Here is a 120,395-nt window from a genome sequence, read left to right as displayed (position 1 = left end):
CTGTGCATGCCAGAAAACTTCTGCATTTAGTGTCTGACACTTCAGGAAGCACTTATTCTTTAGGCAAGTTTCAAGTTTTTAGGCAAATGTACAACACATGAGCTAAGGCAGGGGATGCATAGAATACAATTAAGGAAGTCCCTTCTTTCCCTGTTATGGGTAGAGCTATGGGGAAAATGGGTTCCCCATTTCATGAAAAAATTTGAGATTTCAAAAGTGTTTCCTGTTCCACACTGGGACAAAACCAAAATCTTTCCAAATCTGGTGCAAAAAACCCCCAAAAAACAAAACACCCAAACAAACAAAAAAAAAAGGGTATGAGAATCAACCCTCTTGCCCCCTTGCCAATACCTAATAGTTAGGGTACTAACCCAGGTCTCCCACACAGGGCCGGCTCAAGTGTTTTTGCCGCCCCAAGCAGCACGCCGAATTGCCGCCGCGGATGGTGGGGGCAGTCCATGTGCCATTAGGGCAGCACGCCTGTTTCCGCGGCAACAGCAATTCAGCGTGCTGCTTGGAGTGGCAAAAACACATAGACTGCTGCCCCTTGCAGATTGCCGCCCCAAGCACCTGCTTGGAATGCTGGTGCCTGGAGCCAGCCCTGCTCACACAACCTAGTTCTGAATCAGGGGGTACATCCAGACTACCCGCTGTATCGGCGGGTAGAGATCGATTTATCGGGGATCGCTATATCGCGTCTCATTAAGACGCGGTATATTGATCCCCGCACACGCTCCCCGTCGACTCCGGAACTCCACCGGAGCGAGTGGCGGTAGCGGAGTCGATGGGGGAGTCGCGGCTGTCGATCCCGCGCCATGTGGACCCAAGGTAAATCGATCTAAGCTACTTCGACTTCAGCTACGTTATTCACGTAGCTGAAGTTGCGTATCTTAGATCGGATCCCCCCCAGTGTAGACCAGCCCAGGCAGAGCAAGGATTTGAACTTGGGTGTCTACCACATTCCAAGTGTCCTAATCACTGAGCTAGTGTGGGGTGGGTCTCTGGAAAAAAAGTTTAATTGAAACTGATACATTGGTCAAAACCAAAGCCTTTTAGTATAATCAGCATTTTCCTATAAAAGAAGTTGAAAAATTCCCCAACCAGCTCCAATTGTGAGTACTTTTTTAACTGATGTAGGATAAGCAAAACCAACATTCATGTGCTAGTAGGATACAGAATAGAATTTGGAATTATATACCTAGTGCCTTCCATAATCCAGGTATCCCTAAGTACTTTGAAGTAGTCAGACGGGGCAGCGGAAGCAAATGTTTGGCAACCATTGTGAGTTAGATTCCAAAGATGTGGCCAGTTTGCCCAACTGTGGTGTGTTGCAGAAACACAAACTTCCTATAACTGAAGAATCTGCTATATTGCAGAAAGGAGAGTCGGATTCCTGGGGGCACAAAGGGGACATTAGCTGACCTAATGCCCCCTCCTGCACAAGGGGTCACCCAGGGTGATACAGAGTCAGCTCCACACCTTCAGGCTGTGGAGATAAAAGGTCTGGCTGTTAGACCACCTCTCTGCAGCGGTTGCTGGAGTTGTCCCTGGGGGCTATGGAAGCAAAGCACCTCCTCTCTGCATGCTGGTCCTACAAACCCTAAAACGCAGAAGCAAGGTGCATCGCTTTGAAGACCTAATGGGTGGTTCTGGGGTTCTGCCAGTTGGGGTGGAGCTGTAATTACCACCACGATTGCATAGCAACTGCACTTCTAGGAACAGCGCTCTGATGAGAGCTGTTTTATCAACACATTCTCTGGCTGCCCTGGCAACATCCCTTTCCCCACCCACTTTCTGACCCCTTCCTCCACCACCACTATAAGCAGAAACTTGGCTGCTTTGTGCTGCCACAGTCTAGCATCAATCCTTCCAATGGGGGTCAGGAATTGAACCCAGGTGTCATGTATGTCCCTGCAAATTAGAGTGTTAAAGAGACAAGTCCCACTAGGCCTGTTGCAACCATGCCTGATTTTCTTCAATAGAAAAAGGAAGCAGCATGTACCTCCCATATCGAAACACGCACTGTAATAAGAGACTCTACAGAAACCCAGTACTTTGCAACTGTCCAGATTTGCCTTGTTGGCAACTGTGACCAGGCAGCTAGCAGAAACATTACGTCCTACTTGCCTCTCTGAGACAGCAAAGAAATACGGGGCTAGGACTTGCTGTAGCTGTCTGACACATACAGGAGAAAACAGACTCCCTGGTTGCACCATTCCTAGCGCCTCAGGCTTTTTGGTCTGTCAGCATTTGTCTGTTCTCTCTGAATCTAATTTGCTTTCTAAGGGACAGCATGTTGAGTAAGTATTTCTGGCATGCAATCCTAACCGGCAGTGTGCATTGCAGCATTTCATTACCTTACAGGTTCACAGCACATAGGAGTCGCGCTTTTTACTTTCAGCTTTAGGTAGCTCAGACTCTTCTTCCAACTGGATAACCAGCTCTCCCTGGATAAACCAAACAAACATGGCAACATACTACTTGCCCACGACAAAGAACCGCTTTATACCAGCTGCTTGGCACTAGGAACAAAGTTATATGCATCTCAGGTAAAGGGGCACTATACTTAAAACTTCCCCCTAGGATAACTCCTCCCTTAGTTACCTTCCCAAAGTTCAAGCAAGGATGTGTGTGTTTGGTAATACCTTGGAGCACACTTTCTTTTGGGGACACACTGGGTGAAGGAGCTCTTCTAAGAGGCCCAGTCAGGCAGCACAGAGAGATTTTCTCTCAATGCTGGTCATGAAATTACATGAGACGAGCTTTAACTTGAATATACCACAAACTAGAGAATAAACAAGCATTACTTAACCTACTGCAAAGCCAGCCCCCATCTAACCTGTCACGGAGTTCCTGTGGCTGCTTCCTATCTCCCTTTCTCCTAGTCAATAAGCCCTGTTCACCATCAGCTTTCCCCTGCCTCAGAAGCTCTCTCATTACCCCACAATCTATTCCACCTGCATGACACTTGAGCAAGGAGTTAACTCCCTGACTGCTGGATTCTGGAGGGGACTGTACACAGGTGGCTCCAGTCACCAGCTGGGGATAGATAGTGGGCCGCACCCAGGGTAGGTTTCTGTCCCTTTCTTCAGGGCTCTGTTTATTGTCTTCACAAAGAAAGAAAAGTGCACAACAAGAAACACAAACAATGTCACTAGGGGTTTGCACTTGGTAGGGACCTTTCTGAAACCAGGGGCTTCACAGGAAGGGGGTGGGCAGGCGGCTGGCAGACTCCTGCTCTGGTTACCAGAGAGTACCCTCTCTCGTCTCTTCTGGTTTTCCCCTCCCTTCAGGGAGCTGAGTTCACCTTTCTGATGTCCAGGTGAGAGTGTGGGCCAATCATGAGGTGCTGATCATCTATGTCAGCTGATTCCCAGCACCTATCTGCTGGGCTGCTCCCTGTCTCCCCTCCTTCCCCCAGATATCAAAGGGGCAGATTGCCCTGTCATAGGGACCGGCTTGCATGTTATTTCTTTGTGGACAACTTAATTCACCCCTCCCAGTACAAAGCTCGAGCGAACAGCTTAGGGTGAAGGTTAAGAGTCAGGGTATGTCTACACTTAAAATGCTACAGCACAAGCTGCAGCTGTGCTGCTGTAGCGCTTCAGTGTAGACACACACTACCGCAATGGGAGGGGTTCTCCTGTCACTGTAGGTGATCCACCTCCCTGAGGCCATGTCTACATGAGTGAGCTTACGGTGACACAGCTGTACTGATACAGTTGCGCCACTGTAAGATCGCTCGTGTAGCCGCTCTATGCTGAAGGGAGAGAGCTCTCCCGTTGACATAATAAAACCATCTCCACGAATGGCGGTAGCTCTGTCGGCAGGAGAGGCTCTCCCTCCGACATAAGGCTCTGCACGCTACCGCTTGTGCCAGTGAAACTTACAGTAGAACCTCAAAGATACGAACACCAGAATTACAGTCTCACCGGTCAACCGGACACCATGTGAAACAAAGTAACCAATCAGGCAGCAGCAAAAAACAAATATTGTATTGTGCCTCTATTGCATCTTAAAGGTAGGCACATCTGGGTTGCTTGTCCCCACCCTTTTCCTTACCCTCACCCCCATGCGCGGGGCACCCACTTCCAGTAGGAGTTGAAGATGCTGAGATTCGCAGGCAAAGCTGTGAGCCCCCACTGCCAGCCCGAGGCAGCCAGAGCTGGAGCGGCACTGGGGTCTGCACTACTTTCCTGTAAGCCGTGGGTGCTGTATGCACCCACCCTCCCCTAGCCAGGAGTGGGGAGCCCTGTTTTCACAGACATCCCCCTGCTGTGAGGGGGATGTGCTGTTTTCATCACCACCACCCTGGTTGGGATGGGGACAAGCTTAGAAGCTGCCTGCAAGGAAACTGCCTAGGTGCCTCTGGAACCTGGCCTGGAGTGTGAACTGCTGGAGCCGGAGCTGTGTTCAGAGTTACGGACAACCTCCATTCCCGAAGTATCCGTAACTCTGAAGTTCTACTGTATGTCGCTCAGAGGCGTTTTTTTTCACACCCCCGAGTGACATAACTTTTGCTGACATAAGTGGTAGTGTAGACATGGCCTCAGAGGCAGTGGCTAAATCGACAGAAGACTTCTTCCATTAACCCAGCACTGTCTACACCAGGGGGTAGGTTGGCATAGCTACGTCCCTCAGGGTGTAGATTTATCACACCCCTGAGCGGTGTAGCTAGGTTGATGTAAATTCCCAGTGTCGACCAGTCCTCAGTGATCCACCTGCAACAACTCCTGGACAGGCCACTGGGCTCTATTGCAGTTTAGCTACGGCATTTATTCTAGCATGTGTGCAAAGTCTATAGCCAAACAATACCAAAACTAATGAAATCCAAACAATTTCTTCATGCTGATTTTTTACATTTTATTTGAAAGCAGCACACACTCTCAGACAAAATGCATCTAACAGTACTTAGTGGCAGAGGAAAGACAGTCCATTAAATAGGTGAGGGGAAAAGTTGTATATAAAACTACAAAATATCTATGTGCTGGGGTAGTTTTCCAGCACTTAACCCCAGTGCACAATGAATGAGCATGTAGGGCAGGAATCCCTCACAGAGACATCATTAAGCTCATATACAATATATACAGTAAGGGCGATAGCCGAGATTATACTAGAGGGTGCTTGGGCCTACACAGGAATCTGTTGCTTGTTGAATATAATTTCATACCTGTTCTGCACAGATACAGAAGTCCCGAACCAGCAATAATGAGCTGTATCTCCGCCCCACAGTAGCAACTGAGTTGTGGAATTTGTGAACTAGCTTATTCTAGAATGAGAGTTTTGTTGAGTGCTTTCTGCTTCATTTTCTCCATGTGTCCTTGCAGTCTCTCTCTGAGTTTGCTATTCTGGGATTGTAAATACCAATCCAGCTGGTCTCTTGGGTCTCTGCAGGAGATGGTGAAAGTAATTTATATTTATAACAACAAGGTAAACTATTATATAAAGGTGATAAAACCAAAGAGAGCCATTCATGGCAATGTGTCATATTCACTCTTTTTTTAAGGGCAGGAGATAACTTTAGTAAGGTCTATATAAATGCTGTTCTACGGGAGTATATGCAGTATTGAAAAGTGTAACAAGAACTGCAAACGTGGCATTCCATCTGAGCTCAGCTAACTGCTGACTGGGGAGATAACTACTTACCTTACAGTAAGAATGTACTAGGAGCAATTTCAAGAGTATTTAGAAAAATGTAAATGGTATAATCCAGTAAAACACACACACATACGATAATGCTAATAACGAGCCTTCCATTGAGAATGTCAGGGACTTCCACTGGCATTGAAAGACACTGAATTGGGCCTTAACTGTTTGTTAATACAATCTTGTATTCCCCATTATAGAGCCCAAGCAAATAGGGAACTTTTCCCCAAATCTGTCATGCAGGAAATGCTAAACCAGGTTATGGCTGTATTACTGCCTACTGCTTGTAGCAGCAGCCACTGTCTTCTGTGTCCTCTTCCTTCAACATGGGGATTGTGACCTGTGGATTGGCCAGGCTCTACCATTTCCCAGGCCTGTCCTCAGTCCTCTGTGTAGCCATGTGGAGAAAGCAACTGTGGGCAACTCAGCAGTGGGATGAGAATCACAATTTTTCATATTTATTCCGGTTGTTTTGGCCATCAAACCACAAGCTTCTCTGTAGCCAAGTCACAGAGCCTGTAGCATTGCACAATAAAGTGTCCTGAGAATAAATTCAAACTCCACGTCTTATCAGCTCCATGGAGAAGCAGTTTCATAGAGTTTAAAGTCAGAAGGGGCCATTAGATCATCTAGTCTGACCTCCTTTATATTGCAAGCCATTAAATTTCACCTAGATACCCCTATGTTGAGCCCTGTGACTTTAGGGAGACCAAAGCATTTCAGTCCTCATAAGACTAAGTGATTGTGTGTCCCAGCAGAGAACAGGAGAGACCAAGGTGCCAGTAATGCCAGAGGCTCCTGCAATGGCAGGGAATTGATTAGCTGAGATATGCCCCAACGATCCTAGCAGGCGATCCATAGCCCAGGCTGCAGAGAATGGTCAAATCCCCCAAGGTCCCTGCTGATCTGACCTGGGGGAAAATTGCTTCCCAACCCCCAACCAGGGATCAGTTTGACCTTGCACATGTGAGCAAGACACAGCAGCCAGGCATCTGAGAGAGGATTCCCTGCTCTGGTCTATCCCATCCAGTATCCCACCTCCTGCTGTGGCCCATCTCTGATGCTTTAGAGGAAAGTGAAAACCAAACCAAACCAAAAAACCCACAGCCATGTTGGCAAAGAGATACACTATATTCTCTAGTAGACGTAATCACTGCTCTACAACTAATGCAAATTGGAGTTTTGTGATGACCTGCAAAGTAATCTAAATAACACAGCCTCCTCTGGCTAGTGCAGAAGTACCCAAAGCTCAATGAACAGAACATTTCTAATGCAATATTCTACTCTGTTCAATAGAGGTTTTTATGCTGTGTTCATTACTATAATATGTAAGTGCCTTCCAATCCGGGGTAGCTCTATGTATTTTGCCGCCCCAAGCATGGCAGTGAGGCAGCTTTCGGCGGCATGCCTGCGGGAGGTCCGCTGGTAACGCGGATTTGGCGGCGCTCCTGCGGGAGGTCCGCCGGTCCCGCGCCTTCGGCGTACCCGCCGCCGAATTGCCGCCGAAACCACGGGACCGGCGGACCTCCCGCAGGCACACTGCCGAAGGCAGCCTGACTGCCGCCCTCACAGGGACCGGCATGCCGCCCCCCGCTGCACTTGGAGCCGCCCCTGCTTCCAATCATGCACTAAAGTATGTGACTAATACCTGTCACATGTCTATTCTTTCATTTGCTCCCCCCGGGGGGGGGGAGGGAGAAGTGTGAGTAGGGAGTGTTTTGTTTTGATTTTTTATAACACACACACATGCGCACACAAACCTGTTTGTTAGAGAAAGCCAGGTCAAAGAAATGTGCCTTGCACTTAGAGTGAAAGGTGGTGAGGTTTGTGATGGTCTTTGGTTCCTATGAGAGTTCATTCCAAAGCTGTGGGCCAGTCTGTCTCCTGATCGAAGACGTGTTTAAAGTAGGGTGGGTTTTTTTAGCTTTGTAGAAAACAACAGAATTTTAGAAGATTGAATCTTACAGTCACACATCTTCTTACCCAGAAAGAGGAGCTGAGGTATCCACTAAGTTGCTGGAAGCAAGTTTAACATCCAGGGGTGTATCGCTAGGAGAAAAAGGCCATTCTTTATTAACACAAACTATTCCAGATCCTCATGTTCTAAACAACACAGTGAGAGGAAATAGAGAAAGCAGTAATGAGACACATAAGTAAACCCAGGTGCTTATGTACTACAAATTACTGTCAATTGACACTGCAGAGATGACAGTAATTACAATTGCCATAATGCTTGGCATTTATATAATGCTTTATGGATGATATGCTGCCTACGGGGTTTGGAAACTCGATTCCTTTTCAAATTCATGGGAATTAGGTGATTTGAAAATCACAGCCTGCAAATTCAAAGCTCTGGATTAGTTGATTTCTCAACAGCTTTGTGAGGGAGGCAGGTAAGTATTATTACCCCCATTTTACAGATGGCAAAACTGAAGCATGGAGAGGTGAAGCAATTGGCCCAAAGCCACAGTGAGTCAGTGACAGAGCCAGGGTTAGAACACAGGACCGCCTCATGCCATTTTGCCAGACCACATTGCCTCTGGCTTAAGACCCCTACCTCCAGAATACCATGCTCACCATCATATTTTACCACCTTAGCCCTGTTCACCTTCCCTGCCCTCGTCAGCCCCCCTCACATCCTTCTACAGCTCCCCATAGGTGTGCTTGCCCTCACATATCTCCCCACAGAGTTGCTATCTAATACATCTTGAAGCCAGGACAACAGAATTAGCCGTACTTTTCCCTCATCACCTAACCCACAAAACTCCTGTCCATTCCCCAGAGCACTCCCCAGCTGACCAGCCTGGCTCCCCCGAATCTCTGTGCTGAGCTGTGGATGCAATGCAGTCTAGTGGTGATGCAATGTCAGTCTAGCAGTATTGGAGAATGGAAGTCACCAGCAGAACTTGATTGGTCCCTTTGCTTTTCCTTGCAGAGATCAGGTTATACCAAAAAAGGGGAATAGCTCTTTGTGTTTATAAATGTGACATTTGAAAAGTAGCTTGTGTGTGAGACGCCATGGGAATGACTATGTGTAGGAAGCTGTGACTCTTTCGCTGGGGAAGTCTAAAACAAACATCACCATCCCAAGGGAAATTTCAAAGGACTCATTTCCTCTGCCAATGTCAGTAAATATCTGACCAAAAAAACCATTATAGAAAATTCACCTGGCCCAAGAAGAGCGAGTGTGTTTTATTTTGGAGACTAAATTCAGATCTTCAAGCATGAAACAAAGGGATTCAGTTCCACTCCAAGTGCACGATCTGAGCGTCATCTTAAGGATGGCACTGCTAGGAGACCTCAGAAATGAGCTTGTACATAAACCGAAACAAGAGACATGCCCTCAACTTCCCTGCCAAGCGTCTTCCCTATATTTAAATAAATAGACATTTACCTTCCAACTTTCAGTGGTTTGCTTTTGACTTCTTCCCCTGATTCAATCTGCGGAAATTCGGCTTTCAGCATATCCGGGGTAAGAACCACTTTTAACTCAGCTTCAGTCTCACTGAAAATGAATATGTTGAAAAACACTTAGTTTTCACCTATTATTATTTTTTACCTGTCCTATATTTTTTAGCCTGGGAAAACAAAAGGATGTGTTATGCAAGAAGAACCATCTGTACTTTTTTGTTGCTCGGTGAGTGTTTTTATACACATGCTATATGTACACCCACATACACACACGGGTGCTTAAAATCTCACTGCAAATTATATTAAATAAATAATAGTGAGGAAACTTACTAGCCAGTTATATTTTCCTTGTCTCTCTCGGGTAAGTCATCCAGCATTGGTGGTACATCTATTGGGAGCATATCTAAATTGTAGGGATCACTACTGTGGAAATGACATAATCATATGTTTGAGATGAGAAAGGTAGGGTAATGGCACATGATAAATATGTTCTGGGGATCTTCACATTATAAATATTCACCCCCAGGGGTGGGACAGATAGGAGGTGGGGGCTGGGCCACGACCCGCTCCCCTAACTGGCCCGCCATACAATTTACGAAACCCGATGCGGTCCTCAGGCCAAAAAGTTTGCCCACCCCTGCTATAGACACATGAGTCAACAAAGCACAGTTTTGTTTTTTAAAGGTTAGATCCAAAATTGTTAAAGTTAGGCACCTGTGTATATACGTAGGCACCTAAATAAGTACACCTCTTCCCCGCTATAACGCGACCCGCTATAACACAAATTCGGATATAACGCGGTAAAGCAGCGCTCCGGGGGGGGCGGGGGGAGGATACCTAACATTAGGTACCCAGGTTTTGAAATGGTCATAGTTAGGTTTTCACTCAGCTGTGAGTGTGTTACACTGCTAATGCAGATAGCTGTAGTAGGTACTAAGACCTCAATTCAGCAAAGCACTGAAGCATGTGCTTATTTTAAGCACGTACTTACATTTCATTGGCTTCAAGGGGACTTAAGTACCTGCTTATAGTTAAGCACAAGACTGAAAGACTCCCATTGACTTCAGTGGGTTTTTGGTCCATGCCGTGCTGAACAGGGATGCATTTAAGTATGTTCTGAATTGGGGCCTAAGTGCTATGCTCCAAGTGAATTAGTGTCACCCTCTTCCCCGCTGCAGAGCTAGAACTATGGGAGCAGGGTGAGTAAAGAAGCAAAGCTGCTGTGACCCACAGTGGCAGTGGGGAGGGAGGGAAAGAGATGTTGCAATCAGATGCGTGTGTCTTAGATGTCACGTGTCCCGCTCACACCCTCACACATGCAGGGTATGCAGAGCTGAGTTGCTAGTATCTTCCCCCGGTGCCTGGGGCTGAAGTGGAGTAGTCTTAGTCCATAAGGTCGGCTCTTATTAGACTGAAATGTCACTTACAAGGCTAGGTTCTGCCCCCCACCCTTACTCACACTGAGCCTGACCCACTGCCCACTGAAGTCAATGCGAGTCTTTCCACTGGCTTCAATGGATTGGGCCCAGTGAGTAGTAATTTACTCTGCACATAGTTCTCTTTGTTTCGATGGGACAATGTGTGACGTTATGAGTAAGGGTGGCAGAATCTGGCCCGGAGTGAAGGTGTTTGATGTTCAAACTCTTTCTTACCAATGATGCATCACTGTGCTTGCCAGAGTGGGAGCATTAGACAAGGCTGAATAAACCACTGACGGGAATCTTCTCCAGTACGTTACTCCTCGAATGACTTCCTGAAACGACAACAGACCCAGTGACCATGCGGGTAAAATGCAATCAGTAAAGAAAGGAAGGGTGGGAGAAATGTGTGCAGGAGGGAATGCCTTGCTTTGCTTGGTTAAAGCCTGTGTGTGCTGAGCTTCAGTTCTCTTCATCTGAAAAGTTACAGGCTCCAGTGCAGGGCCCTGGAGATGCAGTGGGGGGTTAAAAGAGGGAAATCATGAGGAGATCCTCAGGGCTGCTGCAGAAAGGACATGGAGAAGCTCTAGGGAGGAACAAGCTTCCACCAATGAACAATCACATTTACCCATAAATGCTAATAATCAACTGCGTATGCCATTAGTAGCATAACACATCTTCCATCTGGGATAACTGTTTAGGTTCTATTTGAGTCTACAAGGCAAATTCTCTGCTGACTTACACCCTTTGCAACTAATATTTCACTGAAACCAAAAGCTGGACCTTGTGATGCAGAAATTTCTTTTGTGTAATTGGAATGCTGGATCCTGTGGGATATTCTTTGGTGAACCTATATTTTGGATGAGGACAAAGATGATACTCAATGTTTGTTTCTGAATAGTCCAAAGGCTGCATACAGACATACAATCCTGGAGTAGGATTCTGAAAACAAACACAAAGAAGAGATTTTAAAAAAATAATTCTGTGCCCTTTGAGCAAATCTGTCACTGAAAAATTCAGTTCTTGTCATTAATCAGAAAGGGATTCTCAGCTCAAACTCCACCACCTAGATCCCACTTTGCCTCTTTAGTTCAACTCAACACCTGATCTCTCCTTCCTCCCCTCTACCCCAAGTCTGTCCTATGATCCCCTATGGAACACGGCTAGCAACAGACACTACCTGGGATCACTCCTGGCTCATTGATTTCAATGGGAGTTAGGCACTTTTAAATATCCCACTAGGCATCTAGCAGTGTCTTTAGGCACCTAAATACCTTTGAAAACCCACCTATGATCATGGGCACTAAGATGGATAAACAGAACCCAAGGAGCAATCCTCCTCCCCAACCCTTTCTCATTCTGCTTAAAGACCAGGCAGAACTGCAGACCCTGAGTGCAAGAGAACTGTGCCAACCCTATCCCACGTAAGGAGGTGCACAATGCCACACAGGGGTTGGAGAGGAGGCAAGGCTATGGCCCTCCTCTGTGCTGACCTGCAGATGAGCGGGGGACAGGCTGCAGCCCACATAGAATGTGGTAGTGGGTTTGCTGGGTAGCTCTGGATGTCATTCAACACTTACCTATTGCTCCCCCTGGGGGTGGGGAAGTGTGGCTGTGGCACCTCCATAGCAGGGCTGTGCCCTACAGCACCATCTAGCCCTGTGGCACACAGTTTTTATATATAAACCTAAGAAAGGTAATTGTCTTCCAATTCCTTACCAACCCTGTAATGGAGCAAACATACATTTCCCTCCGGTCCTTGGAGGCTTTACTAGAGCCGAGTTTTACTTACAAATATGCGAAGTGAGTGACTGTCTGGAGCTTGGAGTAACGCTTTGGGAGCTGCCAGGTTTAAAAGGCTCGCGGCCCTTTCCAAGGATTTCTCTCCTGGGTGTTCGTGTAGATCCTCCTGTGGTGAGGGAGGACTGAGCTGTGGCTTTGGAGAAGTTACTATTGAGATCAGCTCATCCTGGAACAATTCAGAAGACAAATGTTTGCAGAGGGAGTTTTGGTGTAAAATATTGTGGCAAAATGCTATGCAGTGAAACCAAATAATGGATTTTGGTTGACTTGTTACCTTGGCTCCCTGCTTTAATGGTCGGGAAAGATTTTGAGGTTTATAACTTGTTGATGCATAGTGTGTACAAAATGGCTGGTACCCCATAATGCTGAAGTGCTGAGGAACCTAGGTACAAATGAAGATGATTTATTGTAACACATGCATATGGAGGTCAGTGTGTTCTAACTTTCCAGCTCTAACATGGAGACTTCACATGGTTTCTTGCTGTAACAAATGCTTGGACCATCATTTGGGGACAGTGACATATGACGAAAACTTTGAGCAGGAATACTTAAGCCCTGTACAGTCAAATGAATTTGTGAAGGAATGTTTTCACTCTAGATGTTTTCTACAAAGAATCATGTGTGAAGTAATAATTTCTTGCACAAACAAGATTGATGGGCTGGAGGAAAGCAGTGTTTGCGTAATACACCTACCACTGGTATGTGAAAATAAAATGGGACAGCAGCAAAAGTACAAACAGGAAAAAAAAATTAAGAGCTCCTTTAAGCAGTGTTGTTTCTATGCTTGCTGCAATCAGCAAAACAAAGACTAGGCCAAATTCAGCACTGATTTAAGCCCAGTGGAATCTCCTGACAGAATTCGGCCTTTTTCATTTTCTAAATGTTGAGGGAAGAGGGTTTAGAGGTAAGAAGGTAAAAAGTAGGTTCTGGATTCACAAAGCTTGAGAACTATTAAAATATAGCTGAAGATTGAGAAACAAGTCTGTATTTACTATCCACAATAGTGGAATACATAGGTATTTAACAGCACCTTGGAAAAAATCATGTCTTCCCTTTTTTGTAACTTTTATCAGGGGAATCTGGTATTTGCTTTGGGGCCAGATCCTGCACTCCTTGCATGCTCAATTCTTGAATTCAATGAGAAATGTGAGATCAGGCCCCTTGAATCAAAAGACTAGTAAGCCCAAGTCATATAGTTTCTCGAAGGCTGTCTTCAGTCTTACGATTCAGGAAGCTGAGAGAGCAGAAGAGCAGAGCACTGGAGACACCATCCACTGGGGACACAGAACCTCATGCTTATGATGTGGTCTTCATCAGCTTGGTGAGCACATGGACTGACACTCAATGTGGAGAGTCTGACCCTGCAGACCCTTACTATGTCACTAGCCCTTTCCCATGCAAGAATCCTAGTTAAGAAGTCATAGCAGTTGTATTAGTAGAAACTCTGTCTGAGGTGCAATGGCTCGAAGAGGTCACACAATTGGGGTGGTGCACCTCTGTACTGCCCCCTATTGCTGACTCTCCATGAATACCGCAAATGAGTCCACGCATTTAGGGAGCTAACAAAAGATAAATCCCACAGTCCTCACACAGTCAAAACTCCCATTGACCTGAATGACAGGCACTACTGGTTCATACACAAAATGCGGCACTGTATTTTTTATGTCACACTGACTCTAATGAAAGAAAGCAATATGATACAGGTGAGTGACTAAGCTGTACTGTCTCACCTTTAAGTCGTAGAACGGGTGAATGTGCTTGACTTTCATGTCTAAAGACTTAACAGGAACTGGACCAAGACCATCGGGAGCCTGAAACAATACAGTATTTTAAGACAACGATATACTGGGCATTTTCTTTTTCAGCTGAAATAAGTCATCAATACAGCCAGTTGGAAAAATGGGGAAAGAAGTTTGGAAACATTTTACCAGCATTTTCTTCCTGTCTTTTTGGGTTCTTGAAATTTCAGTGAATTTTTTTCTTCCCGAAAAAGTCAAATTTCAGAAAATTTCAATCTGCTCCAGCCATCGCTGCATTATTATGAACTTGAGGACAGTAAAAGGCAGTTAATAAAATGTAACACTTCATTTTTTTCACTATTTTGCCAGTACTTTTAATAAACCTATTGTCTGAATTAACAGTATTTGGTGTTTTGTTTTTCTCAGATAGCCACTATGGTACCTAAGGAATTTCACAGATGAATTCTCTGAGTTGGTATCTGCATTGATGTTGGAGTCCTCATGGATTACGGTTTGTTGGCATTTCAATGTGCAATGGTCCTCAGCTCAGATGGGTGCTTAGATGTTCTCCTGGAAGTTAAAGCCCCTTTGGGCTTTAACCCAGAAGCCTAGGGAAAGCTGTAACAAGTCTAGCCATAAGCATGGTTGTCTTTGTTTGTTGTCCGAATACATCATGCATAAGGCTACGTTTATGTCATGGAGGTCATGGAAGACATGGAATCTGTGACTTCCAGAGACCTCCGAGACATTCTCTGCTTCAGCCCAAGGAGCTGTGGGACTCTGGAGCTGGCAGCCAGCGGGGCCCTGGCAGGGTTCCAGCGACAGGTGACAGCAGTGACAGGGGGCCCCCGGCAAAGTTCCAGCATCAGGTGACAGACTTCTGAGGGGGCCCTCCTCAGGGTTCCAGCAACGGGAGAGAGCCTTGCACGGGGAGAGGGCGCCTCAGGCGAGTGGCTGGAGGCGTCCCATTTTCTCTTTGGGAAATATGGTCACCCTACAGCTCCCAGCCACCACTGTGGTGGGGGAAACCATGGAGCCGCAGCAGCAAAAGTCACAGACAGGTCACAGCTTCCGTGAATTTTTGTTTATTGCCTGTGACATGTCCGTGACTTTTACTAAAAATAACCATGACAAAATCTTAGCCTTAATCATGCGTTTAGCTCTTTAGCACAGACATTTGTAAGACAACTACCACTGTAGCATCTAAATAAGGGGAGAGGGTGTTTCCAAATGGATAGAGCACTGGACACGGGCTAAGGAGATGTGGGTTCTATTCCTGGCTCTACCACTGGCCTGTTGGATGACTTTGGGCAAGTCACTTAGTCCCTCAGTTTCCCCATCTGTAAAATTGGGATAAATATACTAACCTCCTTTGTTAAGCGCTTTGAGATCTATTGATGAAGAGGGCTATATAAGAGCTGGGTATTGTCATTAATAAGTATCCTGTTAGATGGTCTCACCACCTCTTTGACTCTTTGTAGATGGGGGTTAACCTATATCAATGTCAGAGCTAGTCTGTTTCTTCATGTGATATTGTTGTGTATCTCTTATCCCATGCACCCTGTAAGATCAGTCTCTCCCCTGGAGGAATCCTGCCAGTTATGTGCAAGAGGACTCCATTTGTGTGATTTTTCATCTGCATCTGTGTCTCTACAGCAATTCAAAATAAAGGGCACATCTTCAATTACTCTTGAAATGAAAAAAAGGTTCCAAGCCCAACTCTGCCCCTACTTATAAAGTTGCAACTCCCAGTGAGGTCAATGGGATCTTTACTGTAATCTTTAAAGAATCTTACACAGTGAAACCTGTCTTAAGAGACCCCGCAAGTGATGAACAAAACCAGGTGATTAAAAGAAGTTGCAGATGATCTAAAACCTCTGATTCATATACAAACAGTGTGTAAATCCATACAAAGAACAGGAGTATTTGTGGCACCTTAGAGACTAACAAATTTATTTCAGCATAAACTTTCATGGGCTACAGAACCACTTCTTCAGATGCATAGAGTGAAACACACAGACAGAAGATATTTATACATACAGAGAACATGAAAAGGTGGAGGTACGCATACCAATTGTAAGAGGCCAGTCAATTGAGATGAGCTATCAGTAGCCGCAGAAGAAAAAACTTTGAAGTGATAATCGAGATGACCCATAGAAGGTGTGAGGAGAACTTAACATGGGGGAAAAAAAAATTCAATTAGTGTAATGACCCAACCATTCCCAGTCTCTGTTTAGACCTAAGTTAATTGTGTCTAATTTGCATATTAATTCAAGTTCAGCAGTCTCTCTTTGGAGTCTGTTTTTGAAGTTTTTTTGTTGCAAAACTGACACCTTCAAGTCTGTCACTGAGTGATTAGAGAGGTTGAAGTGTTCTCCCACTGATTTTTGAATGTTATGATTCCTGATGTCAGATTTGTGTCCATTTATTCTTTTGCATAGAGACTGTCCAGTTTGGCCAATGTACATGGCAGAGGGGCATTGCTGGCACATGATGGCATATATCACATTGGTAGATGTGCAGGTGAACGAGCCCCTGATGGTATGGCTGATGTGGTTAGGTCCTATGATGGTGTCACTTGAATAGATATGTGGACAGAGCTGGCATCGGGCTTTGTTGCAAGGATAGGTTCCTGGGTTAGTGTTTTTGTTGTATGGTGTGCGGTTGCTGGTGAGTATTTGCTTAAGTATTTGCTGAACTCGAATTAATATGCAAATTAGACACAATTAACTTAGGTCTAAACAGAGACTGGGAATGGTTGGGTCATTACACTAATTGAATTTTTTCCCCCCCATGTTAAGTTCTCCTCACACCTTCTATGGGTCATCTCGATTATCACTTCCAAGTTTTTTCTTCTGCTGCTACTGATAGCTCATCTCAATTGATTGACCTCTTACAATTGGTATGCGTACTTCCACCTTTTCATGTTCTCGGTATGTATAAATATCTTCTGTCTGTGTGTTTCACTCTACGCATCTGAAGAAGTGGGCTGTAGCCCACGAAAGCTTATGCTGAAATAAATTTGTTAGTTTCTAAGGTGCCACAAGTACTCCTGTTCTTTTTGCGGATACAGACTAACACGGCTGCTACTTTTAAATCCATACAATGATTCTTATTGCAAGGAGCTCCAGACCCATTGAACCATACAGTCAGTTTTCAGATACAAACACATGATCTTAGAACAGAGATCTCTAAAGAGTATTGGCCTTTAGAGATCTCTTCGTATTTGAGGACAAAAATTAATATGAGAAAGGGAAATGACCTTTTTGTTGGTCAGAATGGTTAATGCACTGACCCTCTTCTATAATGTGCAGTGTGGGAATTCATTCTTTATAGGAAACAAGAGTAGAAGGTGTGTTACTAAGTGATACCAACATTTGGGGATATTTTTAGTAGCCTTACAGCCACTTATCTCATTCTGACTCTGCACTGTACTGTGCTGGGCATTGCTCAGTTAGGAGATTGTACAGAGTGCATATTTTAATGTCAACTTCAAAAACATTGAGGAAAATTATTGGGCAATAATAGCCTTTAACCAGCTGACTAGGGCAGGGACCTTGTCTTCATATGTATGTAAAGTCCTGTGCACATCTATGGTATTATAGAAAGAGCCTGGTATTTGGTATAACAGAACTAATACAATGGTGTTTATACTTCCAAGGCCAGGTCCTCAACTGATGTACATTGTCATAGTTTCATCAGCATCAATGGAGCTTCAACTATAGCAGCTGAAAATCTGGATCCAAGCTTTCAGGCTAAGTTCTCATTCATACTACCTTACTCTGGGTATTATATTTATACCCACTTTAAGGCCCCTTTACACATCCAGAGTGCGGTAAAGTGGCCTGAGCGTAAATGAGAATCAGACCCTTCATTTCTAGTAACTGATTTGTTGCCACTATAATCAAAGGACCTACCAGTTCATCAGACCACTGAGGTGGATGGTAGGTTGGGAATTTGAAAGGTAATATGCGATCTACAGACAAGTTGAAAGCAATGCTCTTATGCTCTTCACCCATAGCTGTTGAGCTGATGATTTTCAAACTGCTGTTTTCTGCCATGTGGAGAGAAAGAATCAAGATCTTGTAATAAATGTGAAGATATTCTCTCAAAAATAAAACCCAACCACAACACAGACTTTTAATTCCTTCCTGAGTCAGGATTTGCCCAGCCATTTTGATATAAATCGTAAGGTATTATTTCACAGGGCAGGGCTCTAGATGCCACATTTAAGAGTAGACTTGGAAGCATTTGATTTTTATTGGTAAATGTTGGTAAACATCAATTTCACTGGACAAACACAATCTGAAAAAAAATATTTCCATCAATAATATTCTAAAATGTACAGATAGGAGGAAGAAAAATGCTGCTTGAGAATATATTAGTTTGATTTAAGGATATTAACTTTGTATATTTTGACCTGTGATGTTGACAATTTGTATTTTAACATTTATAAAACTTTAACTTTCAAATCTGTGCCTACTGTCATTAAATAGTTAATATCTGTCTCTCCCTATTGTCTGACTCACCCCCATTATTTCCCACAACTGTGAACATTAAAATTGATAAAACTAAAAAAAGTAATAATAAACATTGACATTATCCATCAAAATGAGAAAATAACAAAAATCTAACTCTGCCAAGCCCATTTAAGAGGAGGCAGGCACAGTCCTGGGATTGCTGGGTCAATTCAACGGCAAGACATTCCCAACCGCTCTTCTCTAGCAGTAGTATTTTTGCCCACTTGTTTCCCTTCTCTGCAAAGGTTGTCTTGTCTGTTTGTTTCTGCTCATGCTGGAGGGCATATATTTAAGTGCTCAGATGCACCTAAAAATCCTTTGCACTGTCTGCCATAGCATCTGAGCTTTAAGACGCCAATGGAGTTACTGTGATGGGTTTTGAGGAACTGGAATTGCCCACTGCAGAAAAAAAGAACTTTCTTTGGGAAAGGAAATGACATGGACAATAGACAAGGTGGGTTGCCAAACAGGGTGGGTAAGCAAGAAGGAGAGAGCGGTGAAGGAAGAGACTAAAATTCCATCATCACTTAGGACAACAATGCACCCCAGGGCTGGCCTTGTCTTGGATAGCTCAATGGTTTCTCAAAGGCTTATTCATTACAAAATGAGTAGCGTTTCTGTACTACTGCTTCTATTTCACTATGAGGAAATGATCCACTGCTGTTCTCTGCTTATCAAGAGCCAAGACCGATGTCACGTAATTACTGGCAAGCATCTGTTCGGAAACAGTGACAGGAGACAAAAGGAGCAGCACTGGATGGATGGCGTTGTATTTTCTGGTTCCCCCTGTTTTACTGCACCAAGTTCAAGCATCCTGTCCTCATCACCTTCAAGATCCTTTCTCAACTCTGTCCCTCCCTTTTTATCCTCACTCACCTCTTATCATGTTGCCTCTTGGCTCTTCTGCTCCACCAATGATACCAGCCTTGTCCACCTGTTTGCCTGCTTCTCAGGCAAACATCTCCACACCTAGCACCCTACCCCTTATGAATGGAACACCTTCACTGAGATGATCCCTACAGTTAATGCCGTCTCCCCGTTCAAGTCCCTCTTCAAGACCCACTCCTTACTTGATGCCTAAAATAATAGATGACCAGCTAATAATAGAGACTCTCAAGGATTGTTAAGGTTTTTTTTAATGCCTGTAAATAACGTGTATCAAAATCATACATATTTCGACTATACCCATTTCCAATTCCCATCACAAAATTGCAAGCTCTTGGGAAGGATTGTTTAGTATGTGTGTGTGCGTGAGCTATACCTAACACAGTGGGTGCTATTGGAATAACCGCAATAAATTGAGATGAGCTAAAATGCAAATCTCTTGTCCTACACTTTACCTGATACAGAGCTTTCTTCATCACTATGCTCTTCGATGTCTCTCTCTAGTCCACGGAACAAAAGTAATACGCGATTTAGCCGCCACTGAATCAGGACCTAGGATAATTATTTAAAGTTTTCAAGTTAATATTCAGTTGAATGCTCTACAATTTAAATTTATACTGACATCCAGTACTGACAGCTTTAGTTATTCCTCGCAGGTCACTTGGACTTCAGTTAAAAGGAGTTTTTTGATGTATTGCATCATTTTTGTCCCAGGATATTTCTGTGTGTTTGTTTTTTTGGACGTGTGGCAGGATGCATGTACTTGCTGCATAGAGTTTGACTAAAGACCAGCTAACTGTGACATTACATATAGAAAATAGAAGACTGAGCAGGTGGCTGTACTGTCAATTTAAATAGAGATTGTAAATATAAGCCTTCATCCTGTAACAGGATCCACGTGAAGGCAAAGATCTGCCCATGAGGATCCTGTTGCAGGACAGGACCATGGATGTGTTATTGCCCCTGTAGAGCAATGAAGTCTTAACATGCACTTGGGGGCACTTTACACCACATGATGAAGTAGCAGCACAGAGTCATAGATATTAGCGACAGAAGAGTCTATTTGAGCTCCTGTATAACACACACCATAGAATTTCACCCAGTTACCCATGCACTGAGCCTAATAACTCGTGTTTCACTAAAGCATATATTCCAGCAAGGTATCCAATCTTGAGCAGAAGACATCAAGAGATGGAGAACCTACACTGGCCATTGCATTTGGATTGATGGGAAATGAATGGTAGAACTGCAGGGTAATATTTAAATCCAAACAGATAACTTTTCATTTATTTGATTTTTAGTTTCACAAAAACATTTTTCTTCGAATTTGGTTTCGCAAAAGTTATCGGTTTGTTTGTTTACAAATTCTAAATTTGGAGCCTTTAGCATTTTATCTCTGTTTAACATTGATTTATTCTAATAGTGGCGTATGGATTTTTTATTAAACCCTTTGTTTTCTGGAAAGGCTGTGGCACATTTATGACAAACAATGAAACCAATGGGCTAGCTGTGTAGGTTCCTTGAAGATGGCAAACTAAATCGGTGTGGTTTTTTGTGTGTTTCCCAAGACATGTTGCTATTACACTGCATTTTGGTTGTTCACGTTACCCGGCGAGCTGCTTGTTGAAACCGTCTTAGAATCCTGTGTCTGTTGGCCCAAGGGTCGTTAAGGAGGAGGTCAAACTTGGGCTGGACACTTGGACACTGCACAGCACACAGAAAGTGAAAATGTAGGTTATAATTGTTTTAATTAGATAGTGGAGGAATATCTAGCAGTCATTCCATGGACTGAACCCATACAATATTTTCTAGCATTGAGGTTATACCATGTAAAAATGTCCAGCCAAATAATAAACTAATTCTGCTCCTAGGCCATATCACACCCACAGTTTTTAAACTGAAATTCTCATTAATGGGTTCTTTGGGAAGCCATTGTTAAATATTCAGAGACACAATATGCTCTCCTGTTGTGCTAGTGTAAACCTGGAGTAACTCCACTGAAGTAAGGCAGGAACACTACATAAATGTAACCAATTAGTGGTAGAATAGGGGTGAAAATGACGGGCCAGATCCTGATCTCCTTGATACCTGTGTAAATCTAAACTAACATCATTTATCTTATGGATGTTAGGGCCAAAACCTGGTCTCATTGAAATCAATGACAAAACTCCTTTTCAGTTCAGTGCAAGCTGGTTTGGCCCTTACTCCAGATATAAACTGGTGGAACTGAGATCAGAATTTGGCCTGATATCCTATTGTAGATCCTACAAGAGTACAGATACAGATACCCAAGGGTAATGACATTGGCAGAGTAAGTTCACCGTAGGGCGAAACATTTAAAGAAAAGGGTGTGATCAACCAGAAATCCTATAGGTCCAATGGTAGTGAGCAAATTGCTCCTAGGAGAACCTTCATAAACAAGCAACCTGCACCTCAGGTGGGGATGACATGTCATCCTTTATAGCAACAGCAGTATATAAATTACAGCAGCTGCCTTGGCCTGCATATTGTGCATGCAGTGTTTCCCACACTGTGCTGACCTATGTATACAGTGAGCAGCTGGTCCTAACATTCTAAAAGTAGCACTGAAAAATTAGAGCTCTCAAATTAATAGGAAAAACAAATGATGCAGAACAGCTAGGTATGCGGTATTAGCATAATAGCCCATGTGGACGTACCTGTTCGACAGACCGGATAAAACGTCTGAAAGAAACTTCCACTTTATCCCTTTGAAACTCTCTCTCCACAAAGGGATCTCCCCTTTTGATCTGGTTTGCCATCAGTAAGAAGGTCCATATTAGTGCAAAATATTCAATATGCTCTTTCGTCACTTATAGTTAATTACAACTGTAAAATTCCACAACTAAACTGGTAGACAAATGCAGACTTGATACATTTCAGGGAGATGATCGCTGCACTTTAGAAAGTCAAACTAAGTAATGTGCTGACTCTTCTGCAGCTACTATTTACTGGAACATCCACTGAATTCAATGAATGTAAGGGCCTGGGAGGACAGGTTTGGGGGCGAAGGACCTGTCTGGTTTTAAGATTAAGCTAGATAAGTTTATGGAGGGAATGGTTTAATGGGATAACATGATTTTAGTCAAATGAACAGCGTGCCATCGCTGGTAAATAGTATCAATGGCCAATGAGGGTCTGGCTGGAGAGTCTTGCCTACATGCTATGGGTTCTACTGATCGCCATATTTGGGGTTGGGAAGGAATTTTCCTCCAGGGTAGATTGGCAGAGGCCCTGGAGGTTTTTCGCCTTCCTCCGCAGCATGGGGCAGGGGTCGCTAGCTGGAGGATTCTCTGCTACTTGAAGTCTCTAAACCACAGGATTTGGGGACTTCAACAGCAGAGTCAAGGGAAAGAATTGGGATGGCTTTGTGGCCTGCATCATGCGGGAGGTCAGACTAGATGATCATAATGGTCCCTTCTGACCTTAAAGTCTATGAGTCTATGAGTCTAGGTCCCATTTCAGGATTAGGGTTGGGGTCTCCAGACCCCCAGCATGGTCAGGTATCAAGGAAGTGAGTTGGGCCCACTGCCTTCTCCCATGGCCCAGTAAGAACAAAGGACCCACTTTTCTGTGCAGCAGAGACCAGCCTCTAGATGGGCTACTAAACCAACACAGCGACAACTTCCAACCCTAAGCAGCACTGGACCGGGGAGCTCCTTCATTGTCCTTCTGCATATTGGCTGCAGTTTTCCACCCTTCTGTAACCTCCCACTCTGCATTTCATCTGCCACTGCTTTTAACAGTACTCTTCCTATAGAAATCTTTCACATCTCTGTTCAATTAGTAGTTTGTGCTGACATCACTTAACTTCACCATGCTGTAAAAGCCATTCATGCTATTGTACTGAATGTTGATTCGTGCCTTTTAATTAACGGTGCCCCTTTTCGCCAGGTTACTGATGTTTGACTTTTCCATTGCTGCCATTTGGTTACCTTGTCCTGTCTTAAATTCCTCATTGTCGTATGAGTAACTTCCTTTGCCATTTGATTTAATGGTGCCTTTTGAGTTTCTCCTCGCTGCCAACTGATGTGACTCTCCCTACCTTGTTTCATTATGCCACCTGGGTTTGTCTTCCAGATCCTCATTTCTGACCTCCCCCTCTCTCTCCTGTCCTCTTCCCCCATCCCAATGCCTCTTCCCTACTGTCCCATCTCCTGCCCACAGCTAAATCCTTTATTCCCCTCCATTCCAGGGCCATCTTCTCCTAATCTCATGCTCAACTATGTTTCCCTAAATCAGCTTAAATAAAACTTTTGAATGTATTAAACATTAAACAAATACATATAAAAGAAGAGTGAAATCCAAAAGATGAACACGCAGCTAACGAAGCATCATTATTTTATATTACTGTATGCCTCATTTTACTTCCTGTTCCTCCTTTGTTTTCATTCACATAGTTGTGTCTGATGTGAGGGCATGAGCCTGCAAACACATATGTGAATAATGAGGAGTCCCATTGACAGCCATGTGAATAACGTTATTCTCATCTGAGAGTGTTTACAGGGGTGGGCTGAGGGCTCAGAGGCTGTAAGGCCAAGTCTTTCATATGTTCTGTGCAGAGCCATGCACATACAAGGCATTATATAAATAGTAATAACAATAATAAGGGTTGGGAATAATATGTGAGGGAATTAGCATCACGAACACTGGTATGTATCAACCTGTTTAATAAAGCCAGCAGCCATCACAAACAGGGTATTAGTTCATTAGTCAGTTTTATTTAGTCCAAAATTATAAATCTGATTGAAAACAAGTAGAACAAACAGTGAAGGCTAACCTTGTATTGCTCTTCTTCCTGCCGTCGTTCTTCGATAATCTCTCTCTTAAATTTCATAGAAATTGGATCTTTACCTGTATGAACTTGCCTGGATTTACAGTAGAGATGAGAAAAATCCTTCATGCAACATGCTGTTTGCTTTATTTAAAAGATAATGGACCTAATAGTCCTATTTCTAAGGCTTCTATCCAACTAATCCTTTAATTTAAATGGGACTACTCATGTGTTTAAAGTTAAGCATGTGTTTAAATGCTTTGCTGGACTGGGGCCTTACACTCTTTTTTAAACACAGGTGTAACTCCACGGACTTGATTCTATACTCAGTGAAGTTAATAGCAAAGCTCCCATTGACTTTATTGGTGCAGGATGACGGCAAATGAGAGTGGAATCTGGATGTGTTCAGCAGCTTTCTTTCTGAATGGCAGTCAAAATAAAATCCTTGTGCTTATTGCCTACTACTACTAACTACTTATCAGATTCCGCTCAGGAAAAAGAATGTGAATAGAATAAAAGCAATTTATTTGTTAAATTAATTTACCATGATCGGAAATAATGGTTTTAAGCATGAATAAACTTTTCTTGCTTCATTCAGAGAAATCATATTTAAACGAATCTTACTGCTGTCTGTTATAAAAATGAATAATTAACACTCACCACTTAAGTTGATTAGCTTCTTCTTCCTGAATATCTTGTTTGACTTTTAGTTCAAATACAGCTTCCTTCATCTGTCTTGTTTTTGCACCTTCATTACCTTGGTACAGGACTGTGGACAAGAGCAGATAATTATTCTACCACTCTCAAACCAGAATTCTGTGTAAAATGAAAATACATTTTTGATGGGAAAACCTGACCGTTGCAATAATTGAGCTTATTAATCAAAAGTAAGGTTAAGGTGACACTTTCTTCAGAAACTAGGGTCATATTATGCCATCCGTTTTGAAGCCAAGCTCTCCACCTGAAATCATCATGGAGTTCGGTTAAAAATTAAAAAGCAAGATAAGGCCCCTCAAATTTTATTTTATTCTGGATTGTTTCATTACGTTACCTTCTTTCAAGTGTTTAATCTTTAATTTGCCAGGCTCTTGAATCAAAACCGTTGCCACAGCATAGGGATTTGACAAATCTGCTGGGAATCGCAGGTTTTGGTATTCAATCTCCTGTGGGATAAAAATTAATAGGAAGAAATAAATTGTGTGTGTGATGTTTAGGTATAAGGAATAGTATCAGTCCCTGGAGGTACTTTTGGTAGTAGTTCTCTGTACCTTTACTTTCTGAATTTGGCTGGATTGTGGATGCTTTAAATGGTCTTTTCTACGGATCACTTGCTTTCCTACTGACACTGTTTTCTTCTCTGAGAGAGTTTTATGTGTTTTAAATTCTTCCTTTCTAGATTTCAGAAGAAAAGACACAACTTTAATCAGTATTCTGAGAGTTGCGTAGGAGCCCACCACATGCCTGTCTGTGCCTTCTAGATATACAAGAAGATTGTGATGGTGTCTCTCAAATTACAATGATGGGCACATAACTTCCTAATCCTGCTATGTCACAATTCCCAGGAAGGATGAGAGATGTTCCAAAATATCTTATTGCCCCCTTGCTTCTGAAGGCCTTGGTGATTAGAGTGCTGATTGCATCTCAATCGGTGGAACAATATGCGGTGGAATGCTGTTCATTAAAGTTTCACTTAATGCAGTCTAATTGCACTTTAAGCAGAATGGTGTGTAATCAAGATATTTGGCGTATTTGAATAACACAATCTAACTGACATGGCAAAATAGCATGAAATCTTGTTTCATTAAGGTATTTTTAAAACAGAAATGAGCAAAAATATTCAAAGATAAATCAATCACACATACATGAAACCCCCATGGGGCATTGATGTTCCTGTGAATACACATACATAGGGTTTAGAGTTAAACTGTGCAATCCACAATTGCATTTTCATCTGTGCTGTTCCATATTCAAATGGTGCATATTTAACAACCACATCCACTTTCCCACTGGCTGGAATTATTCCTGTACATGGGAACAAAATACATTCCATTTACACTGAAATCATGGGAGCACTCTACTTCTGAGTAAGCCCAATAAAATGTGCTGAAATGGATCATGGTCTACATTTTTAAGAGTGACCAGGGTTTCTGGGTTTCCCAATTTAATCCACACATGTGCTAGAATCCTAGTATTAGTTTCATCTGAAGGTAAGAATGAAAATCCATCTAAATCAAGTAAATTTTAAAACTGTTTCACAGTTAATATCATGTCAGAAATAAAGATCAGATTATATTACCCTTAGGGCTGCTCTTCACTGGGAAATTAGGTCATGTTAGAACATGACCTTGGGGAGCCATGTTAATTAAAATGTTAAACATGATTTACCAGTTAGTGTATACAGAGACCTTCATACTTAAAATGCTCATGGGTAAGCCCTATTGGGAATAGAGAGTTAAGCATGTCCATCTGACACCATGTTTAAACAGGGTAGTCCCATTTATACCATGCTTAACATCATGTTAACTAACATGACTCCACAAGGAGTGTTCTAACATGACCTAATTTTGTGGTGGAATGAAGCTTTATGTTGAAGAGTAATTAGGTAATTTAAGCCCTGGTCTACACTGGCGGGTGGGGGTGGGTGTTGATCTAAGTTATGCAACTTCAGCTACGTGAATAACGTAGCTGAAGTCGACGTACTTAGATCGACTTACCATGGTGTCTTCACTACAGTGAGTCGACTGCTGCCGTTCCCCCATCGACTCTGCCTGCGCCTCTCGCAGCGCTGGAATACAGGAGTCGACGGGAGAGCGCTCGGGGGTCGATTTAGCATGTCTAGACTAGATGTGATAAATTGATCCCCACTGGATCGATTGCTGTCTGACGATCCGGCGGGTAGTGTAGACATACCCTAAGAGGAGTAAGGTGCCACTCAATATGAGCAAGGATATCAAAGTCTGTCCCTAAATTTGCAAGATGTTTCCCTTTATTGTTCTATGAGAGCTAATGTTATTACAAGAAGATGAAAATTGCCTAATTGAAAGAGTGTGCAGAAAGTAGCTGTGACACTACACTGTGATTCAGATGATCTAACTTGAAGGAGTTAAGTAGTATCTCCTTCCTATTGTTTCCATTGATGAGTTTTATTAAATTGAATATTTAACAAGCTATAGGATGTCATTCATATCACAGTATAACGGGAGATGGGTATATTTTTCAAAAGTACCTAAGTGACTTAGGAATCTAAGTCCCATTTTCAGAACAACTTAGGCACTGAGGGCCAGATTTACGAAGATCTTTAGCTACCTAAAGATGCACATGGATGTCCAGTGGGATTTACAAAGGCACCTACGTGAGTTAGGCACCTAAGTCCCATTGATTTTCAATGGGAGTTGGGCACCTAACCTGTGTACATGCTTTTGGAAATCCCAATAGGTGCCTATCTGCATCTTTAGGCACCGCTGTATATGTAACTTCACACTACAGAAAAAAAAGCAGTTGAGTGTATGGTATCTATGTCCGACTCAGAATGGTCCGCCTCTTCTGCATATGCAGATACATGAAAATGTGTGACTAAATGACATCCAAATGCTGTGTGCTCAGCACCTGTCTCCTGTAAAACCCATAGTGCCTGATTCTCAGTTATGGTAGGCCCCTTTTATACGGCTGTAGAAGTACAAAGGGGAGCTGAAGTGGCTCTAAATTACACTGCCATGATGCAGCTGTATATCATATACAGATTACATGATGCAGTCATATATCATAAGCAGATCACTAGATTTGTTACTGACCCTGGAATATTAATAATCTTATTAGGTTTTTCTGATATTTTTAATGAAGCAAAGACCAGCATGGCTGCCTTTTTGTTAGTTTCTCTCTCTTTCTCTGCATCATCAATAATATCAAACGCCATGTGCAGAGTTGCGCCCCTGGTCTTCATTAGTGGCTAGATTTCTTGAGCAGGATGAGCTAATTATCTGTTGGAATTAGCTGTGTTACACCAAAATAGGGCTATTAACTCCTCCGAAAACTTGCTTTAGACAAACCTTCCAGATCCCATCCATGTCTACATCACCCAAAGAGACTTGGATCTACATCACCAAAGAGGACTTACGCTACAAAGGAAAGATATATACTAGCTGCATAACAGTTTGACCTTCCAGCGAAGTTGCTTGATTGTTTTTCTATATGCATGTGTGGGACTATGTTTCAAATGCACAGTTTAACTGCAAACTTTTGGGGGCAGGGACTGTATCTTCTAATGTGCATTTCTGAACAGCACTGAGCACACAGTCATAAATAATAGGACTCAGCAAACAATTATTTGGCTCTTTAGAGCTTTAAACAGATGTGGTCTACCTGAGATTGGCTGAATGGCAAAGGCTTTGTGAGGCTGAATGTAATCGATATGGAACTCAAACTCTATTGGACAGCTGCACTGCAAAGGGATAACATACTCCTTGCTGCAAAAGAAGAAAGGAAGACTTGTGAAAGAAAAATTAGTAATAATTATAATCAGTGACTACAGGCTCACATTTGGAAAATGACTTTTTCTCCATCTAGAGCATGCATTGCAAGATATAGGAGTCATGGAGATGGACTACCTAATTTTAAAAACATAGTCATTTTCCATAGTTATGTCGTTTTAGAACACCTTCAGATTAGAAAATGAGAGTAAAATAATTGTCTTAATTGCTGTGTTGCTCTCTATCTCCTATACTTAGTTTCTCCTATGCATACATTTAAATTTATCTAATTTAATTTTTAAGAGATTAATTATTCCTGTGTGCTATGACCTGTATGTTTTACAAACTGTACCATTTAGTAAAGACTAACATTCAAATTTAGACCCACACTGGCTATACAAACAGAAATCAGCCCAAGGCTGCAGCCATCATGGGAACAGAACAAACCACACATGACATATGTTAGGCATGTTGCACAATGGTCTATTGGAAAGCACTCAGATACTGTGGGGATGAGTGTGGTGTAAAAATCTACATAGGACAGAGTCAGTGAATGCTATTCTCCTACCTACTCTTGCCTCTGAGCTGGAATCGCAGCTGGAATCAGTAACAAGAACCAGGTAGTGTTGTTACATATTTTGCACTGCTGGAAATATGACCTGTCTCTAACTAAAGACCTGCTGGAAATGAATTACTGGGAACAAACTCAGAACTGCCACAACACCTTGGCTGCAGTTCACTACAACAGAACAGGTCACCTGTTAAAGTACCGGCTGAAAAAGGAAAATCATGTTAGAGAGTCCACAGTCATGTCAGACAAGAGGCCTCGTTTCAATCTGTGGAAAAAACATGGTTTAGTTCAGAACTAAACAATGCTTTTTCTCTTGTATCAATTGGAGAACAGGAATTGCTGTTGGCAAGTAGCCCCGCCTATCCCCAATCCCATTGTTTTGGACAATTGTTAACCCGGGGATAGCTCTAGGACACTTAGGGCTGGTTCAGCTTTTTATTCATTTGGTTTTTTAAAAGGACACTGTCAGGTTAAAAATCAGAGATGAACAAACATTCTTTTCCTCTATAAATAATACCTTGAAGCTGAAATATTTTCAATATTTATTGCTTTTCAATATTTATTCTACTTCCCTCAGCTTGGACACTGAACATAGATGCAACAATTGATCTCTAGTTTCACATTTGCTTCTCACGTCTTATGCACCAGCACAATGATGCAAAGCTGAAGTTGAAAATACTGAGGGAAGTGTTCACTTTTAAAAAGGCCATTTCCATTGGAATTTTAAAAAAATGAATACAAACATTTCTATTAGTCTTTGGTTTTGTTAAAGCTTACTTTTTACCCAATCTAAATTTTGGGGCAAATTTTGTTTATCTGTGTTTCTTTAAAATCCCTAACAATTGAAAATAACTAATGTGAATTTGTTGCCCAGTTCTCATTCACATAAATCAACAATGGAATCATTTAAGATCTAATTCTGCACCCACTGCAGTCACTGGGAGTTCTGCCACTGACTTAAAGGGTTGCAAGATTATGTCCTTGAAGACCAAGCGTGCAAAGTGGTGAGCACCTAAACATAACACAGGACTGGGCCTTGGAGCAATAATAAGTACTGTGCAAGGGCCTGATTCTCATTCCCACGTTGGCAGTGTAAAGAGGGTTTCATACAAATGAGAAATAAGCCCTCACACTTTCCAAAGTTGTGTCTTTTTTTGTGTGCATCTATTTTCATGTCCCTAACTTGGGACAACGATTTGGTGAAACCCTGGATATCATCCTGCAAATCTAGAAACTTATTTGACACAAGATTACTCCTGCTTTTAATAACTATTTGGCTGATATTATGTCCTGCTGATTAGCAAGGAATGCATTTTATACACAGCGCTTCTTTGGAAAGCATACTTTTAAAAGGTTAGGGAAATAAAGAATAACAGTGAGTGCCTTTATTTTGCGATTTTCAGTTATAGCCTGTGTCATAACTGTAACCTGCTCTGAGAGTTAAAAGAGAGGGGAGAACTTTACCTTAAACATCTGATCATTATATTATATTGTTGTAACCAAGGTAATTACATAGTCATGGAGCTCTAGAGACAACACAGCCTAAGACATAACCAGAGTACTGAGCTGGAAATAACTCCACATAGCTCACTGCAGCCCAAATGGCCTCTTTGGTCCCCCACCATCAAAGGTCTGCTGCCTTTTGGGCTCTATGGCCCAGATCCTCAAAGGTATTTAGGTGCCTAACAGTCACTGAAATCAATCAGAGCTAGGTGCCTTTGAGGATCTGTGCCTACATGCCAATGCAGAATGGTGGGTGACAGGATCACTGACTTTGAAGGGCTTTGAATCAGGCCTGTGGTCCTTAAGTCTGTCTCCGAATCTTGTATATTATTTGGGATCTCAAATAGCTTTCACCTTTAAAATAAAGACTACACATTGTATATTTTCTGCTCTACCTGCTCCATTCTTCTGCACAGGTAGGATAACAACCTATTAAAGAATGCTGTTCACTGAGGTTTTCTGAAAGCATCAGGATTCTTGTGTATTTCAGCACTGTGTTTGCTTATAAGAATGGAGCAAATAAGCAAAGCTGAGTCACATCATGACATGCATGTGTAGGTGACCTGAGATCAGAGAGAGATTCAGGGTTCGTGGTGAGCATGTCGCCCAGTTGGGGAGCTGGAATTTCATATATGTGGGGGTTTGATTGTTTGGAGGGGGAGTTGATAGAATCAGAAGGATAAGTGAATAAAAAGAGCTCTGAGGCTGAGTTTAGCCATTTGCTACCACCACTGTGCATCTGTCATTACGTGAACTCTAACAGTTTCACGCCTTCACTTCTAGAACCTTTATATCGAAAATGATGCTCTACTCACTTAGGCCTCATGTACACTAGAAAGTTGTACCCTTTTAACTAGCGCAGCTATCCTGGTATAAAAGTGCTTATACTGGTATAGCGTATTCCTGTATGAGAAGTGGAATAAGATATTCTGGTCTATGCCACTTTTATATTGGTATAATTAGGTGCTGTACGGGTGTAACTATTTTAGTAAAAAAAAATCACACCCATAACCAAAATAGTTCTACTGATACAAAAACAGTATGCAGACCAGACCTTACGGTGAATTTCTAGATCCTCGAAATACATCTTAAGTGGACCATAGACCTATGCTGGCTCCCTGCATAGGGGGAATTTCACTCTTAAAGATAAATCAAAGCTAGATCAAAAGTGAATCAATGTCAACTGATAGTAGCTGAGGTTCTGGCCTTATGTCTCTATAGATGTTTAGTTTATGCAGAGTTCAGTCTTCTATGAACATACTTTTGAAAAGAAGTCCCGTGTAGTGGTTTTGCAATCTGTATGGTAGGTGACTTAATTAAAACTTCTAAGGTCTTATGTTTAGACAGTAGATTAAAAACAAAAAAATAGATATTTTAATTTTTGCAAGCCTTAAAAAAAACCTGACTGTCACCTTTACTCACCTCTGTCCAAGTGAAACATCTGATAAGCTTATAAATGATGGAAATTCTACAACATTCACAGCAGGGTAGCCATGGATAGGAACAAGCAAAGTATCATCTCCCTGGAAGAAATGGGGGAAAGTACTGATTTAACAGAATTCATTAATGTTATGTATAGAAAGAGAGGCTAATTTAGAATCATACTTCAGGAATCAGGTGCCTATCCAGTGTCCCCAGAACCTTTCTGAGCAGTAGTTAGCAGTTAGGAGGCATGTGAAACTCCTCCTCCAGCATTTCATAGACTGAGACTGTAGAAACCTTGCTCCTTTCTAAGTACCCCTCAGCTTCTCTCTGCCTCTAGAAGCTATGTTTGGAGCTCCCCCATGTCTGCTCAGCTAACACATTACCACAATACCATCTGTGAAAGCTGCATCGAATACAGTCTGACTTGTGGAAGAAAGGATTATTGAACCAGGCTGAGGGCCCACAACTCTAGTACATTTTTCTGAGGTTTTCAGAATCAATGAATAATCTAGGGTCAAAAATGTTGGGTGCCTTAATATGGGCACCTGTACCCATCTATCATTTAGCCATCTATATCAAAGTGTCCCAATAGTCAATGTTATTTTGTGGATTTGTGCCAGGCTCTGGATAATAATGTAATTTTGCTATGAATATTATTTTGATTGACTGCAGGCCAAAAAGTAAGGTGGTCTACATTGGGCATAATGAAAGAGAGATCAATGATGCACTAAAGAGCACTGTGGAGTAATATGAATGTTTGTTACAAATGTCTATGCTTTATTATCATGCCCTGTAAAATATTTTTATTACATTACAGCCAAAACGAGACACTTTTATTGAGATACTTCTTACCTGACAGTGAATTCGGATACAGTCATAGTAATATCGCCACTCATCAGGACAAAAATCAACTGTAACTGCAAATGACAAGCCGGGGACAAGCCGATGCTATAAAATGACACAGAATATAAACTAGGATGCCCTGTAGTTCTGTTTGTGTGCAATGTTATCAAGTGCAAAATCAAATATGAACAAACTGATGGTTATTTTTGACACTCACTGTTTTGTTGTATTTGATCTGAAAGTATTTTGTTTGGGGTGGTATAATGTGAAGATTTATGACATCGCCAGAAATATTTACCAGATTCTGTAGAAGAAAAAAAAAGTTATTTTTATGAGAACATTTGGGAATATTGTAAAGCTGCATTTTTGTGAGACCGTACTTAACAAAGGAAGTCTGTTAAACAATGAAATAATAGATTGAATGTTGACAGAAAAAATGTTGAATGTTATTAATTATCACTTGAATTAGCACAGTGACTCAGCACTTTAGATATGGACCAGGAGCCCAATGTGCTAGGTGCTGTACAAACACAGAACAAAAAGGTGGTCCTGCTCCAGAGAGCTTATAGTCTTGTTCAGAATTTCAAAATACAACACAACCAGTAGCTGATTTAAAAAAGAAAATTGTTTAAGTCTTGAATGCAGAATCTCCCAATCATAAAGGACCAAATCCTATTACCTTCAGCATGATGAGTTGTACCTTATTCCACAAGTAATCTCATTGGAATTAGTGGGACTACTTGCAAAGTAAGATGCTATCTGTCAAATTTGGCAGCCAGAGTGATATTTACTTATTAGGACCCAACTGAGATTGTGCTGCACACTTAACAAACACATAATCTGAGACAGTCTCTGCCCCCAAAGAACTTACAGCCTAAATAGACAAAACAGACAAAGGGTGGGAGCAGAAACAGACATGACTTGCCCAAGGTGACTCAAAAGGCAAGGGATAGAAAGCAGCTGTTGAACCCAGGTGTCCTGACTCTCAGCCCAGCTCCCCATTCACCAGATCAAACTGCCTCTAGAAGAGGACTGAGGGCATTTTCAAAGTTTCCTTTGATTAATGAGCACATATGCAGCCAAATGCAATCACAGTGACCCAGGAAAGTTTTGGGGTGGATCTACCATTAGCTTTATGGCAAAGTATCCTGTTCGAGGACTCCAAAGGGCAGGAGGGCATATTGGCCAGGAAGACAGAAGATTGTTGAGCAGTATGCACAGTGTACATGGATTATCCCTTTACAATGTATTAGCTAGTCCCAGCTTCAAGACTTACCAGGATCTGCTGGTGATGTTTTTCGATTTCATAACCTCCATAATGCAGTACGGCAGGCTTAGCCTGTATGACCTTGTTTCTCAGAAGTTTTGCATAAATCTCTGCAATGAAAGATAAGCAAACATGAGAGAAGGAGACTGGGCTGCCTAAATGCCATTATTGTTAATTATGCTTATTTAATATTTGTGTGTAGCACCATAACCATGCACGAGAGAGAGAACAAAGATACGGGGCTGGATCCTCTTATCTGGCTGAGCTGTGCTTGACGCAGAACGAGGGAGGAGAGTTAAAGTATCTTTATGCCACCTCTACAGAGCCATGATTCAGAGGCCAGCCTCACCCCTGGGACAATATTAAATTGCATCTGGCTGCCTATGGCTCCAAAGGTCATTCCAAAAGCTCGGGATCAGCCAAGCACAGTGGTATTACAGGCACGCCCCCTTTTCCCTGGCCATACCCTCTACATCCCGGCCGGGAGGGAGGCAGAGCTGCTATGCCACAGAATGGGACTTCAAAAAGAGCAGGACTGGGTCTCTGAAAAGTAACAATGTTCTTGACCCTTTGTCCCAATGTTCCGGCCTGGAGGATGGTCAGACAGCAGACTACTTACTCGACTCCAGCAAGTGATTGGGGACACCATTTCCCTTTTGAGGCTCCTCCACAAGGCTGTCCAAAAGGATGGTGGGTACTTTCTTAAACGATTTTTCTGCATGACTGAATTCTAAAGGGGCTGACTGAACCACCTCCATGTTGGCATGGAAATGTAGGCCCACGAGTACCAAGATATGTCATTACCTGTGATCAAGCACAAAAGTTTAATCTTAACACAAAATATCATGCTGACTGGTGCAGTCTCATTCTCTCCTTGTACTCCTTGTATCCAGCAGGAACTTCTCCAAATTAGTTCTCAGAGCAAATCTTTAGACAAACATCCAATCTTGATTTTAAAATTGTCAAGAGATGTAGAATCCACCACAACCCTTGGTAAGTTGTTCCAATGGTCAATTACTTTCACTGTTAAAAATTTACACCTTTATTTCCAGTCTGAATTTGTCTAGCTTTGACTTCCAGCCACTGAATGATGTTAGCCCGAGATAAGATGGACCAGCCTTCCTGCCTCCCCTGGACAGGCATTACCTGCACACTCTACTATCTCCTAATGGAGATATTCTAGTATCTCCCAGTGGAGCCTGTATGGTTGTTTGTTCCCCTCAGTGTCCTCCAACACAACCAAGGGCAGAAAAGGTTCTTTTGATAAATTCATTGCCCAGGCTGGTTCTTCTAGTATCTCATAAGTATTTGGGTGTGGGGTGTTAACTTGCAGGTTCCGCTTTAATTGTTAAATGCTAATATGTCAGATTATAGAAAGGGTATTTAAATCTTTTGTTTAAATAGTGTTTGGATGGGTTATTTATTTAACCAAGATAAATGTATAATTCAGCAAGCCAAGGGGATTATGGATCCTGTTTAAGTAAGCACAGTTATCAAAACAGAAACTTATCTAGAGAAATGCCCAAAACATTGTGCAATAAGGAAACCAGACATAATCCATATGGAAGTTTGCTCACAAATATAACAGGCCCTTTTCCTCCCCCATCTCCCACACCTGCTGCATGGAGGAGAGGGGAACAATGCTATGGCACAAGCACGGAGGGGAAAAGCCGCTATGCCAGATGCTTCCCTCCCTCAAGTAGCACCCCGTTTTCCCTTCTCCACAAATGTTCTTCCGACCAAGGAGAATGGGTGTGGCCAGGGAAACTTGGTGGGGCCACATTAAGTAGCATGCACAAGACCCCGGGTTAAAAACAATCACATGCTTGATGCAACATTCATTCCTGCAAGTGAAACCAACCCCTACTCAATGTGTGGCTCTGTTCCCCTCTAGTGATAGCTGGGCCACATACGGTGGTTGATGAGCCTGGTACAGACTTAGCTAACAGAGTTGGGTCTTTTAACTCAGATAGTAGATGCTCAGGCTTTAAGATCCAGAGGTCCCACATCAATTCCCACTGCAGACAACCCATCCAGGAGTACAGCATTACACATGCTTTACAATTCTTATTGTCTTATAGAGCCCACTGGCCTATAGCTACTGGCTGCCACTACAGTGGTTGGGGAAGAGCTCCAGAGAGGAGCATTATAGAAAGACACTCCACACAAGTTCCTTGGATCTGTTGATCTGAGGAACAGAGACTCACAGATCCCTGGTTCTTTGTTTAATGGTCCTTTGTCCTGCTGTCTGTTTGTCTAGCCTCCTTTAGGCTATAAGCTCTTTGGGGCAGGGTCTGTGCTTTTCTCCTAAGCACGTAAAATGCCATGTTGATTTCTGGCCCTGCATAATGTTTATTAGTAAATGAGCATGTTTTGGCTTTACAGGTTAGCTTTTCTGGATTCAATACTTTACACAAATCAGGGTGAGAAAACATCAGTATTACCAGAGCAAAGGTAATTTTATACTGGTCCCAAAAAAATGTACAAAACAACATGCTAAAACAATTATAAATAGCAGGCCACTTTCTCTCCATTTGCGTTACTTAAATTTATGCTTTAAATTTTAACTATAAAATCACCATCATCATCCTCTTTGCTATTGTCCCGCATTAGGTGTAAAAGGTGTGAAAAGCAGGTGATGGCATGACATTAGGAAAGTATTCTTTCATACAGGTTCATATCGGTAACTGACAATAGCAAACCTTATCACCCATCTACATTACAAACTCTCCATATTATTCCCTCCCACAACACCTGTGTCTGCCTTTAAGACCCTGATCCTACAACTACGGGGCAGGACTGTCAATCGGACTACTCTGTGTAATAAACATTATGGGTGAAATCCTTGCCCCATTGAAGTCAATGGCAAAACTCACATTGACTTAAATAAGGCTAGGATTTCACTGTACATCTATTAATACTTGAGCCATTAGATCTTTTTGTGTCTTGTAGAGCACCGAGCACACTTAACAAGTAATAAATTAAATACATAAGAATACAATTAAATGCAGTTGCAAATAGCATGGGATTTTCAAAAGCACCTAAGTGAGTTAGGAGCAATGGGACGTATGCTCCAAAGTCAATGAAGCACTTTTGAAAATTCCACTCATATTGGTAAAGAGGCTGGTGCTGATTTAACTCCCAGGTTTCTTGATGCCTTAGTGTCACAGGCTTCCTATTATAACAAGAGTGTTTTGCATATTTTTTCAATTACTTTAAATAAATCTTCATGTTTTATGTTATGAAGCTAAAAGCTTCATTATTTTATACACTATCATAAAAAAGTTAGAGCACACTGTCTTGAGACTGACTGCTTTTATTATGAGCACTGGGCTGTGTCTCACACCAGGTGAGAATCTGAATGGAGGAGATTTAAAATAATTCAGCGTTGGATTATAAGAGCCAAAGTTTCAATATAATTGTGCCCAGGAGGACACATATCCTTGGCATGCACAAAACCCACACAATTGCATTTGGAAATCATAGCCCTGATCCTGCATGAGCTCTGTGCAGGCAGAGACTTCCTGTGTAGAGCTGTTTGCAGGCTCAGGACCACAGTAACTAAGATTAAAATCAGTGGGAATTAGGCACCTAAATACCTTTGAGGATCTAGGCCTGAGGTGCTTAGTTACCTGACTGGCACGCATACACTAAGGTTTTTGCACGTAAATTGGGTTAGGGTGCATTCAGATGGACTCCAGATACACAATCACCTGACTGGTACCTGCAAATAGACACGCTTGCAAATTCTCCATTGTTAAAACAGTGCCCCTAAACGTCTCACTGAAACACATGCACATGGCAAAAGTCCCTGCTTCCCCCAGAGAGAGAGACTCCCTTAAAGCAAGTCCCCAGGCTCAGAGAAGGGCAGGAGATGTAGGGCAGCGGGTCTGTTTGCACTGAGGTGCTGTGGGGGGCTGGTATGCTGCTGCACCAGAGTCCTGGACACCCACAACAGGGCAGGCTGCCAGCCACTCACCTGCACTCAGCCTGCAGCCAACTTCTGCACCTACCTCGCATGCAGGCCACATCCAAGAGCCTTGACCACAGCCATGAGTGAGAGGGGGTGGTGGGCTGGGAGGGGGAGCAGGGCAGCCCAGCCTAGCAACCTGCCTGCCCTGTGCACAGCAGGGCCAGCAGCATCTCCCCAGCCCAGCTCCTCTCCCCTGGTTGCTAGGCTAACATCAACTCAGTTCCAAGACAAAGCCTGCAGCGGGCTGTACCACGTTCAGCTCTGGCACAGGGGGAGAAGTGGCAAAGTTTTGGGGGAAGAAATTAAAGAAAAACACCTGGATTTTTTTCCCACCCCTTCTAAGGATTTTTTCCTAATGTTTACATTTTTAGCCTCCAAATCTCATGTCAGTGGTTTGTGAAAGGGTTTGAGGGGAGTGAGCTTAGCCTTAGGCAGTACCACCACTTAGTTAGAAAGGGGTAGGCTGGCACTATGTAGAGCAGAGAAGCTCGGTCCTATATGTCAGGTCCTGGTTTTCAACTTTTTTTCATTTGCAGACACCCCTAAACACTTTTGAATGGAGGTGCGGCCGCCTTTGGAAATCTTAGACGTAGTCTGCGGACTCGAGGTTGAAAACCATTCTTCTATGGCAGTGACTCGCAACTTTTCCAGACTACTGTACCCCTTTCAGGAGTCTGATTTGTCTTGCATACCCCCAAGTTGCACCTCACCTAAAAACTATTTGCTTACAAAATCAGACATAAAAATACAAAGTATCACAGCACACTATTACTAAGAAACTGCTGACTTTCTCATTTTTGCCATATCAGTATAAAATAAATCAATTGGAATATATTGTACTTACATTTCAGTGTATAGTACATAGAGCAGTATAAACAAGTCATTGTCTGTATGAAATTTTAGTTTGTACTGACTTTCCTAGTGCTTTTTATGTAGCCTGTTGTAAAACTAGGCAAATTTCTAGATGAGTTGATGTGCTCCCTGGAAGACTTCTGCGTACCCCCAGGGGTCCGCGTACCCCTGGTTGAGAACCGCTGTTCTACAGTAACGACACCTTTTGCGGACCCCTTAGACATAGTCTGCGGACTCTCAGGGAGCTGCGGACCACAGATTGAAAACCACTGGTCTAGAGGATGAAGTCTCAGTGGCTGCATCTTGGTGAGTGTGGGGAATACTTGTACTTCTCTCAGGCGTCACTGGAACAACAGCAAAGCAATGTATTTATTCATCCCTGTCACTTTGAACTTGTCAGTGCCCCGTGAGGCATTTGAAATGAAATCCTTAAAGACAGTTTGCAAATGTCTTTATCTTTTTGGATTGCAAAAGGGTTTTAATTATGGGCTTGACCCTTCAGCTTTTACTCCCGTGAGTAATCCTTACTCCTCACTTATGCAAAAATCACTCAAGTGCACAGGGATTGCAAGACAGGGCTCTGTGTTTTTATTGTATTATAACGTACATTCTTTGGAAAAGGGATCTTCATAATTACAATTGTTAATTATTATTATTCCATCTAATTGCTCACACTTTTAATAACATGACACGTAAAGGACAACCAAACAGCTACGAACTGAATACATACAAAGATTATACCCTTTCCAATTAAATCCTTTTAGTCCACTCTGAGTACTTGCACGTGGTTCGCTGCTATAAAAGGTCACCTGACGGTTCCTGCAGTTTGTCATAAAAGCAAAATACTTTAGTTGCAGCCATGAATGCTTACGTTTAGGGGATGGAATGATCTTTCAAAAATTCCTATAAAGAAAACCAAATAGTGCTACCGATATTAATTTGGTAAGGGTTATAATATTAATGAAATCCAGTTTGGAGACACTTGATCCTTGCAGATATAATTTCGTTACATGAAAGTTTATTCTCTAACGGTAATCACTTCAGATAACAAAATCAATGAATACTGTCAATTTTTTATGTTAACAACTAAAGAAAATTCTAGGTGAAACCTTTTGGAACTCTATTGCTTGACAAATTACATGTGTGGTTTTGTGCTGCCTATTTATCTCCTTCTAGACACAAAGAAAGGGCCTCATCCTGCAAGCCCTTCCTGAGGTTAGTAATGTCGTTGATTTTAATTAGGCTGTTTTCAATGGGAGAAATTGTTCTCTCTGCAGAGGTCAGCTCAGCTCATCCATACTACTTATGTGCCACCTACACTCTCTTTTGAGGGCTTAGGTAGTGCATGAACAGGGATCGGTTTGACTCAGTGGAATGTCTTGTGCTCGTAAGAGTTTCCAGGATCGGGCCCAAATGTTTTTCATTGTTTATATTATTTGACTATTTATTATTTGGGTAACAGAAGGATCCAAAGGACTCATCCAGGATCAGGGCCCCATTTTGCTAGATGCTGTATAGCAGTTGCTGTCTACCCCTATTTGAACGTCAATCATCTCAGATAAAGGAAATTTCACTTTTGTTGCTAGTTAGTTTCCAATCAATACCAATATCAGATTCTCCTACATTAGTAGGGTGCTGCAATATTTGGGTTCCAAATGCTACAGGGGATTTTTTTTAAACAGTTTTTATTGAAAGCATAAATAAATAAATATTTTCCTTGATAAAACCTAGGAAAGGGCTTTTTTGTTTTTTGGTACATAACCTACATTTTGGGACTTCATGGTCTTAGAATATCCCTATAAACCAGCGTTTCTCAACCGTGGCCCCTGGAGGAGGGGGGACTGTGATGCACTCAAAATTTGATTACAATGGAAAGCAAAGAAAATCTCTCTCCCCTATTCCTAGCTCACCCTTACTCTTCAAGGTCAAGTATTTTCTGTCAACCTCTCAAAACACAAACACAAATGATCTAGGCTTATCATTGTTATCATTGATACATTTTTTACTTCTGCTTTTATAAAAAACGGGATTGCAATTTTTTTTTACCACAAATAAGGGGTTGCCAACCTGAAAAGTTGAGAAACATGGCTTTAAACTTCTAAGTGACCTATCTCTCCTGATAACCTACTCCTATGTTGCTGAAGATACTATTGTAGCTTTAAAAGGTACAGTTAGTAGGGGGGCTTCAAACCTGGCACTTGCTTTGAAGTCAGTGGAAGTTCCATGCACGAGGGATTTGCAGGTTGAACACCAGACTATATTAGTTTACTTGCTCCATTTTTGTGATCTCTAAAACATCATTGTTAAAATAAAGCATTTTGTGGCAGTTCCACTTGTTTCTCATTTGGTATATATTTTTCCTGGCAGTGAGCACACATCTGGAACAAATCATATTACTGTCCGTGCCATTGTTTGCACAATGTCTTGTAGACACCTTATTTGGAGGAAATGATTGCTTCTAACCCCCTTTTTAAATTTCTTTATACTCCAGCAATACAGTAATTCTGTTCTATTAAATGTAATGCAACCATAGAAATGGAAGATAGGAGTGTAACCCTCAACTCAAAACACATGTGATCAAGAGGCATGAAACCATTTTTAAAAATTAGCTCATAAAATTCAGCTCTCAATATCTTCATTCCTACTGTTTAATAAAATATAATTGCAAGTAATTAAAAATGGAGTACACCCATATGCCTTACATTTACATAGAAGCACTTTCTGCAGCATGTTAGTGGGAAAATTCTGCATGACATTTATCCTTCTTACTTTTATCTTGTCCCTACTGGGACTGTAACAAATGCATGGTTCCTAGGACTTCATGGTTGTCACCATACTCATGTAAACTGAAGAGAATCTCCATTAGCTGTTTTTTGTATATGGCCTATGAGACATAACTGAGAAGTTCTAATTCTATCCAGTGGAGGGATACACATACATACTGTACTAACCAGCACATTACATTGTTCTGCGTGAAACAGAAAAGAATACATTGATAACAATTAGTTTAAAACTTTGCCCAAGAAGTTTTTCTCTGAAAATATTTTTGTGATTGAAATGCATGGGCACAATTGTACAGGTAACAGCTGTACACACAATAATACAGTTATTTTTCTAAAGCTCACAGAAACATTTAGATTGATTGATTTTTAATAAACAGATCAATTTGAAGCAGCATACTATTGGTAGAAGAAAAGCGTGTGGGTTTGGGAGCTCTTCTGATTGAAGGATCTGTCATAAATTGATATTACATGATAGTCAGGAGAGGCAATCAAACCACTGTAATTAGTGTAGGTGACTTTCCTTTTTTGGTTAGAAGGCTATGAGGAAGAGAAAGGATGGTCTAACTGGGGTAGGGTCTAAGCAGGGTCTAAGTAGGGTCTAGGGCACTATCCTAGGACTGTTCTACTTCCTGTGTGACCTTGGGCAAGTCACTTAGTCTCCCTGTGTCTTAGTTTCCTATATGCAAGGGGATAATAGCACTTCCTTACCTCCCAGGGAAAGACTGTAAGGTGCTCAGATATAACATTAAAGGGGCCCATATAAGCACCTAAGACAGCCAGAATTTCTTCCAAACTTCAATTTTTAGACTTTATCCAATAGCAAAGTTTCCTCTCTCAGATGTCAATGACTTTGTCTCTGGTCTAGGCACAGAATCATCTGACTTTAGCAGATAGTTGATCACTTCAAATATCAGGGCAGTATAGTATAGAGTTGGTGCCTGCTGCTTTTCCAGATTCCCCACTCGCATTCATCATATACACAGCCTTTCAAACAGAGAGGGTGTTCTGTTCATTCTCTCTGGGGCACCTGGCATTGGCCACTATCGGAAGACAGGATACTGGGCTGGATGGACCTTTGGTCTGACCCAGTGTGGCCATTCTTATGTACAGTGCTGTCTTCATTTACCTGGGAAAAACACTTCAGGACATTTTTAGAAGAAGGTTAGGAAAAGAGAACACATCATAGCAAATAGGGTATTATAATGGTTTAGTCCCATGCTCCCTCTCAAAGACGTCATGCATATATAGCTCTATCTATTTATTGATCTATCTATCTGCAAAGTCATCTTGGGGTATGTCTACACTGCAATGAAAGACCAGCGGCTGACCTGGGTCAGCTGACTCAGGCTTGCAGGCCTCAGGCTACAGGGCTATAAAATTGCAAAATAGACATTTAGGTTCAGGATGGAGCCTGGGCTCCGAGACCCCACAAGGTGAGAGGGTCTCAGACCCCAGGCTTCAGGCCAAGCTCAAACATCTACACTGCAATGTTATAGCCCTACAGCCCAAACCCCATGAGTCTGACTCAGCTGACCCACGGCTGTACTGCAGGTCTTTTACTGCAGTGTAGATGTACCTTTGGGTTCAAACCATAACCAGGTTCCATCTGCATCTCCCTCCCTATCTCTACAAGAACCCTGGATCTGAACTAAATGTGCCTTTGGAAAAGTGCTGGGTAAGTTATTCTGGGGATGATGACACTCAATGAAAAAGTTAGGCTGAATGAGAGGATCAACAACCAGAATGATGAAATTTGCTGACAGGGCCAAGTTAAAGAAACTCCTAATGGGATTAAAACAAAAAAGTCCATTTAAAAATTGAAAGTAAAACTATCTATGGAGGTATTTATGCTGTGTGCATCACTCTAGTACAGGGGTAGGCAACCTATGGCACGCGTGCCAAAGGTGGCACGCAAGCTGATTTTCAGTGGCACTCACACTGCCCGGGTTCTGGCCACCGGTCCGGGGAGCTCTGCATTTTAATTTAATTTTAAACGAAGCTTCTTAAACATTTTAAAAACCTTGTTTACTTTACATACAACAATAGTTTAGTTATATATTATAGACTTATAGAAAGAGACCTTCTAAAAACATTAAAATGTATGACTGGCACGCGAAACCTGAAATTAGAGTGAATAAATGAAGACTCGGCACACCACTTCTGAAAGGTTGCCGACCCCTGCTCTAGTATCTGATCACCTTACACAAACTATTGGCTTGAGTCTACAGACCCTTTCACCATGTAAGCAACCACACAGACGTCAGTGGTATTGTAAGTATAAGTAAGCGTTTGACGGATCAAGGTTTATATTAGTGACTCTAGCCTGTGATTCTTTAAATCGATATTCCAAACATCAGGTTAAAAAGATGTATTGCATGAGTGTCAAATCATAATGGAGGCAAATTAATCCAGGATTTAAATCTGATGAGGATTACAAATCACTGGAAGGAGGAGAATCAGAGAAATTTTAACAGAAATATTGAAAAAACTGGAAGGTGTTATTAGCAAGCACTTACAATTGAAGTTAGTTGGAACTTGATGTGTAAAGAGTCTAAAAATCTGACTAATACAGTTCAAAGTGAGTACTCTGTTTAGTTTGCTCATAGAGCCATAATGCAAAGTTCATGTAACACTGTACTATATCTGGAGCATCACAGATTGAAACTAATGCGGCTTTTTAATTTCACGGACTACACTAGTAATGGGCCACATTCTCAGCTCCTATGTTGATCTGGATCTTTGCTGTGGCTTATTTGACTGTTCAGTCCTATATGGCCCTCTCTTTTAAATGTTTCTGGGGGCCCTGCTGCCATGGGAAAGGGTGGGTTGGGCAGAGTGCTTCCAGATACTTCTTGCCACAGCTGGGGATCCTGTGTTTCATTGCACTGACAGATTTCTGCTTTTCTTTGAGGCTGCCATTAGTGTTTGCACACGTGTGGTTTGTTGGATGTGTGATTGCTCGATTGAATTTACTCACAACTTCGAATAAACTCGGCAGCTGGAGATTTCTGAGCACTTGGGTTTGGCAATCCTGGACTTGTAGCCCACAACCCATGTAAGAGGTTGTCCCCTTTAAAATGGTTGACTTTGGCAGCAGTCCCCACTAAAATGAAAAGTGTTCTGCTGCCAGTGAACAGGATGCTGCGAACACTGGATCACTGCAAGGAGCACGAGAAGGGTGGACAAACCTACATTTCACCAAGAGGTACAGCAGTTGTATGAAAGTGATGGCGACCTGAAATCTGTAGTGCAGTAAAAAAAATAGAACTGTTCTCTTGGAGGTTTTATGAGCGCCAGTGGCTGAGGGTGGAGTCCAGAGAATATTTAGATTCCTTCCCTTAGGGGGTGTGAATAGCAGATCATATTCCACTCTCACCCCTGAAGCTTGCCCCTGCCTTAGATCTCCTTTAATGTGCATTGCTGCCTTCAGCCCCACCTGCTTGGTAAGTAACAGTTCCTCTATAGAAACTCTTTCACTCTACTGATTTATCCTTGCACTTGTCCCATCTGCACGCTCTCTGGAAATGCATGTTCACAGCGGAGAAGGCTCACGCAGCCTGAATCACATTCTGCTAGCCCAGTTTCCCAGCAGGGCACTTATTCCTGGGCTGTGTGCATCTCCGAGCCCATGGTAATTACTATTTCCCCTTTACAGATTAGCTCTGCCATTGTGAAACTTGCATCTCACACAGGAGCCCTGATTGTTCCCTTATCAATTTGAACATGAGGAATGATCATTCCTCCCCGACATGCAGCGATAACAGTGAATAATAGCACAGAGGGGAAGAGGACGGTATTAGGAACATGCTCAACGGAGGTGCTTGTTATTCTTGGGATAGGATCTTGCTGCAAAGCAGGCGGCGAGTTTGGGGGTGCTGCTGTCATTGCTGAGTCTATCTAGGGTTCAGCAGCAGGAGAGGAGCATTGGCTCGGGATGATAAAAGCTAATTCCAGCCAGGAGACCAGAAGGAAGATGAACTATGTGAAAGAAACTGAAGGGACCGAGAAAGCCACAGTGCAGAGCACACAAATAGCCTGATGATCTCTCGTGCATAGGGATGAAGGAAACAGACAGCAACTGACCATGTGGAGCATTCTGGTGATTCTTTTCTGGTTCTCAACTCTAATTGTAAGTATTTGCAGCTGTTTATTTTATAGCTCCTGGAATCACACGTGGCATAAATAAATATATTCATGTTCCATGCGGCAGTATAGTCTAATGGAGAGAACACCAGACTGGGTGACAGGAGTCCTGGGTCTATTCCTGGCTCTGCTGCTTGACTCACTGTGTGACCCTGGCAAGACATGGCGATGTTCTGTGCCTCAGTTTCCTCATCTTCCACTGGGGAGGATAATGCTTACCCACTTTTGTAAAGAACCTGAAGCTCTGTGGGTGAAAGAATGATTATCTCCAAGGCAATTGTATATAAAGTGCCAATGCACTTCACTGGAGCTATACAGATCTGCATCAGCTGAGAATCAGGGCCATAAGCTTAAAGGGAAACTGGTTAAAACGTACATTTAAAAAAACATATTCAGCATTACTAACCTCTCACTTGTTTCAGACTGGAAGAATGTAATATTCTGACATGCTTTACAACATATATTTTGGTTTGCTAGCATAAGATTCCTAAAGTTATTGGGCTTTTACCCCGTTATTCACCCTCCAGTACCCCTGCGTCTCACCATCAACTAATTACAAAGGATAGCTGAACCTGGGGCAAAATCATGGCAAACTGGTCAGCTTACACCAGTTTTTTCTAACTAGTATAAAATCAATACTTGAATACACCCAGGGTAAGTGAAGATGAGCTGGTGCAGATGAATACAGTTTTAATCCATTTGGTGAAGATGAGCTGAGCACAATTTTATTGCAGTCAATGCAACAGATTATTTACACCAGCCAGGAATTTGGCCCATGGTTGCTGGAGAATGGGTTAAACCAGTGGTTCTCAATCAGGGATACATCTTCCAGGGGGTACATCAACTCATCTAGATATGTGCCTAGTTTTACAACAGGCTACAGGAACAGCACTAGCGAAGTCAGTACAAACTAAAATGTCATACAGACAATCACTTGTTTATACTGCTCTATATACTATACACTGAAATGTAAGTACAATATATTCCAATTGATTTATTTTATAATTATATGGTAAAAATGAGAAAGTCAGCAATTTTTCACCAGTAGCGTGCTGTGACACTTGGTATTTTTATGTCTGATTTTATAAGCAAGTAGATTTTAAGTGAGATGCAACTTGGGGTACACAAGACAATTCAGACTCTTGAAAGGGCTACAGTTGTCTGGAAAGTTTGAGAGCCACTGTATTAAGCTGGATCTAGGCATTCTGTTTCCATGATGAATACAGGTTGCTGACTTTTTGCGTTTCGTGTAGTGCCAGCTTCTTCTTCTTTTTGTTTTCAGGTTCTTGGGCTCTAGCCCAGGGGTACTCTAGATTTTTGTTTTACTGAGAACTCCAAAAGCACCCACTTTCTTCTGTGATTCCAACCACCCACTTCTATCTCCCTACATCTTTTGTGCCTCATGTCCAAGAATCCTTTGTTCTCTGTCAGTCCCGCTCAAACACAAAAACCAGACCCCCAACTATCATACAACACAATAACATACTGATTTGTTTTACATTCAATGGCCATTGCTGCTATTTATATTCAATATGTATAGCTCTGATAGTTTCACAAGTTTAAAAATGGCTGGAAAAAGAGTCTTGATTGTTATTGAAAATGTCATGAATTGCAGATTTCTGTAAATTCCATACACCTAATTATTATAGCTGTTTATATTTGGAACATTTTCTATATAACTAGAACAACGAACTATTTTTTTTTGTAAATTAAAACTTAGAACCTGTAGAAAATTTTGGGAACCCCTACCCCCCTCAAACAGGAACAGCATAGGCTCAGGGAGGGAGAAGTTATTTAAGTCAAGGCAGTTAGGAAAGCAACTGAGAAACTCTGGAATCAAATGTTGATTTTCCTCAGTAAACACTAGCTTGTGTGCTGCATGCTGCACTAACATGAAAAGAGGCAATGTACAAGGAAATGAAAACTGGATGGGCTCAGAGTCAATGGGGTATAAGGAATGCAGAATCAGGCTGTTTCCTTTGAACTTGTGGACACTAGAGAGATTAATTGTCTAGTTCTCTGGTCACTGCATTAATGGGTGCTCAGGGCATTGCTGGAGGTTTTCAGCACATCGCAGAAGTAGACCCACTGTGTGCCCAGATCCTTCATTTTTTGCATACTCCAGGTTCCACTGACATCAAAGAACCAAGGATCAGGCCTAATAGAACCTCTTCTTAGTTGGAAACAAAGTCTTTAACTCAGAAATTAAATTCTTCCTTAACTAGCTGTTGAATGTGAAATCCAGCTACCAATACTGAAGCCAATGACACAACTCATGGGAGTCAGATAAGCATGATTTGGTCCCCCAAACCCATCATTTTAAGACATTAAATTGCATATGTACAACATATGCTGTTTAGGGAATAGTTACTCTGGCAAACCAGATACCTAATAAGTTGCCGAACAGACAAAAACATTCTAGGGATAGAAAAATAATGTGTAATATCAATTCAGAGAAAGATTTTTTTTTTTAATTTCTAAAATAACTTTTCGGGGACCTAAAGGAAATGATATCCAGAGATGATGTATGGTGCTTTAAGAAAAAAAATGATACTGTTTCTGGAAATATCATTAACCTAGTCATTAATATTTATTTTTTGTATCTGCTGACCAGCGCCTAGAAGAGTTAATATCCACTGTAGAGGATTCTAGGCCATTTTCACCTTTTGCTTTAACAGTTCTTGATAGTGATTTTCCTATTTGTAATGAATGTTTTGCATTGAATTGAAACACTATTGCACAAATATATCTTAAGCAGGACTGCTGGGGTTGTATTGCTAAGTCCTGAAAATGTACTAAACTTCTTTAATAATGTAATTGATTTGAATATAAAAATACATTTATTAAAAAAGGCACCTAACAAAATTCAGAAATGACGGAATGCAATCTAAAACTAACAACAGAAACTAGTGACTATAATTTGATTTCTTTACACATTTAAATCCAACAAGGCATCCCTCTTTTTGGAAGGCTTTTGTTCTAGATCTAATGATTTATAAACCCCGATTTCATGAATAGTTATTTTTCTCGTATGTTACTATTCTCTGTTTGTGTGATTCCAAAAAGTTCTTTTACTCAGACATGAATGAGTGACCTTTCATTGTACAGGTAGAACCTCTCTAATCTGGCACTCCCTGGTCTGGCATAGGCATCGACTCCGTGGGTGTTCCGAGGCTGGAGCACCCAGGGGGAAAAATTAGTGGGTGTGGAGCATCCACTAGCGCCAACCTCCTTTCTCTTCCATCCTCCCCCCACGCTTCTCACATGCTGGCAGCCCCACACTTACCAACTCCTCCTCCTTCCTCCCAGCACTTCCGGAGTGCCGCGAACAGCTGATTCACAACGTTCAAGCTCCAGGAGGGAGAGGGAGGAGCTGGGGCCAGCAGCTGGGACCCCGGGCAAGGAGCTGGTGGCTGGGACCAGGGGCCATAATCGGAGCCCCCGAGTGGGTGGCCGGCGTCCAGGATCCCGGGTGGCAGCACCCCCCGCACCACTACTTCCTGCGCCTATGGAGACCTGCTGGCACTCTGCATTGACCTCCTGTGGTTTGGCAAATTCTCTGGTTCGGCACCAATTGGGTCCCGAGGGTGCCGGACTAGAGAGGTTCAATCTGTATTATGATGCACAATGGAAGGGGAAAAGAAGGAAATACTGAATAGAATAGACCAATTGGATGAGAGATGATCCACTTTTAAAAAGAGCAAACTCTATTCAGAAAGAAAATATCAAGAAAATATTCTTGGGTGAAATCTTGGTTCCATTGAAGTCAATGGGAGTTTAACTGTTGACTTGAATGGGGCGAGGATTTCACTCCTGTTCTTTAGAACAGACTCTGCATTAGAAATCATTATGGATCCTATTGTACAAGGTACTTATCCTCTCCTTCGAGGTTCTCAATGCTGACTGACATTTCAGTCAAAGCTGAAAGTGCTCAGCAACTTACACAATTAGTAAAGAGCCCCTGCCATGAATTTTACACAAAACTCTCAGTGGCACTTATGCGCTCACGTCTCCACCTGCAGCCTCACCGATTTGCAGCAAGATTTTTGAATGAATGAGCACACTGTTGACTTTCATAGGATTGTATGTGTACAAGCAATAGAATTTGGCCTAGTTTTGCAAGTGAAAGGCTGGCCTAGAGAATGCCCAACAATTCTGTGGTCTAGTATTCTGTAGGGCCACACTCAGCACTCAGTTATACAAGTACAATCCAAGACCCCACTGATGTTTTTGCAGTGTAACAGAACACAGTTGGGCTCCTCATACAGTATTTAGAGTAATAATGGGCCCAGACTTGAACGCATTGATGTCAGTATGCGGGAGCAGGCCCACTGTAAATCATTAAGTGCTTGTATACTGTTAAATAAAAGGTTTATTTTTATATGCTGTGTTTCAAGGAAATAACAAGGAGTCTGGTGGCACCTTAAAGATTATTTCTTTGGGCATAAGAAGTGGGTTTTTTACCCACGAAAGCTTCTGCCCAAATAAGTCTGTTAGTCTTTAAGGTGCCACCAGACTCCTCGTTGTTTTTGTGGATACAGATGAACATGGCTACCCCTCTGATACGTTCAAGGAAATGTCACTCACAATCAGATGATGGGGCTGTATAGACAATATTACTGTAAGGAGAGTTTTGTGGGTGGCAAATGTTTCAAGAGAAAAAGTCAAACAACTCAACTTCTTTTCAAAATGTGCAGATCAAGGCTACCCCACCAATATGTGACTTGCTGTTTGTCCTGAGGAAGGAAGAAGAACTCTGTGCTGAGACGCTGTCCCAGGAAGGACAGAACAGAACATTTGAAAATGACCAGTTCATGAGTTCAGGTAAATGGTGGATCTATGGAGAAAATTCCAACCTCAGATCTTCACTGTGGATGTGCAATCTCACACTGTTCCTCTCTATAGGCTTAAACTCTCATAGAAAATCTATGGGAGCGCTGACCCATAGGGAGAACAGAATATCAGTCAAGATCTGTCGTGTGGCTCTCAGAGCAGATTTTTGCCCTTAGCGTGAGTATGACCAGTGAGGTAGCAAAATTTGCAGATGATACAAAGCTACTCAAGATAGTTAAGTCCAAAGCAATTTCCTTGCCCCACGTTGTTTGGTGTTTAGTTCCTCCCACCCTAATTTTATTATTATGTCCCTTGGTCCAGGGAAGGCAGCTTGAACTCTCAGCAGGTTCGGATGAGCGAAAACTCAGGGAAGCCCAAGGATGAAGTAGAGTGCAGCAGAGATCTGCTTGGTAGATATGAACAGCTGCCTAGAACACATCTGATCATGGCCCCAGCCTTGCTCCCCACTGTGGTTTGTCCAAGTGGTATCTTATTAACAAGGAGACAGGCCATAAGAGAAGCCCTTCGTTAGGAAGGCAACTGTGTACAGAAATGTGTAGTTACTGTGTACAGGGTAACAAACCCACTACTACTCTCCAGCCCCAGCCTGTGACCAAGCCTGCCCTCAGCTACTTTGTTGCTTTTATTACCCAGCACCCAGTGCCTCACAGGAAAACGAAATGGATGCATAAAGGGTGTACAAGAAGAGTGGCATCTCTATGCTTCCCGGAGGACTTACTCTATGGCACAATCTAATTTTGCAGAGCCCTCATGCTGTGTCTCATGGAAGCACAATAGGTTTCCTTTCCCCTAAGACATTCCCTGTAGTTGAATATTAGGTCACTTGTTTCATATTTGGCTGGTCATATTTGCCAGCGATTGAAGAGGACGGTGGTTAGAAGCAGGGATTGCCTTTTTACAGTCCATCCTCTCATCTGCTTTGATCCATCGGAGGATCTCAAAGCACCATACATACACATTCATGAGTTAAGCCTCACAACCCCCTGTCATGTAGGTAAGTGCTATTATTATAATTTTATTGGTAAGGAAACAGAGCCCCAACGACGTTTAGACACCTAAATGTTCAGAAGCACCACTAATATGGAGTGCCTTCGTTTTTGTTGCCCCAATGAGTGAGATGCTCAGGGCCTGATTTCTAGAGGTGTTTAGAACCTGCCTTGCGTTTGTCCCAAGAGGGTGGAAGTCTTGCATTTGGGGCCCAAAGCTTATGAGGATACTTTGCGAGATTTGGTTTAATTAAATCCAGAACCTAATATTGATTTAGTCTCCAACTTGAATCCCAAAATCTAGTCTAAACCTATCCTGGATCCAGATCTGAAAACTGCCTCCTTGGCCTGTTTCCATTTGTTACTTGAAATCATCCCATGGGATTTGCTACTGGAAAAACAACTGTGAAGAAATCAGTTAAAAACAAAGGGCCACATTCAATCCTTGGTGTAACTTTGTAAACGGAAGTCAGAATAAAGCAGTTCCCATAAGTCAATAGGACTGATCAGTCACCCTTTAGAGTGGCAGAGAAAACCCAGGCAAGTGAGTGTGGGTAGCTGTGTGCCTTTTCCTGGGTAATGACTTCAGAAGAGTGGGTGAACTAAAGAGCAGTATTTTCTGCCTCCTGTTCGTGTTTTAATGATGGTTTGTTATTACTTTGGTGTCTTATGTAAATAGAGCTGCAGCCTTTTGCTTCTAATATCAGTGAGGTTAATTTAAATTACATCCAGCAAAGGCTGAAGTTGTGGGAGCCTGCCAGCACTAATGGCTTCGTGCTTTTGTTATCTGCATGATTTTATGCTTGACACCTGTGCGGAGAAATACACGTGCAGTGATCCTCAGGCTGGTGCAGTGCGGAACCAACCCCTGGACAGCCTGTGGTGGACATAATAGAAGTAAGCATGCAGGAAAGAGGAAGGCAGCTATGCAGGGTCTGACTCCCCCATCCCCTCCCCCTGCTCTTGTATACCTACCCCGGACCCCTCTGCAAAAGCTCTACCTGGTGAATGAGGGAGTAGCTGGGCATGGAGTGGGGGTTTGGGAGGAAAAGAGCTTCTGTTGGGGGCATGCTCTCCTTCTGATGACTAACATCCATTAAAAAAGCCCAAACAAACAGGATTAGTTAACTGTGCTTTGCACATTGCTAATTTCTGTGATGTTAGGGCTGTGCCAGAATCAGGCACAAAACATCTACACGAACGGCCGTGCTCTGTAGATTACTATGTGAATAAAAGGAGCCCTTTGGATTTCCCCACCATGGTTTAAGGGAGGTGTGTTACACTCAAATACCAGTGGGGTATGTCTACACTGGAGCTGGGGTGCAACTTCTAGCTTGGGTGGGCGCAGGGCCGGCTCTAGGTTTTTTGCCACCCCAAGCAAAAAGTTTTTGGCTGTCCCCCACCCCAGCCCTGGGCTCCCCCTGCACCACCCTGCTGCCCCAGCCCTGGACTCTCCTCTCCCACTCGCACCCCCTGCCGCCCCAACCCTGGGCTCTCCCCCGCCCCACCCGCACCCCCTGCCGCCCCCGCACCAGTGCTGACTCAGTCTGCTCCCCCCTCGCCTCCAGCTGGTCCAGCGCTGGCAGGGATGGGGTAAGCAGCAGGGCTCTCGGGCTGCACCTCAGCCCAGGGTCCCTCCAGCCAGGGATCCCGCCTCCAGGACCGGTGGGACCCAGGAGGGCAGAGCCGGGGGATCGCCCCGGCAGGGGGCTGAGGAGCCAGGGCAGGGCAGCCCCAGAGGGAGCGGAGCCCCAGAGAGCGGGACGTGGGCCCTGCATGGCAGCGCCCCGCCCTCTATGGCCCCACTGCTGCTGCTGCTTCTGGCCACACTGCCGCAGTCCCTGGGTCGCTCAGGCCGCTTCGCCCAGCCCTGGCTGCGGCGCTGGGGGGGTGGCCTCCCTGCAGCACCTGCAGGTGGCTCTGTGCGCCCCACAAGGCGGCCCCCAGCCCGAGTGTCCCGCGCTCGGAGCCTGCCTGGCCCAGCCACAAGGTGCGGGTGCTGCTCCCCGACGCGAACCACAGCGGCCCAGGGTGCCCCCCGTGCAGGACGCGCTGCTGCTGCCAGGGCCGGCTCTAGGCTTTTGCCGCCGCAAGCACAAAAAAAAAAAAAAAAAAGGGTGGCCGGAATGCCGCCCATGAAAATGTGCCGCCCCAAGCACCTGCTTGGTTTGCTGGTGCCTGGAGCCGGCCCTGGGTGGACGTACAAGTGCTAACTTTGATGGACGTAGCATGCTAAAAACAGAAGTGCAGCCACTGTGGCGCCTGCGGTGAGGGGCTCTGTCCAAGTAAGTACCTGTGTTTCCAGGTGGGGCTATACTCGGGACGGCTAACCCATCCCATTGCTCTCGTCACCACAGCTACACTTCTATTTTTAGCACACTAGCTAGGTCAAAGCTAGCACCTGTACGTACCCACGCTAGAAATTACATCTCCAGTGTAGGCATACCCTTAATTACCATAACACTCTTTTTTACACTCCAGTTTATAGGCAGGGGAGATTCTTTCTTGCTTGGAATGTGCTTGGTGCAGGAGAGTGACTGGGGAGGGAGATTATTAGGGAACTGGGATCTTTGTTCACTCTGGCATAATTCAGAGCAGTTATGGGGCTGCTCTAATTTTTGTTAGCTGGCTATTGTTCCAAAGAGAGCATACAGCAGATGAAAATCATTAGAATGCAGCGGTGCTCTGCCCTCACTCTGACATGCCTCCTACACTGGGGTTGGGATGGGTAGTTGCCACAGAAGCCAGTATGCCAGCTTTACAGCAGCTGAGAGATACCGCCTTTCGGAGGCACTTCTCAGCTGGCCAGTTACATCTAGATTCCAACAGCTTCGTGCCACATGAGAATCTGGCCTTATATGTCCAAGGGCAAAAGTAACTAAAAACTTGTTAGTTCTGTCCCCGCATTGTCCTGGAGAAAACCATCTCCCAATATTACAGACTTGCTGGTGTTTAAGTTGTTATTGTTCTCTGTGAAATGAAGGAGTTAGAACAAAAACAATGAGGAGTCTGGTGGTACCTTAAAGATTAACAGATTTATTTGGGCATAAGCTTTCATGGGTAAAAAACCCCATTCTTAAGGTGCCACCGGACTCCTTGTTGTTTTTGTGGATACAGACTAACAGGGCTACCCCTCTGATACTTGGGAGTTAGAACAGTCTGTTTCACTGATTTTATATCAGCTCTGTTGACACAGAGCTTTTAAACCCAGACAGCACAGCAGATCTCAACATAAACACCCCTGGGGTTAATGTATGGTTTGAGTGAACTGCAGTAGTTAAATTATATTGCTTAGAAATAAACAGTTGCCAGGTCAGATAAACATTCAAGCAGAGGCATTTATCAGAGCTGAAAGCCATTGGCTGTGAGTAAGCTACTTGTTTCTAAATGTGATCACTGTCATACAGGAAGAAATCAATTGAAAAATGACGAAAGCATTTCTGGAATTTAGAAATGTGTGTTGGTCTGATGGAGGCTGATCCTGTGAGGTACTAAGCACTGTGTAGAAAGTGCCACACACTTTTCTCTCTCACACGTTTTTTTACAAAAGTCTCATTTTCCTTCTGCATCACAAAACAAAAACAAATTTTGAAATCTGGAAATTTTTCACAAATGTAATTCTTGTTTTCCAGCCAGCCCCGTTCAACAAGGTGTTCAGCACCTTGCAGGATTGAGCCCTTAGTCTGCAAATGCAGCACCGTGCCAGCTGCCTTGTTTCTCAGTCTGTTACATTGGTGGTGGGAGGGGGAAGGGTGGCTAAAATGAATATAACTGAGTGAAGGCAAGTGTAACTTTTTTCATACACAGATAGCAAAACAGGTCATTTTAATTTGAATGACTTGTACTTAAATGAAGAGAGCATCAAAACAAGAAAGAACAAAAGTAAAGTCTCCGTGTGTGTGTGTGTGTGTGTGTGAGAGAGAGAGAGAGAGCACAAAGGGTGTGGGGTGTGTTCTTCTCTGCTAACAGTCTCCAGTCAGAATGTCTGCCAGTCGTTGCAGAGAGCAGAGACCTTAGTGAGTTAAAGATGCAGTACAGAGAAAAAGTCACAACAGTTACATCACTAAATACATTGCAAGTGGGATCTCAAATCAATAAAGGTAGGGCCTCAAATTGAAATAATTGGTGGGAAAGTAGGTTCAAACAGTACAGTCTCAAAGGCATGGCTTGTGCAAGAAATAATGTTGTTAGTCAGCCCTCTGTCAGATTTGACTAGTATTTGGGAGGGAATAATGATCTTTCTTTCCCCCTAACTTGTGACTAGCTGGTGTAATTTGTTTACTTTATAATCACAGTAATTGCTTTTCTAGAATAGCTAAATTAGTTTTGATCTCTTACAGCAGGAAAGCAATCGAGAACCACAGCTGAGCCCAGAATGCTGTACATTAACATTATTCACTCTAACACAATCTCAGCTGTAATGAATGAGGTGTTGAAATGGTAATCAGTATTTACATTTGTACAAGTCTGACATCAATGCAGTATCTTCTGGCTTTTTCTGTAATATAATTTTGTAGCTGTTTAACATATTAGTCAAGGTGTGTATTTTTGTATTTATACAAATGAATTGTGGTATGTACGTAAAAGACTAGATGCTTTCCAAATGGCAGTTTTAGAAAGGCTGAGGTGACCCAAAAAATTCATTAAACCGTTATTGTGATAGAGGAGTATGGGCCAAGAGCATAATCCAAAACCCATTGAAATCAATGGAAAGACTTCCATTGACTTCTCTCTGCTTTTGAATCAGGCCACAGCTCTGCCTCATCCTGATGAAGCAAGTAGTCCAAGGGAGCTAAGGGAACTACCTGTAGCTAGAGGATGAAGACATCATTGTCTTCAACGGAAGCATTAAAGCCCCATTAAAGTCCTTCAGACTTGCTTTTAAGAGTACAGTACTGAATGTTTTTATTCTCTGAAGATGTGACTGTCCAGGGAATATGGTCAATGATGCTTCTGTTCTTACAACATAGGCAGATGTGCTGGAATGTGGGATAACACGAGCTGCTGGCCTTCTTCTTCAATTGGACAGACTGTCAATGCTCGTTGTTCAGAATTCTTCCAAATGCTTACTGGAAAAAAAGGTAAAATAAAGTAATTTAAAGGAAAATCCTTTCAAGGGGACACTTTCAGGTCAGATTTCATTTTTAGAAAACCTAAACTAAGAAAAATGTTTCCATGTTTTTTAAAGGCCAATGACCAGAATTCTGTGGTGTTTGCAGCCTGAATATTTTCATCATTGTACTAATGCAGGAGCGCTTGAAAATGAAATTGACTAAAAACAAAAATAAAACGAACTACTCTCTTTTTATTGTGGTGATCCAGAAGGCCCAGACAGGGATGAAGAACATTTTTTGTTTTGTTTTTTTTCATTTCAAAAGACTTATCATTTGAAAATATAACTTATTTTATACCTAATTTAAAAAAGAAAAGAAAAAAGGTTGAAATCGGAACAAAATGTTTGAAATTTTCAAAACAAAATGTTTCAATTGACCCAAACTGTTTTTTGTTTTATTTTCAGTTTGAAAAAAAATCAACTTTTCATCCCGATTCCGAACGGGGAAATCATTTGAAATGTTGAATATTCTCATGGGATGGGAAAACTATTTCCCAGCCAGTTCTACTCACGATGATTTTTGGCTGGAAGAGCAGGAGCCTCTGTATGCTAAAAGGACAGCCACTAATTCAGCCACTAGAGGGAGCTGCTAACACTTGAGAAGGTCCAATATTTAGTCTGTCCAGTAGAAAACAGTAGCATACATATCAAAGTTGGATGGTGATTGGAGTGGAACAGAGGTCAAACATCCAAAGGTTACTATCTGAAATCATGGGTGCATTCTGTTATCTGAAGGAAAGGGAAACCATAACTCTAGCAATTCTAAACTTAATTTGCCTTTAATATAAGGAGTGTCCGAATTGTACTGAGTCACTAATAATAAGCAATGATCAAAGTGGGTGGGTTCAAAACAGAATCACAAGACAATGTCCACTAGCATTAATTTTTTTTTAACTCTATTCATTTAGCAGCTTGGGTTGAAACCAACAACAGTTAATTTCCAGTGTAGCTACATTCAGTTCTATTACATATACTCTGACTTGTTTGTGACTCATACGTTTAAACTCTTAAACTGCCTACTGCCCTGTCTTATGCAATTTTAAGGGAAAAACCAAATATACACAAGATTTGTTTATTTGCAAGAAAAACAACTCCCAAAAGTTTGCTCTCTTAGCCACTTAGCTACAAAGAATACTACTAGCCACAAATACAAAAGAACCACATTAGGGACACTGATGGATCTGAACCAAATCCTCGATCCAAACATCCCGGAGCTCTGGGATCTAGATCTGTATCTGCATCACAAACATCTTGGCTGATCCCTGCCTGTGTAATGAGCTGAAACAAAGGTCAGGACCCAAATATCCTATGAGTGAAGGTCAGATCCAGATCTGAATGTTGAGTCTCACACGCATTCAGGATGGAGTTTCAGCAGAGTATAAAAGAGAGCATGTCATGATTTCCCCAAAATATAAATATTTCCTAAAAAACAAATATCATCATTAAAATCATACTGATGTACATCAATATTAAATTTCCTTCTTGATTAAGCATCTAAAGCTCTGCACTTTTGTGCACACCCAGCCCCCCACCCCTTTATCATGCCTTGTCCTCTTTGACACACTTAGAGCCTTTCTTGTCAGTTATAGGCCCACTTCTAGGCGCACTTCTAAGCACTGCATTTTGGTTTAACTTAATGTTGCTTATCTCTGTCTGACAGAAACACACCACAGTCTGCTTCTACAGTCAAGGACACGTGCACTCTACTTTGTAGGCAGGCTGAGAGGGAAGGATGGGGTGGGGAGGCGATGGGGAAGATGTGGATTGTCAAGAGATGCTCAAAGCCTGTGTCAGGCATCTTTCTTTCCACCCGATCTTTAAGTGACAGTCTTTTTTCAAGGGTCATAGTAAAGTCAGAACAAAATGTAGATGGGCTGTCGGTATATCGGAGTTGTCCTGTCTGGTGCAGCAGCCCAAATGTTGTGCTGATTTATTCTCCATACAATACTACTGACTCCAATGGGGTGCCACAAGGCATGAGCCAGTGCAAAAATCTAACAAGGTGTGCATCTTAGTTGCTTTCCCTTCTCTCCCTTGAGTATTGGAAGGATCTTGCCGGACACTCCTGCTGCAGAAATGTGATAGCTTAACTTAGAATCACTGGAAAAATAGAAACCATGTGATACCATCCAGGAAAACAAAACTTGTCAGGAACCAGCTGTGGTCATTGAGGAGCTGAGTATGGCCTTCTGAGTCATATCCCTGCACTGGAAGAGTACAACAAGAGATGGAGAAAAGCAAGTGGGTTTGTCCTGAGAATGGTTGCTGATGCGGTTGGCATCGATGGAATCCTGACCATACTGAAGTCATTGGGAGTTTGATTCAGTATCGCCAGTATTTTACCCCATATCTCTAGAGCAATGGTTCTCAAACTTTTTTTTCGCGGACCACTTGAAAATTGCTGAGGGTATCAGCGGACCACTTAATGATCTTTCCAAATTTTGTTTGTACCGTTAGCTAACTATTGTAATGCACTTTGGATAAAAACGCTATATATAAAAAACCCTTAATAATAATTAATTTTTTTTGTTCTACAAATAAAAGCACACAACTCATATTTTAATATCAGTAGTCTTACCTTTCTAATGCGGTGGATGTGCCCTCTCTCCCCCGCCACAGCAGCTCCCGAGCTGGAGCTGGGAAGGAGGGGGGTCTCTCTCTCTTTCCCTCACCGCAGCAGCCCCCGAGCTGGGGTTGGAAAGTAGGACCATCTCTCCCCTGCCACAACAGCCACAGAGCTGGGGCTGGGAAGGAGGGCCGTCTCTCCCCAGCAGCCGCAGCCCTGGAGGTGGGGAAAGTCACCTCTTTCTCTGGCCTGCATGTCCCAGATTCCCCCCACCCCCTCTTCTCACGCCACTGCCTCCTCCCACCTTACATGTGCATCTTCTCCAGGGTCCAGGCACCTTATTAGTGGAGCCATTCCTGCATGGCTCCACTAATTAGGCTGGTGGCCCTTCATTCTGTCATGTGCGACCGCCCAGACGCGCACCTTAGAGGGAATTATCTGCGGACCGCCTGAATGGAGTTCGCGGACCACAGTTTGAGAACCTCGGCTCTAGAGCAGATGGGACAGTGGTAGCTCTTGGCTGACAGTTGCGCATGGCTATCGCTATTACCCAGACTTTATTTCTTGGCAAAAATACCTTTCTCTTCAGCACACCATGTGGGTTAGATGGCCATAGCAGCAACCAATCACAGTTACTTTTCTCCGGTGTTCTGATGTTATCTTGTAGCTTGTCTAGGCCAAGACCAGGACTTTTTTCTTGTAGTATGAGGTGCCTAATACAAGTTTGAGCACTATGACGTCAATACACTTAACCACATTCAGTGTGTGATTGGTCCTCTAGAAATTCCACATATAGATTGCTTCTGATTATGCTGCAAATCCCAGCCCACTGTGATTTACCATATGTAAAATCCATACATATGCATGCTCACTAGGGAAAAACTACTGAGGAACATTCCTGTGTATGTAAATTTCAAGGAATGCATCACACTTCAGATTGTAAACTGAGTTCTTGCTGGAAGCCCGCTGCTCAACAGACTGGTAATACAGTCAAGCAGGTGGTGTTCTTTTTCCACGAGGTAGAAAACCCACAGATATGGTTTACTGCTGTAAGAAGGACTTGTATCAATGTTATAATTCCACAGGACTCAGCTCTCCCCTCCTGCTGGCACACATGCGCACAAATCAGATGTGTTTTCCTTGTAAATCCATAAAAATACACAAATACACACACTCACAGTTGTGTTTTTAAAAGAAGAGATGAGCCATCACTCAGAATCACAGCAGTGATTTCGTACAGATTGAACAGATCCCTCAGACCTGAGGCACTATTCGTACTATTATGAGCTGGGTGAAACCTTGTTATGGGCTGAGTTAAAACCTTTTTCAGATTGATGTGTAAACACGCCCTTCACTTAAGATAGTTGTAAGAAACACTTCAGGGGTCACACCTAAAATCTAAAAAAGAGAATCTGTCCAGAAACTACTGCCAGGTGGGTGACGGGTTGGGTTCCTCTGGGTATTGTGACCAGGTGTGTGAGAGAACATATGGAAACTGAGAATAGATAAAGACCAGAGAGGCAGAGGGGTGTGTGTGTGTATGTGTGTGTGTGTGTTGGGCCGGCTCCAGGCACCAGCGGAGGAAGCACGTGCCTGGGGTGTGTGAGAGCACATATGGAAACTGAGACTAGACAAAGAACAGAGAGGCAGAGGGGTGTGTGTGTGTATGTGTGTGTGTGTGTTGGGCCGGCTCCAGGCACCAGCGGAGGAAGCACGTGCCTGGGGCGGCACATGCTAAGGGGTGGCATTCCATCCATTCTTGGGGTGGTACTGTCCGGGTGTTTTTTTGTTTTTCTTTTGCTCCGGCATTTCGGGCGGCAGTCTGGGCAGCTTTTTTTGTTGCTTGGGGCAGCAAAAATGGTAGAGTCGGCCCTGTGTGTGAGAAAGCCAGAGTCAGGCAGCAGGCTAGCCTGTGAGTGCAGTGTGACCCTGAAAGGGGCTGGGGAGAGAGAGAGAGCAAGCTTTTGGGTCTGTTAGCTACAGAGGCTTGGGGCTGTGAGCTAGGAGACTGCTCCTCTTGGTTCTGGTTCCTCCTGTGTTCAGAAGAGCAGGACTTCATGCTCTCCTTGTGGCTAAACAAGGGAAAAATACCAGAATCTATCAGTTTCTAGTTCCAATTGGAGCATCCCGAGGGCCCCAAAATATAACTAGCCTCTCAAGTCAAAAAGGGGCAACAGTATTCACTGCTGCAAATCAAACATCTTGTCCTCTCATCAGACAGAGATAAACAATCAGACCTTTGAGCTAGGGATCTTCAGGAAAATGTCAAACTTCTCCAGGGCATGAATCTGTGGTGCAATGAGTCACCGATTTGCTGTTCCCAGAACACAAACCAGCAAACACCAGATGTACAGAACAGCTTTGCTTATTTATGTTTCAATTAATAAAATGCACCCGTCACAACTGTCCCTGGATGTGTGAACAATATCGTAAGAACCACACAATACATTGGACAAATATCAATATAATTAACTCGCCGCCTCATCAATAAACTGCATGCACTATGCACAGTAATTCTCTTTCCTCCCCGCCCTGAGAAAAAAGACTGAAGAATTGGTGGGCTTTGCACTGGGCCCCTAAAAGTTAACAGACTCAGTCCCTGAACTCCAGAGTCAATGTCCATGGCTGAGAATCACATCTCCAGCTCCCAGATGTTCAAGACTAGGGACTGTTAGTTGAAACACCTCAGCTGATCTCAGTTGTTGTGACGACACAGATGCAGAGAAGCATATGTATAGCCCACAGCCAAACAGTATAGGGCTGTAGGGTCTGGTCTAGCTCCCACTGAAGCCAATAGCATAACTCCCATTAACTTCATTAATCCAGGATTGTAGGCCTGATCCAAAGCTCATTGTGGCCAATGGAGTTTTCCATTGACTTCACTGGGCTTTGGATGAGGCTCCTAGCCCTTCTAGACACTCCGGTGATTCATTTGGCTTCTGTTCAGCTACTAGCTACATCAAAAAGATGCTCACACCGATAGCTGTGTTTCACCTGTATTATGCTGTCTGCACTCTGAGAAGGGAACTATTCTGCATGCTGTTGGAACACTGCCATTTGCTCGTTACTGATCAGCAGGTGGAATAGTCATCCTGGTACAGTTGGGAGGCATTACACCTTGCTTTGTTACTGCTGCCACAATACAGGTTTTGTGCATCGAAACTGCACCAGTGAAGGGTGGTCAGAGACATTCCCGAGACCCGATGTTGCTTGTGGCTATGACGTGAACGACACTGCCAATGAGGAGAGAGTGAGTCTGATTTATTGTTTGTAAGTTATAGTTTGTTGCTTCATGAAACAATGGTCTCAGGGGAGAGATATTCCAAACTAGTAGCAGAGAGAAAGGATGGCGTTTGCGGTTCAAGTGTGAGATTGGGAGTCAGGCGGGGTGTGTGTGTGTGTGTATGTGTGTATGTGTGTCTGTCTGTCCGTCCATCCCAGAAGATCCTCCAGTTTGCACACCGCACTCCTTCCCCAAAGTAGAATACCTGTGTTTATGAAAAAAATATAGATGTGAAACAATACAAAGAAAGAAAGTGGATGCTCTTCTCTTAACACGTCAAAATGGGCTGATTTCCAGGAGATATTTAAAACTTAAAGCGAAGATTCAAATGTATGTCTCTTTACAGCGCATCTACTTCATGAAGCTGAAGACCATGTACACAGTTGGATATAGTACCTCCCTTGGGACTCTGACAGTAGCCTTAGGAATCCTGGCCTCATTTAGGTGAGGGGAAGTTCTATGCTGTTTGTTTGCATTTGTTCGGAACTGCTGATTAATCCATAGAAGCCCCACATTCCTTTGTTTGCTTTCAGATGAATTTAAATGGTGACATTTTCAAAATTGTTATAGAAATCGGAGCTGGAAATGCACTCGGGGTCACTAGTCCATCTCCTGTTAGTGCAGGATTCTTCCCCATAGCATGTTTTTTCTGTGCTTTTGCCAGGCTGGTTTCCAAGGTTGGCGCTGCCACCATATACTTCCCTTACGAGACTAGTACATATTTTAATAGTTTTCCCCACAGGAAATTTTTTCTTTGCTATTCAGCCTAAATTTCCTTTTTTAAATGCATTTTTGGGGCCTAAATCTGGAGTAACTGCATTGGCTGCAGTACAGTATTTCAGATTTATACAAGCGTGACAGGGTACAAATTTGAGCCCCGGGCATGTATAATTTATGTACACCGGAGGCTTGATTTTGTTGTTTACTCAACCAAATAAACTTCATTTATCATAAATAATGTATCAGTAAAGTGCCTTCGGAACCCAAAATGCTTTGCAAACTATAGTCCGTCCTAAGCCTCCAGGCACAGATTTCCAATTGGCTGCTGGGGGATTCAGCACGTAGTGGGTTTGTGGGTACAAGTCCAGAATCTAGACAGCACCACTGATGTGCAACCAGCTTTGGGTGGGGGGCAGCAGCTTGGCGCACATCACAGTTCAGGATGTGCGGGGAGGGGAAATTTTGGCCAGAGCTATTACAGATATTACCCTCAACTTTTATAGCTATGTCCTGATATCATCCCTGTAAGAGCAGACATGATTTTGTTTTTTCAGATTTTCTCGAAAGGAAACCCTTGGGGTGGGTAAATTGCATGGAATTAACACTGATGTCCCTTTGAAGGACAAAGGGCTGAGTTGATTCTGCTAGGCTTTGAATCTGTAGGCCCTGGTAGCCAGGGCCGGCTCTAGGTTTTTTGCCGCCCCAAGCAAAAAAATTTTTGGCTGCCCCCCACCCTAGCCTTGGGCTCCCCCACACAGACCCCTGCCTCCCCAGCCCTGGGCTCCCCTCCCCCCACCAGTGCTGACTCCGCCCGCTCCCCCCCTCACCTCCAGCCGGTCCAGCGCTGGCAGGGTTGGGGTAAGCAGCGGGGGTCCCGGGCCGGGCCGTGCCTCAGCCCAGGGTCCCTCCAGCCAGGGCTCCTGCCTCCAGGACCGGCCAGGACCCAGCAGGGCAGAGCTGGGGGCTGCCCCAGCAAGGGACTGAGGAGCTGGCGCAGGGTAGCCCCAGAGGGAGCGGAGCCCTGGAGAGTGGGATGCAGGCCCCGCACGGCAGCGCCCCGGGCACCGGTTCCCACTATGGCCCCGCTGCTGCTGCTGCTCCTGGTCGCCCTGCCGCAGTCCCTGGGTGGCTCGGGCCGCTTTGCCCAGCCCCAGCTGCGGCGCTGGGGAGCGTCCGCCCTGTGGCACCTGCAGGCAGCTCCATGCGCCCCGCACGGCGGTCCCCAGCCCGAGTGTCCCACGCTTGGAGCCCGCTCAACCCAGTCACAAGGTGTGGGTGCTGCTCCCCGACATGAACCACAGCGGTCCCAGGGCGCCCCCGCGCTACTGATGGCAGGGCTGGCTCTAGGCTTTTGCCACCTTAAGCTAAAAAAAACGATGGCCGGAATGCTGCCTCTGAAAATGTGCTGGCCCAAGCACGTGCTTGGTTTGCAGTGCCTAGAGCCGGCCCTGCTGGTAGCCTAGGTCTTTGAAGCCTGATTAGATCAATAAGCCATCCCCTTTCTAGAAACATAACTTCATGAGATTTCTCTCTTTTGGGTACAGAAGACTCCGTTGTACGAGGAACTACATCCACATGCATCTGTTTACATCCTTCATTTTCCGAGCCTTGTCAAACTTAATCAAAGACGCCGTTTTGTTTTCTTCTGAGGACATTAACTACTGTGGGGCACACACGGTAAACCCCCAGACTTCCAGAATCTTCAGTTCCCCACCCTTCCACTGGAATTTCACCAAGGCAGTTTGTAAGGAAATGCTTATGCAGGAAAGATTCCTTGGTCTTTCCTTTACATAGAGAGTTACTGGAGAAGAAAGTGTTGTCTTATCATATGAAAGCACCTCTCTCCCTCCCTCTTGTCACTTTATTGTGCATGTTAATTGTGTCAAGCTGAAATTCTCACCATCTTTTACAACTTTGGGCTAGACATTGGTTTTATTCTCTCCTCCCAAGGAAGAATCCAAATGAATGGGGGAAGTGCTCTGAGAACTCTGGGAAATCCTGGCTTCATTGAAATCAATGGGAGTTTTGCCACTGATTTCGATGAAGCCAGGATTTCACCCTCTGAGCTGAATCTTGCAGAGGGTCACAGGCTTTCTGTCCTCTCTGTGTGTGATTGGGTGGGAGATGGCCACATGGAAGAGGAAAAGGGAGCACTCATTCGACCATGCAGAGCCTGCCCTTAGCTCATCTGCATAGGCAAGAAACTTTTATCCATGGCTGTCTTAGGAGGCACGAAGCCATAAGCTTCCTCCTCTGCAATGATGCACTATTCCGTCTCCCTTCCAAGGGGGTAGAGGCCATGGAAAGAGAGTCAGAGCTACATCTACTCCCCAGTTCAGCCTCCCCACACCAAACCCATGGAGCTCTAACCACCTGTCAGCTATGAGGATGGCTTCAACCTAGTAGGGTGGGGAAAAGGTTTTGCTCTCTTGCATATTCATGATCCATTCAATCCTTGGCCTCTCTACTGAGGTTGCCAAATTAAGGGACCAGTGAGTACCAGCATTTGGCAACTCTCTTAGGTACTTATACAGCCCCCATTACCATACAGCCTGAGAATCTCACAGTCTTTAATGTATTTAGCCTCACAACACTGCTGAGAGGTTATTATCCCTGTTTGACAGATGGGGGACAGAGAGAGACAATGTGACTTGCCCAGCACAGGAAGTCTATGACAGAGTAAGGAAGTGAACCGATCTTTCTCAAGTCTCCTACCCACTGGACCCCCCTTCCTTTCCTGTCAATACCTGGAGTGAGCCCACCAATCTGTTTCAATATTGGATACCAAAAATGATTGTGCATCCATGTTTACCTTCTGACTCTCTGCAGGAAGATAGATGAAGATGCAACAAAAGCTAACGATACTCTCTCTGTTTCCTCAGATTGGGTGTAAACTCGTCATGATCTTCTTTCAGTATTGCATCATGGCTAACTACAGTTGGCTTCTTGTGGAGGGACTGTATCTCCACACCCTTCTGGTTGTTTCTTTCTTCTCGGAAAGGAAGTTCTTCTGGTGTTTCATCGCCCTGGGATGGGGTACTGTTTGGTTATCTTTTCAGTCAAAATAATGGTTGGGTGATTGTTGATTTATCTGTGAGAGGTTTATAGAACAATAACTGGATTTTCCATCGCAGGCATCCCAACCATATTTGTTATAGCATGGTCCGTCACCAGGCACCTATGTGAAGATACAGGGTAAGCCATTTTAATTAAATACAAGTTTTACTCAATAGGGGAACATGCAACATATACGTCTAAGAGGCAGCTGCATCGATTATTTGGCCATTGAAAGCCTCGTCAGCTGTTATTACTGTTTAACCCTAGTGAATCAGACTCCACTTTGCTGAGGTTCAGTTAGCGCCTGAAAGCTGTGCAGATACTTAAACCCTGATTGAGAATTGTGACGTTAGGGGGTTCACCCAGACTGGTAAGGGGGTTCTGTCACCTCTTGTCCTGTAGCCCTGGGAACTTCTGTGCTGTGCAGCCTTAGCTCAGAGCCCTGACACCAGCAGCCTGCTCACCGCACAGGGACCTCATCTTGGCTTCCACCGGCCTGACTACTCCATGCAGGGTGACACCAACAGCCCACAACCATCCCCCCTGCAGCATCCAGTCCCTCTCACTGGACCCTTACAGAAGTTAAGTTCACTGTTTCCAAGGAGGCAGAGCACACACCAGCTTAGGTGTTGGAACTAGGGGTGATGGGGGTGCTACTGTACCCCCTGGCTTGAAGTGGATTCCATTATACAGTAAAAGCTATTTTATGCACTTCACCAATCAGAAAGCTCTATAAACTGGCATTTCTGATTTTCAGTGACATTCCGGTTTATAGTCTGGTTGGCGCGGGGCCAGCAGGGAGTTTGGGTGTGGGAGGGGATGCGGGGCAGGGCTCTCGGAGGGAGTTTGGATGCAGGAGGGGACTTGGGGAAGCAGGCTGGGGTGCAGGAGGGGGTGCGGTGTGCCGGATCCGGGGGCCGCTCACCTCAGGTGACTCCCTGCAAGCGGCGACCTGTCCCGGCTGCTCCTAGATGAAGGCACGGCAGGCGGCTCTGCGTGCTGCCCCCACCCTGCCCCGAGTGCTAATTCTGCAGCTCCCATTGGCTGGGAACTGCGGCCAATGGGAGCTGCGGGGGCGGCACCTGCGGGCAGAGGCAGTACGCAGAGCCACCTGATCTGCCTAGGAGCAGCCGGGACAGGTCACCACTTGTGGGGAGCCACCCGACGTGAGGAGCCTCCAGATCTAGCACCCCACATTCCCTCCTGCATCCAAACTCCCTCCCAGAGCCCACGCCCCGCATCCCCTCCCGCATCCCATCCCCCAGATCCGCACCGCCTCCAACACCCAAACTCCCTCCCTTTTAGTTAACTGGCATTTTTCACTTATTGACAACCCCTATTCCCCCAAAACGCCAGATAAAACAGCTTTTACTGTATACAGGGCTTACAGCTTGGTTCAATGGCTCTCAACACTCCCACTATACCAGTGGTTCCAACACCCCTGCACACCAGCCTGGTAGTTTAGCTGAGGACTTCACCCTTTCTTTTAATACACAGCACTGAGATGGATTTGTACTAAAACGAGAATAAGCGTATTGACAAAGAACAGATATTTAAGTGACAATAAGTAGGACTAGAATATACGGGTATGGTAACAAGTGCAAGAAAACCAAACAGGCTTTCTAGTGACTAAAACCTCAGCAAGTTACAATCTTTGCCTAAGCAGGTTTTCTCACCTATAGTCTGTTGCAGCTGCTCTTGGTTTTTAGGCCAAGAAGATCCACATTTGATGAGCTCGAAGGGTGCTGCTTCCCCTTTGTCCCCTAGGTGATGGATGCCAAAAAGGCTCTTCTTCTGCTTATATTTCCCAGAGTGTAGTAGTTTTGGGCCGCGGTTCGGCCCTCAGTGGGACTGTGGGGTAGCCCACCGCCTCGCTACAGTCAGGAAAGAGTCCTGAGCCCCCAATCAGGGTGGGGCAGTACTCACACAGTCAGGCAAATACCCAGGTCCTTAAGCAGGGGCTGGGTCGGAGTTTGTAGCAGCCCAGGCCCTAGGTCAGGGCGGGGCAGCAAACCAATAGTCAAGCAAATACCCAGGCCCTTAAGCAGGGGCTGGGTCGGGGTTTGTAGCAGCCCAGGCCCTAGGTCAGGGCGGGGCAGCAAGCAAATAGTCAGTCAGAGGCCCAGGCCCTTAAGTAGGGGCTGGGTCAGGGTTTGTAGCAGCCCCCAGCCTCTCTAGGCCAGGGGAAAAGGGGGAGACTGCCACCCAAGGAGTGGGTGGCAGGGGGGACGCAGGCCCTCCCACTCCACTGCGTCCCAGCCCGGGGCCCTAGCAGTGACGGAAACTCGCTGCTGTCAGTGGGGATCCTGGCCGCAACACACTGACATTGGTTCTGGCAGTGCAGCAGCCAGACTGGGGTCGGCTGCCCCCGGGCTACTTCCACACTCCCCCTCGTACGGTACCTGGGCCGTCTTATTGTCGTTGGTGCTCTCCACCAGCATGGGCTCCTCCTCGGGGTAGCTGGCACAGGGCAGGCTCGGCACCTCCTCGGGGTAGCTGGCACGGGGCAGGCTTGGCTCCTCCTCGGGGTAGCTGGCACGGGGCAGGCTTGGCCAGTCCTCCTCGGGGTACCTAGCACGGGGCAGGCTTGGCCAGTCCTCCTCGGGGTACCTAGCACGGGGCAGGCTTGGCCAGTCCTCCTCGGGGTAGCTGGCACGGGGCAGGCTTGGCCAGTCCTCCTCGGGGTAGCTGGCACGGGGCAGGCTTGGCCAGTCCTCGTCGGGGTAGCTGGCACGGGGCAGGCTTGGCCAGTCCTCGTCGGGTTAGCTGGCACGGGGCAGGTTGGCCAGTCCTCCTCGGGGTACCTGGCGAGAGGTAGGCTCGACTGGCCCGGTGAGTCAGCAGGCCGCTCGTGGCCTGCGACTGTTTCCCAAGCGGGAGCTTGGCCACAGACGTCTGCTCTCTCCGCCGGCCTGGGCTCCACTGAGCTCTGCAGGCGGGCTTTTACACTTCCGGGTCGGGGCCGTGACCTCGGAGGGGCGGGCGCTGGACCCGGTGGCTCCACCCACGTTGGAGTTAGGGGAGGTTCAGCCCTCAGCGGAGCTGTGGGGTAGCCCACCGCCTCGCTACACAGAGCCTGTTGTCTCTGTTTCAAGATCCAAGAAGAGCTACTGGGGTTCCAGTTCCATCTCCCGTTGTGATCATTAAGCGGCATCCACAGACACATACACACACACACACACACGGCCTGGTTGTTTAGCTTGCTGGCTTTGTTTCCCTTCTATGCAGATGTACTTTTCATTGTTCTTTGAGGTATTACATTGGAGACACACGAAAACGGTGAAATAACATTCCTTTGTCTTGGACAGGCTGGGCTTATGCACTGTTTGCAAAACACCTTTTAAGACCATATTTCCAGCACACCTCCATAGTTCTTTATACAACCCCCTGTACATACATTGTGCAATGATATTAATGACCGGCGTGTTACTGGTTTGTCTATGACACCTTCCATGATACCTTTTAGAAACAGATGATGACCAAGCGTGTTGTGGCAATGAGTATGTCTGGCCTGATGGAAGTTATTGTATGATGTGCCCTCTGCCAGATGGCACTGAGGGACTCAGTATGCACCAAATGATTTAAAACTCTTTTTAAATGGGGTTCGTCTACAAAGGCAGCCAAGTTTTTCAAACCTAGTGGATGCCCCCTTTAAAGCCACCTGGCCTTCTCTTTTTGCACTCCAGTAACAGACTTGGAGCACAGCCATTTCAAAGCCCAACTTTGTAGCTGATTTGTAAGAACAATGAAACCTCGTTTCTTTGATGGCTTCAGGTGTTTTCCCCAAGGCTTTTGAATAAATAGGATTGTACTTCATTTTAAGGGCAATATGTCATTTGGCTAGTCCAGATGCAATCTAGCCTCATTGAAGTTTTGCCACTGATGTCAGTGGGCACAGGAGTAGGCCCTGAATGGAAATTATTTAATATTGTGAAAAATGCAATAGAGACCTATTTGAAGAGCTAAGAAATTAAGACCCTGTGTGAAAGCAGTTGGCATTTGGGGATCTAAAAAGTACATCTTTTTTTTTTCTTATTATTATTATTATTACAGGTGTTGGGACATTAATACCAATGCTGCTATCTGGTGGATCATTAGAGGCCCTATAGTCCTGTCTATTTTTGTAAGTCTGTTCTGTAACAAGTGCTTGCAAAGTGCATTTCCAAATGTTGTGAAATCAAAGATCACCCACTTGACATGTTTTAAAACTGTTTGTCAAAAGATTTTAAACATGTGCCTTAACTGGCGTGATACAACCTCAGTGACTTTCGCTTAGTAGGAGTCAGCATCTGTAACTAATGCCTTAGGGCTAACTTTACAAAGAAAGCTCTGAGCTTCCTTCCAAGAAGCAAAAGCCTAAGGGAGATCAGGTTTCCACATCCTGCTGATTTCACATGAACTTCAACTGGCTTGTGGAAGCTTGTTTTGCATTGTTCCATGGGAGGCTCTGGAGGAGAAACAAAAGGGCCGAAGCTTTCAGCACAACAGTCGTTTTGCCTACGCTCCGACACTGCCTCGCTCAGCAAAACGCAAACCACACAGTTTGCTCTGGACCACACAGCCACCAGTTTTAGCTTTTCAATATGAATCCCGGGCCAAATTCTGCCCTCATTCACACCCAGGCAACTCTCTTGACCCCACAAAGTTGAATGGAAGGCTGGACAACTGGGCAAGCTAATCAGAAAACTTAGCAGGACCACAGCATTTCTTTGCATTGACTGCAACAACCTACATTCAGACTAGATGGGGTGAGATTTAAATTCCAGCCAGATCAGGAAATTCAGCAATAAAGTGACAAACTTAACTGTGTATTGTGGCAGAGGGGGGGTGTCTCTCCTAGAGCAGCACAAAGCACAGCTATGAAGATAGCTCACATACACTGAAATGCAATAATATTTTAATGGATAAAAATAAGGAATCACTCATTTAACAAATCTACAGCACACAAAAGGGCATTCCAATCTGCAATGTCCACTGGGGAAAACACAAAAAGGTTCTCCTTCATGTTTCCTCAAATTAACCTGAGACCCCTAATATAGGGCATTACATTTAATACTGTCTGTATGTGTAGGAAAGGGTTAAAAGCGACAGTGCAGCGGCATGATAAGGAAGCCACTGCAGCTGAGTAAATTAATGGGTCACTAGCTGCGTAGTGGATGGAGCACAGCATAGTGGATGGAGCACAGAGTATCCAGGTTGGGAGAGGTGATGTGAAACATAGATAAGCTGAATTTTATTTCTCCATGCTCCAGTCTGGTTTACACTACTTCTTACCAAGAAAGGAGAACTGAATCTGTATCTCACTATATCATATTATTTCTACTCTTTGTCTGCAGGCCAAATGAACAGAGAAAGATATTGCTTCCCTTTCCCACTGCCGTAGAAGCAGATCAGCATTTTTAGTTGGTTTTCCTCCTTGTGGAGGAAAATGAAAGCATTCCTACAATGGTTATCAGTATGAAGCCTGCTTTGCCTGTAGTTAATGTGGATCCAGTATCTAAGATCCCCTATATGCAAAACAAATGGTATCTGTAACAATGATTGTCAAAGAATAACTTCCTCTGAACATCTTCACTTGTGTCTAATCAAGCCGGGGTAATCAGCTGGCCCCCTAAAAGCCAAATTTTGAACAGGAGATATTTGAAAATTGTGGCAACTATTCATTTTACCAGAGTGCATCACCTCCCTTTTCTTTGGTGATTTGTCTTGAAGTTTGAATAATGAATTCTGTCCACTATTTAGTTTTGTCTGGATGAAATTAACCCCTTGGCAGAGGGACAGCACAGGGCCTATGTGCTACTTAAGTCTTCAAAATAGGGATTAAGTAGGATTTAAGTGATGCATAGGTGGCACACAGGTGAATGTCACCCTCTAGGACAGTGGTTCCCAAACTTTAACAACCTGTGAACCCCTTTCACTAAACTGTCAAGTTTCGCAAACCCCCTTCTAAAAATGAATATTTCCAGGGATTTTCTCCTTTATCTGAGTATAAATTATAAAAGCAGTGATCTTGGAAATATAACATTTGTTTTTATCATATACTTATTCCACACTATTATTAATTATTCTTTATCATTACAGTATTTTTATTACATTATGAAAACAGCAACACTCTTCCAAGATCTCACTTTCGTAGCTTGTATCACTTTGAATAAGCCTGTTATAAGAAAAGGCTCCTATGTTTCATCAAGGAGTATCAGATGTGAAACAGCAGGAAGGTATTTAAGAAGCCAACTCAAAGAGTTCCTCCTACACAAGCATTCAGGTCTTGAGCAGTCCAGGCAAACAACGCACGTTACAACAAAGCTTGTTCTTCATAATAATTTAAAAAACAATACTAGCTGCCTATTTAATTATAAAATCAGCAAAAAATATCCACCTCCCTTTCCATTTCTTATAAGGAGTCATGAAGTTTAAATCTCCTCAGTGTGATAGATAGGCTTGCTTTGATCTGCTTAGCTCTTGGAAGCTCAGGGGCTCCAGGATGCTGGCCTCATGCTGCCCGCGGTTCCTAGGGACAGCTCTGTCCACCATTAGGGATTTTTTTCCCAAGAACACCCTGTAAATTTCGTGAACCCCTGGGGTTCACAAACCCCAGTTTGGGAACTACTGCTCTAGGAGCACCTAGAGATTAATGTAGTTAGTTAAATCAGATGGGTAAAGCCAGCCTGCAGGTCCCGTGTAGGGCACAGCAGTGTGCTGCTAATAAGTGATTTCAATAGTCTGACGTCTGTCATCCATGTTTGTTGTTCTTACAGGTTAATTTCATTCTTTTTGTAAATATTTTAAGAATCTTAATGAGAAAGCTCAAATCGCCAGAAGGAAGGGGAAATGATTTCAACCAATACAAGTAGGTTATCTCTTTACTATTTAATATATATATATATATATATAAACACCTCACCTTTAAATAGTTCCCTTTTCTCCCAGTTTACGATATCATCTTCCTGTTTATTTCTACTTCTAGGAGACTTGCAAAATCAACACTCCTTCTCATCCCCCTTTTTGGAATTCACTATATCATCTTTGCTTTTTTCCCTGAGGACGTGAACAGCGGCACGATGGAAATTCAGCTGGTTTTTGAATTAGGACTCGGATCATTCCAGGTGATATTTGGCATCTATCATCTTTTAATCAAAGAAAGGACATTTCCCTCCCTTTCTAATATCCCAGCTGCAGCAGTAGAAGCAAGATACTTGATCTGCTTTTACATTTTTAAATCAATTCTAATCTGGAAAAACTGCCCCCAAAACACTAAATCTGGTTATTGATATGGTTCTGTTATTTTACAGGGCTTTATTGTGGCTGTGCTGTACTGTTTTCTCAATGGTGAGGTGAGTTTTCTGCATACACAGCTCCTATTAAGTTATGCATCCACTCAAGCTTACTGCAGCAATGAGCATTAGTTCAAATTATTTCTTCGCATGTGAATTCCCTTATACTTCATCTGTCAGCCTGCTGCCCATTTGCCCAGCTTCTCCTCTGAAGTTCTCCACAGTCTTCTTTAGACTTGAGTAACCTATGTAAGTATGTACCATCTGCAAACCTTGCCACCTCTTCGTCCCCCAAACCTTTCCCCCGGTTATTAAACACCAAGCCTGGGAGGGAACATGAGAGCATCCTGTTAATCATTGGCCAGACTGAAAACTGACCATGTATTCCTACACTTTGGTGTCTGTATCTAAACTGGTTCTAATACACAGCAATACTTTACCTGTCACCCCATGACTGCTTAGTTCTCTTAATTGCCTCTTGTGAGAGAATTTATCAAAAGTTTTATTAGAGTCCAAATAAATTATGTCATCTTAGATCTTTGAGGCAGGGACTCTTTGTTCTGTGTTTGTACAGCACCTAGCACAATGGGGTCTTGGTCCATGACTATGGGTCCTAAGTGCTACCTCAATTACTGCAGAGTCGGAAACAATTTTCCCATCCCAAGAGAATTTGAGATTTCAAAAACTTTTCCCCATCCCAAATCTAGCCAAAAAGTCAAAATCTCAAATGTTCACTAATTGAAAATCTGAAAAACAATTTTGGATCAGGTCAATCAAAATGGTTCCCTTAAATATCAACCTTGAAAAAAAGAAATTATAAAATCAACTTACATTTCTAAATGAAAAAAGCCATTTCAAACACAAAAAGGGAACTTTTCATTCTGAAAATGTCAAAACAGGGTGTTTTCATAATTTAGAAACTTTAAAAAAATTAAAAAATGGGAAATTTGTCAAAGACCCTTACTCTTTTCTGAAGAAAAAACCTTTGTTCAGAAAATTCCCAACCAGCTCTAACCGCAATACAATAAAATAATAGTATCCAGTATCTACCTCCATTCTTAAACTCGGGGTTAAATAAAGAGTACCTTGTGTGGAACAAACATAAGCTTTGGATAAGGGGAACTGTCTCTCCTTTTCCCATTGTGCTGAGTCCCTGTAAAAATGCAAGGTTCTACACATACTCGCTGACCAAAATATTCTGTGACTTCACTGCTTAGGTTCAATTGGAAATTCACAGAAAATGGAGGCAGTGGCATTTAAGCCAACACATTCGCTTGAATCAGCACCTCAGCTCTTCATCCAGTAACGGAGGAAGTGGTTCCACCCAGGTGATGCAGATGATGAAGCCCAGCCCTCAAGAGCAAAAGAGGCAGACTATCCAGAAGTCAAGTGTAATTTAGAAAAGTGCAGTCCAGGGCTACTTCTGTCCCAAGATATACATGGGCAACTCCCATGGGCTGCACCAGGAACTTCCTGAATGTATCCGAAAGCAGAACTTGGCCCTCAGTCAACTGTTCTTGCAGCAGATCTGTTTGTCTGTATCCTGTATAGCGGTATTACTACTATGGTTATTTTGCAAGGATTCTGCTCTCTGCCCCCCCTCCCCGCCCTTTTCTGGTTCCATGACAGCTAAAACCAGATTATATACAACATTCATTGTACCTACATTACTTGAAGGTACTGAGAAAACATCTGGAGCAAAAGCTGCAAACATTTGAAATGAGGTGCCTGGGTCATATCCTAGGAGGGACAAGACTAGATAAAGTAAGAAATGGTGACATCCGTAGCGCTTGACGACATTCATTAAAGAGCACCGATTACAATGGATTGGCCGTGTTGCTAGAATGACCACACACCAACTGACTAAAACTGTTCTCTATAGAAGAGTGCACAGTGAGAGGCTGTGGACATCCAAGGAGAGAGGTATAACACAGTGCATAAAACCACCCAGCCAACTACTCAACAGGCTCAAATGGCAACTCAAACCAGACATCGATGGAATCTTCTCAGACCCTCAGCCCTACCCAACCTTGGCGCTGGAAAAAGGAGACGATGATGATGATTCACCTTGTGGGATGAGTCAGCCTTGAGTTACCTCTGAAACTGAGCTTGCTTAAACCTAATCAGTCATCCCTGAGCCAGAGAGTGTGATGAGTCATCAGAGGCAATTACCTGCAGGTCTTGTGATAAGACCCAGGACATTCAACCAGGGTTCAGCCAATCCACAGGTGAGGACCAAGGCAGGTATATAGGCCCCTAAGGGACATAGTCTCTCCAGTCTGCTCAGTGTTACTATCTGGCTGGGATCATTCCCATTACCTTGTAGTTCTGTGTTGCCGACCAGGCCGTGGGCGGTCAGACCTAATGGTGAGGGCGAGAGTTCATCCTACCACTAAGAGCTGGGTCCCAGGTGGGTGGAGGGTCACTACTGGAGACACAGAAGCCAAATGCTAGAACTAAAGGGTATGGTATGCGCTGAATGGCTGTGGGGCCCAGGCTTATAAGCAGGACTGTTAAAGCAGCAGCCCATTGGGGCTGTGGCACTCTGAGTTCTAAGGCGGTCCAGCGAAGCTCACTAGTTGCCTACCAGCACAATTAGTCAGGGAGAAAGCCAGCATCTGTTCCTGGCTGGTCTGAACCCCGACATTCTGACAGACTGCTCTTGCTCCAGCTAGTCCTCACCCCTGCTTCAGTGCCTGTTTCTATGCTAACTAGACTCTGCTCCTGCCTCAGCTGGGTGCCTGGCACTTCTGACACCTTGATACACTCGGTAATTCCTTCTTCCTATAACATGGCTTCCTTCCACTCCATTGTGGCTGGGTTGGGCTCATGATTATAAAATGTTTCATATTTCTTTTTCTGTTGAAGGCTGGACTGTAGATATGATTCTGCTTTGCAGGATGAAGGTTGTACAATATATTCTAAAGCACCATATTAGTTAAAGATGTAGAATTAGTTGTTTAACCCTTTGTTTCAACCTTTAAAACTTGTCTGTCTTTAAAATCTCCCAGTTGTAGATTAAATGTGCTGGGAAGGCTAGGGCTTGGCCCAGCTGTTGTTTCTTTCCTACTATGTATCCATTGTCTAGCTAGGTTTCAATGGCATCAGAATAAATGGGAATAGTTTTCTTCCCTTCAGCTGTTCTAACAATGCAGTTATCAGAAAACAACGCAATTGTATTGTCTGGGTTAATATGATCACTTGAACTGGTAGAAGCAGAGACTCATTCTGACAAGTTCCCATACTAGCTCCCCGTTCCTCCAAATTAAAAAAAAAAAAAAAAAGCCTTCAACATTTAGACTGTTGTGTCTATACTTGTGAGATCTGCCTCTCTGGTCTTCCAAGTGAAGGCAGGGGAAAGTCTTTACAAATTCTGCCTTACACCATATTACTGAAATCAATGAGCTTATACAGAGCATGACCTCAGTGGCGCTACACATAGTGCTTAATTTGTGCCAGGGCTGAGCCCCGGCACCTCTGGGCTTGGCAGTTCATAGCCCTGGCACCTCTGGGCTTGCCACATCAGTTATGAATGTAAAAAAATTGCTTGAGCCCTGGCATCTAATTACTTGAGCCCCGGCACCTCTTTCATTACAAATTAAGCGCTGGCTACACATATACACCACCTGACCTTCTGGTCCAAAATTCTGATTTTAAGAATAGTATCTTGCCAACTGAGTCCTCTAGGTCCCAATTAGGAAGGGATGAAATAGTTGAGCTGAAAATAAGAATCAAACTAATTGGTGGTTGGGTTTTTTTGAGAGCATAGAAAAAGTTCATTTACATTCTTTTCCTCCACTTGGGTTAGTGCTTTTACTCCTGAGGGAATTCTGCCCCCCAAAATTAAAAATTCTGCACACAAAAAATATATAAAAATTCTGCAAATTTTATTTGTCGATAAATGAATGTGGAGGCTCCAGCATAGTAGTGGGACGCAGAGGCCACTGGGTACACAGAGGTGGGAGATCACCAGCAGCCCCCCTGGGACAGGAACTCGGCCGTGAGGCTGCACCCAACCCTGACAGTGCAAGGGTTGGGCCTGCCCCAGAAACACCCTGGGGCCCTGCCCCTCTGCACCAGGCGCACGAGATGTGGGCAAGCAGGCTCAGCCCAACAGGATCCAAGTGTAGAGGGGCTTAGTGTGAGGGGATCCAGGTGTGGGGTAAGAGAGTTCCATGTGGGGGCAATCTCGGGCTTAGTGTGGAGGATCTGAATGCACAGGGGCTCGTTGAGGCAGTTTCAGGCGCAGGGGCAGTGGCGGATGAATAATTTTGCCGCCCCTAGGCCGTGAAATAATTGCCGCCCTGGCCCCGCCCCGCCCCTTTCCCGCCCCCATTCCAACCCACTCCCCAAAGTCTCCGCCCCCTCCCTTCCCCTATTGGATCCCTTCCCCAAATCACCGCCCCCGGCCCTGCCTCTTCCCCCAGCGCGTGGCATTCCCCCTCCTCCCACCTCCCTCCCTGCCCTGCAAAACAGCTGTTTCGCGGCACAAGCCTGGGAGGAGAGAGAAACAGGATGCGGCGGTGCGCTTGCAGAGGAGGCGGAGGTGAGCTGGAGCAGAGGGGCGGGGCGCGGAGGGGAGGGGAGCTTCCGCCCCTGCAAATTTGTCGGCCTAGGCAATAATACGGCACTGCGCAGGGGCAATGGGATTCTGCAGTGGGAGTTCAGGTGAAGGTGGCTGGAGCTCAGCAGGAGGGATCTGGGTGTGGGGGGATGGGGTTCGGCAGGGGTCGATGTGAGGGGCTCAGCGGGGGGGGTTGGATGCTGGGGGAGTGGGGCTTAGTAGGGTGAGGGTCTGAGTGTGGAGGGTCCAAGTGCAGGGGGGCAGGGCTCATCAGGGTGGGGGTTCGATGGGCCTGCTTACCAGGGGGAGCCCCTACCACTGCTGTTGAGGGGATGCCACATGCCAGGTTCCTGTTCTCCCCCACATTTCCCCTATCCTCTTCTCTATCCCATCTTCCTCTCCCCACTTTCCCCTGCCTCATCCCTCTCCCCTGACTCCCACATCCCCTGCCCTATCCCACCACATTCCATCCCCACTCCCTCTTCCCCTCACCCCTCTTCTCCCATTTCCCCCAACCCACCCTGCCCCCTTCCCCTGCCCCACCAGGGGCATTCACTGTGGTACAGAAAACAGGATGGCTCCCAGCACACAAAGGGGAGCACGACTAGCCTAGGACCCAGGAGGCAACGTCTGAGCGGCACCCTCCCTCAGCCGGGCAGCTCTGCCTTGCAGAAATGGGGGGTGGGGTGGTCAGCAGCACATGACCCTGCATGCCCCCCACTCGCCTTTGTTTGAGGGGACAATGCATCCCAAACTTCACCCATTGGCATCTTCAGCCCCCTCTCTCCCTGCACAGCTTCCCTTTGCTTCCCCATCATTTTCTGGTGAGTATCTCTTCATATGACCTGTGCTACTGACTAAGTGGAAGTACTTGGGTGAGAAAAGGCTCATCACGAGAAGAAAGGGATGGACAATCTGACATTTGTGTAAAGTCAGTTTCCCTCTATATTCAGTTAGCTTCGCTGTTGATGGTATAGCTCACCCACCAACAGGAAAACAAAAATGTTTTTAAAAAAGAAAGATTCCAGTGTAAAATCACACAAATTGATAGGACTTCCCAGGAGCAGGCCTACAACATGGAACCACTGTTAACTTGTGTTTTTGAAAATGGCTGAATTTCAAGTTGATGGTGTCCCTTTAAGTTAGGGCGAGTCTACACTGAAAAGTTACGCTGGCATAGCAACATCTCTCAGGGGTGTGAAAAATCCACACCCTTGAGACGTTGTTAAGCTGACCTAACCTTCTGTGTAGACAGCACTAGGTGGATAGAAGAAGTCTTCCATTGACATAGCTACTGCCTCCAGTTACCTACAGCAGCGGGGAACCCCTCCGGTCACTGTAGTAAGTGTCTGCACTGAAGTGCTACAGAGGCACAAGTGCTGCGGTAGCGTTCTGAGTGTAGACTTAGTCTTACTTACCCACAACAACAAAAGGAAGGAGAATCAGAATCAGGCTTAGAATCTGGGAGTCCTTGGCATCTAGCCCTGTGCTTGGGTGATTACATTACACCACTCTCTGACACAGACAAGCATCTCTACTTCTGGTTTACTTACCCCAAACAAATAGAACTTACAGGCTTTTTGTGAGTCACTCAGCCCAGTCCATGTAGCATATAATTAAATTTCCCTCCCTCACAACATCCCAGATGCTGCCAGAAAGATACAAACATTAATCCAAATTTTCCATCACACAGATACACAAACCTGAACCAAAACCAACAAGAGTAGCTAAACAGTGTGTACGTTCTCAGTTTGAGAATCATTTATCAGTTAATTCAATGCCTCTGATTGTTGCATGTTTGTAGGGAAAAGCTTTACTTCTATCTGAATACAAAATCGTAGGTCAAGAGATTTAGTAGGACGTAATCAATGTAGATTTGCATATTAATGCCAACTGTTATCTGATGTAACTATTTGCAAACCCACATAACAATGGAAGGGTTTAGCCTCAGAATACGGTGAAAGGAGAGAGGTACCCAAAGACAGCAGCCGGCTACGTGTGAGTTAGCATTGGTATAAATTTTATAGGTCATGGAAATCCTTTTAGATCAAAGGTGAATCCTATCATCAACATGCACTGGAATAAACACCTACCCAAGCAGGGTTTGATCACAACAACCTCTGCAGTCACAAAACTGCATTCTCTCCCCCACTTCTTTTCCCGGCGTTCTAGTACCAAATGGAGTTTTAAAAGGTCATTCTGTTTGATCTACTTAACCCTGTTAGAGGAAGTGTTCTCCACATTCCATATTCCTGGCACTCTACTTTGGGTATTTATAAAGGCATTAATTGTACAGGATCTGTTTTTCAAAGGTGCAGAGCACCTGCAAGGCCCATTGTATTCAGTGGAAGTTGGGGAGGCTCAGCCCTTCTGAAAATCAGGCCCGCAGCATCTAAGCCCCAGATGCAGAAAGACACGTACTATGTGTGTTGAGAACTGAACATAAAAGCCATCAGTTTCTTGCAGACACTGGGCACTCCCCCTGCGGCTCTTCAAAAGCAGTAAGCGAAATTGTTGTTTGCTCTCTGTGGATATTTCTGCTAACAGCACTGGTGCTGTGGTGGAGACAGAAGGCAGCGGCGTGAATTCCTACAGCACTAGACTCATATTGAAGTGTGTACTGAACTGAACAAAAATCAGTAGGAAAATAGTTCTCAGGAAACATTACAATGGGGAATAGGACAAAATGATTATAAAAGGAGTTCATGCAAAATTCTGAATCTAGTCACCTGGGGCTACTTATCTTCCACTGAACAACGAATGTAAGTATGATTTGACCATCAGAAAATCCATTTTCAGGGTTCATTGGTCAGATGCATTCCTTTGCCAATGCATTGCTCCCTTATGTTCACTTCAGTGACATTTGTTAGTCATAAATTGAAGTTCTATAGCATCTTTCATCTTACAGCCCTTTAGAAAGACTGCGAACCCCTTACTGCCTGGCACAAATATTCCCACTGAAGTTAACGTGACTCCTGGTGTGAGTAACTGCTCACCAACGGGAAGAAAAGATTCTCAATCTGCTATTAAAGAAGTGAGTCTGATCACACCCCTGTGAGCTAGGAAAGTATTATCTCCATTGTATAAATGAGGAAAATAGATGTTGATTGCCTTGTCTAAAACCACTGTAGCAAAGAAGAGTGACCTTCCTCGGAAATTGACAGCGAGGGAGTGCCAGACACCCCTGGGGATGGTGGAACCTGGAGGGCCTCAGTCACCATGCCTGAAGCAAAAGGGCAGGATAGGAATAGGAAGTATAAGAGGCGGGCTCTGTAGCTCAGTTGGGCTGGAGCTGCTGAGGGAGACAGATGCGTCCCGCCCGCTGCTGGAACCGGAGCCCGCAGAAAACTTCTGCTGTCCTGAGGACTCACACGAGCTACCCAAACTGCCAGACACGCCCAATGCTGAGGGGCTGCTGGGATTGCCTCTGACAGTGTACCCTGGGGAGATGGAAGATCACCTCAGGGTTCAGGTACACCCTGAAGGGAGGAGAGGAAGTAGCCCAGGGGCAGCTGACTACTGTCCGGCTACACTGCTGGCTGATTCTAGGTCAGCGTGTTGTGGCTGGATCTCCACTGACCCAGTGGCAGTGCCACAGTTAGGGCCCTGGGCTGGGAGATGGTGGAGACCTGTGTTGGCCTACTGTCCACCAAGCTAGGATGCTAGACTGTTTGTTTGGTGCCCTGCCCTTGCCTGGGCCCCCTGAACTATTTGCTGCTCTACCCTGCCTGAGGTTTGGAGCCCTAGAGACTGCTAACTTCCCCCTTTTTTAAGACTTGTTCCAGGGGTGTGACAGCAAAGGGGCATGGCCTCCCTCAGATACTGACAGCGAGGGAGGGCCACACCCTCCTACATGCCTACAACCACATGTAAATTTTGTTGGTAGAACCAGGAGTCCTAACTCACAATCCTGGGACCTAGCTCCTAGCACCACAACCTCCGAATAAAACTTCTGGAACAGAGATCAGGTTGTTCTTATATATTTCACTTAGTTGCCAGTATCCCAAACTCAAAGACCAATATAAAAATGGGAGGGGATTTTTATTTGTAATGTGGTTGCCTAGTGAGGGCAAGGAGAAAGACTGAAAATACATGAAAGGAGACAATATAGAATTTTGTGGTAAAACAATATGTAATAGAAGGGAGGTGCATGTGTGTGTCTATGTAGGGGCAAGGGTGTTGCCCCTAATCTACATGAAACACTGCAGACTGCATTTCCCCTCACAGAGAGCTGGCCTGGCTGTCAGGCTAAGGGGGACATGAGTAGTCTCCGTATTAGATATTAAGTGGGTGTAGGCCACAGCAGACTAGCTGGCCATATTTGAGTATAGATCAAGATGTAATGACAATAGTTTCTCCAGCTGCCTTTCTGATCAGTTCTCTTTAGTGTGTGTATCTTCATACACATTTGTTACATGTGAGATTATGTATATATTTAAAGGGGTGGGGGGGAATGAGGAATCCAGCTAAGATCTATTCATAAGGTTACATACAAACAAATTATAGTTTGAACTGACTAGTCCTCTAATTTCAAAGTAGTTTATTTAACATCATCAACTTCAGGAATATTGACTTTCAATTTTTTTTTTGTCTTAGGCTTTAGAAAAGGTACAAACTACTGTATATACAGGCATTTATTAGAGGCAACAGCCTAAGAAAAATTAACAGTAGTACTAGCCTGTTCTGCAGTATTAACTAACAAAATACACCTTATAATCACAATGTAATAATCAAGCACAATAATTTGCTAGACAAAGCCAGCTATAGAAGGAAACTTTGCACAATTCTTTCAGTAGGGGACTTTTTCAAAAAAAAAGACTTTTCATTTATTCATAAAACTCTACAGGACCATCCTTAAGCACAAGCAACTGTTGTGTGTCCCATGTGGACTCTAACTCATCCTCTGATTTTTCCTCTTTATATGTGACTAGTGGGGATATACAACTCATGGTCCACTTTCCCCTCCTCCTTCCAAAAGAAGCAGGACAGGAGCACCCTGGGTCTAATTCTTGCTAGTGTTAAGGCTGGCCTCAAAGTGCATACATCATTTATATCCATTGTTTTGAAGTTACCAAGAAGGAATGTAATTTCATCAAGCGTTGTGTCTCCACAAAACCCTGGATACACTGGTCATGGATCTCATGCAAGTGCTCCATCACCAGGTTCATCCTGCTCAGAGGTACTCTGTGTTTGTATCCCCATACCCCATACTGAAACACTACTTAATGACGGCTTAAGGCACTCACTCCACAGACTGACGCCGTTGATATAACCCATGTGCAACAATTTGGGGCTTGATCCTGCAAACGCTTGCTCATAACAGTAGCCCTACTGAAATCAATGGGACTCTTCCCATGAGTTAAGTGGTTGCAGGTTCAGCTTCTAGTTGTGTTAAACAAACTGCAATTCGGTGAAGCAAAAGCACCTTATTTAAATAAGAGAAACAGCTAGGATCACAGTGCAGCATGTCATAGGCAGATCCAGGGGCATGTATCTAGTATTCCTTGTGCATCCCAAATTCCTACTGAAGGCACAAGGAATGCAGGAATAGGCCCAATATTGCAAAAAGATAAAATTCAGTAGTTACACTGGGTAACTTAGCTTAGTGCATTATCATATCAAGAAGACATACAAACTAGGGTGCTAGGGAACAATGGACGTTTACCAGAACAAGACATACATATCTAAATCTGGACTGAAAACTCACTCTCACCGTACTGATGAGGAACACAAAAAGGTTTAGGAGTTTATTCTGTGAAAGTTGACATCTCTTAAAAAGAAAATATGAAAATATTTCCTCATTAGAAAATGAGCAGTCAGTTTAAGAGCATTGTACAAGATTACAAAATGTATGTAGTCAGTGCTTATGATTCTTGGCCTTAAAGAACAGATTTGCACAAAGGATGACATTTATTCATGGCTCGCGTAAATAGCGTTCTCTCTCCACTACATTTATTCTACAAACTATACTGGTGTGTTTGCACTGGGTAGAGTATGTTTTAGAAACTGGTGTAGTACAGGAGATTAAATGCCTTGCTGAAGAATTATTGATTCAAATATAACTATGAAGAAGGAACATGTTTAAATATTTGTCTTTATAGAAATAAAAAAAATCTTTCCAAAAGACATCAAATAGATTTTATCAGACGCTGTGAAACGCTGAATGTTTTAATCCATTGTCAATGGAGTGTTCTACTTTGAACAGGAAGGATATTGAAAAGAATTTGGAGCAATGCTCCAAGCATTAAATTCAGATGCTTGTATTCTGCTTCTGCCAGCCATGCAGGAACTTGACTAGACTGTCGACAGCTTGACTAATTTTACTACATCAACAACTTGCAGGGTTTTTAAAGCTGTAATGAACTTATGCATCTTTTAAATTAGAGATCTTAGGTCTGGCATTCTGCTCTCCAACACACCAGCAATTTCACTGACTTCAATGGAGTTACTCCTGATTTACATCAGCGCTCAGTGAATGCAGAATCAGCCCCTCTGGTTACCTCATTTTTGGGGAAGTTTATTTTTTGATGTTTCCTCATTTTAAATCACAAGGGGAAATCATTCTGTCTAAATTGTCAGGTCTACAGATTTTCTCTCTCATCACAGAAGAGCCTCTACATGGCAAAGCGAATGAGTTTATTTCTCTAGCTACAGGAGTGCAGTAATTCCCATTGACTCACTGGGAATTATTGGTGTTGTGCAACCAGAGTAATTCTGACCGTCTATGGTAAAAGGCAGGGTGAAGGGTCACCGTGGTGGAGTAAATCACATCAGCTACTTTAACACTCTCAGACATGCTTGTCCCGGGAGCGAAGTGAAAGGAGAATGGACAAATGAATGACCAGAAATAGCCAGGCTGAACTTTAATTAACCCTATGGGCCAAAGTCGCCCCTGTGGGGATATGAGGGAGCCAGTTGGAGCTCCCTGATTCTGAGTCCTGGTCTGCACTGGCCTTTACTAAAGTATCCCATGAGCGCCTACACCAGAAGAGGCTGGAATAGGGTGGCTGGTGCTGGAGCAGGCACTGCTGGCTTTATGCCAGAGGCTAGTTCCCTTTTCCTCATGGAATTCTCTGCTGGTAGGGTGACCAGATGTCCCGATTTTATAGGGACAGTCCCAATTTTGGGGTCTTTTTCTTATATAAGCTCCTATTACCCCCCATCTGTCCCGATTTTTCACATCTGCTGTCTGGTCACCTTATCTGCTGGCCATGTATAGCCACAATCCAGTCCCTCTGTGCTGCTAGGGGCTGGAGACAAAATGAGACTCTGGCCCTATATCCTAACCATAGTGGATGTACATACCCCAAACCTCTAATATATTATATATGGAAGGGATAGTTATAAGGGACACGAATGACAGTTGGAAAACATGAGCTAATTAACATTGATTCAGACCTGTTTCACCCATGTCTTGTGAAGAGAATGACGGGGCGTGAAACCCTGATAAAGATTTTCAATATGCCACGCTAATAAATGTGACCAGACATAAATAGTCTGTCCAATCTGAAATGAAGCTCCATCGGCCGGGCTGAACACGCTGGGCATGCATTCCTCCTCACGCTCTGTTCGCATACTCAAGAAGAGCAACTGAAGATAGGGAGAGAAAAAGCAATACCAAACCCAAAAGCACCACCCAGAGTGTTTGACCCCAGTACTTTAAAACAACTGGTATAGAGTGCAATTTTCAGGTCTTCTATCCATAAAACACTTTCGATGCTTTTTTTAAATTTAAACAAAATAGGAGCCTTTCCTTATTTTGTTATCTCTACTGCAGAAAATTATAAAACTAGAGCGGGTCTTAATTTTTCCCCTGCAGCCATCCTCAGTGAACTGTGGGTACATCCTATGAAATTCTCAGACTGACTCAAACCTTTTCTCTTTGCAAATTACTTTAAAAACATGATGTCCTTTTCCAATTTCATTTGACGGATTTTTCCAGTCTAACTGGCAACGCTGATGACACAAAAGCAGAATACTCCCACCAGTTCTAGAATTTTCTTGCTCTGTTCCACGGGTATGTTATGTTGTTAATGTGAAGTCCACTCATTCCATTAAGGAAGAAAAGGCAGGCAGCAATGAACTCACACCAAAAGGTCAGTGTGAAGCCCATGAAGGTAATGTAGTCCTTCAGGAGGATTAAAAAACTCAGGACTCCACTGGAGGACAGGAGAAATGAGAGAAGAATAAGGATTGATCCCATTGACCATTTTCGTCTTGAATTAGTGTCTTCACAGACTTGGGAGACCATCAGAAGTTCCAGGCCAAATATTGCTACAACCACAGCAAGAGACACCACACTTCTTGCAAGAATCATTCCAAAATTAATCCCTTCCACACTGGCCTGATTCAGATCAGTGACACATTTCAATATGGTGCTGTTGCCTATGGTGCAGAAGTGCCACAGTCCAAACAACTGTCCTTTTGCAAAAAGCCAGTGGCCATCGCAAACTGAAATTGATGACAGGACAACTGCTATTGCCACGCATAAAATAATGAGGCTTCTGATGAACGTCTCAAAGAATGATTTCTTGGGTCTTCTGTGAGCAAGCAACCTCTGTGCCTTAAAAGAGATATTACAAAAGAAAACAAGTTACAAAATTCATCTGTTTTAGTTACTATTCAAGATATATTTAAGTCATAGGAACAAAATGGAGAGGCCTTTAGAAATTATGGGAATGCATGCTTAATAATAATAGAATATCAGGGTTGGAAGGGACCTCAGGAGGTCATCTAGTCCAACCCCCTGCTCAAAGCAGGACCAATCCCCAGACAGATTTTTGCCCTAGATCACTAAATGGCCCCCTTAAGGATTGAACTCATAACCCTAGGTTTAGCAAGCCAATGCTCAAACCACTGCCCTAATATCATGATTGACTACATAGATCCTGCAGTGTACATATATCTTTAAAATTAGAGAAGACGCATGGTATTGTGGTTGAAGCAACGTATGGGGACTCGTGCTATCTTGTGTTGACTTCCCTGCTTGACCACAGCCTTGTGCAAGTCATTATTCTGCTTCACTTTGTCTGTCTTGTCCATTTAGGCCCCAATTCTGTGAATACTTATGCATGTGCTTAAATTTGCACATGTGAATGGTCCTGCTGACTTTAGCAGGACTCCTCACTACATACTCACTTATGGAAAGTTAAGCACATGCATACGTGTTTTCAAGATCAGGACTTTAGATTTGGGCAGGGACTGTCTCTGACTGTGTATTTGTACAGTGCCAAGAGCAATAGAGCCTTGGTCAGGACTGGGGCCTTAAGACACTACTGTAATGCAAATAAGAACTTACTTTACATTGGGAAATGTGTATTCCCCCCCGCCCCATCACTCAAAGATGGCCACATAGAGATTCTGCTCAAATTAAAAAAAGAAAAAGAAAAAAAGTCACCCTTGGAATAGAAACCATGCATGGAAACTTTCAGACCAAAAGATTAAATTTTCAGAAAGGCACTAGCCATGGAAAAGAGGAGGTTCCAGTGGAAATGCCTACAAGCTTAAAGATAACAATGCCTCCTATGCACCAGATGTAGGCTGAGATTGTCAAAGGAGCCTAAAGGGGGAATGGGGGCTAGGGTGCATTAACTCCTGCAGTCTCCATAGAAACCCAGCCTTCATGAATGTAACTCACTGGGCCTGATTCCCATCTCACTCACACTGGTGAAAAACTGGTGTTACACCATCGATTTCAATGGTATGCCTCTTGATATACAATTTGTGCTAGTGAAAAGAGACTCAGGCCAACTCGCTTCATGAAACAATTTGTAATATGCTTTTTCGGAGATTAGAAAGAGAGCTGCCATATAACTTTAGGATCATGCTTTGACCTTCTTTATAACTACTGGAATCTGTAGAGTATTCTCCATTAGATCATCAGCCCAATACTGCACTCTGTGAAAGGCAATGGGAGTTTTGTCTGAATAAGGAGTGTGGGCCTGAACCCTCGAACTAGGGGGGGAGCTTGTGATAGCCTTGTTCATATTAAACAGTCCCTTACAACCAGGAGTAGTCCCACTGAAGTCAATGGGACTACTAGTAAAGTAGGAGTAAGGCAAGCACAATCTGATCTATATTATTTAAATCCAGTTCTCTCAAAAATAAACCACAAGTGTCAAAACAGCCCCATTTTGTATGGTGAACAATCCTTTGTGCTCTGCCACTCCAGAACTAGCCAGCCAATGGGGCACAAGGTCACTAACAATCCTTATCCCTAGAGTGTGGCTAACACTGCTGATGGTGCTAGAACACAAACAGGAAACACATGATGCAGAGCAGTGTTTGGTGTATGAGCCAAAAGGAAAGTGGGGAAAAAACTGTTTGCCTAATGGAAACGGTAGGGAAAGAAGTATTATACTGAACCTGCCAAGAGGGTTTTAAAAACAAGAGTTTTTAAAATAGTAATACACGAACACTAAAATGTTACTTACGAGACTCTAAAATCTTTAATCCTTTGAGTTGTTTTTAAAATCGTATGTGAGTGCTCAGTGTACTCAGTTTTTAGAGCCTGTACGTTTACAGAATATCCTATTCATGAGGAAACAATCTCTGATTTTATTCAAATTATTGTACTGTACAAAGCTACCCACAAGATACTGAATCATAATGCTGGAACCTTGCACAGTCATGTATCAGCCTACGCAGTGCACCTATAGCCGTGTTGGTCCCAGGATATTAATCCTGTATTATCCTGGAATATAAAGGCAGAACTGACATTTCTTAGTCAGAGATCAGAGCCCAATTGTACTAGGAACAATACACACTCCCAAGAAAAAAGACAATCCCTGCCCCAAAGATTACAGTCTTAAAGCCCGATTTTCAGGTGCTCAATACCCACAATTAGAGTCAGATTTTCAAAAGTGTTCAGCAGCTTCTACTGTCAGTCCCTTCCAAAAATACCATATTATATAGTACTAAACAGCATGCACATCATTGCTGACTAGGTCAGCATTAACTTACTCCAATCCCCTGTGCAAATAGCATTTGGGTGCCTGGGGCAAGTATGGCTATTGCAGTAGCCTAGGGTTGCCTGTGTATCACTCAAGCGTGCTCAATAACAGCAAAGTAGCACATTCTGACAGGGAATATTTTATAACACTACCCCTGCCAATCTACTGCCTGTGACTCAGTGAGAGCAGGTGCCTCCAAAGCCCAAATACACAGGCTGTTCCGTGCCTCCCTGCATTCTGCTGCTCTCCTCCCCCATCCCCCAGCACTTGCCCACTCTCCCCTTAGGTAGGTTTTCAACCATGCATTCCATGATAGCTAAAGACAAAATACACCCAGGCTGCATAAAACCTTGGACTCTGTATCTCCTACTCATGGGTCTTAAATCTCCTTAGTAACTTTGCAATGCAGTGACTTGCCCAAGGTCAGAGAAAGTCTGTGTCCGGGCTAGAAATAGAACTCAGGTCTCCTGTTTTCCAGGCCTACCTGTTAACCCCTAGCAGACCATTCTTCCTTTATATATGCTTGGAATACTTAATTTTCTGGAGTGGTGGTAAAGGTGGGCATGAGTTTGGCTTGTTACCAACTAATATTTATCTGCAAAAAGAACAGGAGTACTTGTGGCACCTTAGAGACTAACAAATTTATTAGAGCATAAGCTTTTGTGGACTACACAAGTACTCCTATTCTTTTTGCGGATACAGACTAACACGGCTGCTACTCTGAAACCTAATATTTATCTGGTTTTATTCCCACCACATGCTACACTGATAAGGTCAGTATACATTTTTAAAATAAATTGAATTGTTTTAAAAGAAATGAAATCTAGCTTTAATTGGATATCTCAGAGTGACATATATGGTGGTTCTGACATGGATGGGCTTAATAAGAAGAACTAAATCCCCAAATGACTTACTACTGCTAAGTACTTACAAAGTAAGTTACTGCTACTAGCATCAATTTGTATGTTCTCACACAAACAGCAAGCCTTCTTTCAGAGTAGTGCAGCCCTGCATGTTGTAATCCATACCCGACTCCATCTAGGGGTGTATAGACTGATTAGCTTGTCAGTCTCCTTGCCAGTGCAGGACTGATTCTTCCCGAATGTGTTCTACAGTTTGGTCCAGTCCAGTTTTACATTTCTCAAATGAGGGGGCTTCACTCATTTTCTTTGGGAAATTACAGTGTTCCACTGCTTAAGAGATCTCATTGTCAGCGAGTTCCCTCCGTCACAAGCCTAAACACCTCCCTTCACCATACTGATGTACTTTATTTTGAAAATATCATCTTTCATATAAAGCGTCACAAGAGGAAGAGTCATACTGCTGAAGTGTACGTAACATGTCAGTGATGGAGAACTTTGTAAACAACACACAATACTGTGGGGGTAGGGAAGGGAAATGGACCCACTTTGATTTATTAATTAGTATTAGGACTAACTGGATAGACAAGTCTCACACTATAGCCACTTGTTTATAAAATCTCTTGCTTTCTAAATAAGAACAAACTCTTGTTGTTACAGTAGGATGCAAATCATTTTTCCAGACCTAGGCACTTCCCAGCCACATATTATACTAATAACCATGTACTAGTTTGTTCTGCAGCTAGTAAAAGGAAGGCTCGGTGTTAAATGATCATTGAGAGGATTTAAACCAAGACACAGAACAGTAAGAATACAGTTTTGGGTACACTTTGCGGTAATGAAGAAATCTCTCCGAGGAAAGGTCAGATTAGATTTCGAAGGCAATAGGTCCCTTCCTAACCCCGGTCACTTTCCATTATTTGGGTGAGACTAATGTACCAATACTCTGCTCTGTTCGGAGCTCCTAGAGAAGCTCTCCTTTTTATTTAAAAAGGGACCTGGAAAGGTACATCTGGAGGAAGTTGTGGGTTTTTTTGTGCACAAAGAAGACTATAAACAGCAACAGGTAGCAAGAACTCAGCATAGCAAGTTCAGCTCGCAGGGTGATAAACATCTAAGCCTCCAGCGGGAGAACAAAGGGAAAAAAACACAGCAGGAACCCAGCGTCTCTTGCATCAACACTGATTGCATGTGTCTAGTCAAAACAGCCGAGCTCTCCCCCCAGCCAGGCACTCGGGGCCCCGGTGTCCCCTCATTACCTGCACCGCTATGGCTGTCATGCTGGCTCCGGCTGCCTGCCGCGAGGAGGAGACCAGAGAGAAACTTTGCTTCGCTTCGCTTCAGGTGCTGACACCCAGCTCTCGCTGCCAGCGCCCAGTTCAGAGCTGGAGGGTCCCGGCCGGGACAGCGGGGGGCAGCAGCCAGCCGGCCACCATCCCGCCGGGGTCAGGGAAGCCGGGGGCTGCGGCAAGGCAGGGCTGGCTGCTGCCCTTTGAGCTTCCCCTTTGGCTGAGTCAGCAGCAGAGCCGCCCGGGGGAGGCGGCCGCGGCCACGGCCACAAAGGAGGGAGGGAGGCGGAGGTTAGCGAAGCGCTCCGAGCAGAGCAACAAGCGGCTGCGGGGAGCCAGGAAAGGGCGCGGGCGGCGGCAGGCAGCCGGGGGCAGAGGCGAGGGCGAGGGAGGGAAGCGGGGGGTGGAAGGAGGGGCAGCAGCCGGAGCCCCTGTGGTCTCTCCCCTCTGTCCCTAGGGGGTGTGGGGTCTCCAGCCTGGGCAGGGCCAGAGGCCTTTCTCCTCCCTGGTCCACACCAGGGGTGGGTCCTCCTGGAGCTAAGATTTGGACCCCTGAGCAGCTCTGGCCAGTTCAGTGACATGAGCTCCAGAGCAAGTTAATTTTAAACATGTGTGTTAATCTTAGTATCCTAGGGCTGGCTGGGACCTGGAGAGGTCATCTAGTCCAGTGGTTCTCAAAGCCAGTCCGCCGCTTGTTCAGGGAAAGCCCCTGGCGGGCCGGGCCGGTTTGTTTACCTGCCACGTCCGCAGGTTTGGCCGATCGCGGCTCCCACTGGCTGCGGTTCGTTGCTCCAGGCCAATGGGGGCTGCGGGAAGGGCGGTGAACCGCGGCCAGTGGGAGCCGTGATCGGCCAAACCTGCGGACGCGGCAGGTAAACAAACCGGCCCGGCCTGCCACGGGCTTTCTCTGAACAAGCGGCGGACCAGCTTTGAGAACTACTGATCTAGTCCAGTCACCTGCACTCATGCCAGGACTAAGTATTATCTAGACCAGTGGTTCCCAAACTTTAACAACCTGTGAACCCCTTTCACTAAAATGTCAAGTCTTGTGAACCCCCTCTTAAAAATGAATATTTCCAGGGATTTTCTCCTTTACCCGAGTATAAATTATAAAAGATCTTGGAAATATAAAGTTTGTTTTTGTGACATGCTTATTACTATGTATTATTTATCATTACAGTATTTTTATTGCGTTATGAAAACGGCAACACTCTTGCAAGATCTCACTTTCATAGCCTGTATCACTTTGAATAAGCCTGTTATAAGACCAGGCTCCTATGTTTCATCAAGGAGTATCAGATGTGAAACAGCATGAAGGTATTTAAGAAGCCAACTCAAAGAGTTCCTCCTACACAAGCATTCAGGTCTTGAGCAGTCCAAGCAAACAATGCACGTTACAACAAAGCTTGAACTTGTTCTTCATAATAATTTAAAAAACAATACTAGCTGCCTATTTAATTTTAAAAACAGCAAAAAATATCTACCTTCAAGACTACTTATAAGAAATGGAAAGGGAGGTGAAGTCTCCTCAGTGTGATAGATATGCTTGCTTTGATCTGCTTAGCTTTTGGAAGTCTAGGGGCTCTGGGCTGCTGGCCCCATGCTGCCCAGGGTCCCTAGGGACAGCTCTGTCCACCATTAGGGAATTTTTCCCCGAGAACCCCCTGTAACATTTTGCGAACCCCCAGGGGTTCACAAACCCCAGTTTGGGAACCACTGATCTAGGCCATCCTTGACAGGTGTTTGTCTAACTGGCTCTTAAAAACCTCCAATGACAGAGATTCCACCACCTCCCTAGGCAATTTATTCCATGCTTGACCACGCTGACAGGAAGTTTTTCCTAATGTCCAACCTAAACCTCCCTGGTTGCAATTTAAGTCCATTGCTTCTTGTCCTATCCTCAGAGGTTAAGAAGAACAATTCTCCCTCCTCCTTGTAACAACCTTTTACGTACCTGAAAACTGTTATCATGTCCCCTCTCAGTCTTCTCTTTTCCAGACTAAACAAACACAATTTTTTCAATCTTCCCTCATAGGTCATGTTTCTAGACCTTTCATCATTTTTGTGGCTCTTCTCTGGACTTTCTCCAACTTGTCCACATCTTTCCTGAAATGTGGCATCCAGAACTGGACACAATACTCCAGTTGAGGCCTAATCAGCAAGGAGTAGAGCAGAAGAATTACTTCTAGTGTCCTGCTTACAACACTCCTGATGATACATCCCAGAATGATGTTTGCTTTTTTTTGCAAGAGTGTTACACTGTTGACTCATATTTAGCTTGTGGTTCACTATGACCCCCACATCCCTTTCCACAGTACTCCTTCCTAGGCAGTATTTTCCCATTTTATGTGTCCAACTGATTGATCCTTCCTAAATGGAGTATTTTGCATTTGTCCTTATAGAATTTCATCCTATTTACTTCAGACCATTTCTCCAGTTTGTCCAGATCATTTTGAATTTTAATCCTATCCTCCAAAGCACTTGCAACTCCTCCAAGCTTGATATCAGCCACAAACTTTATAAGTGTACTCTGTGCCATTATAAATCATTGATGAATATATTGAACAGAACTGGACCCAGATTTGATCCCTGCGGGACTCCACTCGTTATGCCCTTCCAGCATGACTGTGAACCACTGATAACTATTCTCTTGGAATAGTTTTCCAACCAATTTTGCACCCAGCTTATAGTAGTTCCATCTAGGTTGCATTTCTCTAGTTTATTTATGAGAAGGTCATGAGGGACAGTAACAAAATCTTTACTAAAGTCAAGATATGCCATTTCTACCGCTTCCCCCCATCCACAAGGCTTGTTACCCTGTCAAAGAAATCTATCAGGTTGGTTTGACATGATTTGTTCTTGACAAATCCATGTTCACTGTTACTTATTACCTTATGATCTTCTAGATGTTTGCAAATTGATTGCTTAATTATTTGCTCCATTATCTTTCCAGGTACAGAAGTTCAACTGACTGGTCTGTAATTCCCCAGGCTATCCTTATTTCCCTTTATATAGTTTGGCACTATATTTGCCCTTTTCCAGTCTCCTGGAATCTCTCCTGTCTTCCATGACTTTTCAAAGATAATCGCTAATGGCTCAGATATCTCCTCAGTCAGTTCCTTGACAGGATTGGGGCCAAAACAAGCGGTTGTGTGTCAGCCATCCTGGATGGGCAGCTTGCAGTGGGTAAACCTGGCTTTTGTTAATGGTAAAAATCAAACAAAAGGACACAAAATGGGATGAAGCAAAATACAAAGCTGCTGGGAGCAGGGAAAATAATCTCTCTTTGCAGTATTGCCAGCTTGTTTGATTTCTAGCACGAGTTTTGCGGTGTTTGGTGGTTTTTGTAAAGCCCCAGCTGCTGGAGGCATGTGATGAGGTGAGAACCTCCACTTTCATTTTTAAAAAAGTAACTTTCCAGCCCACATGGCTGCAGAGAAAAGCTTGGAAACGTGACTGGAGACAAGTGGAGGCTAACAAACCAAGAGGCAAAAGGAAATGGAATATATTTTTAAAGAGCCTATGATGTTTAAGCCAATCTCATAATTTTCTGAAGCCTGACTCATGATTTTTGAACTCTTGGGGTTGGCGATACTGTATACTCGCCTCAGACAGTCACTGTGGGATCAATTAGATAATGTTCGTAAAGAGCTTTGAAAAAGAAAAGTGCTATAAAGTGTGTGCTAGGTTTTATTAAAGCATAACATGCATAGAAATGAAAGTATACTCTCCACTAAACAAATTTGTATTAGCTAAAATACACATTTGTAGGAGCTCAAAGTCTCACGAAGAGATGGATGTGTAAGTGATTTACTTTTTTCCTTATGGAACATCCTAACCTTACATCATTAAATATGTGCAAAAATAAATAACAAAGTACCCAGTTGATTGAATCTCAATAAAAGGACTCAACCAAAAAAAAAAAAAAACTAAAGAAATGAACAAATTCCCACCCATCTCTTTTACCAGACCTTGTGGCATGCTTTGGAGCCCATTTGGACTTTGTCAGCATCGAGGATCTAAGCCGCTGTTATAGCTAAACTAGTACAAAATCGTAGTGTAAACAACCATCACTGATATATACTGCAGTTTGCATTGGTACAGTTTACTCTGGTTTCAAGCAAGGGTGAGCTACACCTTTACTGCTTACAGTAAATTAGCCATTTTATGCTAGGGATCGTTTTTGTAGCTGCCCACTAATGGCTATTACTGGGGCAAATCCTCAATGTTGATAACACTGTCTCCTTTGGAAAAAAAGTGGGGTGACTGCAGAATTGAAGACCCTACACAGTATGAACACCTTGCCTTCCTCTGGCCCCCAAATGTTCAAATCTTTGAATAAGGGGAGAGAGAAAGTGTTCTCCTAAACTACTCTAAAAATACAATATAATCAATTCCATCTTTTCCTCCAGGGCTCTAAGCTGGCACTTTGAAAGTTTCTGGATGGGGTTAATACTTGGAGCATCTCTTTGTCCAGAAGGTTAAACATATCCATTCTGCTCACTAAACCCTCATCTCCACATGTAGGGGGGGAAGGGGTGCACATAGAGCATCTGATTCCAATCTTATTTTACATTGAGCTGCTCCTGATTTATGCTAACAGAGCTGTGAACAAAATCTGAACCAGTGAGAAATCTCTCACATGCTCCATTAAGAATAAAATAGCCTTGGAAGAAAATATCACCTGTTGTTAGATTTCCCCTCACTTCTGCAAAGGGCGGTATTGTCTGTGTAAGCGGGGGAATGGTCCCGCTATTGTGGGGAACTTTCCTGGCTTCTGCACTACCCCGGTGAAGTGGGCTAGCGAAAGGATCTGAGTCCTTGCTCCCACTTCCTTTACCCAGAGGCCTCCCTGCCCTTGAGGGCTCTCCTTCCACTCTCCTGTCTGGTAGAGTCCTCGTAACCCTAACAAGGCTGGGCCCAGGATTCCTGGGGGGCTCAACCCCCAACCCTGCTGTGGTCACCCAGGACAGGGGCTAGGGTGTCCCCACTCCGGGGTACTCTCTCTGCACTGGGCACCTCCCTGACCCATTGATCATTTCATACAATTTAAAGCAAATACAAGTTGTTTAATTAACAATTAATCTAAAGAAAAGAATAAGGAAAAATGGGAGAGGTGAAAGGAAAACACATCACCCCGCTCTGTGGCAGGGAACATCACAAACAGTGTCTCTGGACATCAGGGCACTTCACAGTCTGTTCCTTGTAGGTCCCAGGCTCCTTCTCAGGCCCTGGCTGTGCTGCAGAGACGCTGCGGGTTGGACACTTGCTCTGGCGGTGGCCACACGCTCTCAGGCTCTAGGTGGCAGGACCCTTTTTTCCCTGCCCGATCGGGGTTACGATCCCCCTCCAAGTCTGGCCTGCAGAGCCTCTTGGCTGAGGCATATCCCTGTGCTGGGCCCACTGCCCAGGGTCCCCCTCACTCTCCCCAGCTGCTCACCGCACCCAGCTCGGGACGGCTCCAGCCCCAGCCCCAGCCCCACTCTGCTTCAGCACGGCTGCTGCTGCTGCTGCTCTGCCTTCAGCTCCCTGGGCTGCTTGTCTGGCCCCTCTGGCTCTGGTTGCTGCAGCTCTGCCCCCAGGGCAGCTCTGCTCTCTCTGGGCTGTGCTCTGGCTTTGAGGCTGCAGCTCTGCTCCCAGCAGCTCAGCTCAGGCCCCTGCTCTCTCCTTAGCTCGGCCCCACTCTGTCTGATCCAGGCAATTCCAGTTCACACAGAGGACGGGACCCTCCTGACTCCCTGATTAGCCTGCCCGCCCTGTCAATCAGGCTGATCTGGAGCATTGGCCTCTCCCCATTGTTGCTGGGGTCTGTCAGTCTCAGGCTCCTGATTTGCCATCGACCCTTCCCCTTTTAGTGCTGGGAGCAGCCAACCAAAACACCCGCACTGAATGTTAGTAAGGGGGCAACAGTCCCCTTACATCTGCAGCAGCAGCTGCTAGTGCCGTTATAGTAAGAAAACATCACTCCACTTTTTTTTAGGCTTTTGCCTCTACTTTTCTGAGTGCTCAGTGCTGCTGAACTAGGAGCACACAGGGCTTGAACCTGCTTCACTGAAGTCAATGGGAATTTTGCCATTGATTTTAATGGGAGCAGGATTGAGCTCAGGTTTTGAATGTTATATACACATAACAAGCCTGCATTAACTGTATGGCCTAGTGTAGATATAAGGGCATGTAGTAAATACTATAGTTAGTGTTGCAAAGGCACTTTTTATTATACACCCTTGTTTTAATTTGCTCAAGACTTTCTCAAAAACATGTATCACACTTTCATACAGACAGCTGCGGCTCATAAGAGGTATGTGGATTTCTACCCCCAAACTCTGGAAATTTTTATAGGCTCCAAGGCCAGAAGGGATCGTTGTGATCATTTAGGCTGACCTAAAATTACTTCCTGTGTTGGCTTGTCAGATACCCCAATGATGAGCAGCCATGGAAATGCCTAAACATAAAATAAATAAACCTCTCTCTTGGGAGCCTTAAGATGTCTCCTTGTAATGAAGGGCAGTTCCCTTCCCTGTCTTCCCCTATTAGTAGTTGCTGCATGTGTTTGTATTTCCAAAAGCACAGCACTGACAGACACCCCCCAACCCCATTGTATTTACAACATCTCCAGCCTCTCACCTTGGATTGTGAGTGAAGACTGTAAACATCCTTATCTGTTACCAGCAAGCTTGTAGTTATATATCTCTACCTGTGCCGTCAGCAAAAATATCTCCACTCATAAAGTTTTATTCCCTTTGTCTTTTCTTACTTATTCTTTCCCATCCTACAATGAATTACTGATCACTTTATTTTCTTCGGCACTCGGCAGAAAGTACTTTTTTTTTTTTAAAAAAAAAGGAAGTTGTGCTTTTTGCTGTGTCATCAGACATCCTTACCTTACTGCCAGATTCTGATTTCAATTATAGCAATAAATGTCTGGAGCGACTCCATGGACTTTAGTGGAAATTCTCTAGATTTAGGCCCTGATGACAGAAATTATTGTGCATGGGCTATAACTTGTAGGATTGTGACCTCACACGGGTGTACCAAAGATCAGAACCTGGCCCATTATCTTCTATTTTCCTACCTGTATTGAATTCGGATGAGCTCCTTCTCAATGTGTAGCATTTAGGTGATTAAGACTTCTTTTCCCATTCTTCTTGTTTCCATTTCTGAGCAATATATTTATTGATAAATACTATACTTATTTATGTTAATCTTGTAGCAATTTTGCCTGGACTTTTTAATTTATTTCCTTTACAGATACATTTTCCTGAAGAGACCATTTTCTTTCATAACACTCTATTTCTAGTATTTTTCTCCTGGTTGAAAATTCTGTTACTTTAGTTTTCACATTTTTATGGTAAATTCAGACTTTTGCATTCTCTCTATCCCAAAATCTTTGCTTAAATCATCTGTAATGTATATTATCTGCATTTTGATTCAAGACTGTAGTGAATTCTGAGACTATGCTTCCCCCAGACTCTGAACTGTATGTTTTCCACTTCACTTTTGTACCATGTAGCAAATTTTGCAGGGTCAGTAAAAAAATCATTCTTGTGGTTTTTCTTCGGGTGTTTGCCTGCTACAATTTTGTCCTCTGAATACATTATCTGCGTCATCAAATTTTACACTTCCTATGTTCCCTTTCTGTTTTAGGCTCATCACAAAATGGGATGTAGTCAATAAATCCTGTGCCAATTATGTTTATTTTGCAGGTCATATTTCTATGTTTTGGGGATCTAGACTGGTTGTGTGTATTTGTTGTTATATCTTTTGTCAAAGTTAGACTCAGGACTCATAGTTTTTTAGACCACTCTGTTTTATTAGCACAGCACTCTGCTAATACATTCAAATAATGTGAGCCCCCATGCAAGATTCAAACAGTCTTATTTATACAGATAAAAGAGTGCGAACTAAACAAAGGGACAGAGAGAGCAAAATTGTAATTCATTTCACTTTCACAATCCCTCCTTTTGGTCAAGCTTACGCAAAAACCAACAATTACTGAGTTCCACATATTAATCGTTCTTTATCTCTTCGTTCATCAGTGATATTTCGAAATCATCATATTAGCACTCTGTTTTGGGGCAGTCACTTGGGTGGCATACCTTACACAATTCTGGATACAACAGGAGATTAGCTGAAAACATACAAAAATCATTAAGATTTCAAACAGGATAGTCAGGGCTCCCTGAAACAAACAATTTCCTATGCCAGAGAAATTGAACAGGTTACTTAGCCACTTCCATAAAGAACTCAGCTCTTCATGGTGAAGATATGCGATTTGTTCTAAGTGACTAGTGCGATCTATTACCTCATTGGTGTCATCAGGTATGAACACACAACAATTCTTTTCCAGTGAGAGCACAGGTCCCTCTGGCCGCCAGCACAATGTCCAATGCCTGACAGTTTTGGAGGGCCATCTGTCAGATCGCCCGTTTCTTTGGCCAGGGTTTTTTAAACTCTCTCCGATTTCATTTGCCATTATTTCAACTACTGCTTGTAACCTCAGGAGCCTTTTTGCATGGTGTTGAAAGATTGTACTGTTTTCACTAAGATTACTGTAGGGGGAACATGAAATTGATTTTTTTCTGTTTGATCCTCAGGTCAAGAAAAAATTCATATCCCCATACCCAGCCCGCCACTTTTTAGTTTTATTTGAATAATCCCATACACCATTGGCCACAATATGCTGAAGGCAACGGCTTTTTCCCAGATCCAGCCCTGTTCATTACACACTCAACACCAATGACCTTTTCCCTCCACTACACTTGTCCATTTAGATACATTTCTTCCCACTGTTTCCCAAGTGTCATTATTGTTCCATGTTTTGTTAAACGAACAAGGTCCTCCAGTGAGGTCTGGGGAATTGAGTGGGATTGCCAGGACAGGAACACCAGCTTGAGAGTGGGCTGGGATGTGGCGACAGACCCAGCAATTAGAAAGATTAAGGGTCTGAGCTATCCACACTTACTGCTGGATAAAAGAATTGTCATTGTGGACTCCCCAGACCTTAAAACACCAGCAGCTGAGGAACAGGTGCCACCAGAGGCGCATGTTGGAGGCAAGGCCCTTCTGGTTCTGACAACCTCAACTGAGGGAACCGCAGTCACGGTTTTACATCCAGCAGGAGGTAGGCTCACTACTGCTTCTTTTTGAGCCTTGCTTTAGGTCCTCGTCTGCTTCTGGCAACCCTTACGAGCGCATAGATGGTAAGGTATTGCAGGCTGTTCCTCTACATCTTCTTCCGGAGTCAAAATTGACTCTGCGTGGTCCTGAGGTGGTGATTGGTTTGCTGGGGGTGGTGCCTTCTTACACTGCGAAACATGTGTCCACACTGTGATGCTAGACAGTTTAAAAGCCATCTGGATAGTAAGCAGTACCTGATAATTCTTTAATGTCCTTTAAGTCTCTTTACTTCTTTTTCCTTGACTCTGGCTATAACAATGGCCTTCACACCTTATCTTTTTCTGATGCATACATTCCTCATTCACACAAACAGATTGAGAATACAAACAGTAGTATTTTATATCGAGCAAAAAGGCATTGCAAATTAAAACCTTGCTAAGTTTTACAATCAATAACCAAGACAATTTACATTGAGACCCAGGCCTTTAATGTTTCTCTAATCTACTTAACATAGACACAATAGAGAATCCTGTCTCTTACTTACTAAACCTTAAACAAAGAAATGTATATTTAACTAGAGTGCCTACTTTGTAATACATGTAGGAAACCACAGTAGACATTATAACTTATTCTAAAACAAAAGGGTGACCATAATGAGTCATAAGGATTGTTCTGGTCTGTCATTCCTTTCTGCTATTCAAAAATGGTGGCTGGCAGGATAAAATCAAATCATACATTAATTCTTATCCTGCTCCTACATATCCCCCTTTTGACACTAAGATTATTAATCGCCAGCGTCACTTCTTATTTAGTCCACGTAATAGAAAATACTGGGAGGTGATTTGGGCCTGTGGCTCTAGCTTTGCATACATTTGTTTTATCCAACAGCACATTTCAAACATTAAATTTGATTAAATTAAACACACACAATTTAAAACCAAAACCAATTAGGGTTAGTAACATTAGTATGCCAGTAGTTGTGGGAGACCATTCAGAAAATATGTTATACCAATGGTAAGCTGTTATGTCTTTCTGCAGTGGCACTTCTTAACATGTTCCCATTTGCATGTATAATATGAATTGGTCGGTTTCCCACATTGCCCTTTTGTTTGTTTTAGGAACTATGTTACCTTTTTACCTTTTGTAAACACAGTACTTACATTACATTTACATTTGTCTATTGGACGGTTGCTAACACTTCCATTCTTTTAAAACACTTTCCCCCAAGAATTAACACATACACATAGCCCATTATACAGTACTTTGGTCTCATTATTCATTTTATCCCACATACAGGATCCTAGTGAGATGTCTTTACTACAGGGCTTTGGAGCAACAGGCATGGATAATCATACCCACTTTTATTTGTTTTTTATTAGGTTGTCCTGTAGCTGATATTAGCTTTTTCTGAAAGACAAAAATAACATTTTTCTACCCCTTTTGGGGTGGCATTCATTATTGCTTAAAATATTCCTTTCTTTTACAAATACCCTTGCTGATTGCAGGCAAAACAAGAGGAATTACCTCCATATTTTCCTGTGTTTTTGTTCTACAGGCAGGCCAGGTTTCAATGGCTTCTATCTTTTAAGAGTTATGGGGAAATTATCCCACTGTTCAGTCATTAAATCCATGAGCTGGTGTACCTCAGTTTTCCCTTTACAGCAGACCAAGTTTACAATGTCTTTCCTGCTGTGTTAAGCTTTAAGTTTGTTTACAGGTAACAGCTGAAAAGCAACATTACCATAAAGGATTTTTCCAAAAATCATACACACTATACATTGTTACAGGGGTACTTATTAACATTAAATTTATTTTAATTAAAGGTATCTTGTTATACGGTGCCTTTTATTTAGACAATTTGTTTGCTGACCAGGTATGTTCTTTATCTGCAACTTCTTTGTGCTGGCAGTTCTCTCACTTCGTTTATCAGTTAGGTAATTTGCATCAACACAGGCTTGGCTTTTGGATTTAAAGCCATCAGCAGAACTCAGAGACTCTGTCTTAAAAGGAACACAATTAATTTTTACCAGAGTTTTGATTATTTTTAACTTTTGCTTCCAAAACACACAGAGATCTGAAAAAGAAAACACAATCTATTGTGGCTCCTTTGGAGCCCTAATAGGATTTTAATTAAGTAGCATGTTTTGTTTGCATTTCTTTTACTCCCCCCCCCCCCCCATAATATACACTGCACATGTCTGCACATTCCTTTTATACTTTAACTTTTAAAACATTAGCCATATTAATTTTTACATAAGGTGTAACTGTTTCTTTTGTTCTTACAGAGTTTTATGTACCCTTATCAAAGTGACAGTCTGATTACACAGAGCCATCCCAAGGCTCAGTGTTTCTAACATTGCTTCTTTTTGTTTTGTGCACCTCACCCCTGCTGTTGCTTCAGAGGGCCACTGTCTTCATCCTTTTACTACAGCTTTCATCTGCTATTTTGTTACAAAAACAAACAAACAAACAAAAAGAATCCAGAATTTCTCCCTATTCTTTTGATTTTGACTGCCCTGCTGCAGTCATGACTTGGCCTTTATTTGAAAACATTTAAATTTTGTAAAGAATCAAGTTACCCCTTAAGGGTTAACTACCAAATCCCAAAGCCAAGCAACACTGATTACCTGTGCTGGCAAAAAGGTCTGTCAGTTTTGCAGCTTTGAATTAAAGAGTCAAATGGATTTTAGTGGCATTATAAACAAAACAAAACCAATTTATCTTAAACCTACAAAGCAGGAGTTTTACAAACCTCACATATTTCCACAGACAGACAGATACATACACATTTTCTTTTCCTTAACATCCCTTTTACTCTGCTTTGTTTTTACATAGCTGTACATAGATTACATTCCCTTTATACATTTGGGGCAGTTAAGTTCCAATAGAAAACCCCCTATGTTCTTTTAGCAAATCTGACTAAATTGTTTATAGTCAAATGATTTTAATTAGATAGTCTCTTTACCTGGATTATTTACAGACATTCTTTTGGAAAAGGGCCCATTTTTCCTTTAGAATGGCTGCAAAGAAACCAAGAATTCTTTTAACAAGGTTCTTAACATTTTTACAAGGTTTAACTGCTTAATTCTCTCCAGCCTCTGTAGAGTTAACTTTTCACTCTCTTTCCTTAAATCACTTGTTTATCTCTCAAAATGACATCTTTATCAACTCAGATGTTACCTACGTATTGTTCCAGGGGTTCTTACTTGCACTTACTCCTGACACTATGCCCTTAGGGCTTCCAACCTGTTTTTTTTCTTCTTTTTTTTCAGTTTCTTTATCTGTTGCTTGCCTGCTTGTCTGGGCCCGATCCTGCTTTTTCCAATGAACCATTTTTGTGAGTGATAGTGTGGTCATTTCACAATTTTGAAAGAAATGTTTAAGGAAAGGGACCAGGAAGGGTGGGGGCTAGCTGAGGAGCCCACCCTCCTTAAAGAATCAGTTTCTGAGGCAGACAATGAAGGGGAACAAAACAAGGGGCTTTTTATCCTTTTTACAATGAGATGGGAGTATGGAGGGGGTTGGGATTGATCCAGGGTTGTTGTTGTTGTTTTTTTTTCTTCAGAGAACGGGGTAAAGGGGAGCGCTCAGTCTGGTGGTGGGAGAGGAGGCTTTTAATAAAGCTTTTAACTTATTATTTGAATATATTTGAGAGAGGTGAGTTTTGATTTTGTCCACCTACGATTTGCCTCTTCCCACCACTGCAGAAACAATTAACCTCTCCTTTAGCCAATTTAGTTTTAGGTTAGCCGAGTTTGTCTTTTAAGACGTCCACTCAGTCTTTGTTCCAAGATTTTAACAGTGGCCACTGAGTTTTGGGATCTCCCTGAGTTAGCCTAGACCATTTTTCCAGAAATTTACAGGAGTCCGGACCCTTCCTAAAACTGAGCCGGCGTTCCTTTAGGGAACTGTCCCGACTTAGACGTCTGGTTACGAATACAGGAGGACTTTACACACACCAATTACAGGAAATTCAGGTTCGTCAGAGCGATGCCCGGTGCAACACACAAAAGGAGCCCATAGGCTACTGCCTCAATCGCCCTTGTTTTCACACCAAGGGTTTTACCCAAGGTGCGGTGCGGCTGCGATTGTGCAGATTTCACTCACTCAGACCGTGGGGACAGGAACCCCTTGGTCGGCTGATCCCCGGACGGAGATGGCACCCAGACTCAAACACTCCACAGGAGGACAGATAGACACAGAGACAGGACAGTCCTCAGTCCGGACAAAACACAGAAATAATTACCTGACCAGATTCCTGATGTCAGATCCCTACCAGAACAGAGTGGGAACCAACAGGTTTGATGGCGTAGACCTCACTGTGGTCATGCGCCCTTCCATTCAGGAGGAGGACTGCTTGGGCCAAATGCCCAGGTGCTGGCTGCCACGGTCATCCTACAAAAATGGTCAGGAATCACACAGCCCCAGTGAAGCCGGTTGCCATCTCAGTGGAACCTCCAAATTGTCAAAGTTAGACTCAGGACTCATAGTTTGTTACACCACTCTGTTTTATTAGCACAGCACTCTGCTAATACATTCAGATAATGTGAGCCCCCATGCAAGATTCAAACAGTCTTATTTATACAGATAAAAGGGTGCGAACTAAACAAAGGGACAGAGAGAGCAAAATTGTAAAATTTGCATAGGGTGTGAAAAATCCACACCCTTGAGACATGTAGTTAGGCGGACCTAACCACCCATCCTGCCCCCTGGCTTGCAGCATTTCTCATTTCTACTTAAAGGTACATACAGCATTCTTTAATTCATTCTATTTCTTTAATATAATTCATTTCACTTTCACACTTTCCACCTCCTGAGCTCACTGGAGAGTAGTTACTCCTGGCTCATAATTGCAAGAAAATTGAATTGTCTCAGGGCATGTCTACACTTGAAATGCAATAGTGGCACAGCTGCACTGTTGTAATGCTTCAGTGTAGAGACTACCGATGATGATGGGAGCGGTTCTCCTATCAGCACAAGTAATCCACCTCCCCAAGAGGTGGTAGCTAGGTTGATGGAAGAATTCTTCCACTGACCTAGTGCTGTCTACCCCAGGGGTTATGTCAGCTTAACTACACCTCTCAGGGGTGTGGATTTTTCACACTCCTGAGTGACGAAACTGGGTCAACCCAACTTTTTAGTGTAGAGCAGGCCTTAGGCTATGTCTACACTTAAGTTGCTACAGCTGCACAGTTGCAGCGCTCTGCCGCTATAGCACTTCAGTGTAGACACTTACTACAGCAACGGAAGGGGTTCTCCCATCACTGTAGGTAATCCACCTCCCCGAGAAACGGTACCTATGTCGTCAGAAGAATCCTTCTGTTGACCTAGTGCTGTCTACACGGGTGGTTAGGTCCGCCTAACTACATGTCTCAAGGGTGTGGATTTTTCACACCTCCTGAGTGATATACTGGATGCATCTGATGAAGTGGGTTTTAGGCCACGAAAGCTTATACTCAAATAAATGTGTTAGTCTCTAAGGTGCCACAAGTACTCCTCGTTCTTTTAGCTATGCTGATGTAACTTTTCAGTGCAGACGAGTCCTCATTTTGTGGTCACAAGAAGGGGAATGGACTGAGAAAACTCCACTTGCATGTGGCTTTGCTAAGCAAACTTAGGCTCAGGCAAACTGCACAAAACCGTTTTCCTGGTAAGAAGTCCATATGACCTGGTCCTTGTGTGACTTAGCCCCAAGCGCACAAACACTATGCCCTAAGGTTCTGGTTTAGCAAGGTTTTTAAGAGCTTGTGCCTTTCTTTAAACACGAGTACAGTAATTCCACTTAAAGTTGTCCTGGTTAACGTTGTTTTGTTGTTACTTTGCTGATGAATTAGGGAACATGCTCATTTAAAGTTGTGCAATGCTAGGGTTACCATATCTAACAAATAAAAAAAGAGGACCCTCCACGGGCTCTGGCCCCGCCCATTTCCCCACCCCCCAGCCCCACCCCAATTCCGCCCCTTCCCCGCCCTAACTCCGCCCCCTCCTCCCTTCCACTCCCAGCCACGCAGAAAGGGCTGCCCGAGCGCTACCGGCTTCACGGTTTGCCAGGCAGCCCCCAGACCCTGCGCCCCCGGCCGGCGCTTCCCCAGCGCAGCTGGAGCCCGGGATGGGAAGCGCCCAGCCGGGGGCGCAGGGTCTGGAGGCTGCCCGGCAAACCGTGAAGCCGGTAGCGCTTGGGCTTCGGGCAGCCCCCTTGCCACCGGACCCTGCGTCCCCAGCCGGGCACTTCCCCTCCCGGGCTCCGGCAGCGCAGGGTCTGGAGGCATGGGGGCTGCCCGAAGCCAGTAGCGCTCAGGCAGCCCGGCTCTTAAACAGAGCCGCCGCGGCCGGAGACTCTGCTCTTCCCCTGACTCTTCGGCTCTGTTTAAGTTTTAAGTGAGGTGCAACCCTAGATTAGCCAGAGATAGGCACTTCCCTCCACTCAGGATATTCAGCCATGAACACTCTCCTGGAGTTAGGCCCTAAGCCTGGTCAGTTGCTTAGGGCATCCATACCTTAGCAGCCAAAACTGACTGTCACTGTCTTCTGCTCTCACTTGATACCTCTTACACTCGGCCCATGTTTCCCTCTGCCCAGCTGCGTGTATGGAAGCTTTGCTGCTCCCCCGACAGCCTGCATGGGGTCCTCCTGCTGTTGAATGTGACATATCTCAAGTCTGCTCAGAGCACGTCTACAGGCTCAGGCCTCGTTGGTGAGACAGGCCCTGCTGAGTTTAAAAATCCTGCTTCAGGGCCTCCAGGGCTTCGCCTTGAGCTATGGCTTTGAGTTGCTTCTTAGCCAGATGTGGCAGTAGTGCTTTGGCTGCTTTGAAAATGCTGATGAATGAAAATTTAGGCACCCAGGGGATTTAGGTGGCTATGGCATTAGGCGACAGCTGAATGATGGCTTTGGAAACGTCAGTGGCTCCTAACTGTACTTAGGTGCCTAAAGAAACAGATGGGCACCTAAATATCTTCAGGGATCTGGGGCTTAGTCTCTAGTTGGCTGATTTGAGAAACCAACACTACTTTGATTGAGATTAGGGGCCTTTAGCTGGTGTATGGTATTGGCCAAGTTGGTTCAGGAAGAAACAAGATTTTTGATGGACAACCAGCTGGGTAAACATTTTATTATGAAATCTGATTTTTTTTAAATTGTTAATTACCTGCTTATGTAAAAATTAATTAACGAACATCAAACTAAATACAAGTAGATTCATACCCCCAGAATTAATTGTAAACATGACATACGTAAATCATGTATATTTTATGGTAGTATAGTAAATTCCGCCAGAAAAATAGGCCCAATATAATATAACACCTATGCAACCTAGCCAAGTTTACATTGTTATTGAAACATTAACTTTTGTATTTCTTGATCTTTTGCAATTTAACTGCAATCTTATAGTTGCTTTAACGTAGTTGTTTACCTTTAATTTCTTTGTTGCTCTGAAAGAGAAAAATATGGGAAAGTAGAAATTGCCTTTACTTAGTTAGAATTGAGTTAGTTCCAATTATGTGTTGAAATTCACCCTTCATTAAAGTGGTTGAGAGGAGGAAGAGGTGAATATTTGGATTATACTATAATAATTAATAATAATTACTCCCTTTGCTGCTGCTATTATTTGTCTTGAAACACCTCTCTCTCTTTCTGCGTGTGTGTGTGTGTGTATATGTGTATTTCCTTCTGTAATCATTTTTTAAAATCCTATCTAGGATAACTGTGGACTTTATAATCAATGGAAAAATGTATTTCTTTTCATTCTATCCTAACTAAAGTCAGCCAATAATTTTACTCAACCTTTTCAAAGTAAAACAACAAAAACACTTTTAGGCAAAGATTAGCCATGGAAGATCTCAGCCATGAGGTTATTATTTTGGAAAGCTATGCATGTGAAAACTCTGTGTGTTATAATGGGGATTGCTTAGTACCTTTAAAGGGACACTGATATCTTAAAATTATTATTTGTTTGTATTATCGTAGCACCTAGGAGCTCCAGTTATGGACCGGGACCCTGTTCTGCTAGGTGCTGCCTTAGACAGGCCAACCTGCATTCTTGTGGCTCAGAGACTAGTTAATGGACGATAGAGCCTTGCAATTCTAGGTTAAGCAGTGTAGATACATACCTGTATCCGGGGCCGGCTCTAGGATTTTTGCCGCCCCAAGCGAAAACAATTATGGCCGCCCCCCCACCGTTTTTTTCTTACCCCACCCCCGGCCTCAACTCCGCCCCTTCCCCAAATCCCCAGCCCTGCCTCCTCCCCCCAGGCTCTCAAGCCTAGGAGGGAGGGGGAGGGAGAGGGAGAAGCAGCGCGTGCGCCGCGGCCACTCAGGGTCTCCCCCTCCCTCCCAGGCTCTCAAACCCGGGAGGGAGGGGGAGATCCCGAGCGGCCGCAGTGCGTGAATCAGCTGTTTCGCACGCCGCAGCCGCTCGGGATCTCCCCCTCCCTCCCGGGTTTGAGAGCCTGGGAGCAAGGGCGAGCAGCGGTGCTGGAGCGGCAGCAGCGGAGGTGAGTTAGGGCGGCTGGGGCACATTTTTAGGGGCGGCATGGCCCGCGCCAGAATGCCGCCCCTAAAAATGTGCCACCCCAAGCACCAGCTTGTTTTGCTGGTGCCTAGAGCCGGCCCTGCCTGTATCCCTCTCTCTCTCTCTAGGCTTGGCAGAATTTGATTTTTTAAAAATAATTTTGACAGATAATACTGATGTTTACTTTTAAGCATTTTTTCAATTTTAATCAATTTACATTTTCACAGCTGCGAGAAATTATCAGGGGTCAGACAATAATTGTTTAATGACAGTACACACTGAGATTCAAAAAATTAAGGCTTTATAATTGTTACAACACAAACTGTCAACATCATATGTCAAAATTTTAGCCTTAAATCAAACTCTATTAAGTTCTGAAGCAGCATTTTTCTTATGTTGCCGATCTGTAAATTTCAATTATTATTGGTGGAAATATTTTTTGTTGATTTGTGTGTGAATGGTGACATTTACATTAATCAACATTTCACCGATAAAAATCTAATCTTTCCAAGCCTTTATATATAGATTTTAAAGAAAGAAATAGATTTTAAGTGAGTACAAGTAATGAGGCATAAAAATCAAAAATGGTTACAAGAAAAATAAAGATAAAACACTTTCTAGTATCTACTTAAGAAACTCTCTTGTTCCAGCAGGCTTTCATGCTCCAGCAGATTACTGACTAAAGTCTTTAGGTCAGGAATGCCGCCCCCCCGCGCCCTACACCCAGAGTCCAATGGCTGTTTTCCTTTGTCTTCTAAGGTGCGATGCCAGAGACAGACAGGGAGGAAGGTGGGGTGCTTTGGGGTGTTCGTGCCTCTTTTTTTATAGTTTCAGTCCCCCTCTTGGAAAACATTTCCAGGTGAGAACCAGGAGACAAAGAGTTTATGTGGAAGGATATTCCCTGCTGTTTTTTTCCACCTGTTTGAGCTTCCTTTGTTTTCCCTTCCTGCTTGATGATTCTGTTTACTGCTTAAATTCAAATTAAGGCAAGCATACATTCCTTTATTTAGAACAGACCTGTTTGCGACATCTGCTTGGGCAGGGCTATGGGCTTTGGAACATGGGTTAATAACATTAGACAAAGGAATCTTATAACTTCACATACAAGGTTGCCAAACATATCTTATCAGGACAATACTGTCCAGCCAATTATGAGTTTTCAAATGATACCTCAGTAGGCATACTTTGTACAAAGATTATTACAGTAGTATGTAGGGTGTGAATACGGAGTGTATTCCATCACAGTAAACTTCTTTTTTTCTTTCATATATGGGTGCTATTCACACTAACATTTTTAGCACCAAAAGATCACCACCAAAATAACTAGAGGAAGGAAGGTTTTCATCACCAATATGCCCTCGTTGCAGTAAGGAGAACGACCAGTCAAGCCATTCAAAATAAGGCGCATCTGCAAAGTCGGTGAGAAAGAGCTTTAGGAAAAGGGTAATGTGAAATGTAGTACATGTAATCTGTTTTACATACTCTGGCCCTGGCAGTGATAAAATCTCCAAATACTTCAAATCAAGAATAATACACTCACTGAATAATGAAATGGTCAACTTTTGCACAACTCTTATTGCATTTGATAGCATGCAAATAATGCTTTTGGGTAAGGAGTAATAATATGAGAATGATAAGTAAAGGGCTGTCTTATCACAGGCTCGAGTTAACATTTATTATTGCTGTATCCAAAGTCCAAACTCCATCCTACACTCCCTGCAAACTCAGTAACCTAGGCTTGAGGACATATGACTGCCAATTGCCCTCTGACTCACCTTCACATTGGGTCTGCTTGAGAGCATAGGTTCCCCTCCTGCATACTCTGCGGTAACCAGGATGCCGCTGCCCTTCATAGATGTAATATCACAGGCTGGATTGGAAATTGGTATAGCTGGAGAGACAATAGCAACTCCCTGAGAAACTATTGAAGGAATCCCCCTCATTCTAGTATCCCCCTGTAATCAGAAATATCTGTTCCTCCATTAGTCAAGGGTATTATCTATAGCTAGGATCTTACATGGCTTGCATTACTGCAGTGAATGAGTCAACAGCTCCTTTAGCTTTTTGAGAAGAGCAAAACACCAAATATGAAGCAAGAAGGAACATTCTGGCCCTGGAGGGTTTGTGTAGGAACATCCTACTAGCAACAAGAAGAGAGAGAGAGACACAAAAACAGCTCGTGAAGTTACTGAATGCTGATTAACAAAGTCTAACTTCTGAACCTCGGTTGCCTTCTTTTTCAACTCTGTTCTCTGCAGAAATATTAATAAGTATAATCATAATTTTGAAAAGCAAGAGGTTTGTAAACCAGGAAGGTCCATGCACCAACAGCATCTATCTATCTAGTGTTTGTACCTGGTAATGATTTCTCAGTGCCTAAGTAATTTTAATAGATTCATAGCTGACACTTCTTTTGCTGCCTTTGTTTGTCCACTCCAGGCACAAATATTTATGTATTCATTTCTGCGTAAAGACATTTCTTCCTTAACACCTTTTCTACACTCTCTTACTGCATGGTCCTTACCTATGTAGGAACTCCTAAATTTCATCTCCATGTGCTCTGCTTCTTAGATGCACAGCTGAACCTGGAAGGGCTGATTCAAATTAGATTATATTCTGACGCAATTTATCTGATGAAGTGCTGGGGGCAGGAAGAAAGTGTAAATTACATCCATTCAGGGCTTTCCTACACAGAGGGCTTAATCCCTAGCTTTTTGATGTGTGTCAGTTACACACAACATAACACACAACATAAGCTGCACTCATAGTGTGCACATGGCATGGTTTTCAATGCACATCACTGTGTACACACACGCTTGCTGCATACTCAGGGTACGACATTCTCGGAGTGTATCCCTTGGTCCTTTACTAATTGCTCAGCAGTTTGCATTCTAGGATTTTTCTCGCTGTTCATTGTGGGATGCATAATGGAAGCCAAGAGATATCAATTTTTAAAAAAATCCCATGTGTCCTCTGCCTCCACCTCGTACTTCCTTTCTGGTGGACTAGTCCATTTTTTAATTGCTGTGGCCAGCATGGACCCAACAATGCTCTGTGCTGGTATGCTTGCAACTGTGAATACATAGAGGTAGCTTGGGCTGTATTTCAGCACTCAAAGCCAGATGAATTTGGCTTTAGACTTTGCCTGTCACAGCATTGAACAGATGATGTGGCAGCAGCAGCAGAAGGAAGAAGTGAGAGAAGGACATGGAAGAAGAGGAGGACTCCCATCAACTGATAGTACAGGACAGATTTGTGGTGCAACTTCACACCATTCAATGCTGTTTCTGGGCTTGGGAAACCAGTGTGGACTGGTTGGAAAGAATCATTCTGCAGACCTGAGATAACCTGCAGGGTCAAGAGATTTTCTGGTTGAGGAAAGTGACCTTTTTGGAGATATGTGCTGAACTATCCCTGGAGCTACAGTGGTGCTGGCATGCAGTGCCCCATGCCCATGGACAAGCAGGTCACCATCTGGAAGCTTTAAAAACCATACACATATCCCTGAATGCCAATGGTCCATAGCCAACCCATTCGGCATGGGGAGATTGATTGCTGGGGCCATTATCATGGAAAAGGTACTGTTGGACCAGGAAGCTTGGTAATGCTCAGGAGTTTATTGGTGGCTTCACATGCAAGGGCTTCCCAAACTATATTGGGGCAACTGATGGGACCAATGTGCCTATTATTTGCCCACTCCCAACAGGGATCAGAATTTATAAACAGAAAGGGTATTTTTCTAGGGTGCCCCAAAGGCTTGTTGACCACCGTGGCCGGTTTATGGACATAAGTGCAGGGAAGTCGGGAAGGGTTCAGGATGCTTGGATCTATTGAAACTCCACCCACTTTACCTGAAGAGAGAGAGGACTGTTTGTCCCCAGGATCACTATGGACATCAACGGCATGCACACTGCTCCAGCTATCCTGGGAGACCTGGCTTATCCTTGGTTTCCCTGGTTAATGAAGCCATTCACAAGCTCCTTGGACAGAAGGAAGGAACTGTTTGAACTACCATCGCAGTAGCTGCCGAATAGTAGTGGAATGTGCATTTGGCCATTTGAAAGGAAAGTGGCACTGTTTGTGGAATAGGTTGGAAGCCGCAGAAAAAAGCCTGCCAAAGATTATAGCAGCATGCTTTATTTTGCACAATATTGGTGAGAGCGAGGGGTAAAGCCTTAATGATGAGCGGGAGGCCGAGGTCAAGACTTCCTCAGTGATTTGAGCAGCGTGCAAGGCATTCCATAGAAAATGGTAACAGGCAGGGCAATGGTGTCTGCAATGCCTGTTGCTCTTATTTTGAGTCTCAGGCCTGAAACTGTGCAGCTGTACATCCAACTGTTATCCTGTGGAGCGGGGAGTGGGATGTATTGTGAGCAATTCAATGTTGTTTATGGGTAGTGGAAGTGTAACATTGTGGCAATCCTTATTTCACCTTCTTTGACTAGATACTTTTGTAAAACCTTATGCATGGAGGGTATGGAAGAGCTGCATTATGGGTATGGAATAGCTTCCATGCAACGAGAGCTTAAAATGACTGGAGCTGTTCAGTTTAGATGACTATGATAGTGGTCTATAAAATCATGAGTGGTGTGGAGAAAGTGAATAGGGTATAGGCTGCAGGTTTAAAAAAAACAGAAGGAAACACTTCTTCATGCCACACATAGTCAACCTGTGGAACTCCTTGCTGGGATGTTGTGAAGGCCTGAAGTATAACAGGGTTCAAAAAAAGAACTAGATGAGTTCATGGAGGATAGGTCCATCAATGGCTATTAGCCAAGATGGTCAGAGATGCAACCCCATGGTTTGGATTTCCCTAAACCCCCGACTGCCAGAAGCTAGGACTGGACAGGGGATGGACCGCTTGATAACTGCCCTGTTCTGTTCATTCTCTCTGAAGCATCTGGCACTGGCCACTGTTGGAAGACAGGATACAGGGCTAGATGGACCATTGGTGTGACCCAGTATGGCCATTCTTATGTTTTTATTTAAAACAATGATTTTCTGTGTAAAATGCATTGTTGACACCTTATGAATAACATTTTCAAGGTTTTTATTATTAAAGTCTATGATGTAACACAAATAATCTTTAACTGAAACAATAAACAAAAGTTTTTTTTATTATGAAACAAAACAATCTATCATCTAACAACTACGAAGAAATGTTTAAAACAGTGAATCAAGATGTGACGGGATCCCTGGGGTGCAGTCTGGGACTGTGGGACCTCTGTGCCCCTTTATTCTCTCCAGCTTGGACTGTCTCTCACAATGCTTTGCTAGTGACAAGCAGCAAACTCCTCTGGGCTCAATCATCACTCAGTACAACCACATGTGGCGTGCCACACCCAGCTGGACTGCATGAATGCTCCCAGAGTACTCATGAATCACACAGAGTAAGGCACCAGCCAGATCCCCCCAGCTCCCAGCCTTGTACCTCAGGAATATACCATCTTGCACTGCTTTTTAGTCTCCTCTGTTGGGGTCTTCTGAGTGTCTTGTTGCCTGCAGCATAGGTGGGGTCAGGAGAAAGGCCAAGCATGAGGCCACTGTGTTCTGTTTATACCCTTAGTCCATGTGCTTGGAGAACACAAGTCCAGGCAGGTCTGGTGGGCATTGCTGAGTCACCAGGCAAGGTTGAGCAATTCCCCTGGCGTGGGGACTCAGTGAGTGCTTGAATTGTAACTCCCTTGCTGGACAATGGCTGTTGATGGTTGTTTGACACCCGCCTGCGTGTCAGTTAGCTCCCTTGACCATGAGGGTCTAATATCTGGGCAACTCCCCAACTCACAGCATATTTTAATGACAACCATAGAACACAATCTCATAACTTCATCTACACTAATGATATACACATTTAGATGGAACAATGGCTTTCAGCAGATCATAACCTTTCCCATGAGACCTCACATGGCATGCTTTATATGCAAAATCACAATGATATGTAAATGAGGAATATGGGGGTTACAGGGCACTCCCCCAAGGAATAGAATGTCACACAAGACATGAAAATGGAGCAGTGCGGGACACAACATGGGTGGAAGGGTGGGGAGGGCTTAAAGTCACAATGCCTCTGCCTCTTCTTGTTCATGGGCCTTCTGGTGTTGTGTTGCAAGTCTTGAAGTTACCAGGGTGCAAGAAGGTTCACAAGAGCTCAGCTCCTAGATGCAACTGTTCTCATGGCCCTGAGCTTGGGTCTGTAAAAAGCTGGCCTCTGGGAGCAGTGCTGTGAGGGCACAGCAGGGAGGAGGTGCTGTTGTCTCCAGTAGCCTGTATTGTCCAGGGTCTGCATAACATGGCGAGTGATGGTTTATAGCACTGCATTGCCTGTTACAGTAACAGCAACATGTGCAGCAGCAGAGTATTTTGGCTTTGTATCGCCTCCGCATCTCCCTGTCTTTTTTTATACTACTTTTTGCCATGCCAACGCTGTCCCTGGCCATTCCCAAAATCTTTCTGGAGAGCTACCCATTTCTCTCTCAGTCCTTGTCCACATGTACTGCCGCCACCGCCCTGCTATTTGGGGTTCTTTTGGGGACTCTGCAGTAACATCAGCCAACATTGGGGGGAGGGATAGCTCAGTGGTTTGAGCATTGGCCTGCTAAACCCAGGGTTGTGAGCTCAATCTTTGAGGGGGTCACTTAGGGATCTGGGGCAAAAATCAGTACTTGGTCCTGCTAGTGAAGGCAGGGGGTTGGACTTGATGACCTTTCAGGTCTCTTCCAGTTCTATGAGAGAAGTATATCTCCATATATTATTTCGTCATGAGTTTTCCGTTGTGCCTTAGAGGCTGTGCAGAGCATGGTGGTAGGGGGCTGGGTATTATGCTCCTGGTCTGGCTTTGTAGTTTTAGTATACATTGGAGGCACTTACATGGTGTCAGAAACATTAGAAGGGGGTGCAGGAGGCATCTGGGAGCAAGCTAGATGGTAATCCCCTTTAAGCTGGCCTGACTCTGAATGATATTACATGGAGGTGGGTGACTGGGAGGCAGAGAATGGCCTTACTGAAATAGGCTAAGGGCAGACCATCAAGATAGGCTGTGAAGTTATTCACCAAGATAGTCCCCCCCACAGCCATGCAACAGGAGTGGAAGAGAGTTGTAAGCTATACAATGGGGGATGGAGGGAGGGAATGAATTATTCCTCATAATCATAGAACAAAAATGGAGAAAGTTCTCTCTCTTAGATTTTGCTTTATCTCCCCCGCAGACATGGTGAAAGTGCAGAGGAAAAATAGATAGGGTTCTGCAATGACTATCTGAAGCATTCACAGTCCTTAATCCAGGGATGGGCAAACTTTTTGGCCCAAGGGGCACATTGGGGTGGGGAAATTCCATGCAGGGCATAAATATAGGGCTGGGGCACGGGTGTGGGAGGGAGTGCAGGGTGCAGGAAGGGGCTCAGGGCAGGGGTTTGGGGCACAGGAGGGGTTCAGGGTGCAGCAGGGGTGGGGTGCAGGAGGGGTTTGGGGTGTGGCAGGGGTGCAGGCTCTGGCCCAGCACCGCTTACCTGGAATGGCTCTGGGGTGGTGGCAGCATGCACCAGGGCAGGTTGCCCTGGCCCTGTGCCGCTCCCAGAAGGGGATGGCACCACATCCCTGAGGCCCCTGGGGGAGAGGAGGGCAGAGGGCTCTGCACGCTGTCCTCACCTGCGGGTACCTCCCCTGAAACTCCCATTGGCCATTGTTCCCAGCCAATGGGAGCTGTGAGGGGCGGTGCCTGAAGGCAAGGGCAGCATAGAGCCCTCTGATCCCCTCCCTCCCTCAGGGAAGTGGTGCCGGTTGCTTCCTTGAGCAGTGTGGGGCCCATGGCACCACGAGGGTGGCAATCCTGCAGGCCGCCTCCAAAGCCCTGATGGGCTAGCCTGTAGTTTGCCCACCCCGTCCTAGTCTCTCCCTGCGTAAGCTTGTGAAAAGCCATTAAGAGTTTTGCTATCCCTAAGGTTAAGTTCTTTTTCCTGTAAGTGTATGCGTTCCAGGGCAGTTATACCTCAGCAGGGAGCTGTAGTCAGTGTAGCTTTCCAGGTATACAATACTGCTGTCTACCTCTTGGAAACAGAACACCCAACTTCTTTTCCTGTAACTGCTGCCTCCATCCAAGCTTGAATTTCACCTAAATGGCTGTTTTCATTATTCGTATTTGCTGTAGGAGGGGTAGAGACTGCGGCTGCACCATGCTGCCAGTCCCCAGTTTGAGCAGGCAAATGGGGTTGGGAGTGGGATGCATTTGCAGGCAGGACAGATGAGGGAAGGAGAAAGGAAAATAGGCAAATGGGCATGTGCCCTCTGTAGTCAATAGTTAGGGCTTTAGTATGAGACAGAGGCCAATTCCCCAGCTGGAGCAGCCAATGTTCTGGAAAAATGTACTGGGTAGGAGGGGCAGAAATGCTAATCCCAGGGTTGTGAGTTCAATCCTTGAAGGGGCCACCTAGGGATCTGGGACAAAAATCAGTACTTGGTCCTGCTAGCGAAGGCAGGGGGCTGACTTGATAATCTTTCGAGGTCCCTTCCAGTTCTAGGAGATAAATTAATGGAGATCTCCTATGTATTTTATAATGGTACAGAAGTAGCACAGCCATATGGCATAATAATCAATTGTAAAGATAGATACATGCTGAAGTTTCCTCAATAGGATCTGCCTCATCAGTCCTAGCCTGGGCTGTTACCTAGGAATCAGGCTCAGTTACTGGAGGACAGGAATTGGGCCTGCCTTCTAGTTGGCTGGTGTCACAGTCCTCCTCAGAAAGCCAGGATCTCTGGGATTCAGGTCTCTTCACTGGCCTCCTGGTACTCATTCTCCAAGGAGTCTTGCTGTTCCACAGCTGCTAAAATGGCACACACCAGCAGAGCTGGTAAAAAGTCTCCAGTGGAACATTATACCACTGGAAAATGCCATTTTGTCAAAATTGAAACTTTTCATAGGGACATTTTAATTTTGATGAAATTTTTTTTAAAACATTGAAATGAAGCATTTTGATAAGGAATAAAATTTTTCATTCTGAAATTTTATATTATGCATTACATTTTTTTTTTTCCAAACGTTTTGTTTTGCAGGAAAATGAATTTGTTTTCATTCCAGTTCAGAACAAAAACAAATGTCAAAATACCAGAATTTCTCATGGCTTGGAAACCACGCTTCAACTAGCACTACACACCAGCTAATGGGCAGAGAGCTTTTTAGATGAATTTAAGACAGATACTTGTAACAACTGCTAGAAAACTTGTGCTGACTCTGGATGCACCAGAGATCGCACAAGCCAAAGCAGTTGCCAGAAAAGCAACATTACTCATTGCATTGAGAAAAGAATGGTCAGTCATGCATGAAAATATTTCAGGAAATCAAGATGCAGATGGACATAACTGCTGATACCTTCAGATGTTTTTGATCAGAGATACTGATGCACAGGAATCTTCTCATGATGGAAATATGGCCCACAAACTGTCAGGATATAGAAGACCAAGCTAAACAACATAGATGGAGAACAAAGACCGTGAAAGAGATTCAGGAAACAATATCATCACTGCAGGAGCCTTGCCAATGCTGCTTACTACCAGAAAGTAGTGTCAGTCCCAGATACTGGCAAACTACTTTATAATAAATAGCCAATAGTGCTTAAAGGCCCCACCCTGCAATGCCTCATATGACATGAGAGTTCCTGCCAAAAAGTTACACAATTTAAGTAGACTAAATGGGGAGAACAGAAGACGTACAATCCCATTTTAAACAAGGAACTGAGGAAGAGGAAAATTAAGTGATTTGCTCAGTCTCCCAAGGCCCAGTCATGTACCTTATCCATAAGATGATCTGGTTGTTCTACTAGTAGAGATTCTGGCAGCTGAAAATGCCATGCAAGTGGCAATTATGTCTGACAAAAGACATATTAGCAAACTGTTAGGGAATAATATGAACCCTTCCAGCAGATAAAAGCAGGCATGGAAGTATTTGCTAGTAGTAGTTCGATTCTGCTCCAATAGCTAATGGAAATAGCTAAGGATCACTGGTTTCACAACTACAGCTGTTGAGTTTTGGAGCCACCTAAAGCATTTAGGGCTGGCAGGGAATCAAAGTTATCTCATGGGTTAAACTGAGCTGCCACTCCTACCCTGTGTGTTTTACTAGGGAAATGATAAAACACACTAAGCTTCCAACAAAGGGGAGAAAAATCAGAAGAGGCAGGGAGTGAGAGACATGAAACAGGAGGAAACAAAGGAGAGGGAAACCCCCCCCTAAACGTTCTATCTTAAAGAAGGTCGTTTCCCCACTCCCACCCCTGCTCCAATTGAAAAGCTGAACTACAGCACCAAGTTTACAACAGAACCTTTTAAGTTAAAACAGCAGTGGGCCAGGGTCATTCAAATCCCTGGAAGGAACTGAGGTCGAGCCATTTCAGCCTTCTGCTAGCATTGGAGCTGGAACAGAGGTAGCTGTGATTTGAGAGTAAAATGATTTTCTGAAGTTTAAGATACAACTAACATGAACAAAATATAGACAGTCAGCTACTTGGAATCCACTAATCCTTGCACTTCCATGAATTTATAAAATCATGAGTGCACTACCCCTAGGCTTACCTGAGGACAACTGGCAAAGGGCCCCCATCCTATTTACCCATGATATTGTATCTGCAGCATGTACTATTCCTCTATGTCCAAGCAGCTAGTATGATAGACTCTATAGTGTTACTTTTATCTATCCTGCAAGAGGGTGTGGGTTACTTTTCACCTTTTTAAGGGGGGGGGGGGGGAGAAAGAGAAAACAAAAAACCTACTTCGTTATCTGACTTCTCAGCAATCCTCATTCATGGTCATGCTGAGCTGACAGTCTTTAATCCATGCTGTGGCTTCATCTTTTGAAACAAAAGTTGCTACAAAACAACCACTGAAACAAGATACTGAAATGCTCCTGAAAGTGTTCCTTTGAAAGCTAGGCCTAGGATTTTCCCAGGTAAGATTTTTATTGCTGGGGAGGTGTTTGAGATGGTGTCAACTGGTACTACAATGCTGGTAATGACAGCAACAAACTAGAGTATCCAGACTGAGGGAAAGGCTGTTAGTCTTTATTTAACATTAAAGGAAAGGGAGATGGGAGGGAATGGCATTTAACCAACAATATGATTTAGTGATTGGCACTGGGTACAGAGATCAGTTATTGACTGCAGAATGGTAGGCAAATTACCAGAAATCTCCCCTGCCCTCCCTCTTCCAACACATGAGAATTTC

At 43.9% G+C, this 120,395-nt stretch overlaps 3 protein-coding genes across 4 annotated transcripts; 1 reads left to right on the top strand and 2 right to left on the bottom strand.

Moving 5' to 3' along the window:
* Positions 1-2,361: 2,361 nt before the first annotated feature.
* CFAP221 (cilia and flagella associated protein 221) lies at positions 2,362-38,402 on the bottom strand. Of its 2 annotated transcripts, XR_008446616.1 has the most exons (26): positions 38,303-38,402; positions 34,909-35,093; positions 34,299-34,399; positions 33,240-33,326; positions 33,032-33,127; positions 32,177-32,277; positions 28,574-28,677; positions 26,077-26,236; positions 25,483-25,606; positions 25,266-25,377; positions 24,875-24,983; positions 24,221-24,308; positions 22,101-22,190; positions 21,031-21,126; positions 19,878-19,974; positions 17,935-18,071; positions 14,009-14,089; positions 12,553-12,660; positions 12,268-12,444; positions 11,259-11,417; positions 10,710-10,810; positions 9,388-9,480; positions 9,041-9,151; positions 7,630-7,695; positions 5,171-5,388; positions 2,362-2,447 (listed from the first exon to the last, which is right to left on the bottom strand). XR_008446616.1 is itself a non-coding variant. In XM_054043308.1 (25 exons), exons 2-25 carry the CDS (start codon positions 35,045-35,047, stop codon positions 5,265-5,267), a joined length of 2,661 nt encoding a protein of 886 aa, XP_053899283.1. In that variant the 5' UTR covers positions 35,048-35,093; positions 38,303-38,402; the 3' UTR covers positions 4,850-5,264. The 2 variants fall into 2 exon arrangements, 1 of the variants encoding a protein (XP_053899283.1); XM_054043308.1 differs by lacking the exon at positions 2,362-2,447 and having other exon boundaries at positions 4,850-5,388.
* A 7,117-nt stretch (positions 38,403-45,519) lies between these two features.
* SCTR (secretin receptor) lies at positions 45,520-77,035 on the top strand. The gene is made up of 13 exons (XM_054044784.1): positions 45,520-46,026; positions 50,738-50,864; positions 56,851-56,961; positions 62,706-62,809; positions 63,189-63,286; positions 65,107-65,239; positions 66,445-66,598; positions 66,697-66,757; positions 70,673-70,742; positions 73,378-73,469; positions 73,587-73,725; positions 73,912-73,953; positions 75,111-77,035. Exons 1-13 carry the CDS (start codon positions 45,982-45,984, stop codon positions 75,291-75,293), a joined length of 1,359 nt encoding a protein of 452 aa, XP_053900759.1. The 5' UTR covers positions 45,520-45,981; the 3' UTR covers positions 75,294-77,035.
* Positions 77,036-82,982: 5,947 nt separating this feature from the next.
* On the bottom strand, positions 82,983-91,935 carry TMEM37 (transmembrane protein 37). The gene is made up of 2 exons (XM_054044022.1): positions 91,529-91,935; positions 82,983-87,020 (listed from the first exon to the last, which is right to left on the bottom strand). Exons 1-2 carry the CDS (start codon positions 91,547-91,549, stop codon positions 86,448-86,450), a joined length of 594 nt encoding a protein of 197 aa, XP_053899997.1. The 5' UTR covers positions 91,550-91,935; the 3' UTR covers positions 82,983-86,447.
* Positions 91,936-120,395: the final 28,460 nt, after the last annotated feature.

The sequence above is a fragment of the Malaclemys terrapin genome, chromosome 11, assembly GCF_027887155.1.
Source record: "Malaclemys terrapin pileata isolate rMalTer1 chromosome 11, rMalTer1.hap1, whole genome shotgun sequence".
Taxonomy (NCBI): domain Eukaryota; kingdom Metazoa; phylum Chordata; order Testudines; family Emydidae; genus Malaclemys; species Malaclemys terrapin.
This window is presented reverse-complemented; position numbering and strand designations above follow the sequence as displayed.

What these genes read in the sequence shown, in the direction of transcription:
- CFAP221 (XM_054043308.1), bottom strand. Translation starts at nt 35,047, where the DNA reads ATGGAGGTGGTTCAGTCAGCCCCTTTAGAATTCAGTCATGCAGAAAAA. An exon ending in CAATCACTTGCTGGAGTCGA is followed by an intron (nt 34,400 to 34,908) that starts GTAAGTAGTCTG and finishes CTTTCATTGCAG; the next exon opens with AGATTTATGCAAAACTTCTG. An exon ending in ACCCGTTCTACGACTTAAAG is followed by an intron (nt 12,661 to 14,008) that starts GTGAGACAGTAC and finishes ATTTGTACCTAG; the next exon opens with GTTCCTCAGCACTTCAGCAT.
- SCTR (XM_054044784.1), top strand. Translation starts at nt 45,982, where the DNA reads ATGTGGAGCATTCTGGTGATTCTTTTCTGGTTCTCAACTCTAATT. An exon ending in ACACTGCCAATGAGGAGAGA is followed by an intron (nt 62,810 to 63,188) that starts GTGAGTCTGATT and finishes GTCTCTTTACAG; the next exon opens with CGCATCTACTTCATGAAGCT. An exon ending in CACCTATGTGAAGATACAGG is followed by an intron (nt 66,758 to 70,672) that starts GTAAGCCATTTT and finishes TTATTATTACAG; the next exon opens with GTGTTGGGACATTAATACCA.
- TMEM37 (XM_054044022.1), bottom strand. Translation starts at nt 91,549, where the DNA reads ATGACAGCCATAGCGGTGCAG. An exon ending in TGACAGCCATAGCGGTGCAG is followed by an intron (nt 87,021 to 91,528) that starts GTAATGAGGGGA and finishes ATCTCTTTTAAG; the next exon opens with GCACAGAGGTTGCTTGCTCA.